Source organism: Melanotaenia boesemani, chromosome 3 (assembly GCF_017639745.1).
Source record: "Melanotaenia boesemani isolate fMelBoe1 chromosome 3, fMelBoe1.pri, whole genome shotgun sequence".
NCBI lineage: Eukaryota > Metazoa > Chordata > Actinopteri > Atheriniformes > Melanotaeniidae > Melanotaenia > Melanotaenia boesemani.
This window is the reverse complement of record NC_055684.1, coordinates 30,132,066-30,273,809: the sequence shown is the minus strand read 5'-3', so window position 1 is coordinate 30,273,809 and position 141,744 is coordinate 30,132,066. Positions and strand designations below refer to the sequence as shown.

Below are 141,744 nucleotides of genomic sequence, written 5' to 3'. Positions count from 1 at the left end.
AAAGTCTGTGTAACGTGTGGTGGAGCCAAATTGTTAACAAAACAGGTGTTCATTTAAAAAACATATACAAGTACAAAACCGGGAAAACAAACTTCCTTAGCTATAAGACAGTTAATTACACAGAATAACAGATAAAATCTCTATTGTGTCTTTCTGTCTAAGCAGTTTAGCATCAGCATCTATGGTGGGTACCATAATAAAATGTACTAGAACTCTAATGCAATTTTTTTGTTTACTTTTTTGTATGTTCTGCATCAGTGCTTTTCTATTATATTGCTATTATAGCATTAGCAAGTTAATCTTGCTTTTGCTAGTGCTGTTGTAGCTGCTTTAGCATAACTTCTCTTTGCTTTTTTCTTGTTATTTTTTTTTTTACTCAAATTCTGTTGTAATTTTTTATCAAATGTGACTGTTAGGCAGTGTCATCTGTTTTTGGATGAATCCACACAAGCCTGTGTTGTCTGTGTTAGCTAAATCCCTCAGTGTGGGGCGAGAGCAACGTGCTACAAGCTACTATAAATCCCTTTATTTATCAGTTTAGATGCAATTTAATACAAAAAAGGACAATAGCAAAAGTACATGGCTTCATAGATGTTAGTCTTTTGGCTTAAAACATGAAAATTCATGGTCTTTCCATCAATGACACAACTGATATCAGATCACTGATATCAGAAGCTAGACTCTGTTCAAAGACCATTTCTTTTCACTAGTTTCTTTCATGCATGACCTTTGCCCTGTCACACTATGTAAAGACATTGCTGTTTGCCTTTGCTGTTGTTTGGATGTTAGAAAAGCGAGCTCACAGACTATTGTCATGTAAATACAAGCTGTTAGTGGTCAGTTTGTCAGTCACAAAATGAAAATTCCAGACAGTTTGTGTTTGTTTACGTGTGTTATTCTTCTGTCATCTTTAAACAATGAATGATTAAAATCACAAAAGGACTCCACATTTGTCATCCTGCAAGTAGTTTATGATTTGTTTCTGGTTGTACATTACATATTTCAGTGGGATAAAACTGTTTTGTCCTCATCCTCTTCCTACATTATGCAGCAGAGATTGAAGTGATGAAGTCAATTATGAATGGATTTTGGTTGCTATGTGGTATTTTAACCACATCTTTAGAAAGAGCTTTGCAGCTGCCTCCTGTGTGTGTTTAACACTGCAGGTTAAACACACACATATACACAGCAGCCCTCCAGCTCTCCTCAGTCCAGGGGGCAGTAAAGTGGTTATCTCTCTCTTTCAGATCCTAATCTGACAGCAGCTCCAGCCTGTTGCCAGGTTAACCCTGGGGCGTCAATCTCTATTTAAATCCTTTTTGCCTCTCCACCCATCAACACCAGTCCTGTACACCCAGCACCATCCTCTGCTGCCATCCTCCACTACACCCCCCCCCCCCACCCCCCACCCCCCAGCCCTGAGGGTCCCCACTCTGCTCCCTTCCCCCTCCTCCAGTCCCCATTTTAAATGTGATGGTGGCATCAGGCTGAATTCACACAGGGCAGCAGGTGACACATGGATGCTTTAGAATCAGCTGGTATTCAGACAGCAGTGGACTGTGTGTTTTTATACGGACTTTTTTCTTTAAGTTCTGTACTGCAGGCTGGACCCAGTGTTTTCTGGCAGGGGTTCAGTCATAATGAGCAACCTGGCCTTGTAGAGCTGGGGGATGTGGGCTAAGAGGGTTTGTTTTAGAGAAAGGCGGCAGACAGGGGGTCTAGTAGCTGTAGGAGGATGTGGGCTGAGTCTGCGCAGCATGCTCTGTACAGACAGATGAGGGGAAATGATGGAGAGATGAAAAGATAGATAGTTTGATGTCTTAGAGAATGTTCCTTTTCTTCTCCTCCTCCTTCTTTTTGTCCACCACTGGTTTGTGAATGAAGGTCCATTGTATATGTTGGAATGGGCGTCTTGCATGTTGACCTTCACCCAGAGGTCACAGGGCTTGTATAGTGGATGAAAGAGAGTCCATAATTGTAGCACAAACATAAAGACAAGCCCACTGAGAGGCCCTGCCACTGTGCCAGCTTAACCTCAGAGAGGCTGCCTGCCTGGGCTGAATGACCTGCTGCTGAGCAGGATGCAATTCCTGAGCTCTCAAAAAATATTGATTGTGTTTAAACTCTCAAAAACAAATCAAAATGGGTCCTCTGGAGTTCTGCCCCTACCAGGCGGAATCATATGAGCATGGATGCAGATTTCATTCTCAAATCTTTTCCTTGAGCAAGCAGCAACATTCTCAAAAGGAGTCATGAAGGATGTTAGATGGTACATTATGTTCAGTGCTTTCAATCTTTCACATCAAACAGCCTCATCAAACGTGGTGAAACTTTTCCCCTGAGATATATTCAGTTAGTTGATAAACTCTTGTCACTCACTGGTTAGGTTTAGCCATTAGCATTACTTAATGTTGTTACTTTGAAAGAACAAGAAAGTGTCTTCTGATTGATTTTTGCATTTCATTTTTTTAAATCATTTTGTTGCATTTATATTCATTAACTTGCAAATTCAAACAATCTTTCATAATACAGAAAATTTTCACACAGAGTGCTAAAGAATCATTCCCATCCTGGTCTCAGTATACAGTAGTGTGTTTGTTCAATGTATCATGGGACTTTTACTAGTTGGAAATTTATATGATAACTTGTCTGTTGCTAACCAGTTAAAGCCTAGGTTTAGGCACTTACAGCATTGTTTTCCAAAATAAGCAACAAGTAAGTAGATGTGTTTAAGCTAGAGGATGGAATACAATGATAGACTGATGGAGAAAACCCCCTTTCCAGTATGTCTATCTCTCTCTCTCTTTCTCTGCTCTATATGGAGATGGACATATAGAGTAATAAAACACAGTAAAGTTGTTTGATAGAGAAGACAATGCTTGATGGATCATTTCCAAAAAATCAGGTTAAATGGTAACCTGTCAGGGGCATGATTCAACATTGGAAAAAAAGCACTACAGAGAAGATGAGTCTCTATGATGGATCCACATAAAACACTGCACATTATTTTAATATTCTGAAAACCATTGTTAATTGGCATAGGTTACTGCTAGATCCACAGTTATAAACTGAAATGTGCAAATAAGAATTCTACAAAATAACTTCTAAACATGAGACTACAGAAATGCATTGACAGTCAGCACTTACAAAATAATTTCAGCGTATGTTATTATCCTTTTTAAATTGGCAAGTGAAATCTAAGGCTGTAATTTTTCATACAGTATTGTGAAGCTGTCTACCTTTAGTCTTGCAAGAAAGACATTATTATTCTAAGGTTTTGCAAAATATTAGCATTGGTCAGCGACCAATGTGTATGTGACATTAACTGGACTTTTATAAACATGTGAGCATGTTAGGTTGACCAAAATCACATGAAGCCAAAGCTCTCAATGCTGGACAAGCACCCAGTTAATGAGTTTGAAGGTCAAATAACCCTGGAGAAAGTTTAAAGCGGAAGAATGTGTTGAGCATTTTTTCCCACTATCGTCATAGTGTTGAAACAGCATGCACAGCATTATATTATTGGATGCAGTTTTGTCAAAAACTCAGTGCATGTTTACTGGAACAAGGGTGATGGTCCAATTAAATGGCCAGGACAAGTAAATCAACCCAACTGTATATGTAACTTCTGTCAGTGTGACAACAAAACTAGCAAAATAGGCACAGTGAGATTTATTATGCACATATCTGGAGATAACGCTGCCCAGTAGCACCCTGAGACTGAGAAACTGTGCTTCACAACTTTTTATTTTGTAACATTGCAGCTGAGTTTTGCATTACAGACCACGTCACACTCTAGCAAGCGGATATCAACACACTGGCCGTTTTGAACACGCACTGTGGCTGATTCAGCAAAGAAATGCAAGAAGGCATTATTGAAGGAAGAAAAGAAAAGAAAGAGAGAAAAAGGACAGAGCAGGAGATAAGACAAGAGTCAAGATAGCCTGTCTTTAACCAGCTGGAGAGGGACTACAGTGCAGGTAGGATGCAAGATGGATGCCAAATTAACAGTGCCCTTTCTGTGTAAAGTTTGTATGTTCTCCCCGTGTGTGCGAGGGTTCCCTCTGGGTACTCCGGCTTCCTCCCAAAGTCCAAAGACATGCGTGTTGGGCTAATTAGGCATTCTAAATTATTCCTAGGAGTGAGTGTGAACGCAAATGGTAGTTTGTCTCTTTGTGTTGGCCCTGCAATATACTTCTCCACAACCCTCAATTGAGTATATGGTATAGAAAAGAATGAAAGGGGCACGTCACTGACAAAATCTGCAAAAATTCTGTAGCACATCTTTAAAACTGAGACTATTTGGGTCGGCTTGAGCCATCCTTGACATTTTCCAACCAGCTGCCAGGATCCTCGAAGACCAGACATTTAGTTAACGTGTGTGTGTGTGTGTGTTGGAACCTGTTTTGTGTGCCTGCACTTCCGTTGGGCCTGTCCTGGTCAGTGTGTCAGTCAGTATGTTGTGTGAGAGGGCATGCTCAGTGCATCTGAAACCTCTGGGCTGACGGCCGCCGGGCATGGCTCAGCCACCGGTGCTCCACCTGGCTGATTGATGTGGGCCTGTTTGAAGTCCTCTCAGGGAGAATAAGCTCCATTCATAGATGCTGCACTCTCCACAGTCCCAGCCCCACCTCTCCCTGCTATCTCTCCACTCTGTTAACAGCTGAAATGCTACACTGCTCAGAGCTCACAGTGGTATGAAAGTGAGGTGGAAAGACATCAGTATGACAGACTTCTGGATATTTACCATGTGCAGAACTTTAGTTTCCTGCACTTCTAATTTGAGTACACTGTGTGTCCAATGTGTGTCAAAATACAACTGTCCTTGACTGTTTCCACTGGATCTGTGAATTCCTTATTACACAATATTATATGTTGTTGTTTAAAACATGCAAGCAAAACCAGCTACAACATTTCTGTTGTCAATTAAAAAAAAGAATATGTAATTTATCTGAATAGTATAATATCACAAAAATGGTACAAGGACACTTAAAGAGCATCTTCTCAGCCAAAGCCACTGTCTTAGTAGACAGTTTAAAATGATGTAATCCAGATCTGCACCAAACTTGACCGACTCCAACATGTTTAATGATAGTTGGCAGTTTTTACATAGTCTTGCTAAACTGAATTAATGTTCTTTACTCGTTTTAGGTTTTAAGGCATAGTGAACACATCGTTGTAGTTTAGGTCAGCTATTTTAACCCCAAATCCAGTCTTCCAATTTTGGCTTCACAGTTGCTTATTGTGAGTGATGCCCCAGTTGTGTAACAGCAGATATCCTCTACAGTGCTGACTCATCACAAATATTATGGAATTAGAGATTTATGTTTTAAATAGTTCTTTATATGTAGCACACATTTTAATAAGGTTAGACAAGAGGTTTTAGATAAAGTTGCAAAAACATGGCTAAGTGTAAAATTACACTGTGAAATACTTTTTAGTATGGATAACTTCACTGACACCTTTCATATTGATATGCCATGTACTGCTACTGTTGCTTTGCAAGATCCTTCATGTCTAATAATCATGCTTTAGGGCAGTGGTTCTCAGACTTTTTCTACCGTGCCCCCTTTTGGAGGATTAAACACCCCCTTACCCTTATATACACAGAGTGAGGGGACCAGGTGTTTGTGTGTGTGTGTGTGTGTGTGTATATATATATATATATATATATATTTTTTTTTTCTTTACTCTTCAGACATGAGCTGTGTATTTTCATCTAACTCTCTCCACTTTGCCAGAAACATCGCTATTGTTAGTGCACCTTTCTGAAGGTTTGTGATTAGTTTCCAAACAACTTATTGAAAATAGATATTCACATATTTGCACCTGCCCCTATAATGTTTTTCTAGTCCTCTTATATTGTGCATGGACTGTTGCAGTTTCTATCAGCGAGATCTGCTGTTGACAGTCAGAGCCAAGGTCAGTTCCTGGCCCTCTCACCACGCTTTGTCTGTGGGATCCTAGGAATGTGGGCTCCGACAGGTGGCAAGGTCCTCCTCAGAGACAGACACCCAGATAATATAGCCCCAACATCCCTTCCCCCACATTTCTATTCTTTTTCTTGCTCTTATCTGTTTTTCCTAGACTTGACCTAGTCCTCTCTTTCATGTTTTTCCTTAGTCTATGTCTGAAGAATGACTGTCAGGAAACTGATCTCCTGTTTTATTACTGCACATAGAAAGGGCACAAGAAATACTAGAGAGAAAGGGTCAATTTAAAGTGAACTACAGTTGAGATGATTACTTCTTTTGAATGCTCTTTGAATTTCTCCATCCAGTTATGGGTAGGATTTGAGGACCATTTTTAACAGACAGATATTCACATTCTGCTGCAGATGGAGTGTCTGGACATTTCAAGAAAAAATATACCCTTCGTTCCAAGCACAGGTTCATCTAATCTACCTAAGTACAAAGTCAGACAGGTATTTCTCCAGGTTAAACTGGAGAAATAACCTGCCTGAAGTAGAGCTGGATAAAACTGAAAAAACCCTCTGCTGTCAGCTTCCCTCATCCCCCATCCTCCCACCACCCTCTTCCCTTCATTCAGATTGTTATCGTCAGTTAGATTATTGCTTCCTGGAGAGACCTGGAGCCGCATCAGCTCTCGGTTTAATGTTCCTTGCGCTTAAAAAAGAAACAACAAAAAGCCAAATTATTGCTGTCAACACACAATAAATCCTAGCAAAAACTGCAGTGTATTTATTGGAGTAAGCTGAGTAATGTGTTAATAAAATAATATTGAAGAAAACCTTAATGATGACTCTATTTCATGATGTGCCCCATTCGAACCTTGGTAGTGGTTCAGCTAAATGTGATGCATTATTTAGGTGAAGTCTATTTAAGTAAGTGTTTTTAATCTCACACTGGTAAATCCTGTAATGCTTTATATTTTATATGAGAGGGGAAAAAAAATCCAATCCCCTTCCTTAATGTTGACAATGAGACCTCAGTGCACTGTAACTGAAAACACGCAAGCCGAAGATGGCACTGCAAACTGTCCCAAAACAACCAAACAAAAAATATACATCAAACAGCCTCATCAAAAGCGGTGAAACATTTCCCCTGAGATATATTCAGTTAGTTGATTTAACTCTTGTCACTCACTGGTTGGGTTTAGCCATTAGCATTACTTAATGTTGTTACTTTGAAAGAACAAGAAAGTGTCTTCTGATTGATTTTTGCATTTCATTTTTATTAATCATTTTGTTGCATTTATATTCATTAACTTGCAAATTCAAACAATATTTCATAATACAGAAAATTTTCACACAGAGTGCTAAAGAATCATTTCCCATCCTGGTCTAATTAAGTGTTTTTTTTTTTTTTTTTGTCCCAAAAACCACTTTTGTTGCTGTCTGTATTACTGCAAGCGTGTTTCTGTATTTGCATGTGTTGGGACTATCAGCAGGACAGATTTCTGTGCGATTGTTTTATAGTATATGATGTCAAATAGATAGAGATGTTTTCTGAATTGTCCATGTTTTTTTTTTTTCATACCTCTGCCAAGGCTGAGATAATCATGTATTTGGTGGCGTTGGTCTGCCTTCTGTTTGCCTGTCTGCAACATAACTCAAAAAGTATTTCACAGATTTTAATGAAGTTTCCAGTAAATCTCACAAATGGCGTAAAGAACAAGTGATTAGATAATGGGGGGTGATCCAAATCACTGCCTGGATCCAGGAAATTTTTTTAATGATTCTTTACTATGAGGAGAAAGTGATCATTTTGCCATTACAGCTTCTTATTTCACATATAAAGCCCACAATCATTGGCAAAAAAATTAAAATGACTAAGCAGAGGTCCGAGTTGTATTTTACTTCTAGTTTAATTCATTTATTGGCTTTAGTAAAACAGGTGCTCTTTACTGTCCCTGGGATGACAGGACACCTCGACATGAACTGAATGAGTAAAAAAAACAAAAAAAACAAAAAACAAAAAGGAATGGGCTGCATGGTGGTGTGGTGGTTAGCACCACAGCAAGAAGGTTGCTGGTTCAAATCTCGGCTAGGGAGAGGTCTTTCTGTGTGGAGTTTGCATGTTCTCCCCGTGTATGCGTGGGTTCTCTCCGGGTACTCTGGCTTCCTCCCACCGTCCAAAGATATGCATGTTAGGTTGATTGATAACTCTAATTTCTCCATAGGAGTGTGTGCGAGTGTGAATAGTTGTTTGTCCCCTATGTGTTGGCCCTGCGATGGACTGGTGACCTGTCCAGCGTGTACCCTGCCTCTCACCTGCTAATGCTGAGATAGGCTCCAGCTCACCCATGACTAAGCGGTTCAGAAAATGAATGAATGAGTATAAAAACAAAACTAGAATGTAAACAGGAATTAAAAATGGACCCCAATACTTGGAGAAAGAAAAAAGAAACTTATTTGGAATACAAGATGTTACAACATTTTAACAAAAACAAATAGACATAATCGTGAAACCTGGCCAGATAAACAGACAGTTAAGTTTTGTGTTTTATTCAATGTTATGTTTGAATATGCAAATTATGTATTATCTAACCACTATGATTTCCACAAATGTTGTAAAATAAACAATTACATGGATATCTTCCCTCTGCTCGTAAAGAGACATTTTATTTGCAGAAAAACTTGAAATCTCAAACCTAAAAACACAATTCTTTGCCTTTAGTGTTTAAACTTCTATATTTTCATATCTTGATTTTTTTCTCCAGTTTCCTATATGGCAAAAAACCAAAACAAACAAACCAAAACAAATCAAATTAAATATCCATACACCTTTTTGGATCAAGGTTGCCTGAATTATCTCCTGTTTCACAGCTCTGTTAATATGAGCCAACAGAGGCAACCTGAAATGTTGTATTAAAGTGTCCCTTGAACATATTTGCATTATGATTTTAATGTTCCTGCATACTATTCAAATGTGTAGGAACAGCCTCACTGTAGTACAACACAGAAACCATGAACCTCCCAGTCTCCATCACCCGGGGGATCCTATCTGGGGAACCAAAGCCACCAAGGACCCTCTGACATCCACTTCAACACACACTGTCCTGTAAGACTTCTGTGTCCTCTGATTAGATTTGACTCCTCAAATTGGATCTCCATGTGAAACAAACACCATTTTATACACATGAACACACACACAAACACGCGTAATCTGGACACTGAAACCCTACTTAGTTGATTGTTTGTACAGTGACTCTTATTCTCACTAAAAGCTGCTAATAGGAGCAAATTACTGCCAACAACTTAGAAAATATCAAGTGCCTAACTGCTCCGCCGTAATGTAGTTAAGTGTTGACCAATCCAATTATAGGCCTGCAAGAGGCTCAGTGGAGCCGAAATGGGATGGAGAGAGGGATGTGTCGGCCTCGGGGGGACAGGGGAGTGGAAGCTACCTGACTGCTGGGCTGCTAACTGTCACTGTTAGACTGTAATTGGATTTGGAACGGACCATGGGGTAGAGTTCCCTCTGCCATCCAGGCTTGAGCAGTGGATGTGATCTGATCAGGCTGTGTTAGTAAACATAAAACAGCTCTGTGTCTCTTATTCCCAGTCTGTCAAAAAATTTGTCCTCCTTTGTCTCATTTTAACCTGTTAAGAAAACTTAGATATCCCTCAGTTCAAAGCACTGCAGGATTTCCATTTTAGAACAAGAAAGTGTTTTGAAGTAAATGCTTCTGATAATTTGAGATTTGATTGAGCGCTTTTAAGGTTAATGTTACATGTAACAGCTCTTTGAGCGTGAACTGTTTGAACCATAGAGACCTACATGTTTGTTTTTGCTCTGCTTTGTGACAGACATTAGGCTTACATTGACCTGGAGGTCAGCAAGAACACAGCTCTCAGCTCATTGGGTCAACTTTGTTTGACGTCTGGAAATATTAGAGCAGTGACTCCAACCGGGCTCATTAATCAAAGCTAATGCAAGTTTGATGCAGCCGTATTTCTTCCTCTATCTCCACTTCGTTTAACCTCCATTACCTCGGCTTTGTTTCCTCATTCCACGTCCTTGTCTTCCCTCCTTAACCTCATCCCCACCCTCCTCTTCTGTCTCCCCATGGTGCTCTGTTCGACTGGCTCCATTACTCAGACCCCCCTGCCCCTCCCTGGCCCCACTCCCCCTAGGCATCCCAAACCTCATTTGCACAGATATGTTTAGCCAGCACAGGAAGCAACCCATGCCCTTAACAAAATTACCGTCCAGCCAGCGAATGAGCCGCGGGGCTAGTCTGTAGGGACCAATCACAGAAGACCTCGGCTCTACCACTTCCTTCTTTGAACGGAATGAAAGCTACAAAAAGCAGACTTTTTTGAGTTCACCTTTAGCAGAGCAAATTTGGATCCAACCAGAAGCTCGCCTCGCACAACGTGAACTAATGCAGCCCATTATGGCTTTTATATGAGCTTCATAGCCCTGAATGATGTTAATGATAAGGACAGTAATGATGGTGATGTAAATGCACTGAGTGCTGCGTTAACAGACCCAGGGTGCACGGCCGTGCTCTGATCACTATCTCTGCGGCGCCTCTGTAATTTGGCTCTGAAGTTCGGCTCTATTAATGGGACTTTGCTTTTTCTTTTTCCTCTCACATCCTTTAACTCTCCCTTTCCCTGCATTCCTCTTTGAGTCTTGTGAAACTCTTGTTCTTCCAGACACAGTAAAGGAGATCACACTGTTTACATTAGGGTTAATGCACTCATGACAAATTTGTCAGGAACATTTTCTGTGTTTGTAGGCACTCCGTTCTACTGCCAGAAATACATTTACTTACTTACTTACATTTACCAACAAGCCTTTTCAAGCTTTAGTTTAAACACTCCCTTATGGTTTTTATGGCATGTCTGTGGCTCTATGGGAGATTGCCTAAAGATGAGTGCCTCCGTTTGATTTCTGTTTAGTATTCCAATGTTGTCCGTAGTCTTGGAGGGACCGTGAGGCTACTTAAATAACTCTGCCCCCCCAAATCTGTTTCAGTATGCATCAGGGACTTTGGAGGGTAGCCATGTGAGATATCTCTCCTCCGTCATTCCAATCACCTCTCCCTCCATGCCCTCTGCTCAGGTAATTAACTTCTACCTCCCATCTCGATCCCCTCCATGCCAAGCCTCTTCTTTCTCCTTATCTGGGCTCCTTTCAGACTGTTAAAACTATCAGCCCCCCCACCCCCACATCTAATTCCTCCAGCTGAAAGTGGGGGATAGGTAGAAACTAATCCAGACCAGCCCACCATCACCACCACCTGTGCTTCCCAACTCCTCACATCACTTCCGTCTCCCACCGAGTGAATCACTTATAAAAACTGTTTTGTCCCCCCCTTTTTTTTAAAAAAAAAAAAACTGGGTCTTTTCAAAGATTCATCTCCCTTGCTTTCAGTTTGAATAGAGATTTAGGATTAATTTGGCTTGTTATCCTGATCAGTTAAAGAGAAACCTGATCCCTGTTCACTATATCCTGATTAGCAGTGGCGCACACACACACACACGTTCACACAGGTGAGCAAAGACAGGCTAAATCTATGACTTTTGGAAGTGGCAGGGATTAAAGGGAATTGTAATTGCTTTTCTCCCCCTCTCTCAGTTCATTTGTATTGACAACTTGTTCCTCCTCTGTCATACAGCAGAGAGCAGAAAGGTCGCAGCTCTGTGAATAGAGTTGGGATGACGCCTGACAAAGACAGCGCATGAATGAGGGGACAAGAAAGAGCAGAAAACGCTATCATCTGTCTTTCTAATACACTAATACCAAGTTATGATCAGACTCATAACTGTCTGAAAAAGGTAACACACTCGTAGTTGGTAGATGTAAATTAAGAACTTAAAGGTATGATCTAATCACCGTTGTAATTACCATACTGTAATAATGGGAAGAGAGCTCTGATTGAATGTCAAAAGAATTAAGTGGAGAGACGCATGTATGCCACTCTCAGGCCTTCTTTCTTGCTTCTTTTTTTCTTGTCTGGCACTATTTATATCTGGCTCTAAGAGCCAGTGACTCGTAGTGTGTGGTACTTCTCGCTGAGTTAGAGGTCAAGTGTTAAGTGCTCTGTGTGTGTGGTGAGGATTTATTCCAGATCGTGTGCGGTTAACTGAGACGAGGTGAAGTGCACTGTTAAAAACGAGCTGAACTCGAAAGCACCAATAATCAAACTCAAGTAGAATATACAGGTAATTAAACAACCTTGTAAACACATGGCTCTCAAATCAGATGAACAGACTCTTAGATTTAGATTAGCACTCTTCCAAAAGTTAATAAAACAGCTGTAAGGGGAGTAGATCTATTGTTTTTGTCTATTTAATCTCAGTTTGGGTTCCCAACCCATTTTAAGAGGAAGCAGTTTAAATAGAGAGGAGATGAAATGATGCTTTTAAGGTAGAAAGTGAATGTGTTGTGAAAAACCTGAGAAGATATCTGACTGTTTGTTGCTGTACTATGATTCTGTTATTGCAACAAAATTCTTCATATCTCAGTAGAACTGATGTTTACTGATGTTTTCATCATTGCACTGATGTTTACTGATGCCCTAGTTATGCACTTTATGGTCTTTTTTCATTCCACTCATTTACTTATACGGTTAATTCATATCTTCTATATATCCATATTCACCTGTGTAATAACACCTTACCACACAAACTGGGTGAGGTTGTGAATATAAATACAGTTTTTTTCTTTTTCTGTTATTATTATTATTTACTATTTTTTGTACATACTGTTTTTGTGTCTTTATTTTTTTTATTTTGTCTATTGTTTATTGTTGCTTTGACTTTGTCTTTGAGCTGCTATAACAGTGAAATTTTCCCACTGTGGGATCAATAAAGAATCTTATCTTATCTTATCTTATCATATCTTATCTTATCTTGTCTTATCTTATCTTATCTAAAAAAATATGGGATCTCTGAATTGAGTTTAATGGTGTTGGAGTTAATGTTCCAGAATTTGAATATCAAGCTCAAAGCACTATTGCCTTATTCAGGACAAGACAACAGGAGGGGATGAAATTATACTGTATACATACAGGCTGTATTGGACCATGTATGCTATTCACAACTATCTAACATTCCTCTTCCAGCTGGTGCAAAGAAAGAGAAACAAAACAAACTTCAAAGTTTGGCAGTGAAACTACACAAACTCGTAGATATTTAACTCCGAACTCAGTTTCATTACTTTCACTGAGGACTCACCTGAAGAGCATGTGTGAATGAGAGTGGGAGAAAATGTGAATGATTAGGTGTGTTTTTAATTTAGTTGGATCGTAAATGAATGTGTATGTGAAGACTTGTGCTTTTAATTAGCTTGTTTTAAGTTTATATATAAATTGATAATTAGGGTGATTAACTGCCTTTGTCATGACTGCAGATGTGCTGTAGGTTCCATACAAAGAGGCTGAGAGTCAGCTGCAAACTGTCTTTCAGATGAGTAAATGATCATTTTCTTTTTCTCCAGAGTTCTTGCAGTCATTTTCAGAGTCTATGAAATTGGCATTTCTGTCAAAGAAAAGTTTAGATGTGCTCACTTTTTCAGCACTTGTGCAGCACTTCCACAATTAGCATCTGCACCTGGGTGCTATATTCCTATCAAAGCTGTTGGTGGATGTCAGCTAGCAAAGATATGGCTTGAATTATATATCATTATACTTGAAATGACGAGGTTCAAGTTCAGTAGCAGGTTGAGACAATTATTTTTATTGATATAGCCTTTTAACTTGTTTACTTTTTTCATTTTTGGCTTGGCTTGGTTTAATTTGATATATTGGATAATTGTGCCAAAAAACACATATTTTCAAGATTTACCCAACACATTGAAAACTAATGCTAAAGAGTCCCATTTGTCTTGATTTTTAATGGCAGTTTGTCCTGACAAAGTGTCTCCACCTTGGGGTGTGAGGCCAGGGTTGATAAATTATGTATGCAAAACATCATCCATCTTCCACCCCTCTGTTTTCAGGTAATCGCTTTTTTTTGATGAGGAACATGCATGAGACTAGAGTTGGTTACTGGTCCATCATAGGGCTAACACAAAGTGACTCACAATCATATACACTCAAACTGTTCCATATACAACCAAGATATCTTAAAGTCCAACCAAGAGGTACAACCTAAACCTTCTTAAGGCGACAATGTCAATCATATGCAAGTATAATGAAACCTGTATTGAATTTATTTTGATTCATGGTTTTTGAACAAATTGAATTTCAATAAATTTGCCCTTTACTAACATATTAGACAGAGGGGCTCCTAGCCATAGCAATTGAGAGAGATGCTTATTTATGAGGCAAAAGCTGTATTTGTATGCAAGTAATTTAATTATCTGCCATTGCATTTTTATCTCTAGAGCCATACATATAGTAACTACATTTAAATATAATTGGACATTTCTCATTAATTAACTTGTTAAAGATCCTATTTCCATGGAACATTCAGGAAATGCTCATGGTTTTTGGCCAGTATGCATTTAAATGATGTTTGACAAGGGTACAACCCCAACACAGAACTAATAGAAACCAAACCTGTATGAATCTTATGTTACCTCAGCTGCTGGAATAAAATGTATTAAAAAAATATTACCTTAACTACAACCTGTCCAGGCTGCTGGGATAGGCTCCTGCTTTGGCCTCAGCTTAAAAAAACATTAAAATAAATAAATAAATAAATAAAATAAATTTTCTGTGAATGTCCCTATTTTATTTAGTTGTATGTTGCCAGGACAAAGCCATGGAAATCCCTTCACCTTTTACACTGACTTGCACCATATTTTGTCTTTTTTACTATCAGAGCAGAGGCTGGCCTGCCGCTCAGGCACCTTGATCCATTTGCTGCAGCAGAGAAAGCTGGAGAGTTAAGAGGCTGTGGAGCTGAAGCAGGGTCTTGGTGGAGGGAGGAGGATGGATGGAGGAAAAGAATGACTGAGATAAAAGTAAAAAACTGAGATGGAGAGATGAAAATGAGAGGGTGCAACAGGAGAAAGGAAAGCAGGAGATTGCTCACAGTGCTTATCTCAAAGGGGAGGTTACAGGATCGGGAGGAGAGAGAAGAAGGGAGGCAGGGTGGTTTAGGGTTTGAGGAGGAGTGGTGAGGCTAGCTGTAGTCATGATTGCAGCTCCATATAAGACCTGACTTTCTGCTTTCTCCATCACCTCTTCTCCTTTCTCCCTATTATTACTTCATTCCTCCGAACGGAGAGAATCCAGGGTCAGTTTCTAATGAGGGGAAGCCCAGAAATGTTTAGTGTCATCTAATGCTTTGCACTGTTTATAATGATTATTACTCACTTTTATGGCTTTTATGGCCTTTTCCCTTAATACATGTTGGATTTATTGATTTGATATTTATTTATTCTTTCTTGTTCTCATCTGTGCCGATATCAAGTTGACCTTTTCTCATTTTATCTGCCTTGGATGATTACTTGTCATATTAATTTTGGCAAATATATTTGAACATCATAAAAAAGTGCTTTTAATTTAGATTTCTTTTTATCAGTATGTTAACAAATATAAAAACATAAAAACAAAACTGCCGATGACTAGATTCAGTTTATTTGGTTTCAGTGTCTTTGTGTTGCAGCTATTGGTCTGAACACCTGTGTTTAATGCATAATGCAGGCTGAAACTGATTCTTGAATTTAAAATTATTTAACGGATCCGTAGTTAGAAGCAAAGATATGTTTCAGTCATGAGAACACATTTTTAACTAAGGGTAAGAGGAGAAGCTGAACATAAAGCTAAAAACTTGCTGTCTGGCAGCTTTTAAAAACTTCGGAAAATTACTACACCTAAGCTACGATCAATAAAATAATGTAGTGATTTTATATTTTTGGAAAGCTTTGTGTAGAGTTGCAATGTTTATCATGCATCCTTTCTATGTCTCTAAAAACTAATCCACACTCTTGTGTAGTAGTGTAAATATGTAGTGGTATTTAATTTGACTGAGGGACTCCTTATTAAAAGAACAAAAAAGAGGACTCATGACCTTTTTGGGAAAACATAATAGTTAGTTCAGAAAGCATCATTGTTTGATAAGATAGCAGAGATAATGTGTTCTTTTGGATGAGATATTTGTTTTAAACAAAATAGCATAAAACTGTCAAAATGATTCATATCTCTGGTGTCTAGTGATGTAAATTAGTATAGTTTCTTTGGGTTTAGGATGCTTAGAGATACTCTTACAGCATAACTAGTGCATAACTAAAAACTTTAAAAAATTTAATTAAACCAACAGCATCCCCTATATTTACATCCCTATTATCAGAAGGAATGTAAAAAGATTCAAATATTATTTATTATAAACAAAATGCTTTGAATGTTCTAATTATGATACTTTTCATCTATCCTACATTATCACTTTCAGTCTTGTTTAAGTGACACATAGTTGATTTATTACTAATTTTATTAAAGGTTCAAGAAACAAAAAAGACTCTTGAAGTGTTTATTCTTAACCCTGTAAAATTCAGGAAGTGCTGAGCTCACACTTTGATTTTATAGCTGCTCCATCTTTGTCCAATAGGCTGATAATGGGTTGAATCACCTCTAATGTCTGCTCCCCATTTCTCTCAACCTGCACTCAGTCTCACCATCAGCCCGGTCTAAGATTACCCGCCATACTCCAGCAGCTTTGTTGACATGACAAAGAGCACAGCGAGCACTCAGATGTCAAACTATGGAGTTGAATAAAACAACCACCACCCTTATATGAAAACACAAAGGCAGGCAGTCATGAAATGTACCCACTGTATTTTGTTCATTGTTCTAGGTGTGCTGTTTCCTTTTTTTCTTCATTGTTGGTATAATGTACACCGCTCTTTTCTCCTCATAACAGTTTGAATATAATTTTTTCTCCATGCTGCGTCCTCTCAGACTTATTTTTTCTCTCTTTTTTCATTTTCTTTTAACTGTCAATGAAAGTTATATATAAATTGATAAGTGGAAGAACTGGATACCTTGTAAATAAACTTTATGTCTTTTGTGTATCTTGTCACTGCTCATTAGTAAGTTTTACTATACAATAGGATTTACTGTATATCAGGAAACATGTTAAAACTACTTTGGGGACTGTGTGAGGTCTCAGAGTAATTTACATGTAGCCACATCGCTCATTTACTGTGTGACAGATGCCACAAACTGCCATTACTAGCAGCTCCCAAGGGAGTATGCAGATAAAAATATGGGATTCAGCAGGAAGGAGAAGTAATGGGATGCACAAGGTTGGTAGCAGATATTATTTCTGTTTCAGTCGAGCTTAAATCCTGCTGGCACAAATGTGCAAGAGGACATCATGACGGATGTTAAAATGTCCTCTTTGTTGGTTTGTGTAAAGAAACAAAAAGGTTTTTGGTTACTCACATGTGGACATAATGTGTTTTGAATGCTCTCCTCTGTGGTGCCCCTCTGGGTCTTTTTCATTGTGTCTAACTAGATTAGGATGGACAGATAGAGATGGAACCAGCCGGATAATAATGGCATTAGTACCTGCAGACCGAGCACCAGCGATCTACCATCAATTTAAATCCATTTGGATATGATTGACGAGTGATAACAACTTTTAAACGAAGAGCACTTTGCCCTCCATGTGATAACTGTACATTTAAGGATGGAGCGTTCACAATCTAGCAGAGTACACTTTACATTTATTAGCATTGGTTATTTTTAATGGTTTGAGTGAATCAATCAGATTGAATCTCATCATTAACCAGCTTTCCATTGAACGTCTTGGGCACAACCAGCACAATAAGAAGTGACTAAGACTGGGATGTGTTTGCCGGAGCTTTACATTTTTGTTCCGAGAATGATCAGAGACGGTAGCTTTCCTATAAATCATCCAGAAATCTCCATGTAAAAAGCAGAAATACCTCAGACAAGAAAAGATGGCCGAATGTAGCGGTAATAGTGAATTTGTGAGCTGCAATCTCTTACAATCTCCATTAAGTGGCAGTGAGCAGAGCGCCAGTCTGATAACCTTGCTGTCTGGGAGCCTGCACTATCTGTAAAAAGGAGACATCATTGGATTAAGCATACCCTCCTACAACCCAAAACATCTGATCTATAACTGATACATGTCGTTATTAATTACTAAGTGAAATTACAGACGGTCAGATGGTAAAACAGTGATTAGACTTAAGCACAGGCCCATCCTGAGAGCCTTACAGTTACATCACTTTTTTTTCAAAGATTAATAATGAAAATGGCAGTGAGCTGGATGTGAATGCACTGTAACCCAGTTCTAGTTGTATGATCACAGTTATAAATGATCACAGATGATCCTAAAGTATTCATTAGCAAAAATGCTGAGCAGAGTATTTATATATATATATATATATATATATATATATATTCCATTAAATGTTGCCTGCATGGTCTGATCTGCTCATATACACATGACAGCCATTCAGACATTTTCCTCCTATCTGTGTGCTAGGTTTCGGGGGGCGTAGGAAGGGGCTGTCACCTTGGCAACATTGGCAACATTGGATAATAGTAAACGAAGATCTATATCATGTAATTAATGTTAAGAAAGGGCGATGAACCCAAACCACCGTCTTTTCCTAACCTTGACTGACTAACAAGTACTTTCTTTATATAACATATTCAAATAGTGATTAAAGGTGAATTTGTTAAACAATAATACAAAACAAATAATAAAAATAATAATATTACTTCAATAAAAACACTTTTTTTCAAACTTTGATATGAAACTACACTATAGTTTAGTTCATCATATTGGTAATTTTCTTTAGATACACACAGTGTTGTTGCATTAGGGCACTGATAAGATGGCTGCATCAACATTTGACAGTATGACATGTTCATTTCTGAACAAGCAAGAAGATTAGGAGAGTTACATAAAAAAGAAATAATCTTTTTCTATTTACCCATTTGGTTAGGCTTAGGCATCACCAGTTTGTGAGGGTTAGGGTGCAAATTCCTGCTTAGTTTAGTCACTAAAACTGGTTTGGTAAAGGTAAAGGCTGGCCAGGTTTTTGAAACTGTGCTTATGTTAATCCATAATATTGAACAGGGACGTAGAAGTAAAGGATGCTTTGTGAGTTTAAAAGATGTTCCAGGAGATCCTGACAAAATGTCAAAATATGATGAAGCAAGAACATGCTGATCTATTAATAACATTGTTAGTTTATAATTGTTCAACTTTAATACAAATAGAATTTATTTATGTATTTATTTTTTAGAACTTAATTAAAATGTTATGATTTGGCCAAAACCTTAATCCATGCTCCGTGGACCAATAAAATGTGTTAAAAACTATGCGACAGTATGTTAAATATTTGTAGAGATAGTTTACCTGCACCATAATAAAGTCAACATTGCTTCACTGGAAACATACTAGAATAGTGATACTAATAGAATAGTGATCAGTTTTAGTTTTATGAGCTTTTATAAAAACATTTATTTAACCTATTTTGGCATGAGTCTAAATTTTGCCTTTAATATGTGACTTTTTATAAATCTATGCAGGGCTCAGGAAGAGTAGCAGCAGAAAAGCAGACTGTGATGTGGCAGATTTGTTCTTTATTTCCTGTAATTCAAGCCTTAGAAATGTGATTGATATGAGTGTAAGTGAGATAATGGGCTATCACCCCAGTGTTTTTTTTAAAAAAAAGAAACATGATGGCATGAATGAAGATATTTGAATGCAGGGAGGGAGAAAGTGAACATTAACACAGTGGCAGTGGCGCTGTTCATTTGTCAGCAGATGGATTACAGCCATTGAGAGGAAAAGCTTTTAATTTGGCTCTGGCGTGGTAATTAGGTTTCAATTCGCTGTGCTTGCTAAGAGGAATGGGGAGCATAATGAAGTTAGTCATCTTACTGTGTGTGTATTTTGAGAGGAAGAGGGGTGGGCGGCGGTGGAGGTTAAGTATGAAACTTCTATATTTTTCAATGGCCCTCTCTGCCTCTCAGACTGTAATTCATTGTGTAATGCTGTTTATTGCGGGTATTACCGTGCTTTAATGCATTAAGTGGTCCCAACACATTACTGTAATGGGGATAGAACATGAAAACACACTGAAACTTGATCCACCTCCTCTCCTCTGCTCACTCATCTTCATCTTATTAGTGTGTCTCTTTACCCTAAATATTTTCTTTCTGTCTAATTCTCTATCACTTCCTCATCGTCTTCTTCCTGTGATCTCCTTTCCCTTATGTCTGAACTGAGCCCTGTATAACATGCAGAAAGGGCAGAACATGGGAATTTAGGGTACTGTGAAGAGGGGAATAGGAGAAGAGTCGTAGAAACAAAATGTTCGATGGAAACAGGAGAGCACAAACATGGGAGACGAGGAAGTTTACATTTGATATCCACATATTATATGCTATGGCATAAGTGGAAAATTAAAATAATTTATTGAACATAACCTAGAGGGAGATATAAAGGTGACACATGTCATGATAACGATAAGATGACCTGATCTGTTATTACTTGTGTGTTCTCGGTTTGCATATTTGTGTTCACGTATGCTCTTTAAAACTTAATGTACTGTATCATAAGTGCTTTTTGTGTCTCTGAGCACATTTATACTTAATGTACAAGTGTGTTCGTGCTTGTGGGCACAGTAGCCACATGACGACCCCTGCCTGACCCCTGAGAAGCGTGTAGGCGCCGGGTTCAGTCTGACTCTTGTCACATGATCCGCTGCTGCCCTCCCTCTCCATTCACAATGGAGTATTAATCTGAACAACACACACACAAATACACATTTGTCAAAAACTTTCATGCCTTGCAAAAAAGGAAAAAAAACACAACTTCATACACAAATAAATGCTGTCTTTGTCTCGTTATGCTTTTTTCTCTGAGTAACAACCAAAGAATAATCAAGATTTACAGCTGCTTTCTTTATTTGTCTTCAAGTGTGTTTTTTCATTAAATTATGTTCCCACAGCTTTATCTTTTTATTATTACTCATGCCACAGCAGAGACACTGATACCCATAGCCTGTTAAGTCTTTTAAAACATGGTCACAGGTCTTGCAGGCCTCCTCTTTTGTCTGCTGACCCTCACACTCTTACAGGGCTTACAGGGTGAGACACAGATGAGGTCGTTTTAGGTGGAGCTGGGTGGATGAAAAGTGTCCTCTGTCATTCATTTCACTCATTTTCTTTTCCAGTTGGGTTTAAACCCTTGTGAAGAATTACATTTCAAAAATCATCTTGGTTCTGTCTGATTATGTTAAGGAGCTGACTTACTTCCTCTTACCTCTCCAGGCTCTCCCACACTTGAGGTCTCCAGTGTCCCAGCATCCTTGATGTGTGGGCTGAATCCAGCCTGGCTTCCTCTTATAGAAATTTGCGGAACCTCATTCCTCGCATACATACACACACACACAAACACAAAAGCATTGCAGCTATACGTATCTGTGTGTGTGATAAACTCTTAGTGAGTGTCTTACACAACAGAGAAACACACAAGAAAGAACACTTAGAGAAAAAAAGAGGAATGAAAGGTTGGTGATGTCAAAATACACACATGCACAACGTGCTTAAGGTTCTCACAGATATCCAGACAGAGAGGCCGTACTATGTATTATGCTTTGACAGTGTTGCACGATGTAAATATTTCTAAATAGTGCAATTAAATTATGAACCCTCGCGGGCCCTGCAGTCCTCTGGTACCGGCCTTTTAATTGCTCCTAAAGTCAGGACTAAAACCTACGACAAGGCCTCGCTCCATTAATACAGTCCTCATCGGTGGAACATCCAGCCTCAGGGCTGCAGAGACCGTACATGTTTTTAAAACGAGGCTCTAGACCTACCTTTTTAGCTTAGCTTTTAAATGAATTTTTATTTACTTATTTATTTGTGCTTTAGTATTTTATATTGTTTATTTATTTTTATTCTTTTTGCTCATATCTGTTCTTATTTTTGTTAGGTTTATTTGATCTTTGTTTTAACATGTTTAACCCTAGCGTTTTTTCTCATTGGGATCCTCCAAACTGGGGGCTTTGCCTGCTCAGTCTGTGTGGCTGTTCCCATGGGGATCATCCTTGTCTGGGTAGCTGGAGGTCTTGCAATGCAGCCCTATGGTTGCAGTGTGGGCTCTGACCTACCCTGATTTGGGCAGTTCCTGTGGTGGTGCTATCTGTGTGTGTGTGTGTGTTTGTGATTGGGTGTGAAAGAGATTAAGGTAAGGTGTGTGGAGGCGTGTTTTTACCTTTATTATATTTTAATATGTATAAAGGTTGTTTTTTATAAATAGTTTTTATTATGTCAAGCACTTTGTGTTGCTTTGGATAAAAAGCCCTTTATAAATAAAGCTTGATTTGATTTGAAGAAAATCTTACTGTTGTCACTTAGAATGGCTTTAATTATAATGTATACAGTTATATATACATTAAAGAAATAAAACTTAGTGAGTAACTAATATATCTAAAAGTCTTAAATAAAAACTAAAAATAACGACATTATGCATTCGTTAAGAAAAAAATAAAAAAAAATATGAAGGGAACAGCATGTAGGATATCAGTCACTAAAATGTTAGATTTCAACCAGTTGAATTGCCCTGCAGCACTCCATTTCTAGTATGTAAAACAAAATAAACTCACTGCTTAAAAACCTGAAGCAAGAACAAAACCATCTCCACGGCGAGTTTCTATTTTAGGCTGCTGTAGAATCATGGCAGTGCAAAAGATGATCAATGGCTTTAATAGATATAAATTCATGCTATCATGTGATTCTACATTTATTATGATAATATTTTCAATAGTGTTGAATTTCTGCCAACAGATCTCACTAAATCCAACACCTTGTACCTTTATGACAGGAAGCAGCTGATCTGAAGATAAAATACTTTTATTTTTATCTTTGTGCTGAACTAGACAGAGGATCATGTGGAATTGCTGCTGTGATGTACAGGCCACTGCAGAAAAAGAGTTTTTGCTGGGTAGAACAAATAATGTGATAGTTTCACCCAGAGCCTGGAGTCCAGCCTTCTTTCAGTTTCATCACTCCACGTTGTGTTCGGATAAGTTAGTCTCCCCCAATGGCTTGATTTAGGCACCAAAGCCACCTTGTGTTTCTGTACTTCTTGAAAAATGTCTTGTACTACATTTAAATATTCGTAAAACTTCTCAAGAGAAGGGAGGAGATGAACAGTGAGAATAATCTGTGGACTATTACACCACAGGCCAAACTGTGGGTCTCATCTCATCAACATTTTCTCAACTCATTTTATGTTTCAACTTTCTTGTCACTAGTTACTGTTCAGGCTTGAATATAAAAATACATTTCTACATTAAAAGCAACAACAACAACAAAACAGCACATAGTTAAGGGTTGGTGCAGAACACACAACATAAAAAGTTGCTATCCACAGTTTTTGAGCCTTTATGTAAATGGTACCCAAACATGGCTTACATGTCTTGGAGTGTGGCTGCGTTGGGTCCGATGACCATTGAGGAAAGTCCATAGCAGTCAACAGTCCTTGGTTTCTTTTGAACTGCAAAGTCTTGGGGCTTGTCTGCAGTAATAAATCTCCCCACCACCATGTTGACTTTTCACACACAGCTATATCAAACCCTCTTGTCATCTTCTTACATACAACAATGCTGCAAAACTAGACGTCATCAACTAAAAATAGATTATGAAAAGTGATTTAAAAACTGCCACCTGTCCTGTTGCATCTCTGGAAAGCTTTGATTTTGCTGACTAAAATATATTTCTGAACAAACAAGGCCATATGAATTCCAAATGTTTTGATAATATGGTTAGTGTTTTGGAAAAAAAAAAAAAAAAATAACCATACAGTTTTCCCAAACTTTCTTTCAGTCTTGTTTTTTCACTGTGCTATCTGACCTCTATAGCTTTCATGTGGTGATAGCATGTTTCCCACCATCTCAATGCTAATAAGTTGACAATGTTGTGTTGGAAACTCGAGATACAGCCATATTTTAAACAGTTGAAGAAAGGTTGCAAATTTATGTCTCAGAGAAAACCTCTAATAAGTAGATCAAATCACTGCAACAAAACAACTTTAAAGAATTCTGACCTTTTGAAGTTAATGTGGTCAATGACACAAATCAGCTTCAATTTGATTGCTTAACTGGAAATAGTACGAATGTATATATAATCACATGACTGCTTCTTGTGGGCCATCTCCCTTTGGTAACTGCATACAGAGATACAGTAATGTTCGTTTAAAGGACATCTAAGGCCCTTACAGTCATGCAGATGTAAGAGGAGTGCGGCACAGGACAAGGTGTAATTTATAGGTGCAGAAGAGAGCAAAAGGTGAGTATGAAGTTTCAGAACATGGACTAATAACCTCACAGCGTCACACAATCCACAGCAATTGTGCAGGAGCTCCTTAGCTGTGTTGTCGCAGCAATCTGAGCAGCATTGTTCCCATATGTGCCCAGGACAGTGGTTGATGAAGGAAGTATTTTCTTAAAATACAATAATAAGCACAATAAGAGGTGTAAAGTGAGCAGTTTGATCATGTTTATTCCACAAAAGATTCAGTTTAAAGAGTCATCTGGATTCTGTTACTCTCTGTGCAGTTGTTTGTGTGAAATTCAGAGTGAATGTGTGTGTTCACAGTGCAGGTCTGTGGTTGCATACACAAGCCCTGGTTCTGAGATCATACAAAAGAATGGAGGCATTTCTGTCACCTGTTTTGTTCATGAATGCAGTTAAACGAGTGATTTCATCAACATCATTGCATGCAAGTTGAACTTTTGCTTTGGCTTTGGCGCAGACTGCAGCACTCGCACTGCAAACAGTGATGTCACCACAGTACAATTATTGTACCAGTGATTCAAGAATTTTCCACTCCAGTTTTTTTTACTAAGCAGAAGCTTTTGGTGCAGCACCACAACAATGGAGAAATAGCTGTAGAAGCAGTAGACAAAGTACATTATGCAGAAACAAATGTGGCAACAGTTATAACTTCTATGTTGCACTTTAAGTGTTCTTATTTTATTCATTTATTTTTAGTAATAATTACAGGAGTTGCACCCTCTTGGGTCTTGATGGTATCTGTTTCTACAGGCATATGTAGAGAGAGATCACACAGTTTCTTCCATGCTGCTCTTCCCTTTCTGGGTGAAATGTTTGAAAAAACTATTAAACAACAACAGGCCAAAACAACACCAAAGCACCTGGCACACCATCTACCAGTTTTAGCATATGCTGCAGTTTGCAAAGGAAAGCGTGAGCCAAACTTCTGTCCTAACATGTATGTCACAATGCTATTACCCTTGATTTTCATCTACTGTGGTGCTCCTACACCTGATTTCATCACACCTGCTCCTCTCATTTTTCACTTTCTTTTATGTATATGTTATGTTGTTGCTGCTGGACGTTATGAAGCTGCATTTTTTTACTTACTGCTAAAGCTATCTTAAGTGCGTGTTATGTTAATTTAAAGACTGAAATGTTTGTTGGCCAGAATCCTTTGAGCAATGTGCAAAGATTAGTGCCTTAAGCTATGCTTTACAAACCAAAAAACCACCACTGGTGGTTTAGTGCTGGGATGCAGGGACGAATGTCAAAAGGTTTTTGTTGCACTGGACTTGACATATTGAAGAAGAGATGGGGAAAGTGCCTTATATTTCTGTTTGACTGGCTGATGTCATCCAAGTGTAGCTAACTCTGCTCCCATATCCAACTGCTTTCAAAAATAGTGCCTTTTCATCATTTAGCTACAAAGAGAAATATTTTCTTAAATGTATGGATCGCCACAAGAAAATGAGAATGTTTTTTATTAAACTCCTTCAAATGATCTGAAAAAATAGATATGTAACGTACATACAGGGTATACAGGAAGCCATGAATAAACAGTCAGGTACGTCATATGCTCGCTCCACTGCATTTAAATCTGGCAATGAGACTGAGTATAAAGCTGTGAATGGACTGAGGAAGGCCATCAGAGCAGCCAAGAGGCAGTACAGAGAGAAGCTGGATGGCTTCTACTCCACTGCTGAGCCCGGGCACATGTGGCAGGGTCTGCAGCACATCACTGACTATAGGAGCAGCTCGAGTACCAACAGCGCCACAGATAGTCTGCCCTCAACACATTTTACACCCGCTTTGAGCTCTCCACCCCCCACACAGAGAGGAGGATCTCAGATACCTGGACAAGAACACCTCCCTCCCCTTCACCAGTTGTCTCATCAGCCCAGGTAAACAAAGAAGGATCAACCCCCGCTAAGCGGCAGGGCCAGACAACTTCCTGGATGAGCCCCGAGAGCATGTACCAACAAGCTGACAGTCACCTCCATATTCAACCTCTCCTTCAACCAGAGAACTGTTCCATCCTGCTTTAAGACCACTACCATCATGGAGAGGGTGACCAGCTTTAAATATCTGGGGGTCCACATCAGCGAGGACCTCACCTGGACACTCAACACCACACAGCTGGTGAAAAGAGCTCAGCAGCGGCTGTACTTCCTGAAGAGGCTGAGGAAGTTCAGCATGTCACCAAATATCCTCAGAAACTTCTACAGCTGGGATGTTGAGTCCATGTTGACCACCCTGTGGTACGGCAGCTCTACTGTCACAGACCTCAAACACCTGCAGAGAGTGGTGAAGACTGCATCCAAGATCACCAGGACTCCACTGCCCTCTCTGCAGAGCATCTACCCGTCCACAGGAGAGCTGCCTCCATCATCAAAGACTCCACCCACCCCCAACATGGACTGTTCACTCTCCTCCCCTCAGGCAGGAGATACAGAAGTTTGAAATGCAGGACAACCAGACTCAGAAACTCTTTCTTACCCTCGGCCATCAGACTCCTTAACATCTGACAGGAGTCTGTAACAATGGCCTGTACCCTGCACACTGACTTTATATTGTCAACACCACAGTAACTGCAATACTGTTTACTGTTTTTATGCATCTTATTATTTATAATAAATACTGCACATACATCTTACAGTCTACCTCATGACAGTTTTTTGCACAGTTTAATCATTCATTGCTGAATGTGGCACAACAGTTTATATAGCAGCAGATTGCTTTTTTTTTATCTATTCTTTATCTTTATCTTCTATCTAGTTTTTTATAAGTTTTTTTTATTTTTATTTTGTAATCTTTTATTGCATTCAGTGTGTATGGCAAAGTAAGAATTTCATTGTTCAGGGAAACTTGTTTCCTTTCTCTGCAAATGACGATAAACCCTTTGAATCTCTTGAATCTTATCTTTTAATTGTGCACAATTCTTAGTCTTTTATTTAAAAAAATGCAAAAGTGCATTTCTGTGGGTGTGATCACACAGGCCTGCATATGAGTGAGTGGCTGGTTAATGAGATTAAACTGTTTAGGAAACACATATTGTGTACAAGCTCATTGATTTGTTGCAGCTGCAAATGCCTGCAGTGATTTCTGTAAACACAAAATGGCTCCTTTGCAGGTGACAAAACAGTCACATTATATGAGGGCTGAAAAAAATACAAAAGAACAGGGTACTGTGGCCACAGCAACAATAGTGTTGAAATTAAAGATGTGAAGAGACTGGTGGAGACTGTGTGCAGACGGTTACAGGGGGTTGTGGGGATGAAGTTGTGGGAGGGTACATGCTGCACTGAAGTAGCAGCAGAAGCTACAGATGAGGCGGATCCTCAGCTCTCACATGCATGTCTCCAGTTTCTCTTGGCCCAATTTCCATCTCTCACCCCACTTCACTTTGTGAAAGTTGTGTTTGCTTGTGACTCTTCATTACACACAACCTTTGTGCTCTTGTGCAATGGGAAATCACTTTTGTGTGTTTTTATAATGAATTTAAAATAAATTTCATAATTCTCAAGAAGAAGAGAGAAGAAACAGCCCATTTATATAACTGGTGCTCAGCGTGTTAATAGGTTTATAAGACACATAATTCAGTCAAATAGACTGTTATTTCTTTGCAGAGATGCAAATAGAGCATTAATGACAAAAGATAACTTAGAGTTAACATACACAAAGCAATTATTTACTAAATTTAATGGTCTTCTCACCATGTTGGAACAAAAACATTGCAATTACAAATGTACATTCCATGGAACTTCTGGAAATTAAAAGCAATTTTTTATTTCTTAAAATGCCCTTAAGTAGTTAGTTTCTAGCTCAAAGTAGACAGCAATCAGAGCACTCTCAGGCTGAGAAGAGCAGATTCTTTATTTCTAACTGCAGCTGTAACTGCATGACGTTGTATAGATGGTTTGGTCAACTTAGTAAAGTGTAGTGTGAAAAGAAGTTAAACCAAATGAATGTGCAACATTTCTCTTAATTCCCCTCCCAGTCAAAACCAGTCACTCAAACTATCCTGGTGTGAATGCACTTTAAGTATCTGAGTAGCAGGTTTGCTAAGGAAGCAGCTTCAGTCCTTCCTTTGGTATCTCCTCCAACACACTGAACCATACTTTATAAAAGGAAAGGAGATAATTCTATCCAATAAAATACCTGTGACTGCAGCACTGAAGGTGAAGGTGTCAGTTTATTTGTTTGTTATTTTCAGATGGCCTAACTAGAATGTATGTTATCAGGACAGGTAGATAAGTGTGAATGGCCTTTGGGTGTAGTATATATTCATTTTGCAGCTTTTCCTTTTCTTTTTAAAATTGCTTATGTTGATAAAGATGCTATAAGAATCATCTGCAGAAGTACAGAGATCCATCAAATTAATTATTTATTGAGTTGAGGTTTTTAAAGTTTCCTGAGTTAATGGATTACTGTATTTTACTAATTATACATAAAGCACATAACAACGTATTGCCATCAAGTATCCAGAAAAGATTAAAAAAAAAAGAGAGAGTACATATTGAGTAATTTAAAAGGAACATAGATCTTAAATAAAGTTCAGCTGATGGAATGATGCATCTCTATAAAAGGAATTAGTTTATGGAATAATCTGGACAAAGGTGTAAAAGAAGCTAAATCAATTAATTTCTTCAAAAACAGGGTTAAAGTTCATTTATTGAATAAGTATTCAATCCAGTCCAGGATTGGATTGGAAATTATGTGTTAATGATTAATAGAGGTGAGAGGCTATACCAGCCTTATTTTATGTTATGCTTGTTTGTTTGTTTGGGTTTTTTTTTGTTTGTTTTTTTCTTTGTTTGTTTGTTTTTTCTTGTATATATATTTAAAATCACCCAACCTCCCAACCTCTTCCCAGGGTGGCTGTTCATCTCAAGCTCGGATCCTGTAGTTTCACAGCAGTTTAGGCACATAATAGCTCAATATGAGTGTGGTCAGCTTGTCATGGCAGCACACCTGTATTTACCTAAATTTGTATATATTTCTTTGATTATATTAATTTAATTTCATAATGCTTTTCAGTTAGGTCAGAAAAAGTGCTTTTGTAATTTTTTTTTAACTGTACTGCTGTGCTATGTGAAATTGTGAGAAAAAAAGAGAGAAAAGATTAACATTTTGTACTGTTTAATCACCCGTCTGTTTTCTACCCACCTGCTTCTCAGTCAAAGATAAATCAATAGGCCAACTGTACCGGATTCAGATTATATGCTGTATCATAACAACATGTCTGCCTGCCCTCCTGTAGTGTTTGTCACTCACCTAGTCACTAGCATTCAACCTCTAACAGTCCTGGAAGTATTTTACAAAGATAGAAAAGCAATAAAAAGGAGAGGAAATGAAAAGCAGCTTGATGATGGGAGGTGATAAGAGACTCACTCATCAAAAAGGCAATCAACTCAAGTTAACAAAAAATGAGGAGAAAAGTGAGATGAAACAGAGATGTGAGAAACAAGATGTGTCACATCAGGACACCTTTGCAATCAAAGTTGTAAGTTTTGTGTGTGTGTGCGTGTGTGTGGGTGTAGTCCTGTGAATGTGTGAAAGCAAGTTCAGGTTCTAATCAGCTCTGACTGCAGAAATTTAACATTGCCTTGTACGTAATCTGTTTACTGTTCACTGCCAACTGCCATATGGTGAGGGCAGTCACTATTTAGTGAACTTTGCTGGGTAATTTTTAAACATATATCATCTATTTTCTATACCGCTTATTTTAATTGAGGGCCAGGGGGAACTGGAGCATATCCCAGCAATTTACAGGCAAGAGGCAGGATATGCCCTGAACAGGTCACCCGTCCACTGCAGAGCCAGTACAGAGAGACAGACAACCACTCACATTCACTCCTAGGGAGAATTTAGAGTAACCAATTAACCTAACACTCATGTTTTTGGATGGTGGGAGGAAGCCAGAGTACCCACAGAGAACATGCAAACTCCACACAGAAAGGCCACAGGCTGAACCCCCTTCCTAGCTGAGGTCTGAACCAGTGACCTTCTTGCTGTGAGGCTGCAGTGCTAACCACCACATCTCAATGCAGCCCTCATATCTGGCCAGCTGTACTCTCCTAATATTGATAATTCACTGTGCATCATTCACTTCAAACGTCGACATTGTCCGCATCTCATCCAGAGTGCTTGGTTTTTACATATTTTTGTTCAAAATTTCTATAGGTTCTATTAGTGGTGAAAGGAAGATCTGTAAAAGTCAGTTAGATCTGACTTTTACAGAAGAATAAATAACTCATCTGTTAGAAATGCAACACTAATTTCAAAAGAAGTTGGGAACTTCTGTGGGAACTTCTTCTGTGTGAACTGTAAATACAAACAGAATGCAATGATTTCCAAATCTCATCAACTCATATTTTATTCCCAATAGAACATAAACCTCAGATGTTGACACTGAGAAATTTCATGGATAATATTAACTCTGGATTATTCCTTAAATATTATATTGTTATAAACATGTGCATTTTATATGTGTTTTATGTAAGCACACTTTTGCAATCATAACCCCCCTTTATAGTCTCAGCTGTCAATGCTAACCAGGCCCTGCATGTGCCCAGTATTGAAGGCAGGTTCTCAGACAGAGTTCTTGGGAATCTAAAAAGACTATCTTCTTGTACTGATCACTATACTGATAGCTGATGGCACAATTTAGAATACAGAAAAGGTCATATTGACCTGAAACTTTATTGCACTGCGTTCACTACTAAATCCCTTAATTTTTATTTTACAATGCAAGGTTATTGGAAATAATGATTTGTTGAATGAAAAATAAAATCAGGTTAAAAAATAAAAATCTTGCAGAGCAAAAGAGAGTATTTGTGGAGAACTTTGATTTGCTCTGCCTGAGTTCAGCGTGAGATTGAAGAATTAAGTTTAACAGAAAGGAGAAAAGATTGAGTTCATGAGGACAAAGCTTTGATTTCTATGCATGATATAAAAAAAAGCAGCAAAAATTATTTGAGAGCTTTTTGAGATCTCTTTTGAAACCTAAAACAAGACTAATTGGAGCCTTTCAGCATATTTTGCTTTTGAGAAAAAGATGAGAAAGTGAAGAAACAAGCCACTGACTAATGGCTTCAAGTGCATTTACTGATTTTCCTTTCCTCTGTGTAGCCACACTTTATGGATACACAAGAATGTCCATTGAAGTTTCTTTTGGCACCCAAGATGTCTGAAGGTGGCGCGGCACAGCTTCAGTTGGCATTCTTTCCACATCTAAACCGATTAACAGAGATCTATGGTGAGAAACTGAAAGACAACAAAATTGGTAATGTTGCATAGTTACAGGTAATGCGCACATTACCAAACACAGTGCATTAGTGGTTTGTCATGCCAAGCAGCTAATGCTCAATCTTGCTTAAGTCAACCTGATAACTCAAAACAACCTTAGCTTTCTTTACTTCTTTCTGTTTGTCTTTATTACTCTCCTTTCTGCTTCTTTTCTCATCTGGCATCATGGCTTCCCCTTCATATCATATTTTCTTGATATACCATGTTTCTCATTTCATCTTGTTCTCTCATTCTGCATTTGTTTCTCCTCAGTGATTGGTTCCCTGCCAAAGGGGCCTCTGCTCTGAGCTGTTTTATGCTGTGCGGGTCAGTACAAGGTCAGCAGAGAGTCGACATAAACAGCAAAGACACTTGGCCTCCAGCAAAACCTCCTCAAAGTGGTAATGTCTCGTCTTCCAAGAATGCTTGCTTATGGCCATGGCAGGACAAAGTTTTTTGTTGGAGATGAAAAAAAAATTCTTGACATCATAAAGTTGTGAGCAAGAAGGAACACTCCACAGACTGGTGATGTGACAGTAGAAGTTTAACAGTCAGACCATTTGATGAGAGGGAAATTATGGTGCTCACAGACTTTCATATAAGTCTACATCTTCTAAAATACTGAATCAATCAGTGCCATGCCTGCCAGTCTTACAGAAGGTCTTTAAACTGTCATGAAATATCCTAGGTTTGCTACCTGTTACTAGACCATATCTGCAAAAGATAATTAAAATACGCTGTACAGTACCAGTAAAAGGACACTCTTTCCTATTGGATTTATTGGGAAAGAGCAGGGGTGGCCAACGTCAGATTGATTCCGATCTTTAACTTACACAGCAATCTCTAATATACTTCTCTACAATGGTCACATCTTCCCTCACATCACATTTATAATTGTTGTTCATTTTTCTGTTTCTGTTTGGACTTTTGAGCTTAGATTGTACCATGTAGTCCTTTTTAGTGCCTGTGGGAAGGGATTGCTAAATTAAGAGCAAGGAGTGCACAGCATGATTTAAAAACCAAGAGTGAATTTACTAACAATATACATTTTATCAGATTTGTCCTATAGAAACAGAATCTTAATTAAATAATTCCAGTGCAGCTGATTCCAAATATTTCCACATGAATGGAGATCAGATCTTGTTTATTTTAGTCTCTGGGAATATAGATAAATAGTTTTGACTTTTGGCATGTCGTACAAACTTGTTTGCTCAAGCCTCCTCATATCAAAGTCACACACATATAGGCCAGGGTGGGTGCAATGTACCATCCTTCCATCTGCCCTCGCTTCCCAGCCTAGATACCCCACCTCTCAGATTTCCTGAGGGCTGAGCCCTGGGCTTTTTGTCAACTTTGTTATAAGATAGTGGGGCCCAGACGCCCAGTCCCAGGGGTACTAGCACACAGTACATTAGCCCATGCCTACAGTGTTGCACTGTCAGTCAGATGTAATTCTCCCTCCTTCTCTTCTGGACCCTCCCTCCTCCTTTCATTGGTGCGATAGGCAGAAGAAAAGAGGTGATTGTTCAGGGACAAGAGGGATGAATTTGTCTCCCTCAGACAGGAGAAGAAAAGCAGTTTGAAAGGGACTTGTCACTGGCTGTGGATCGGGTGGTTGGAGGGTGTCCCACTTTTCAGAGAGAATGCACCGTGTGTCAGCATGTTCTACCTTTTCTGCCGAACTCAGTCTACAGTAACATTGTGTGTCTGTACAGGGAGTGTTAGAGTGTGCACAACAGTGTGTGTTTCCAGTTGTGCATTTTGTTCCAGTTTAGTTAGATGGTAATTCCACTGCATGATTTTGTCATAACTTTGCATTGAAGTTGTTGTCCCTGTTTTTTCTATTTCAAGAAAATTTTATGTCCTCATACATTTTAGACTCTGTACTATGATGCTTTGTTGTACTCAAATGAAGCTGTTTTCTATACAGTATTTAATATCAGTGTGGTAAACTTGATGGACGCTAGAACACAGTGGCAAATTTCCATTCCTACATCAGTTCAGGCAGTGTATGTGTGTCAGTGGGCCTCAGCGGATCTGAAAGTTTTGTCAGTGACCTTCTTGTGTACCCTGGGACTGTAAATTTCAATAATACTTCTTCTCTCTTTCTCTTCTCTCTTACTGTCTTTTGAGCATTTTGTTCTTCGTGAGATCCCACCAGAGACAAAACCTTTGAATATCAAACCTAGATCTCAACAAAGCTCATCCAAGCACACAAAAGAGAACCACTGATGTAGAAGATATCCTACATCCTTACCATGTTGTTGAAGATGCAATGGCCATGCACCTAGAAAAAAGATGGACCTAGCATCCCATTCTGAAAAATGGGGTCAATGCTGAAGTGCCTGAAATCGATATTCATCATCACTGATTTATTTGTAAAAGACAGTGCATGTTAATGAACTTTACATCGGACATGGAATGTAAACACTCCAGATTTTAGCAGATTTTAGCTTAAGCCTAATTTACATTTGTTGTTCCAAAAATTGGAAAAACAGGAACAGACATAATAACACAATAGGTTGAGAAAAAATAAAGAATTCAGGGTCAAAACAAAATGTATGAATAGTACGTACAGGTTTCCAGTTGCATAGCAAGCAAACGGGTGCTGATACACTCCAGGTGCACCTGTACACAAATTTCTCCTGTTGGTATTCACTCTTGTTTTGGGATTATAACCCGTTGGTACCAGATGTTCCTTGGGCGGGACATGTATTTTACTTAGACTCCATTCCAGGGTCCAGTAAAAGTAGTCCAGTAAAATACTTGGTCAACAAATGAATGAAGTTTAAAAGTATGTATTGTTTTTCTTCGTTACTGTGCTGGAGTGCAATCATCCAATCTACCAAGCAACTAAAAACAAGGGTGAATACCAGCAGGAGAATATTTAAGAGGGTTTTGGCACATTTATGGGGGCAGAACCCAAATGTTTAGATATGTTGCTCATTCCAGGGATCCCCAACTTTAGTCCTCAAGACCCGCTGTCCTGCAGACTATCACTGTTTTCCTGCTTCAGCACACCCAGCTGAGATTAATGGCTCAATAGCAGACTTCTTCACAGCTTGTCAGAGATTCATTTATTTGAAACATCAGGGAAACCTGCAACACTAAACTTGAGAAGAGGAGCAGAGTTTTGAAAGACAGAACGATATATTTGAGAGTAAGAAGGGGTTTTTTTGAGTGTGAGAGCAGAGTTTTGAAAGAGAGCAAAATGATATTTGAGCATGGAAACAAGCAATCTTGCGCTGAAATAAAATAATTACGCTTTTACATAAAGATAGGGAAATACCCCAAGTCATAAATGCAGAATATGTTTAGTGAGTGATTAAAGGAGACATTTTTCAAAAATAAACTTTTCTGTACTTGAGAGCAGATACTTTGGAGTCTCAGTAAAACAAAACTTAAGCACTTTATTTGAGATCCTCATACCTGGAAAATGTGTTCTTTAGGGAGTAGTTCAGATTTGCTGACATGATAATTCTGAGAGTATTGTTGTTCAGCCTCCTTATCTTTTCTCCACCAAAACTCTTGTTCAAACTAGTAATAGAAAAGTTAAAACTTTTTTTGATTTCTTTTTGCTTTGTCATAAAAATAAATAAATAAAAAAAAATTATTCAGTTGTTATATTGTTTGCTTAACTTAGGAAAGAAAGGCTCTGTCAGAACTTTGTTTAATATTTTATAACCAGAATAGGAAGTTTGATTAGTTATTCACCTTTGAAGTTGACAGTTCTGATCTGCAGTTTTTAACAAAATGCACCTTTCCAAACCATTAATAACACCAGCTTTAGTTCAGCGTAACCAATTAAAGCATCAATTCTTAACATTAGTCCCTAAACTCTTTAACCAAACATGGAGAAATGAACCAACAGCAAAGTCTGAGGTTTGTGGAACCAATATTTAGAATACAGGATTTTTGAGAAGAGTATTAAGCTACCTGCTAGTCGCTACAGCTTCCTATTTTTAACGGAGCGGCGTCTTAAAGATGCTCTATGAAAATATCCGACCATAAAACTCTGACGTCCTAACTTGTTTGATGGCGCAGTGACACATATTATGTACATGTCTGGAACCATGAGAATCTGCACTTTACAACTTTTGCTTGCAGAACACCGCATGACGTTGCGATATTAACATACCAACTGTTTTAAACATGCAGAAGTTGCTTCAGGAAAGAAACAGAAGAGGAAGAAAGAAAGAGAAGAAAAGAAAGACAGATCAGATAAGACAAGACAAGAGCCAACATGGGGCTGACTTTCACCATCTGGAGCGAGCTCATAGTACAGGTAGGATGCAAGATGGATGCCAAATTAGCCATCTTTAGGAGCCACTAAGAAAAATGGCAAAGTTCAGTAGTACCTCTTTAACAACCTGAGCCAGTTCATCTCATACCTGATGAGATTGTGCTTAAAAGAAGGATCAGTGCCAACCGTCTGTGTTGCAAACAAGGAAAATTAATGTTTTTGAGAATAAATCTACTAGTTAAGTATTTTGTCAGTTTTTAATGTACAGTGCTTTGTGTTGCTTTGTGCATGAAAAGTGCTCTATAAATAAAATTTGATTCATTGACTGATTATAAACAATTTTGATTTAAACAATCCTAACTTCACTGTCTGAGGATCCAGGCATAATGAGGATGAACTGTTTTCTCCTTCTTCTGGCAGACAGCCCCTCACCTCATCATTATTAGCTCTATTCAGTGGATAAAACTTTGCTCCTTTTCCCTTTTATCTCCTTTATCTCCTCATCTAAAGTCACCTCTGTCCTTGTTTTATATTCCTGTAATTAAATTTGGCAGAGAAACAAATGGCTAAAGGAGTTGCTGCCATGCAAAGGTGGGCTTTATAAATTTCTATAGTAAGTTGATTTAATATGCACACCCAGTCCTAAAACCCTTACTCCACAAGATCTCCAAAGAGGTCCAGCTTGCAAAGTGCCTCTTGCCACCTGGTTGCTTTATCTTCACAGGAAAAGTCTAAAATCAGAGGTAGGATGTTAAAAGGCTCTGTGAGTCAGCCGTGGGAGAGCCTGGAAGAATGACACAGTGCTTGCAGGGTGAGGAGGGGAGAGGACAGTCTTAGGGGAGGTTGAAAGCTACACTTGAACTGACCCTTAACTACGTTCCTTGAACCAAGAGACGCCTCTCAGCTTTCTGAGGAACTCTTTTACTTAAAAAAAATTTAAATATGGAGCCACACCTACAAGCTCATTTAGGCATGGAGTTTAACTGCACTGCTTTAACGCTCTGCATGAGGTCTGGCAAACATACCTTTCCAGTCTGGGCAGTTTATTTCAGCAGCAAAATTCCCATCTCCTTCTTTGCCATGTGCTTTATTTTCAAGTCCCATCACCATCCTGGCATCCACCACCCCCAAAACAGAAATGATCTCAAGAATAAAATATATATCATATTGAGCAAACATGCACAGGGAGCGATGGGATTGGAGCCTAGACAACAAACTAAATTCTGCAGTAAAGATTAGAAGCATTTTCAATGCAAGGTGTCTGATTTAAGTCATGCTGAAACACTATAATATGGGGTCACTATTACATGTTTAGATTGTTATTGTCCTTGCAGTCAAACTTTTTGCTGTTTTCAAGACCTTATTATAAATTAGATTTTTTAACATTTTCATACGTTTGCTCCAGAGCAGAAGAGTTGCAGCTGAATATTAATATTAAAAAGGTGAAAAACTGTTGTATCTGCCAAAATGTAAAACAAAACAGCACCACTGCAACATCACCAATATATTCAATTCAACAGTCATGTTGCAGCTGCTGCTTGAAGTTGCAGAGTAAGGCCAGTTTGAAGTTGCTTTGTGGATGTATTTTGTAACTAACTGAAACTCAATAAGTGCCTGGAAAGGTTGAAGCTTTTCATTCAGACATGTTTAGCTGTGGTGTTGATAATATGTGAAAAAAGTCTTATATCACTGTTGTATCACCCCTCACATAACTAACTAGTGATGGAAAAAACTATTTCATAAGAGTATTATCCAATGAGCAGATGTGACTGGTTAAGTAAGTGGGGAAACATATGGTTCATCCTGCTCAATTTCTGTCAACAGCACTAATCTCTGCTGCCCAGTAAAGAAAGCTGTTAATTAGAAAGTGGTGGTTCACGTCAACAAAGGTTAGAAGAGCAACTCGAACACAATGATACTGTACCAATGAGGAATAATGCAAAGGCTGTCTTGTGTAATAAAGAGAGACATGTTACACAATCAAAGAGGTCAGTTAGTGGGTGTGTTACTGAAACACAACCAGCATGCCCTGGACATGCTACCAACAAAATAGGAGCAAATAACCAATTTCTAAGTTAACACCACAAACCTATCAGCAATGTAGCAGCTGACGTACAGGAAACTTATCTCAAGCTGTGTTTCTGTCCACCCGAGGACCCCTGACGACCTGAGGGCCCGAATTAGCTCCTATTAGCTGTTTTTAGCTTCCACCATTCTCTGCTACATGCTAACGATTCCTAGTTTTTAGCACTGAGCTGGTAGCGCACAGTGGCCTTATCAGAGGTTTTCATGGACAACAACAGATCGTTTATAACAAAAATGACAGGAATGTTATGAAAGCAGTGAGTGTGAACCAACAAAGCAAACTGCAGCCTGTTCGAACAAAACAAGAGCTGAGGCCAGCGTCACTGTCAGATGATACCGTACTGCTTGAAAGTTTGTGAACCTTTCAAATTTTCTAGATTTATGCATAAATGTGATCTGAAATGTCTTAAAATAGATTACTAGATTAAAAGAATGGGACAAAAATTATGCTTGTTATTTATTATTTGAGAAAACTATGATCTGAGCTGGACTAGCGACCTATACAAGATATACCCTGCCTCTTGTGTGGTAGCAGCTGAGATAGGCTCCAACAACCCCCTTACCACCTGGAACTGGAATACAGAATTTGGGGATGGTTGGAAAAATATTATCATCATTACATATCTCAGTGGCAATCAGTGTGAACGGATGTTTGGAATATTGGTAACCACCGCAAAAATAACTGTAACTAAATGTTTCTGGTAACTGTCGGCCAGTTCTACATGTTAGCTTGGCGAAATCAGACTAGCTTCAACTCTAAATATGGATTTCCTTGCAAGGGTTGCTCATTTCAGACGTTGACGTTTGTTTTGTACTGAAGTCAGAATAAAATATCCCAACATGTCTTTTAGAATTTACCATTTTCTTTATTTTTTACAGCATTTTGTTTATTTTATCTCACATTTTCTACCTGCAGTCACAGTCCCATGGGGTTTGTTCTTCACAGCTATATCACGTTGTTTTTGGAGGGATCTACTTTGGTTGCACAGTCTGGGTGGGTGATGATGCTTTCACATAGTTTGCCTGACTATAAACTTTTTTAGACTGATGAGAATCAAAATCCTTGTTTCTGATTCCTACGAAATCTCATTGGTTTGTGCCCTGATGCACTTTGATTAATTGATAGACTTTGATAAATTGCTGTTCTTTACCATACCATGCCATACCATACCATACTATACCATACCATACCATACCATACCATAATATACCAGGCCATACCATACCATACTATACCATACCATACCATACCATACCATACCATACATTCCGTACCATACCATACATACCGTACCGTACCATACCGTACCATACCATACATACCATACATACCATACCATACTATACATACCGTACCATACCATACCATACCATACCATACCATACATACCATACCATACCATACCATACCATACCATACATTCCGTACCATACCATACATACCGAACCGTACCATACCATACATACCATACCATACATACCATACCATACTATACATACCGTACCATACCATACCATACCATACCATACCATACATACCGTACCATACCATACATACCGTACCGTACCATACCATACATACCATACCATACATACCGTACCATACTATACATACCATACCATACCATACATACCATACCATACCATACCATACCATCTTTATTTATACAGTACTTTAAAAACAACAGCATGGCTGACCAAAATGCTGGTCAGCCACAATCATTCTTAAAAATTATGCATCCACTTTTACTTTATTACAAAAATGTAACGGTTCACAAACTAACAAACACTGCTGTTTTTATTTATTTATTTATTTTTGCTGATGTCTTACTAAAAACAACCCTTTTGTTTTAGAAGTCATGAGTCTAATCAGAAAGGAAAGACATTTTCTCGGTCATCACTGCTGGATCAATGCATTTTTATTTGTTGAATAAACAGTATGTAATGGCCCCAAGACTTTCTGGCCCAGACTTTTGATTCTCGTGTAAGAGCCAGATGTGTTCAGCGCTGTATCAGGACACAGACATGCTAGATGAATGACATATTATTTGTAGTAGAAGACATATTACACATTTATTTCAGCTATGTATCAACTGTTAATGTTGAGAATTTTAAAAAGCTGCACATGGGACTAAATAATTAATGCTGCTGTTACCTGTATTGAGTAAATTAATGGGACCTCCATGATGGCTCCTTGCTTTCTACTCATAATTTTCAAATTTATCATTGTATCAGTTGAACGATGTGATTCAGCATCCATTTTAATCTAAGACCTTGTATATGCAACACATATTGAATAGAAGAAACAGATTGTATAATGAACTTGATCTCTTTATTTCTTTAGAGTATAAATGTTGACCAGCTCAGACAAAGCACTTCAGCTAAAAATATACTCATAACTGGGATAACAGTATCCATATTACAATTCAGGTAATATTATAAAAGAAAAAGATAAAACAATAGTGAAAATAAATTATCTGAATAACAATATTAATTATAATAACAATAATTATAATAAACAGTGTCAAATTAGAATTAATAAACTTTTTTCATCTGTCTTTTCTTTTGGGGAAAATTGCTTCAAAATTGTCCATGAAAAAAAAACCAAAAGAACAAAAAAACAGCATATTTAAGTAATGAAGGGCATTTTTCTGTTGGGGGTGCTCCTGCCAGTCTTACACATTTACAATATTCACAGTAACCATAAACCAGTTCAGCACAAGTTGACCCACACAGCAGTCAGTGGGGACAAAACTCTGAGGTGCAAAGATATTTTTATGTTTATATGTGTGCGCCTGATCCACACTGAGCCAAATGTTTCTCCATCAAAATTGGTACCCACAGATAAGGAGTAAAAGATCCTCTCTTTTCACTATGCACCACTGGCATAAATCAGTCAAGAGACAACCAGGATGAAGACATGCATGCTGCATGTCTGTAACACTGTACACATAGTCCTCTGTTCAGACCCTCATCCCCCTTCACATAATCATCTCAGGTTCTTGAAATATGCCACCCCCTCTCATCGCCCTCTCAGCCCATAGCCGTCACCATGTTAGAGTGGTGTGGGTGGCCAAATGATGGGTGAATTGGTGTGGGCGTGGGGAGCATGTGTCCAGCATGGCTGAAAGGCGGTAAGTGGCCCATGGACATGTGACTGGCCAGAGAAGCGGCGCTGAAGGGAGAGCTCTTGTCATGTAGGCTTCTGGAAAACTCTTCGTAGCTATCGCTGCACCGCTTGCTCTTTTTGGATTTGTTGGACATTTTCCGGTTGCGTGTCTGTATTCCCTCTTTTTTCATGGTCAGAGGCCGGTTCACCTGTGTAGGAAAGGAAGGATGAAGAGATAAGTGATGTTGTTTAGCCCTTTCATGCATATTGTTCACTACAGTGGAAACCGATTTAACAGCTGTTTTCTAGTATATGCATGGGTGAGGATGGTATATTTGTAAATTGGCCACTTCAGTGAACATCACTGAATCATCTGATACCTTGCCACACTGTAGAATAAACAGATATAAACATATATTTTACTATTTAAGTTGACAGAAAAAGGAAATTATAAATTATATGAATATAATACTATTATTTTATAAACATTTTGTCGAGTAGATTAAAACAAACTATGCCTTCATTTGGACTACTCAGCATATCTTGTAATTTTAATGAACGGAATATCAATCCATCCTTCCTTTGCCTATCCATTCACAAAATTTGGTTTGTAAGATGAACCTTGAATCACAGCTTGATAGCAGAAAAAAACTCAACAATTTCCATCTATGGAATAATACACAGTGGCCTAAGAGAAGTGGAAGCATCTATGCTCAATATATCACAGTCTACGTGTTTCTCATATAATAATAGCATGCTTCCAGGGTTACAATTTATTTCTTTTGCATGGTTGTGCAAACTACAATCTCAAATGAGGCCCACAAAAGGAAAGAGTGTAGTTGAGTGACTAACCATACACCCCCTAAAACCAGCTGCTATGAGCAGAGATTTAAAGACATGGCTGAAAAGTGGGCTGTTGTACTGTCTCTCTGGTATTTTAATCAAAGCATGGCACAGGCAAATCACTAAGACCTTTAGAAAACTGTCAACTGGTACAAACATAAGCATATGTATCCTTTAAACAATAATCTTGCTCTGTTCCAGGCCTTAGTTACATAGTGTTACTTGATAATTTAATTAATTACTGTTGCTTTTACAAATATCCACTTCTACTGCTACAGTCTGTTCTGAAGCTTCCTAATACCATTCATACAGAGGTTAGCCTTGTGGCAGACCCACTCAACAACAGTCCCACCATTGTGACCCTCAAGGGGATTAGCCTACCATGGAAACAATGAAGTACAAAGAAAAAAACACCAAGCAGTGCACTGGTGTCTGTGAGTAGAAAACCTTCATTCTCCCTCTCTGTCCCTCTCTTATCCTCTCCTTTCATGCCTGTAATACTCAATCAGTTTACTTCTCATCTGCTTGGTCCTTTGCTGGGCCCTCAATGGCGTTCAGTGGTTTGAGACTTACATTATGCAGTTTATAGTAGAGGCCGCAGGCGTTGCACACCGGGTCTCCATTTGCATTGCGCCGCCAGAGTGTGGTGGTGGTCGTCTGACAGTTAGCGCAACAGGTGCCTGCTCGTCTGGCAGCAGACTGCGGAACAATAAAGATTAAGCTTTGATTAGAACTTTGCAGCACAAACAGACAAGCTAAAGGACAGTTTAGAAAGAATTCAAAACAAACTTAATTTCCCTAATTTTCTGTGCTATTAATTTAAACAGTTGTGGGAAGTTATTGCAGATAACTCACACTGAATGCAATGAGCATTACTTAAGATCAATTTATATTTAACACTCTATAAAATAAATAAATAAATAAATAAGACTCATTTAAAAATACACTCATATTAAACTCCTGGCGCTCGGAAATCACGAATCTGTGTCCATAAAATGACCAAAATACATTTAAAAAGAATTAAAGAAATTTGGAGTCAATAAATCTTCGCGCTTGCTGTGAATAAAAAATAATGAATTACCTGATTGCAACCGTTGCTGATTGTGTTCAACAAGAAATAAGATCAATAACTAATCGATGAAGCTCAGGATAATCGAAATGCTTTATCAGTAGCTAATACTACATTATGAACAAGACAGAAAATTCTGTTCTTTGAATAATTATTATTACAATTTTCGGTTCACCTTAGAGAAACACAAATGATCCCATTATCAGTCACCGTGTTTAACAGATTTGTGACGTTTTCAGCAAAGAAATTTAAAGCAAAACTTCACTCTTATTATATATAGTTTTATATATAGTCGTCTAGTCAGCGTTCAGTTTTTGCCTGAACACAGTAAAAGTGGAATGAGCAGCGCAGGGTGCGCTGTGGGATAAATCAGAGTCTATGGCCGTCCCACTGTCCTTTTTTTAAACTCGCTTCTGCCCTGTGTCTGTGGTGGACGGAAAGCTTGACCACTAGAAAGTGAGTTGTAGGCCTATAGTTAGGAGGCCGCAGGAGGAAGCAAGCGCGCTGGTCTTGCTGCTTTATCTGGAGCGGTCAGACTTCCGGATAGGAAACAACTGGAAGGCTGCTGCCGCTGAGCGCAAGACGCTGTGGAGCGCTGCAAGCCCCAGTCGAGCTTTTCGGAAGCCAGGCCTGATATATGACCATATATGCGCTCATTGACAGTGTTGATGGCGCGTAAAAATGTTGGTATGATTTGTATGAAGCAGACAGTTGTTTTCCTGCTAGTATTTCGGTGTTTATATCTAAAAGATTTAGTCCTGGGAGCAACAATAGTCCACATGCACAAACATTCATCAGTGCAGGTTCATTTAAGGGTAAAATAAGGTTCGTTATACGTGAATTACAGTTACGCCTTCAGTCTTATAAACTAACTTTTCTCTATAATTTCCTGCAGTCGATGTACATTTTGTCCTTTGTTGGCGCATGAGATTAAAAAACTGCTGGTTTCTCAGGTTTAAAGTCAAATATTTCTCTTGTAAAAAAGCTCCGTCATTAGAATAAACGCTGCTGAAATATTTCCACAATCCGTGGTTTAATTGTGATGTCCAACCGTGTGTTGGCCACGAATACTGCCTTCGTTTCACATGCCTTTTTCCAGGCTTTGCCAGAAAATATTTTAATTTAGCCTCAAGTTAAAATAAAAACATTCTTAAGCTTGCTTTCCAGTATTTAATTAAAATTTAATTTTATCTTCATTTGGCTAAACAGTGGCTGAATGCATATAAGTGGGATGGAGGTGATATTAAGCTGAATGTTGCCTTTTTCCCAAGCAGCAATGCTGATATTTCATAGGAAATATTTTAAATATTTAATATCTTGCTTTGATGGTCTTTTGTTCTTACTGCCCTTAAAAACATGCACCCCCAAAATAGCCTTTCATAACCCAAAAACAACTCTGTTTGCAGTGCTTTGTGTCAGTGCTCCTTTTACACACAATAACACAATGGCTTTTGGCAGTTTGTCTAACTTAAAGAAGAGGGTGAATTTTCTCAGACCGCTGGAATAGTTGATCCTACAGCTTGTTTGGTGAAAGAGCTTTCACTAGGCCATACAGTGGCAATCTGTTACCCATGTGTCAAAACCAAAACAAGTCCATTTTTGTCTACAGTTTTTGAAAAGATCAGCTCAAAATGTGACACCATTTGTGGCCAATGAGGCGTCAGTGAGGAACTGTGTTGTTTCAAAATATGTTACACTGGCCCTGCTATCAATGACAACATCAGAAGTAGCTATAATAATGATAAGGGCAACAACGTACATGGCCCCACTCTACTAACAGTCTGAACTGAAGGAGCAAGAGGTGAGCGGTAAACACAATTCCTGGAAACTGATTGGGAAAATATAACTTTCCTGGAATTGTACCCTCCCCGCCCTCACCCTTCACCTTACACTCTTTTATTTACTACCCTTCAAAACACACAAGCTGTTCACTACCATTGCAGGGGACTCACCAGCCTGCGTTTAGGTTTTATGAGGGGTCTGTTCTGGCCGTTCATCTTGTGATACAGGCCGCAGGCATTGCACAGGTAGTGTCCGGTGCTGTCACGTCTCCATAGGGGTGTAGATGTGGCTCCACAGTTTACACACTCACGGCCCTCTGAGAGAGAATATTGAACACGTTGATATGCATTTAATAACAAGTTAATACTGTATTAATAAATCAAGTATTAAAGCTGTGTGCAGTTACACCAACAGCACATTCAAATAAAGATTAAAATTTGCAGCCCCAGACTCTGAAGCTACAAGATGTATGCAGCAGGCCGAAAAGTAAATGAACCCTTTTAAAGTTTACATTTGCAGAGGCACAAAATTACCAAATGAAGAAGAGTTTGCTGCACAAGTAACCTCATCTGCTTTAACCCTAATTTTCTCAGACATCATTTCAACACATTCTTCTTTTTCTAAATACAGTATAACAGAACTATTTATAATTTACCTCATACAATTAATCTATTCAATACCATGGTAAACAACAATCAGAAATTATTTAGGTCACTATTGTCCTAAAACATTTTAGTTTTTAACTAGCTGGAATCAACATCAGAAACCATGTTATTTAACGCATTTTACAGCCTTTTTCATTAGAAACATTGAAAATAAGTGTGTACTTCTCCACTGAACATGATCACGTGTAAAGCTTTTCTGGTGTGTAATCAAATAGCAATCAGGACTATGTCTTGGTGTCTTATGTAACAGAGAAGCCAGTCCTCGCCTTGATACTGAGGTTTTGGCTCTGTGAGCTTGGGGATCTTCCTTTCACACCTCATAGCCGGATCCAGTTCACTGTGCTGCAGCCTTTACAGTGAACTGCAAAAGGAGATTATGCAGAGACTCTGTTGAGTGTTGGACATTTATACAGGGACATCTCCAGCCTCTAATAGTATTAATTGGGGAGAAATTTCTTTCTTTCTTTCTTTCTTTCTTTCTTTCTTTCTTTCTTTCTTTCTTTCTTTATTTATTTATTTATGATGCACTTTTGAAGGTTTGCCAATGCTCAGACCAAAGCAACATAATTGATGTGTTTTTATGTAATTTACCAAATCACTAATAAAAGATTAATCATATCATTCCTGATTAAAAAATATTGAATTGGACCCCTTTTTTTCTGAAAGTTGCAGTCTAAATTAGAGATACCTGGCAGACTGCATTTGTAAATCCAATACAGTTAAGATCTTGACAGATATTTCTTTTAAACGATTTGGTCTTTTTATTATTATTAAACTTACGTGATAATAATAACAATTTGTTTACCTGAATGCAGATTGTTCTTTTATTCAGTCTTCATCATTAGTGAAAAAATAAACTAATCATCTCAGGGAAAAAAAAGAAAAAGAAAGGTGAAAACACGTGGCAAACGATGCAAACCTGCCCTACAAGTTAACAAATGCTTCTTTCTGCTACAGATGCGCAGGTATTGGACTGAGCAGAAGTTATTTTGTTGTTGCTGGAGAGTTACTCTGTATATTTAGTTTTGTTAAATTGACACGGGCTCTCTGTAGATCAAAACCATCAGACCTATGATAAGATCGTTAAATAAACCACAGGCTGTCTCTACGTCCAAATACTGGCTTCAGATTTAATTTCCTTTGCTTTATTTTGGGATTAATCTCGTGTGTTTGCAGCGAACTCACCGGTGCAGGACCGTGTCTTGCTTTTGTTCTTGGAGGTGAAGCTGGGCGATGATCCCAGCAGGCTGCCTGGGTGGAACAGACTGCTGCCGTACTCGTGGGCCGCCGGGAGAGAGTAGGGAGCGTACGTCGCGATGTGATGGTGCGTGGAGGGGGTTTGGGCGCTCATTGAGGCCAGGCTGCTTCGCAGCGGACTGCAGCCTTCCATCTTCATGCCCTCCGGTAACGACACATGGTATTTGATAGATTCCTTCTCGTCCATAATGGTGGCGGAGGACGATGGAGACGCGGCCCCGGGATCCGGTGATATGTCTTTGGGCGGTGTGGGAGGAAAGGCGTACAGGTGGGAGCCGGAGTGGGATGGCGGCGTTAACGAGGATGCGGAGACCGTGTTTGAGTTGCTGCTGCTGCACGGGTAAACGGCAGAGAGAGCGCCAGGAGATGCAGAACCGGGATGATGCAGGCTGGGCTTGGTGAAGGGACTGACGGCCCAGGCGTTGTGGTGGTGAGCCGACAGGGCTGCTTTCCCTCCGTCCAGCCATGAAATCCCTGGACTGTGGAGGACATGAGGCCGGCAGACCTGAGTCCCCGTCAGACGAGCTGTGAAATAACAGCATATATTTTATTGTAGAGACCACGACAGATGCCGAATTTAACTGCTGGATTAAAATTTTAAACAATTTGTTATATTTCCCCACAATAATTAGTTAAATAAAACGATAAATAACCATTCCATCGCTCAAAACGTAAAGTCTAGATCTGAACTAATCTCCCACTGATTAACTGACAAAAGCTGTCATTAGAGATAAATGTAGGTTAGCAATAAAATGGGACGCATTCAATCCTCCAAATCTAGAAGTCAGCCTAAACTACAGAAACTTGAGAATTCTATATGCAAACCACAAATGATTAATGTTGTTGTTATTATTATTATTATTATTTCAGTTGCACTGAGTTTGTTGTGTTATAAAGAAGACGTGCCTATTTATCTTACCGTGCGCTTGGCTGTAGGACATTCTGGCCCTGGCAGAATTGTGGTAGTAAGGGTTTCCTTGCGAGTCCAGGTGATTAAAGAAAACGTCCACCTCGTCCGGAGGCAGGAGCTGCGCCGTGGGCTCCATGTAGTTGTGCCCCAGGCCGGGATGATGAGACTCGGGGTGTTGTCCGTTCAGCACGGGGTGGTGATGCATCCAGCGGGGCTGATCAGACACCCCATCCATCTCCGTGGCTCTCGGTAGCGAGATGTTAATTTAATCAGAGAATATCCAGGGAGATCGCAAAGGTTCTGGAAACGATCAGTCCTTTAAAAGATCTCCAGTGTGTCCATTTGCGGCACAGGAATAGGCAAGTGTTTGGTTTCTTGTTCCTCTTGAGTTAAATTCCTCTCCTGGACATGGAGTCGAGTTTGACACTGGAAACCTGCAACAAGCAAACATCAGATGTTAATATTTTAAAGGAAGAGGTGTTGTGAAGTGGTAGCCTGTTTTTAAGCAAGTAAGCACATAACGCGTTCAATCGTCTTCTTAGTGCACGATGCAACTAAAGATATTTATAATAATAACAATATTAATAAATCCTCCCACAGCATATTACTCTTCATCCTGATCAGCTGACTGTGTCCGTCGACATGACAAGGAGAAAGACATGCCGTATTTACCGGTGCTGTTTAATCCACGGCGCCTCTCCTCTTTGGAAAAGTGCTCTGCGTCTTCGTTTGATGTTGCAGGTCCTCTGCAGTTTTCGGTTGGCGTTTGTAAGAGTAAACTCTGTCCACTGGGACTCAAAGCAACACGTATAACTGAGACTAAGAGCGGGGCAAGGCTTGTTAAGCAGTCCTGGGCGGAGTCTTAAATAAAGCTTTGACTCAGCCAATTACATTCTACTTGTGCGAAACCTCCGAACCAGAAGCCCTGATCAGAAAATCACTGAGATATTTCTATTAAATTCACAGGCTATTATACTTTTGCTGTAGGCCTTCGTGCCATAATGGTATTGTATTAAATGTATGATCCTAAATTCATTGAAACAAAATATGCCCATTTGAAATAAACAAGCACTAAAATGTCATGTAGTAATTCCAAAAGACTCAATGAATTTCTTCAAAAACTGAACTTTCGCCCAAACTGGGTCAAAGTTTCTGTAGCGACAGTGGCAGAAGATGATTTAGAACAATGTCCAAGTTCTTCTTGCTAAAGTAAATTTTCAGTTATGTTATTATTCCACAGACTATTTGAAACATCCGATTGCATGAGTTCTGAAGAAGTTGAGTGAGTTGCGCTGAGTTAATCAGGGCAACTCAGTCATGTTGCAGAGCTTTTGATCAGTGGTATAAATAATAATGGGCCTATAATGCAACAGTGCAGGAACACACCACGAGAAAAACCAAGTGTGTTAAATGCACTGATTAATCTGTCCGACCACTTTAAAGAATAGCCTGTTGTTGAAGAGATACGTAAGTGATGTGTCAAATGTTTGTTATTTCAGTTTGCTCTGAAGAGCTGAGATGGCGTGATGCTGCTTTGTTATGTTTTCATCTTTTAGGGAACCCTTTTCAATGGCGAAAATGTTCATACAACACGTCCCCCTCTTTCTCTGTCCTCTTTGCGCGTGATTGACAGAAAATAATTGCAGAGGGAGCGCGTGCAGCCCCGACTGACCGACGCTGCCGCCTGCTTGACGCCGTTTCCTGACGTCAGTGCATCTCAGGAAAAAAAAAAAAACAGACTTAGTAGGACGTGAATTTTTTCCAGCGACCAAGGGACAGACTGGGGAAGGAGAGACAGCAGGGGGTTGCCCAGTGTCTGATGTAGTCCCAGAGGATGAACTCCAGGATAAGGACACCGATATTTACACTGTGGACGCATTAATAATACAAGTTCATCGTCCTGATCCTGTTGTGATTTTCGAAGAACGGGCCAAGAAGCACTGAATGGCACACCCTTGAAAAAGAAAATATTAGATTAGATTAGATTAGATTAGATTAGATTAGATTAGATTAGATTGGCCACATTAGATTAGATTAGACATTAGATTTTTACGCCTATCTATCTATCTATCTATCTATCTATCTATCTATCTATCTATCTATCTATCTATCTATCTATCTATCTATCTATCTATCTATCTATCTATCTATTTATTAAATAACAGTTATAAAAGTATATGACTAGGACTGTCTTATAGTCTTTTTTAATCATATCCACGATGTAAACCATTTACAGAGATTAAAAAACAGTCTTTTCAAGCAGCATTAAGAGAAAATCCACAATATAGACTGAAGAAAACAGAACATACCAGAGGGGGCAAGTAAGCAGTATTAGAGCTCATCAGCATGATAATGTGGAAATACACATGCTTCGAGTGTGAGCCCTTTTGATCTGGCCTGGCGATAAAACCTTATCGGCGGAGAACATCCACTTCCATTTTAGGCTTTGACATTAATTCAATCCACCCTTTTATTTACGCCTCGTTTTACTCGCGCGAGCGCAGGAGAAAGAGAAGGCTAGCATCCCAATTCAGCTCTGAGAATTCATTGTGGGACTGCTATTGTAATGCAAGTGGTATTAATAATATGGATCAACAGACATGAAGCATCACGAGCAGCAAAGACAAAAAGTAGAATCTTTTTACAAACATACCGTTTCAAGCACAATTAATGTCAGATATTATTATTATTATTATTATTATTAGTTTACATTTTAATTTCTTGTTTTTCTTGACCTTTAACATATTTTTTCCTGCTCTAGTGTTTAATTTGTGTGCGCGCGTGCGAGAGAAGTAGAGAATCAAGTGAAAGAGAAATCCAATGTTGGTGGGATCCGAGGATCCCTGTGATTATACCCCGTCCCTGGGTAATATTTCATCTGGTGCTGGCTAATCTTTGTTCTTTGTGAAGATAATAAATAGCCTAATCGTTATCAGCGAACTGCTGGAGGTGTCTGGGAGAATGGGGCTGATCGGCCCCGGAAATAGGCTCCAAAGTGCCGCGGAATAAATGGCATTTCTTATCTCTCTCTCCCAGATTATCGTCGCCTTTTCAAACTCGCACAACAAATACATCTAATGCAGGGAATGCATCACTTACTGGACCAGATCTGCACGTGCATGATTGATAGATAGACAGATAGAAGGGGCGGGTGGGATGGGGGCATGGTGTTGGCTATTATTTACAAGTTTAATTTTCTGCATGTGCAAAGTCTTTATTCGGCGTATAGATGCAGCTCTCCCTTTCCCCAATTATATTTTAGGTTATCTGCGGGAGCCATCTGAGGTTCCGCTTCTTTGTTGCAGTAGCTATCTTATTTCTTTCATCTTGGATTTGACTGGATAAGTTAAACAGACATAGCCGCCTCAATCTAAGGAAAATATATTTGAATAATATTCTCATGTGTTAATAGTTTTGCAAATGCGAACAATGACATTAGGCCACGTGTGTATGGGATAAGGATTTTTTGCTTGAAACTCTGAGACAGACTTGTGAAACCCTGTTATTTATTCAGTAACATATTTCTTTTTTTCAACTACTTTGTTCGGTTTCGAATAAAGGTGTATTTCTAAAAAAAAGACTGACAAAAAGTAGTAATAGTCGCCTGCAGGCCAGCCTCCACAGTTAAATTAGAGCAACTCTGTGGGTCCACGTGCAACAAAAACTCTGAAATATCCGCCTATGGTTTTATTTTTATTTTCCATTATTTTCCATTAAAGGCATTTCGTAACAAGAGAAACAGAGTAAAAAATAAATAAATGAGTAAAATAAAATTAAAATTAAATTAAGGTTGAAAACGGTTCTGTCAAGTTTGACACGAGATAAAATATTATTAATAATATTATAAATAAAAAAAAGAATAAACAAATCAAAGTCTTGTTAGACACATAGAATTGTTTGGAACTGATTTATCATAATTTTTAAGTATAAAAAAGAAGAAAGTATTTTTCTAATATATAAAAAACTGGATGCTTAATAACTTGGTAGCTGCTGCTGCCCTGGGTGCTGCTGATGGTCTCCAGGGTAACCGAGATAACGGCCCAGTCATTTTCCATATCTTACAGTCTATTATATTCAAGGATTAGTTCTCCTTCCTGAAAAGGTCAAACATAAAGTCAAGCCAGCCAGAAGTGCTCCTCCTCCTCCTCCTCCTCCTCTTCTCCATTCCATCTACACTGACCGAGTATTTCCCATTTTATTTCCCATTCAGCTCAACTACAGTTAAACCAGTGATAACCTTTGCAGATACACGTTACGGATGCAAAACTTTCACAGGTGACAACAAAATTACCTTCATCATCATTACAGTCTGCATGTCCTATAATTGTTTGTTTTTGTGTGTGTGTGTTTTTGTTTGTTTGTTTGTTTTTTAGATTTGCATCTGTATAATTTATATAAAATCATGATTCCTTTATCTGAGATTTACATGAGATGCTCAGTCTGATCGAACCTTGTTTTGATTCATGAAAAGTTTGTGATGTTGATGAACTCTGAATATTTAGTTTATCACAATTACTTTTCAAAGCATTACTAATATTTTAAAACCACGCGTGGGCTAGTATGATCAAATTAAAGTCTGTAAATAATACTGATTTGATGGACTCTGGTGGGTTACTTAATGAATTACTTAATTACCCATTCAAAACTTTAATAATGGCTCAGTTATTTTTAAAAAAAATCAATGTTTCTAACATTTTAAATTTGATTTATAGTTTGAATAGATTTCAAAGATTGTATTTATTTATCATAATAATATTTGTTTATATGATAAGAATTTTACAAAGTATAATTAAATATTTACTTGAATGATTAAAATTTTATTAAATGTCAATTTAATGCGTTTAGAAGGAGATCAGATGCAGCTCAACAAACACTGACAAAGTGGATAAATGAATTCAGATGACTTCAGAAACATGGTGTCATCCTCAGTAAGAGATGCAGTCAGCAGCTTTGTGACTTAAAATGAGGAAACTTTTGGTATGCCCACCAATAATGAGGACTCCTGCTGATTAGACGCTTTGCTGCAGGATGGAATAATCAGCCATGCAGTGACACCTAGGGGAGAGGAGTTGGTCTTTTTTTTCCTAACATGGTAATATGAAAGATGCAGCTGCCTCCTCACTTCATTTGCTCTGGTGTGTGTTCCATCTAAAAAAATGTGAGTTATCTAAGATTATTCACTCACAGATAAAACGGGAAAATACTGCACTTGCATTTGATCATGTTGAAGCATAGCCTTTATTATCTCAACTCATCTGAGGGCCCATGAAAGAGACTGGCATATTTTACAGCACTTTCCACCACCAACATCCAAGCACCAAATGAGGCAATAAGCTTTGAAAGAATGCCTGCAAGAACTAGCATGTAGCTTGGAGCGGTGAAGCTGTCAGCTTCATCTTTTCTTGTTCACCCGTCTTTGAACAAGCAGGTTGACTTGGACCCTAAATCTGTTAAATTGTTCCATCTCCACTAGTTTATGTCACTGGTTGTTTGGTTTATGTCACTGAAGGTCTAATAGACAGTTTTCAGAATCTGTAATGTCCCTACTTGATCTCCCTCCTGGTTGGGTGTAGTCTCGAGAATGATCTTTTCTGAGTCATTACAGGTCAGAGGTTCACCACTCCACTTCCTGCCCAGAGAGCAGCAGGAAGTGAGAGTTTACAACACCTTGTCACTAACCACCTGTCAATCAATCTCTGTTTCACCAGAGCTGTCCAGGGAGTTGTAGAATTCAAAACAATCTTTTTCTTCCCCCCTTTAGCCTGTGAGTGTTCATCAAAATTCACATCACCATGCCTTTAGTTGATCGCTGTGACTATCCATAAAATATAATGTGTGTGTATGTACGTGCTTTGCATGTTCAGATGTGTGTGAAAACAGCTGCTGTTATTGGGATTGCAATTTATTTAATGAGAAAGCCAAACTAGAGAAGTATTTTTTTAGTTTAAATACATTTCGAAGGTTTTTATTTATCTGATGGTTTTATCATTTCATTGCAGTTTTGTAAACACATACAGATGGTATCTGAATATTTTTAAAAGTTTAGCTGCATCGTTTCCACATATTATATACCTTGAGATTGTGGATCTAGTTTAATCTTTATGTTTGAACAAGCTTATCTGCACTATGAAAGCTTGTAAAGAGCTGCTTCAATATCAGTAGGATTAAGGGGCGGTTTATTTAATTTAAGTATATTTGCTAATTTAGGATCTTTAGCTAAGCTGGTTCAGATCTAACAACTGGTTATAAACTGTAAATTACCAAGTTTTTTTTTTTATTTTGTTTTAGATAAGACGAGACCAATCTTCAAGAACCAAGAATGAAAGTAGTTGTCTTTAATTTAAGAACATAAGATACTTAATTAGACATTGTGTGTACTTAGTTTAGCTGGTGCACTCTTTTGTTGAAAGGGATTAAAACATGTTTGGTTTAATTTAGTAGATTTTTTTTGACCTAGCAATGGCAAAGTTACTGTGTGGTTGTACGTTGCATTATACTGCTGTTTGAAAAGTCTGCTCTCGTAAACATCATTTTACTTATATATAAGAAAATAACTATTTAATATGCCATCTCAAGCTCAGGCTGAGGGGAGCATTAAGTATCATGTGCAAGACATATCAAAAGTTTGACCTGATGGTGACTCCTGATAACAGTTACCAAAATGATTAGGAAACATCACTGAAGAATCTCAAGTGCCTGCAACAACTTTCAGGTACATGTTTAGACGTTTTACTGGATGAAAACTTGCTTATTAATATTATAAGTTGCTAAGATATAAAACAAACTTCCAAATTGATAGACTGATTGATTTAATTACTAAGAAGTAAAACCCTGCCCCAAAAAATACTGATGGAATCACTTGTCAATAATTGAAATTTAAAACAAATAATTTATTAATTAAACAATGAATTATTAATGGGGCTGGCATGTTTACCAGATCAAAATGAGCGTTTTTCTGCTCATGAGCAAAATAATATATGTCTGGTAATCAATTTAATAAATTCATCTCTAATTCTGTGTCTAATCCTTGGAGAGTTTGAGCTATAAATCAGCTGATTTCCCTCTTCCTTCTATTTGCTGCATTGCCTAAGCTCGTTCTGCAGAGAAAATTCGTCCTAGCTTCAAACACACGATAAAATAACCACGATATGAACCATCTCATGCTTTTTGCCATTTCAATAAATACCTGGAGTTCAAACAGGAGACACTACAGTTACAGTTAGTCTCTTTGCCACAACTCTCTGCAGGTGCAAGAAGGAACGCAAACAAAGCTGACCATTGGGTTGCTTTACCAAATCCTTCATAATGTAATCCACTTCTTCCTCAACAAACACACACACACACACACAATCTCTGGTTTCATAATTTGTCAAACAATGTGTGCATTTTTGTTGGATTATTAATTGCAACACTTTTATGGGATTGTGATGAGCTGCTTCTGACCTTCAGGAGCTTCCTCATATGTTTTCCTGTCAGTGGGTATTATCAGATTAGATAATCCTTTGATTTGAGAAACAGCGTCTGCCTGATCAGCATCTTTGCCTCCTTTTTCTTGCTATTTGCTCCGTCTAACCCCTTTTAACATTTTGGTGGATTATAATGGAGTAGAGGCCCCAGATCGTCTTAGAAGACAATAAACTGCTTTGAAGCAACATCTTAGTGATGCAGAGAAGCACTAGGTCTCACTCCCGTCAGCCAAGAATAGCCTGCAGCTGCAGGTGGCACAGTGGGCAAAAATGTTAGAATATTATTTGACTGTGGGGGATGAGGGAGATTTGCATCATAAATGCATAATATCCAACTCAGGTTTATTTATGTAGCACATTTAGTTTATTCCAAACTGCTTCCCAACGTGAATTTAAACAGGCAAAGATAAATAGAAAAGGTGACAACAAATAGAATTGAGCAAAATTTTTCATACCAAAAGACTTGAATGTTGAAATCTTTGGGAAATATTTTGAGCCACTTTGAAATAACAAAAAAGGTGTTGTCCACTAAGGTGGAGTCCCAAACATCCTGAAGCTGACTGTGAGCTAGCTGCTGGAGATTTGAATGATCTGCAGGTACATTACAGACGTATCAAAGTCAAGTTAAAGTTTTTTTCATAGCTTTAAAGGTATAATACTGAAATATAAGATAGACACACACAACCTTTACATACTAACTAAAAAATATTATCACATGAAATACAGAAAAATGGAAGAAATGTATATCAATAAAGAAATTAAACATCTGCAAGTACTTACATGTCACTTTGTAAGCCTAAAATCTTTGCACAGGAAACGTCATTAGAAAAGGCTTGAAAGGCTAATAAAAGCGAGTAGAGTAGGGACACTGTTAAAGCATGTATGAGAGGCTGCTGTCAGACCATTTTCTAATTTACACACAAAGGGTGATTTTAAAATTACTTCTACAACAGATCCAAAGCGTTCCATGAACATTAAACAGATGTAACTGTAAAGGCCCTGAGGGGTTAGTAACATGGCTCATCTTGTTGCAGTGCAATGTTTTTACCATTGTATTTACGCCACTGTTACTTGCTAACTTCCTTAATATTTTTACAGACTAGGTCAATATAGGCGGTCATAATGTGATAACTTATCGGTGTATATGGTTTTTATCCAAATTTAGATCGCCAGGTTCTGATAAAGCTGCAAGCTTTATGCTGACATAAACCAGAATCTCCTAGTGTTCTTAATGAAGCATTTGTCAAGTGCAATGATAGAAATAGTCTTTTTTGGTACAAAAACTAAGGTTCTCTTTCTCCCAGCAAGTACTTTTACATGCATGTTATCATGTAATGTGTTATAAATAAACAGGATGAGTTCTTATATCACAAGTCAGAGGTAAACTAACAATATTGTGATTTAATTTAAAGTATGAAGTGATGTAAATTGCATAATTAAGTATTTTACATGATGTGCAGTCACTGAGAAATCATTTAGTAAATTTAGAAAAAAAAAAGTGAGCGGTGGCTACAAACCTTTGGGTTGTCAAAACGCTGTCACTGTGGTCATATTCAGCGTTAATAACAAGAATATTATCATTTATTAAAATGTAATTCAGTGATATAAACACAGAATGATCTCTGATTCCCCCTCCTCCTTCCCCTGCCTGCATAACTTCCATTTATGAGTGCAGATTTAGACAAGAGATGGAGCGAGGCCTGCCACATGACACCCGCCGTGTCCTCCCTCCCTCTCTCCTCACCCCTCCTCAGCCCAACTCCTCACCACATCAGGATACACTTGTTCTGCTGAATTCCGGTTTCAAACGGAATGCTGGCTTGCTCTGGTTTTCTGCAGGACCAGTATTAAAAGCAGGCACAAGCTGTCTCTCAGTGGTCCTGTGGTCAGAGAAGGGGAGCCCCTAACGGCCTGTTCACTCACACACCTTTCAAACCTCACCATCTCCTGCTTCCTCTCCACCCCCTGGCCTTCCTCCCCTCCTTGCCCTTGACAACCACCACATACACTCTTATCACCATGAAAGCAGATTAAATAATGAAATGTTCCTTCAACTGCAGGCCACCAAGTTCATCGCCTCTTCCCGTCTGTTTTTTTTTTTTTGCAGTCACACCCTTCAAACGCTTTTCTACAGTGGCTATGCCACAGCTGAGCCTCAGGCTTACTTTCTTTATTATCTTCATTAGTATCTGAATGGTATCAATACAGTTTTGAAATTAGTCAAAATGCTTCCACTGCTGATGCTTTTTTTGCCCTCTGACCTTTGGCCTCAAATACAGTGCCACCAGTGATGAAAAGAGGCATTGCAGTTTAAATTTCTAAATATTAACTGTAAGTCAAAGCTATCTTGTTGCTTTGGTTTATACTATATACTAATACAGGTTTAATTATATTCTACTGACAGAAATCACACTCTAATCAGTCATATAACTCTTTAAACATGACATTACTTTCCTTTTTACTCTGCAGCCTTCATATTAACAGACTATGAATGTAACACATAATTGTACTATTGTTTCTTTTTAAGAACTCTATGGATTGTTTTTATTGTTATTATTATTATTATTATTATTATTTGTTCATTTCTGTTCATTGAGGTTTTGCATTTTTATTCAAGATTGGGTTGGAGTTTCCCCTCTCAAAATCATGTTCTTGATTTAAATTAAGCAACATTGCCACCTGCTGTTAAATCTATGAACTATGAAATAAGCTACATACATTGGTTTTTCTTTAGTAATCAAAAAGAAGCTGCTGATTTTTGGACAGAACCTTTCCAAGGCTGGACTACATCTGTCCTTGTATGAACTGCCTTTATTAAATATATGCTAATAATTATTTGCAAGGTTTATGCCTGCATACTATGCAAAGGTCAGCATCCAACCATCAAGGTGAGTTTAGCTTCTGTGTACACTTTGGTGCCTCGTTGTGGCTCTAAGTAACAAATGACATAAATCAAATTGGAATTTCCTTCAGAAGGGTGCTTTCCCTTTTCAAAGGGATGGGCTGGCTAACTGTTGCCCAGTTTGACTTTCCAGCCCTGGGGCGGCAGATTCTATCTGAACCCCATTACACCCGGCAGCCCCACCACTATCACCCTACTCCAGACACTGTGCCAGGATACTGTGGTGACACAACTCTGACAACAAGACTGATGGATGCAGAGGAGAGAAGAGAAGAAAAGAACTAGATGACTGATTGATACCTGAAATGACTGAAGCTTAGAGTACACAGAGCCAAAGGAAGGCAAGGATTCAAAGGTGTTGAAACAAGCAAGTGACAGACAAAAAAATAGGCCAGTAAGGATTTATAAATAGGGGCAGGAGGCTGATGAGGCTGATTTCTTCTCAGTAACGACATGGAATAAAAGTCTTTATCAGATATTGAGCTGCCTTTAAATAGTTGACCATTATTCAGTACATTTCAAAAGAATCTGTCAAAGACAAGTGCTTTATTAACTCCATTAGCCATTTGGTCTGAATTTTTGCACTGTTATTTTTAGATTTGACCAAACCTTTTTTAGTCTCTTCGGTTTGATCAGAGGCCACCAGGGGGCCCCGTTTGAACATTGTCTTCTTCAGCGATACAACACTGCCCTCAAACAAAGACACACAGACAAAATCAAATGAGAAAGCTGATATGTATAATGGCTTTCATGGATGACTGATCTTGATTGCTTTTGGTGAACTGTTTGCTGTGTGAAAGTGTGCATTTATGCAAGCAAGAGGAGAGAAAAGATCTTGTGGTTGTTTAACAATAATGAAGTCACCATGATGTGTACATGATTAACAATTCAGTCTTACAAAGCCAAAACAACGCACCTCTTGCTCTGCTGAGCGAACCATCAAGTATCATCTGTGTGTGTGTGTGCATCCATGGGTGTGTGTTTAATGCAGTCATGTGTGCACAAGTGCCAGTAAAGCATCTGTGTGTGTGTACTTAAGAGCTTCCCGGTATTGTCTCAGACCTTTCATGAGTTTATATTAAGCCCCCTGCATGTTGGAGAGACTGGCAGCTTATCGTGAACACTGCAAAAATAGGTGCAACATTTTACCAACAGTCAAACACAAACTCAGACCAATCACACTGTTCACACCGCAGCTCTAAACACCCAGAAAAGGCTTTGTGAAGCACATTTGTGAAGGAAGCTGCCGGCCTGACGCCAAGTATAGAGAGCAGGTGAGGTAAAGTGTGTGTGTCTGTGCGTGTGTTTGTATCTCACTTAAAAGTGGTGGGTGTATGGACAGTTTTGGAATATGACAGAAGTCCAAAGCTCTTGATAGTTAGCATGTGAATGTGAGGAACTGGACGTGGGAAAGTATTAGCAGAATGAAGTGAGAAAAATGTTCTCTCCAAAACTAGGCAACTCTCCTTTTAGAGTCAAACTGTGAACTTTGGGTTTGGCTCAACACTAAAACAGATGGCAGTAGAATATAGCTGTCTGAGGGTTAGCAGAAAAGTTTTTTCTCTTTCTTCCCCATCTTCTTTTATTTTTGAATCTCCATTAGTACTTTGTCACACAAATGACTTTATGATGGAGCTGTGTATCCAGCACCTGTTAGAGCTCTTTGCAGAAACATGATGACCTCTTGACTTCCATTAAATAATCTGACCTAAATTTTGCATGGGCTCTTAAAGGAAGTGTCTTTGGAGCTTACAAAGGTAAAGACAAATGTTCATTAGCAGGGTTAATCCATGCCTGCATGTGCAACATGTTGAAGATGTAACCCAACTCTTCAGGAACAGTGCATTTATTACAGCCCAATCACTTCTTTAAAGAATTGTTTTATTATTAAATTTTATTTTACATAACCAGTTTAAACTTTTGCAACCTGAAAGGAAGTGGAAGTGCATCGGACATTGCTTGCTGTGGCTCTGGAGGCAGAGCCATCTGCATATCAAAGTATTTTTGGGCAATACACTGAACCCTGTTAGCCTATGATGCATTCGTCGGTGTGTGAGTGTAAGTATGATAGGGAAGAAGAGCATAGTGTAGGCTATACATAAAACTGCATAGATATAAAATATATGTGAATGGGAGATTTTTACTTTGGTGGCAACTCAGAGTAATTTAGTATTTGCTTTGAAGAAAAGATGTGTACATGAAAAGTACTAATAATAAAGACATATGCCTCATATCTCAGGTGCAACTTAAAGTCATACAGAATGTTATCTTTAATGTACAATAAAAATTCTGAAAATGTATTGCAACTTTTACTTGCAGTATTTCCAGTGTGTTTTTGTTTTGCTAGCTGGGGTCCCATCTTTTTTATGCCGATTTGGAAGCTGGGAATAAAAAAAGTGAATGAAAATCAACTCCTACTAATGCACAAAGAATTGTATACTTTGGTGGTTTTTTGCCTGTTTCTAAAAAGACTTTGAAGACTTTTAAACAACTTTGCAAATTACAGTATACTTGACAAAGCTTCAGGCTTTGGCTTCTTCCCTCTCCCTTTGAGGAAGGGACATTTCCTTGTATTGTTTTTTTTGTTTGTTTGTTTGTTTTGTTATTACTTATTTAATTAGTTTTTGTTGTTGTTGCCTTGTGTTCAAATAAACTGTCAAATCAAATAAAAATCAAGACATGACATAACTCTCCAACTGTTTCCACTCCGAGCCTGTAAACACATAACAAACCAGTGTCTTCTCAAACAGGACCTATTATCCTAAAAATTCCTTGAGATGAAAGTAACACCTGAAGAAGAGTGCTGTTGATTTTCATCTAGTTGATGTTAAATGTAGTCATTGTTTTGTTTCTCCTTAAGGCCATTTAACACATTATTACCTCTGCTGAATTACAACTACTAGCAGCATAATCTGTACTACCACCCTCTGGTGAAACTACGCAGCCTCGTTTATTCGCCTCAAACAGTCAAAGGAAACATCTCTTATTTGCATTTTGTTTATTGTAGTTTATGAGAAGATTGTTTCAGATTAATGGCCATTTTTAATCTATTAGCTGCCATCTGTATGTAACTGATAAGTGAAACAAAAAAGCTGACCTAAATAAAAGTTTTTTAGATAGAAACTTAAACGTCTAACCCAACCCAAAACATGGTTTTCACTTGGTGTATTACAGAAATCTACATAGCAGTAAATATAGCACTGTGAACCGTCCTTGTTATCCTCAAGTTGCTCCAAGAAAGTTCTTGGGTCTTGTCTTCATCTCCACCCTCTTGAAGGAGTAGCGTTCTCCAGTCCGACCATCTGTCAGGATGTACCATGTACCCCAGTAGACACCATTGGTCACCCCACTGTAGCGTCCACGATAATAGCGTCCATTCAGGTTAGCTGCCAGGCAAGCATCAAACCACCAGCCTGCACCATAATACTGACCACAGTTCCCAGAAGTGTAACGGTCATGGTCTCGGTCTGCAGTGCTAAAGGACCTGCCATCATGGTTGTAACGCTTACTGTAGCTCAGTGCATTGCCTGCATCACCAGAGTACTCCCGGGCTGTCAGGCGATACCTGAAAAAGACATTTGACACATTTGTTTGACTAATAAATAAAATAATATACAAAGCTGAATACATTACCTTTTGATATTCAACTGTATCAACCTGACAAATAATACTTCTATTTAAGTAGTACTATTGGTGAAATATAAAAAGATGAAAGCTGAGATGATAAACAGGTTGGTGTTGGTCAGCCACAAGATTACACAAGCCTCTGAACTCCACCACAAGGATGAAAATTATTCTTGCAACAGATAGCCATCCCTGATTTAGTGTTCTTAATGATGAACAAGCAAAATCTTTATGTTATGTTGAATGGAAACTGAAATCTCTTTTTTACTGTCTGCTTATTTTTTTCAGTTTTTTTTTCTTTAATTTGTCATTTTACAGCTTGACTGATCTGCTGACAAAGGTGGAGCCTCCACGATTCAGGTTAGCCTTTCTCTTCACATCCCACAGAAACTTGATCTGATTGAGATTTGAGAGATTTGAGAAATTGAGATCGAGTCAACATCTTGGACTCCTAAGTCTTTTTCTGCAAACTAGTTCGGAATATTTTTGCACGGTGGCAGGGTAGACTGTCCAACATTCACTGCACTACACCATCCTGCAATTTCAGAATATCTTTGCCATGAAGGGAGCATGGTCTCTCCCATTATCAATGAGTTGGTAAATAGCATACAAATACCAAGATTCTAGGTTGAACACTGCCCAGAGGATCGCACCACCTCCGTCCTCCCATTTTGCATCCTGTTGCCATGTCTTTCACTGGTAACCGGGACACACGAAAACCCAGTTGCATTATGTAAAAGAACTGACCATCTTTCTCTATTGCTCCAGTTCTTTTTTAATACTTTCATACCTATTGTAGGTGCTTTTGACAGATGACGCTTTAGGTGTTCAGACAACTTTGTGTCAAATCAAAAATTGAGGTTTTCAGCCATTTCCATCACAATAGCTCTTCTGTAGAATCTGGGACCAGTCACTGCATACTGGGAACATCCACACTGTTCTGGAGTTGTTCCAGTCATGTCATCGCAGTTTCATCCTGTTCTAAGTAGCCCAGATTTCCTATTGTAAATTTCCATTTCCAACACACAAACTCATTGCCGCTGAATATGTTGCAACCCTTTGACAGGTCATGAGAATAATCAGCTATAGTCCATTCACCTTTCAATAGCTTTAATGTTGTGTCTGATCTTTTTTTTAATATTACAGTTTCCTAACTCAGTCCTTTCCAACTCAGTGAAAACCAAAATTGCAAAACAGACAATCTAAAGCAGCTTCTTCCATATACACAACATTAAATTGACAGATTTTTTCTTTTCTTTTCTTTGTCAAGGAAAACCTCATATGCAAGTCTTTTTCTATCACTTTGTTGGTAACCGTGTGTTTTGCATTTCTTCACCTCTGTGACTCTGAGGCCACTTTGAAGTTGTTGTAGGTTGCCTGGCGTTTTTGTTGGTGCCAGTCCTCCAGCTCAACACGGAGTTGGTGTTGGCCAGTTGAAGTGAGGGCATGCAACGCTGCATTACCAAGCCAGTGCTCTCCCTGCAGACTGCCAAAGCCATCCTTGTATTCCTGCCATGTCCTGTTGAAGTCCACTGAGCCATCCTGCCGATTCTGAAACACTGTCCACCCTCCTCCCTCCGTCTCCATGTCACATTTAGCCTGAGCCAAAACAAAGACTCTGATGTGATAATGTCTAGATTTTACTAATCCACAGTGTTCAGTTTTCTAAATGAAGAAGACTAGGGTGGGGGTCTGTCTGTGTGTGTTTTATGAGTGTGGTGAATCTGAAATACCTCCAGCATCGGCCCATGGAGATCAGGCTGGATGGTGTAGATTCCATTCTCTTTGATCCCAAGCCTGTAAATCTCTGCACAATCCTCAGGATGTAACCTCTCCATGGGGGCAACTGAGAGCCACACACAGCACAGTTTTATTCAGCGTATTAATTAGGAACAACTAAGATGATTAACCATGATGTCATCACCTGTGGGTGGATATTGTGTGATGCTCTTGAGGAAAAGCAGCAAGTCTTTTTCGCCCTCTCTGCCCACTGCAGCACTCTCTGTCAACTCAAAGAAAGATTCACTTACCACAAAGATACATATACGCTCCTTTTCAGAAAAGGTTTGTACAATATAATTTTAAAGATTCTTCACAAAGCTGTACAGTCTGTGTATTTGTGTGTGCAAGTACACACAGCTTTTGCCATGCTTCTTACGGTGCAGTTGAATTCCTATGCGCTCACCTGTGACCAACACTTTGCAGGCCTCATTGAAGTTACTATGCAAATTGGAGTGACTGCACTGGCCTTTGTGCATGTGTTTGTTGTGACCATGTTTGTCTGTGTATTGAGGAGGTGGGGGTTGTACTACTTACCCAGTCGTTTGGCCATCACTCCAAGGGTCTGGCTATGACAGTGGAGGTCACACTCTGTCAGCACAGCTGCCATTAAAGCCAGGATGGCCCCTAGAGAGTTGTTTTCCTGGCTCCCATGACTCCAAGAGCTGCCTGATTCCTGGAGAGAACGCATGCAGCGCTGCAGCCGAACCAGGCGCTCTTTGATCCCTCCAGTCTACAAGACAGTGCCCACAGGTCTATAAAATATCTTGTTATTATAGCTAAATTTAGGAATTTCTAAACTTAGATTCTATTTTAAATGTCTCAATTATTAAAGAGACAAAAATGAAGGAAATTAGTGGAGTACTGAGTGAGGACTTGTCAAGTGGCCATCATGAAGCGCTGCATCTTAAGCCCAGGAGGAATACGTGAAAACGTATGATTTGCCACTACCAGCTAAGATTTGTTATGGTTTAAGTTTTTAACAGCATTTAAGAGAGATATATACTGAAAATTTCTTTAAATTTCCCACTCTGGGGGATTAAATCAAAGTCCATTTTTCATGCAATCCGTTGGTTTCCTAAGCTAGGCTGTTATTTTTTTTATGAATTAACCTGTATGAATACTGAAGACTGTAAAGCGCCATGAGATGACTTTGTTTTGAATTGGGGCTGTACAAATAAAGCTGAATCAAATCAAACTGAACTGAAATGAACTGAACTTTGTGTGATCAACAAGGCAAAGCTGGAGATTGGTAAGTTGCACTACAAATGGAAGAAAACCAGCACTACTTGACCAATATCTGTTAACAGTTTCAGGGTTCTTGAGAGGGGAACATAGGATTCAGATAGTAGAATATACTTTTAAGTCAGAATTAATTAAATACTGTAAAATCTTTTGTATTTCTCATGCACATAATTATGTTTAAAATGTGCTCCAATGAAGAAATTCTAAATATTTTGCACATAATCCATCAGCCTGAGAGATGACATCTCAAAGGTTAATCCAAACAAAAAACCCATCACTCACTTTTGTGTCATTCTGTCTCTCACACTTAGATCACTCATTGTGATCATATCCCTCACACACCTGCTGCTGCATGAGCTCACCACAACCATATGATGAGGAAATTTTTAAAGTAGACCTAATTTTATCTCTTCTTTGATTGCTGACAGTCATTGCTCCATGGCTGTTAGCTGGTGCCAAGTTTAGCGTCCCATGAGAGAGGACCTTCTGACCTGCACACTGCTCACTCTCACTGGCACATATCAGAGAACTGCCAGAGGTTCAAGTCTGCTTTAGCTCGTCTATCAATGTTGTGGACCATTACAACTGGTTAAATCCTGCATTATCTGGCTTCTCTCAAATCAGCTACATGCTCCTGAGTCTGTACAGCTTATGAGCTCGGGATGCACTGCAACCATTGCAACTTACCTTGTACTGAACCTGTAGGAAATCATGTATGTGCTCCACCTTCCGAGGAACATCTGAGATGGCTGGGAGTGAAATCCCCCGACTACATGAGCTTGTTCCAGTTTGACCCTCGCAGGCTGTGGTACTCACTCCTGCTCCTGTCCCTGGAGGAATAGGTGCAGCCACTAAACTGTCCCTGCAGGGTGGATGTAAGCAGGCTGGAGATGCGTCTGAAAACAGCAGCACTCCCACATACACTGACAACAGAGGAAGCATGCTGAGAGAGCTGAAATGAATCATGGGAAAATACTTTGTTTCAACCTCCTGAATGTTGATCCAACCTCAATGCTGTAATTTCTTTTTGTTGATGATTCCCTGCAAACTTACTCTTAACTTTTCGTTATGTCCAAGAATGGCCTCTTCAGGTGAAAAGTGTCTGCTGGTTTCTCCTCTTTTGTTCAAATCTTTCTATCTTTGACCTTGTCCATATTATCCTCTGTTTCCCTTTTTCTTTCTTCTTATTGTCTCAGTTCATCTTGCTTCTTGTCCTCCTCTTTGTCCTGCTTGCTCTGTGTTAGTGAGGTCGCTTTGGCTCAGATTCCTAGATAAATGCGGCACTCTTTGCAGTCTGACATGGGCTAATGCACCCACCCCCCCAACACACATTAAATACACACACACTCACATACACACCATCTCTCCATCTCCTTAACTCATCTCATTCTCTCTCCTACGCTCCCAAATAGCCATACACAGAGATGCATGTTTGCACACACACACACACACGAAACAGACCCACAATGTCTTGAATAGGTAGTTTAACTTTGTATCCATTTTCCCAAAATGAATAGACTTTTCTTTGTTAATTATGTGTCTCACTGTGAGCAGAAATAAAGCACCGCTCACCGTCAAGGCCATCAAGGGGAAATTTTTAGCAGATATTTCAACTATTTTTCTCTTTCCCTGCTATAAACTATTTTCTCGCTCACATTGCTTTTGTGTTACAGTTCTTGTGTTTACAAACTGAGTTCCAAAGAAGCCATAAAAACTGCACATTCAATAGGAACAAGAAGGCAGGAATTCCTCCATAAACACCAGAGTCATCCCAGTCATCAGGATTCTGCAGAGGCACGGTCCCAGTAACAAGGAGAACAAACAGACATAGTCACACTCACATGAACAACGAGCATGACTAACTCCAGCTGAGATCTCCTTTAGGCGCACTGTGAAGAAACATATTATGAAACTGCAGCTTTATGATCTTATTTTGTGCTTTGTGAATTCAAGAGTGTATGATTTGTATGATTTTAGTGCATTATTCAATTCACATAAACTTAGCACAAAAAAGGAAGTTTGATCAATTATGAATCCTCTTAATAATGCCAGTTGGTGTTGTATTATACATAGTTAGAAAGCCTGATTAGCCACCTTCACAACAAGGTACAACTTCCACAGAAGAACAATCCTTAATAATTATGGATCATTGTAAAGATGACTAATCAGGCTTTTCACCAAATGGTAAGCAGAGAAATACAAATTGCATTACTTTTTGTGTTAAGTTTATCTTTGAATTTAGCTTAATTACAAGGGACTTACACTTTTTTTCCCACTTGCTAACATGCATTGGTCAAAAAAAAAAAAAAAAAGAAAGACAAAAGAAAAAGAAAGAGGTGTTAAATTACATAAAATTAACCAAACAGAAGCCCCGTTGAACCAAATTGTGAAACTAATTTTATTTATTTACATTAAATGAAACCTACATTGAGGAAAACATTTTATCCTATAATGTACACTAACTGGAAATGGTAGCAAATCCTGTTTTTCTAATTCTGTCATACCGTCTACTAAACTTTTAGAAACACATTCACGACAAAATCAGGACATTTCAGAAATAATTTCTGTCTTTTGTTTTAAATTTGTCTGTTTAATGTTAAATGTTAAAAATGTGCCTTGATGAAAGAATTACAGAATATTAAAAACTATTAAACAGGTGATAAATGCAGTGGCACTCGTTCATTGCCATAAAATGATGGGAAGAATAGAGGGGGGAAAAACTTATTGTGGAAAACCAAATTAAACTGACTTTTAAAAAAAAAATACTATGCATTAACAGAATTTTTTATGTCAAGCCTTTTCCAAAAATGACTCAAAATTTTCATTTATAGCTCATCTATAGTGTCCCACAATATTATTTTCAATACATTTATATATGCCTATCACGCAGTGGAGTCTGAGAGCTAATCAGGATATCTAAAAACTATTTTTTATCTTTTAATATGCCTATGTATATATTTATTCATTCATTTATTTAATTACTACACACTCATTGTTTAAGTTGGGTTGTTTCCTTAAGCAAGACTCTTAACGGTATTGCCTAACCACTGTAAGTTTTGGAGAAAAGCGTCGGCTAAATGACTGTAATGTAACGTAAAGTAACATATTTGAGATTTATCTGTGAGAAGAAAGAGTGTGAGAAATTCAAAAACTAGGTTTAATTTCCAGGTATAATAAAGTATAGTCATTTGTACAATATTCCATCACTAAGGTAAAAATCTGGTTTAAGTGGTTAATTTGTTTAATAAAATAAACAGTCAACAATCTCAGTTTTTCAAAATGTATTTGTGTCACAAAATAAACAAGGATAGTTTCTGAGGATGTCTGAGAAAAAGATGTTGACATTTACTGTGTTAGCAAAGACTACAAAATCCTTACTGGGGTTTGAACTCCACCCGTCCACAGTCAGAAGCATTTTATACAAACAGATGTGATTCAAAGCTTTTGCTACCCTCTTAAGGAGTGGTCAGCAAATACTACTTTTAAAAGCCATGTGTATAATAGCCTGTGAGGTAGAAGTCTCAGCAATCTTCAAAGCTAAATGCAAATAAATGTTTCTGTTATACTCATGTTCGTGAGTCCACCTTCAGTAGAACAATGTATAGCAGGATAATAAGAAAAAAACCATCGCTCTGCAGAAAGAACATCTGCATCTGTTAAAGATCACATGTAAAAACAAAGGGCTGGTGGATGTTTTTTTAAATTATTATTTTATAGGTGGATGGCTCAAAATGAAAAAAAAAGTTTTTAAATGACAATTATTATGATCTGTTAAAGTAAAACAACATAAAATCAATGAAATAGTGATGGTAATATTGTTCATTTTTCTGTAAGCTGGATTCCAGGATGAAGAGGGTTATTTACCAAGACAACAATCCCCACAAACAAGTTCTTATATAAAAGAAAGGATAAAAAGTTGAATAGAAAGTCACAATCTTGACATTGTTACAAGAGTCCGCCCATTTCTCTCTCTTGCCAGCACGGAGGTGCTGATGCATGCTTTTATTTTTAGTAGATTAGATTATTGTAATGCCCTGCTCTCTGGCCTTTCCAAAAAGTCCCTTTCGAACCTACGGCTACTTCAGAACTCGGTATACTTTGTGTGTATATATGCATGTTCCTGCGTAAAACTGTAACTTTTTTTTTTTTTTCCTGTTATGTAGTTTCTTTTTGTCTTAATATGCATAAATTGATTTTTCATGTAAAGCACTTTGTGTTGCCCCAGTATGAAAAGTGCTTTATAAATAAAGTTTGATTGATTGATTGAAGATAAATGCTGAAAAAAGACTTGAAGCTAACAGTTCATGTAAGGAAACCAATCAACTTCAGAGAGTTAAAGTTGTTCTTTACGAGGAAAGTTCCTCAAAATTTATGTGCAGAACTGATCAATAACAGATCAGTTACAATTATTGTTACAACATAGGTTATGATAGTGGAAGCAAAGGCTCAAATAGCTTAACTACTCATATAGATATGTAACAGTGTATTATTGACATTGAGAAATACATTACAGAGGATAATATTTTTGTTTCCTGTGTCTGAGTTTGTTAATATAGTCTATTTTCAGAGCTTGACTGAAGGTTTGATCAGGTGATCCATTTAAAATGGGTTAACACTGGCCTCTAGTGGTGGATGGTCAAGCTCCTGCTTTGAGAATAAATCAATACAATTAATCTCACTTACTACTGATCCATTACAGTTTTAACACTTAAGACTGAGCTTAATGTCAGATGGAAAAAGCACAAGTGGTGCAGGGTGCTAAGATAGTATGCACACACATAGTTTAAAAGCCTTGTTAATTTCTAAAACAAGTAGAGGTAGTCTTTAAGATGTGCAAGGATTCTTGATTTAAAAGCCCGAGAATTCCCCTACATTGATGCACATAACAGTGGATTTATCAACTCTTAACTTTAGCCCAATGAAACTAAACCCGAATGCCTGTTTTATTTAATTTCATTGTTCACAATTGTTTTATTTGTGTTGTTTCTTTGAGTGATTTTATTAGTTATTGTTTTACACAGACACAATGAAACTGTGTTGTCATTAATCCCCAATAAAAATGATAATTTAATTTAGATTTAACTAAACAATAATTTGAGGTATAGTATATCAACACATTTATTTTGCATTGGCACAGCCCCATCACATTGTCCCTGTGATGGACTGGTGACCTGTCCAGGGTGTACCCTGCCTCTCACCTGCTAAAATGCTGAATCCAGCTTCGCGACCCGTAATGGACAAAGCGGTACAGATAATGGATGAATGGATATTCTGCATTTGACAAAAACTGTACCCAGACTTGCACGTTGCCCTGGCAAAGGCAAACGGTGATTCCTGTAATGTAGAACACAAAAACTGGTTTATGAAAATTATTATGACAAAAGCGGACTGCGTCTGACGTAAGACGCAGGGCTTGTTTTGGAGGAGGAAGTGAAAGGGGAAGACAGAAGCTGGGGGTAGTAGGTAGTTAGCTGGCTGACAGGCAGGCAAGCTCCCAAGCAAAGTGCCAAATTTACACACCAGTTGCAGATCAGTTCCCTTGTCAATTTACGACACATTTTTTGGGACACTTCAAAGGACAACACGTTTTTGTAAAAATCCGAAACGTGGCACTGCCAAATTACCGCCAGTTAACGAGTAAAGCTCCGGCGAGCTAGCTAACGTAACGCCTAGTTTAGCCGCTGACGCTAGCTGTTCTGAACAATAACAGCTAGTTAGCTCGCAGCCGGCTCCGGTACGGTCAAGAAGTCACCTGTCCTGAGTGGTTCAACTTGTAAGTATTTTTTGTGATTTCTTTTGTAACGCCAGCAGTAACAGTTTGGTTCCGTGTTTCATGCCTGCTTTATCAGCAGTGCGTTCGGTGTTTGGTTAACCTGATGCTGAAACAGCTAATGGTGGTGCAGTGTTTTTCGAGAAGCTGGTTGGCAATAACAAGGCCGGCCTGTGGCTCCTCTGGGTTGACTCCAATAAGGAAGGAGAGCCGGGTAGTCGAGCTCAGCATGTTAAAATGATGCCTCCTCCTCTTTACATTGACAGAGAAGCTTTGAGTTATCAGTAATTTTCGTCAACTTTTAATACTTGAAGACGTGGAGGAATTGCCACAACAATTTGCACATTTCTGGAGTGTTATTTGGACCTAACGACAGGGTGAACATAGGTAACATGACTTTACTTTTGATTCACCTCCCATGTCAACAGGTTGTGTACTGCCTAGCTCTGTTTTTGTGTTACCAGACAACTGGAATTCTTGAGTGTTGTTCTGTGTTACATAGTTTTAGTTTCGTTTATAACTCAGTGTTTTTTAAAGAATACGTTTTGACTTGTATACCTGAATCATATTTTATTAAGGTATTTTGATAGTTGATTGTATTTTTTAGGTTACACTGCTTAAAGTTGGACATTAGTCAGTTACAATAGATATCCCGTACTCAAATTATACTGTTACTTTCTTTAGTTAATAAATAAGAAAAAAAGAGCCCACAGCAATTTTACTTTTTTGGCTTGTGTCTATTATAGGAAATTATTGTTTTATCTAGCTGGTTTTAGATAAGTGAACAGAAAATTAACTATGCAAAATGATCACCTACAGATCTAATAACGACTGTGAGTGATTTGAAGTGATTATGTAGTAATTATTGCAGGTTCTGTCTCCTTGTTGCTTGTTACTTGTGCCTACAAATTTGTTAGGAAAAAACTAAACCTAAAATATAACGCTATAAAAACATAAAAATCCTGTATTTCTTTCTTTGTTAAATATAACCGTTTTTTTTTTTTTGTTTGTTTGTTTGTTTTTTTTTTTTTGTTTTTTTTTTTTTTTTGTTTTTTTGCCAGTGTATAAAGACTTTTCTTACTCTGTGATTTTATTTTTTTTAGTGGTTGATTACAGTTATTTGCAGCTACTCTAATGTATTTAGCTCATCTCAGGTTACTCTGTACAAGAGGAGATGCTACACTGTTAGTTTGGATTAGGTTTAATTTGAATATGGTGTTTAGGCACAAAATAAGCATTTCGTTGTGTGTATTTTCCTATCAAGTATAGTCCTAAAATTCTATATTTAAGCACTGAGAGCAGTAATGTGTGTAAAACTAAGCTTGCACAAAAGTCTGTAAAGGCTGATGTGACTTATGTGAAACCATGTGTGTTACTTTAGAACCAATTGCAACATATGAGATCTAGAGAAGTCTCTGTGCTATGTAAACTAGTTATGACTAGAGGATGACCTAACTTTATGTTAAAAAAAACAAAAAAACACTTGAGCTCAGCTTCCAAGTCTATATTTAGTTTAGAGTTTGTTTGTGTCTTGTGTGTGTTCATAATCCATATCAAAGGTGAGTTTTAGCTAATCTTGCCCAGGATGTTTGGGCATAGGGGAATCTGTTGGAACTTCTTGGGTTTCTTTTTTTAACACACATTTCTCAAAGAGAATTCTTCAACAGTTATATAATACTTGCTGGTGCACTTTTGTCTATTTGAGAAATCATTTGCACAGTTCTTTGAGATATTGTGAACAGCAGTAGAACAGATTGAACTTGCTGTGGCATTTCTTTAATTGAACAGGCAACCCTGCCTCTTTATGAATGAATAATGGCAAATTAATTCAGATACAAATTATTTCATAATAAACAAACCTTTAATGTTACATTAATTCTTGCTTTCACAATATACCACAAACCTGCCTACTTATTTTTACTTCATTTATTTTTGATAGCAGTATTTATATTTGCCACTTTGTGTTATGTCTGGATTATGTCTGGATTTAAGTTGTCAGCTTTGGTAAAAAAAAAAAATCCAACTAAAGCCTCAATAACTGGCATTTAAAATCAATATTAAGTGTTCTTTAGTGTGTCATGGGTTAAATACCTGATCTCAGCTTCTTTTGTAATCATGTGACTATGTGGTCTGAGCTCACCTAGACTTAGGTAAGCCACAGTTGTTTATGCTTCTGTCAGCTATTCTTTGCTTCACAGTACAGTTGTTACTGGAGTGCCAGGCTTGTTCCATTCAGTTACTGTGTGCAAGTGTACTTTTCAGCTTTTGCTGGCAGTTTAAGTGTTTTTGAGGGTTGTTGAACATTAGTTGGTACATTAGTGGTACATATGATGTTAACTAAATTTTGTTACAATCCTGACAAGCTGGTGTTACTTTCCACCCAAGAAGAAACCATGTTCAATAGCTGATTGGCTGAAAAGACCAAAACAACAATAAATACGGGTGTTCCTTTTCTTTTCTGGAGACAGCTTTTAGCCAGTAATGGACTTTATGCAGAACTTGCAACTGTTTTTCCATTATTTTTTTTATTCAGCTTATGTAAAACCTTCAGCTTTTCTTAGGCCTGGTACACACATAACAATTTTTGTCCCGATTTAGCCTCTTCCCGACCTCGGACGGCAAGCGCCAGATCATCGTTAGATTTCCCTGTCCAATTATCATGTGGTCTGTGGTGTGTTATGAGCCGCTTTGTTCCGATAATCCGCTCCGAAACGGGTTGTAGCCGACAATTCGGAATATTGAACATGTTCAATATTTCAGAGCCGATTTCTGAGGAACACCGACGACTCGTGCATTGTGACTGTGTGGATGGTAACGTGGCACGGAATGTAGCCAATCAGAGAGCGAGCTGGCTGGGGTACAAGGAAGTAAATAAAGTCCGCGTTCATGCCGTCTCCAGTCTGTTATTTTTTTTTTCATTTCTGTATTTGTCTGTTAACAATAATTCCAAGACCACCATCATTCCCTCGTCCTGTATGTCCTCCTCCATGCTGTGTGTTGTGTTTTCCGATTGTTACTATGTTTCTTCTTCTTTGTTTTTTGACGGTTGTTGCTATGGTTCTTCTTCTACATTTTTAGTCCTCCTTTGTCCAGCTCGGAGGACTAGATTGTAGATGAGTTGTGGGACAGCATCATTATGTGTGTGTTGTTCTGTGATGACATTTTCGGAGCACACCACGCACAGTACGATTAAAACTTGATTTTTTTTATCTTCATGTGTGAGGTCTCGACCAGATAAAAAAAAATCTCAAGATTAAAAAAATCGTTATGTGTGTAACAGGCCTTAGTTGATACCAGCTTGTTGCTTGTGATGTATGTTGGCCCCACTGAATGAAGTATTTATTGGTGAATATTACAATTATAAATGCATTTAATGTTTCTCCACAGACTATGCTCAGAAGACACCCTCATGCATACACAAATCTTACTATTGTTCAAATATTTTTACGTTAATTTCAGTATTACTTTTAAATAGACTATTTTGCTGCCATTCTCACAGAATGTTTACATACACACCATAGATTTTTTTTCCCCAAGGTCCAATACAGTGACTGTTTGCATGTTACAAATAAGAAAGTGTAATGGGTAGAACAGCCTTTTATGAAATGCTTTATTTAGTCTCTCGCATATTTGTTCACAAAATGATTTACAGATAATTCTTAAATTTCACAGGCCTTTAAAGTTTTCTGTGAGTTTTATTCAAGTTGAAGTTTCAAATGAAAAATGCTTTAGCAAAGTTAATCACTGCATTAACTCATTAGGTGTCTAAACACACAATTTTAGTTTGCCAAAAATCAGAGTTTGACAGAACCGTAGTAAATATTTACTTAGAGGCCTGAATACTGGCATACTGAGTGACCTAATGAGGAGATTCCTCTTTTTTTTCTAAAAATAGGAAAATATATACAGAATTTGTGCATAGATAGTGGAAGAATCTATCTTTTGTACACTATATGACATAATTATTGTGTTTTGCAATTTTAAAAGATCATACTTCAAGAGATAAACATCAAACATGCCACTGAGTGGCAATGTAGATTTGGGTTATAAGAAGTTTACCTAATGCTGAACTATGTAATTGCTGTAAGAAATGTGACAATCTCTGACGGGTATAAACAACTGAATTGACCTGTGCATCTTTTTTGTTGGATAAACCAGAAGAAAAATGTTTAAACTTAAATTTAAGATTTTATATAATATATGTACTTTATATTAAATGAACTGTATATATTTTAATTGTGCTACTATTGTGTGTTCATGAAGACAGATCGTAAGACTTTGCAAAAATGTTTATACATAGTGTCTGTAAGCTCTTGTTGTAAAGGCAGTAATCTTAGATAGGTAAGATAGGAAAACCCTAACTATCATCTAGATCGGGGTGTCCAAAGTCGGTCCTCGAGGGCCACAGTCCTGCAGGTTTTCAATGTTTTCCTGATCCAGTACACCTGACTCAAATGAAATGGATCCAGCAAACTATGACGTTCAGCACAATGACTCATTAATTTGAGTCAGGTGTGTGGGAGCAGGGAAAAATTGAAGACCTGCAGGATTGTGGTCCTTGAGGACTAGAGCTGGACACTCTTGATCTAGATGGCAGCATTAGTAGGTTGGTGACCGTTGTGTTAGCAAGGAGTTGTTGACCCTATAAAAAAAAGACTTCCTGTTGTGTCTGTGCCAGAGAGAGAGCGAGAGAGAGAGAGAAAGAGAAAGAATGATGTGCTCCTCGTGATTTTCCCAACAGCTTAGAAAGCACATGACTGGAATGAGTAGCATTCAAATTTTATTGGTCTCAAGCTTGACACACGACTCTGTGGACTGCCTCCCAGTAGATCAGTGTGCATCTAATCAGATGTCTAAATGTTAGATGTATAAGTGTTATTGTCCCCAAACGGCAGAAAACTTGTCGATTTTTAGTTACTTGCAATGACGAGGTTCGAAAGACTTTAAACTATTGTGCATTTATTTTTTTTTTCAGCTGTGGAAAAATGACATCCAGGAAGAAAGTTCTTTTGAAAGTCATCATCCTGGGTGATTCTGGGTGAGTCACAAAATGGATGAGTTTTCTTCCACATGTCAAAGCTAGCAGTGTGTGTGAGGACAAGTTCTATTCTAAAAATAGTTTGAGTTGAAAAAACCTATGTGCCTTTTGGCTGCATGTATGATTCGTTGCTTCCTTGTTTACAGTTGCTCCATAAGCTGTCTCCAGGCAGATTAAAGTCTGTGCTTGTCACTGCTATTACATTCTTACTCCTGCCCTCTGTGGGCTACGAAGGCTTTTGTCAACTGGCACTTTATTCTATCAAAATTATTACATTTTTTTCTCATTTTATAAATGGTACAATGTGTAAATATTATGCACCAAGTGCACCATTCCAAAAGTTTAATCTCATTCAGACATAAACACTAATTTCTGACAATTAATCCATTCATTGCAGCCATTACCCCTATTTCCACTTTGTGAACAAGCTGTTTAACTTAGTTAATTCGGCTAATTTTTTATTTATTTAAACATTTCAGAAGATCACTTTAAATTTGTGCGACACTTCGATAGAAACAGTAGTTAGCATCCAGGTTGAGTGACGCTGTTTTTCATCTGAGTCAAGACTCACAGTGGTCAGTTGCTACATTTGAAAACTGGTTTGGAGAATCTGGTTTTAATCACTCTTTCAATATTTTTGTTGCATTTATACTTGGTTATCCATGCAGAACGTGTAGTAACTTTTAACTTTGCTCTTGTTGTATCCATATATCAGTCAACTCAAAGTGAATGCAGGTAATTTAATCAGTGCATGTTTCATGCTGGATTTCAGTTTTGTTCATTCCTGATATCTTTCTGTTTTCTGTCTTCTCAGCGTTGGAAAAACCTCCCTAATGAACCAGTATGTGAACAAAAAGTTTAGTAACCAGTACAAAGCTACAATAGGAGCAGACTTCCTGACCAAGGAGGTCATGGTGGACGACCGGCTTGTTACAATGCAGGTACGATTACCACTAGAAGATTTTGATCTTGTCAGAATTTAAAACGTTCGTTTTAAGTAGTTGTGAATTACATTTTTCTTAATCCATTTTGAGACATCCTTGTTCTGTTTTGTCTTTTAGCCTGGTACACTGACCCTTTTTTTTTTCCCATCCCCTCTTCTTTCATTATCAAGATCTGGGACACAGCTGGCCAGGAGAGGTTCCAGTCTTTGGGTGTTGCATTCTACCGCGGGGCAGACTGCTGTGTGCTGGTGTTTGATGTGACTGCGCCCAACACCTTCAAGACACTTGACAGCTGGAGGGATGAGTTTCTAATCCAGGCCAGCCCTCGAGATCCTGAGAACTTCCCCTTTGTGGTGCTAGGCAACAAGATTGACTTGGAGAATAGACAGGTTGTTATCAGGTTCAGATTCCTAAAACACAGAGGCCAGGTCTAAAGTTCATAAAAGAATACTCTAGCACAATAGATGTGCTGTTTATACTCTTACATGTGCACAGACCTTTTCTTAATGATTGTTGAGCTGTAGTAGAGTCATATTGCAATATTAAAGGCTAACTGTGAATGCTGCAGGAATGAATGAGTCCTTGAATACTAAAACCCTCATAATTAGCAGATGTGCTTTAGTAAAAATATTCATAATATTAAACTGTTTTGTAAGAATTGGCAGACCACTTGGTGAAATGCCAAGAATGTCATTACCTTAACAGAGTCATTGTTTGCAGCCAGTTAAGTGTGTAGCTCACATTCCTCATGTTGGTGAGTTAATTGCTCACCATTGGCAAATTACCTCAAACTACCAGATCATTACACACTTGCACACTTTTTATTGCCACTGTTAAATGTAAACTTTAGTAACATTTTATTATATGAAATGAGAGTAAGTTTAACATTTATGGCCTCAATAAAAATGTTGTGTCTTTTGGGGGCATCATCAAGTCTTATTTTCTGCTTTTCATTCACAGGTGACCACCAAGAGGGCTCAGGCTTGGTGTCAGAGTAAGAACAACATCCCCTACTTTGAGACCAGTGCCAAAGAAGCCATAAATGTAGAACAGGCATTCCAGACTATTGCACGTAACGCCCTCAAACAGGTGAGTTACGGTTGCTTTTAATAGGTAAAAGAAAAAATAATAATTTAGTGTATGTGAGCTTTCATTTTAGATGTTCTAGTTTGTCTGAAAAGCAAATATAAATAACCTCCGAGAAGTTTTGGTTTCCTCAGCACTGATTGTTTTCTCTCGATGCTTCACAGGAGACAGAGGTGGAGCTGTATAATGAATTCCCAGAGCCCATAAAGCTGGATAGGAACGACAGAGCTAAACCTTCTGCAGAAAGCTGCAGCTGCTGAGGAACAACTTGGACCATCTTCTCTTTTGGCTTTCTGAAACACCCGGTCATTACCCTGTTACATCACCTCCACCTTGCTCCCAGGGAAATGACTTCCCTTCTGGTCTTCCTCCTTCACAACACTGTTCATTCCATCAACACGCCCCCCCCTTTCACACAGTACGCCGCACATGGATGTATTCCCCTCACTTAGTACACAAATTAATACACTAGCGTACTCTTATATAATTTAATGACAAATCCAGTGCCCAAAGATCACAAAGAAGAATGACACCCCTTCTCGCAGATCCTGACTTGGTAGCAAGTGAACTCCTGTCCTGCCCAATATTTGACAGGTGTTCCTCCTTACTCAGTGAGAGGGCAAGATGGAGCCATGTTCAGAGAGTGCAATGGGAACTCTGGATGGACAGGCTGATGCTCTTTAATGTGAGACAATGTTGGCTAATGTCAGCATCCCAAGTGTCGTATTTTCTGTTTGCTTTCTTTTGCCGATCAGTCAAAAAAATAAAAAAATAAAAATAAAAAATCTCATAGAATTAAATTTAGTTTGTTTTTGTTTTTTTTCTTGGTAAATTGGCTGCTATTCTAAAAGCCAGTCTGAAACACATATTTGTTTTTTTTTTTTGTTTTTGTTTTTTTTGCACTTTCCATGTTTTTGCCTTTAAATGTTGAAGAGGGGGTGACTGATTTTAGGCAACATCTTCCACCACATGCCTTTTGGTGAGCTTCAAATTTATGCTTTCTTGCTCTATTTCTTCTTCAAATATCTTCTGAGAATCATTTGAATATTCTGCTGATTGTATTGCCTTTTGCCTCCAGGATTAGGGTTTATAACTGCCTCACACTGCAGAGCATATGTTACTGTACGAATTAAGTCACAGTGTAAAATGTCAATTCCTTGATGTATTGATTTAGCCTTTTTCTGTAACATTACTTGTACTGATACTATTTCTGCTGTATGTGTTGCATCCCTTCATCAGCCATATTTAAAAGCTTAAGAATTACTATATGCTTCACCAACACTGCTTACACGTCTTCTTTCATGTCTTCATTATTGCTGTTCTATCTGCTTGTAGCTCAGGTTGGCTAAGTACTTAATATTTTTAATGGATTGTGTATTACGGTGTATAGATGGTAAAGGATTGAACTGAAATCTATGTTCTCTCTTTACATGTAAAGAAAATATCCAACTATTTGCCCTGATATTACTCCTCCTCCTTATAGAAAACATTACTTCAATGCCTATGATGTTGTCAAAGAAAATTTGAACGTCAAATAATAAAATTCTTGAATATATCGATAGTTTAGCTTTTTTCATCTCAACCTTTATGTATTTTATGTGTTGTATACAAGCTAAATATTTGTGTAATTCTCTGTATTGATTTGCTAGCATTATCCTCAGGTTTGTTTGTTTTTTTTTGTCTTAGGTTGGTTGATCATTCCCACTCCTGTGAGTGAATGTGTGAGTGTCACAAGGTACACATCTGTCAACTAGCTCAACCTGTTTTAACTTGTCAGCAAGAAACTGGTTCTGAAACTCACTTCCCGGTTAACCCATTCTAAATGTAAAATATAATCTCAATCATTTATGCTTTAATTCTACATTCACACCTATACTTTTCCTAAATCTGTTAAGAGCCTGCACAAAATCAATCACTCAATGCTATTTCAAGCAGGATCAGGAGCAACCACAGTGTAAGGCATGTGCCCATATTACCTCAGATTCGAGCCATTTTGTGGTTAGATTTTATTTTGTTTAGCTACAAGTGGGGAAGGAAGGAGATGACGGAGATTTTAAAAAAGGAGAGAAAATGGGTTTTTAACAGGAAATAATTGCATTGCACATCTGAATGCAAGATATGCTATTTAACAAACCAGTATGGAGCCAAAATCTGATCTTAGCTTTGATTTTCACAAATTCACTTAAGATAGTGAATTTTCATTCTTTTTAATACTTTCAGTGACTAATTTCATGGAGTCATGTAGAGGCTTTTAGAAGGTAGTAAATTTATATATTTTGTATATTAAAACTTATTAAATTAACCTTTGGTTAATATATAGAGAACAGAAATCTAAAATATGATTATGCTAATTAGTTAGAAATGGTCCAAGACATGATTTTTTTAGGCGGTTCCTACAATTTAGGTGGACAAAAGACATAGTGATGTTAAAATTAAAGGTCTGCTTAAAACAAAACTTCAAATATATGGGCTCTAAACAAACTGACTTGTGATATCTACATAGGCAAGCTAAATGCACAAATCCTGAAATCTGGTGTAGTCTATTTTCCCCCACACTGCACTTGGTTTTATAATAAAATGTAAAAATATGTCTGAAAACAATACTCGTGTCATAAAACAGTAGAGTCCAAGAAGTCCCCTCAGCACAATTCATAAAGTTCTTATGTTTGAATCACTTTATAGCAGATAAGAGACCATACCCTTTGTAGTTAGACAAGAAAAATAAAATAAAAAGAAATTAAGTGCACAATTTAACAGAACTATGTACATAAAGTTGACATCTGCTTTCTCATCTTAGTTGTACAATTCACACATCAGCTCCTGCTATTCATTTCCGGTTTGTTTGCGGAAACCGCAAGAGTAGCTACTTCCGACTTTAGCCGCCTCCTGATACTGAGAAATGGTAAGGAAAATCAGACATATGTGTAAATTAAACATTACAGTTAAATATGTACGCGTATCAGAATTTGCCCATAGTTGGTTGTAACTGTTTATGAAGTAAAAATTCTGTCATACGTGGGTTTATTTCTGTTTTTCCCCCCACTGGTCATCATTGAGGTAGGGTACCTTAGGAAGCTGTTAGCTAACAAGCTAACGTTAGCTGAGAGGTTTCCTTGCTAAAAGCGAGGCTTTCTGATTTATTTAGGGTATTTTTCATTCAGATGGGGAGGCTTTAAAGGATATGTTATTATTAGATGGGTGTTGGCCGTCACTTGGCGTTAATATTTTAAAACCCATCACTGTAGCTGCATCAGGTGAAGTCTGCTGCTTGTACTTGTACCAGCTGATCTGATAATAGTGATGATGTGAGGCTGGTTTACTCTCCGTAACGGAGCGTTACTCTCAGCGTAAAAAAGAACCCGTTTATATATATATATATATGTATATGTATATATATATATATATATATATATATATATATATATATATATATATACATATACATATACATATATTGAGATATGTGTATTGAGATTTACTTCTCAAACATGTTTGCTGTCCCTCACTTCAGGCATATGTTGCAGCAGGGAGGAATTGATCTACTGTTGTGAGTTTATGTTTCTGATGGTCAGTTTTGTTTAGTTGTTTTAGTAGTTTGATTTACCCAAATCATACTGGTACTTTGAGGCTGCCATAAGGTTTTTCAAAAGTAACTGCCACAATGAAAACATGTTTGATGAAACTTCTTAAGATTTATTTAGGAGCTATATTCACAGTGTGTACTGTGCTTTTCATTACTCAGCTTGTCAGTGCTCTCTGTTGGACAAGGAGTGTAATGGCTTTTTTTTGTTTTATTTTTTTAACTACCCGAAATATAAGCAGTATAAGTTGATATTTCTGCAGTCGTTATTGTGATAATGGTTTTCATTTCATCAACATATGGACATGTGACAAATCAGACTAAACTTTGTGGTAATTTTCTTTTGCCTTTGCAGTGAGATGATATGGTAGTTCTGTTGTCACTGACACTGTTGGTGTTCACTTACCCAGTTGAGGAAGGAGCATATATATATATATATATATATATATATATATATATATATATATATATATATATATATATATATATATATATATATATAAAGGTTTTTCCTGATGGGAGTTGTTTTTCTTTCTGATGTGACAATCAATAGGAGTGACTGAATGGTTAGTGGTGTGAACAATCAAATGCTATGGCTTTTGTAGCCACCTGTTTTCAAACTAACTGAAAACCATTATGAGATCAGAAAGTTAGACAAAGCTCTGCACAAACATCAGTCAAACATCTGAAAAACAGAGTAACATCTAGTCCAATTCTTCTTTTCCACCATCAGACAGCTACTTTGCGTCCATATCTCAATGCTGTGCGTGCCACGCTGCAGGCTGCACTCTGCCTGGAGAATTTCTCCTCACAAGTGGTGGAAAGGCACAACAAGCCAGAGGTGGAAGTCAGGTGAGTCAAGCATTATAGCTATCAGCCACTTGAAAGTGTTTAACCTTATGCCTGTCAGCTGATAGGTTGACAGAACATTAATTGAGTGTGTTTCTGTGCACATCCAGGAGCAGTAAAGAGTTGCTCCTCCAACCTGTAATCATCAGTCGTAATGAGAAGGAAAAGGTTCTGATTGAGGGCTCCATCAACTCCGTCAGAGTCAGCATCGCTGTCAAGCAGGTCAGTCAAGGTTCTGTCAGGATGCAAGTGTTGTAGACTTCAGCCCTTTTTACACAGTTTGTTTAAAAGTGGGACTTCATTTAATGCCAGCATCATGGATGGAAGTGCAGTTACACAATGAGGTGTTGAATTTGATCTGTTACTGGCAAGCCTCTGAGCCAGCAGTGGAGGTACTCAAAGAGCTGAAATGGTCTGTGTTAGGAAGGGAGAGTTGGGATTGCGGAATGTAACGTTGCTGTTTTCACTCAGCAGATTCTTTAGCGCTGGTTTGCTGTATGTCATGTGGCATTAAGCAGCCTGTTTGGTCTGTGTGATTTACCAAAGACAGACACTGACTTTACTTGGTTGTATTGTGCTACAATAAGAAGCATCAATTGTGTGAAAAGGGCTCCTGACTCAGCACCGTGTTTACATTTACAACTGATGTAAAACCACAACAGTTTCAGATTTTCTTTTTAATTCATTTATGGCTATAGGCAGACGAAATTGAGAAGATCCTTTGCCATAAGTTCATGCGTTTCATGATGATGAGAGCGGAGAACTTCTTCATCCTGAGGAGGAAACCAGTAGAGGTAAGCAGGGGTTGAAAATCGGTCAGTCACCCTTAAATGGTTCCCACTTTTATTTAACACTGATATGTGAGGGTAAAATAGCCTGAAATTATGTACTGTAGCTTGATGTACTAAAAAGGGCAAAAGGGGGGAGTGGTGGTCTAGTGGTTACAGTGGTGGTCTTGGGTCTGGAGAACCCGACGTTCAAGTCCCCCGTGTGCCAACAGAGGTGCACCACTGTGGGCCCTTGAGGAAGGTCCTTAACCCCCATCTGCTCCCTGGGTGCCAAAACATGGCAGCCCACTGCTCTAGTACATCTAGAGATTAGTAAAATGCAGAATTTCCTGATCAAGATTAATAATATATATTATTATAAACTTTACAAACCAGTTTAGTTTTAATTTAATGTGTTTTGTTAAGGAACAAGTAAAAAGGTGGTTTTGTAAAAAAATATGGTTTGTGGTTAGAGCTTTTACATTCCTGTTAAAATGTCTTTACACCATTTAGACAGCCTTTAAATTTTTATTTTATTTTTTACACTGAAGCAGTTTTAGAAAACAACTTCCTTTTGTTGTTAGTTATTGCTTTTTCTTATGTTTGTCTACATTTGGGGAGGGGAATTTTCCTGTGTTTACAGTTATGTTTAATAATACACAGCAGTCTATAAAATGTGTAAAAATATTGCTTCGATTGATCTTAATCAGTCAATGAAGCGGAGACCAGTAAGTAGCACTAGTGTTGGTGTAATTTTTTTCTCAAACAAACTGCAGCCTTTTTAATTTGACCAATAAACCACAGTTTTCCTCAGGTATTTATTAGCAAATTTGTTTATATTTATGTATTAATTTATTTATCCATTCCTTAATCTAGAAAATGTTTTGCAAATTAAAATAGCTTTCAGTTACTGCTTTGCTATGAAATGTTTACATTTCTCAGTTTAGGTGGACACATGTTAGAGGAGATTATTTAAGTGCCTCTTGTCTGAATTGTGCCATACAAATCCGCCTTGCCCTAACGTTCATGTTTTTATTCCACAGGGCTACGACATCAGTTTTCTCATCACCAACTTCCACACAGAGCAGATGTACAAGCATAAACTGGTGGATTTTGTCATTCATTTTATGGAAGAAATTGACAAGGAGATCAGTGAAATGAAGCTCTCTGTCAATGCCAGAGCTCGTATAGTCGCTGAGGAATTCCTCAAAAATGTGAGTTGCATGATATTTTTTGATGAGAAAAGTTACTAACATTAGTTTTTATTTTCTTTCCTTTTCTTTTCCGTGTTGGTGCTTTATGCAAACATAATGTTTTAGTGTAGTTTAGTTACTGTTATCATGTCATTTATGTAAAATCTGTCTCATATTTCTCTGCTTGTGTTTGCAGTTCTGATAAAAAGAAAACCCAGGAATCTTGCAATCTTGGCCGTCACTGTGGAGCATTCACATCACAGGGCAGATCATATGCCCATACGCGAACATGCCAAGAGAAGAAACATAAGATGTGCAGTAAGACTGTGCAGGCCAGTGGGGTGCTACCCTTCACCCTGAAAATGTCCCTGTGCTCAAAATATTGACGTTTGTACATAATATTTACATCACATTAATATCTGCCTTTGAAAATTTAGAGGGGCAGGTCCTTGAGATATTTATCAATATTAATGAGCACAGGTATTTATTTTCAGATTTAAATGTTTTTAAATATATATAGATATATATTATGCATATTAATTTTAATTTTGCTATGTTTTATTACAGAAATATTGAACTCTGAAGGCAATCAGTTTGTTTCTTGCTTTAATTCACAAGTTCACAAATGAAACAAATACTCCCTTGGCAATGACAAAAATAAAAAATGTTGTATACTTTGTATTTTAGTTTTTTTTTTTAATTGGTTAATAAATTACAGATAAAATTTTGATTTCCCACACTTATTGAGAATTGACTTAGACTTCCACAACTGAAGACAGACAAGGCATTGAATTTTATAGTACTACACAATGTAGAGGTCAGTCTTCTCAGAACATGTAATGGTTCATTCTACACATAAATTACCAAGAGACGCATGTATGATTTGCTCAGTACCCTTCTTCATACCACCAACTACAAACTGAAAAGAGGTATTTGTTCTCATTGCTGAGAAAACGATTTAAAAACCGTTAAAAATAATAAAAGCTCTAAATGAAAAACTGTAGATTAATCATAGCTTTTCTTTTTAGCAGTTAAAAACACATACGGCTTCACAAAAGTAAGATTTGGTTTTACCGTGATCACATTCTGGATGATAGCACATGAAATACGTTTTACAGAATAACTTCACATTCATTCACAAAACGATTTTAGTCATCTGAAGTATATTTGTTGGATTAGTTTGTTTAATCTTCACCGCTGGAATGTTTATGACTCGTCTTATTCTGTTAGAGTTCAGTTCGCTGCCCTTTTTTTTTTTTTTTCGTGGTTGATTTATCAAAAGAAAACAGTTTAAAGAACAGCCTTTGTTAGCAGTTACAGTTGCTCCCCATCCCAGAGTCATATTTGTTTTTCATACATCATCTTTAAAATAAAAGAAAAAATTCAGTGGAAGCTTATTGCATTATTTACAGTGTGAAGTGGATATCACGTGTAACTATGGAAGTAGACACTGAACATCATGATTATCATTGCACCGTTAACAGGGGAAACACTGGCATTTGTTTTTAGATTTTCCCCTCTGAAAATAGAACTACAGTACAAGTCAGATGAGATTTAAAAATGATATTTGAAAGTTCGGAGTGTAGGTCCATGACGATGCTGAACAGCACAGCTCGCATGATGTTTAGAGGTCCTGGGTGGAGCAGGAAGTACAGAAGTTAGAGGTGAGCCGGGACCGTTTGCAGCGCATCTTCTGTGCTGCGCTGTACGTTCACATTCTGAAAAATCCACGAGAGAAATACGTCATTGTATTACACTATAACATACATGATCCTTAAATTATCCCTTGATAACCATATTTTAAACAATAAATATTAAACATGAAAGACATATTTCTAGAAATCAAAATAAAGTTGAAATGGTTAAAGTAAAATGTAAGAGGTTTCAGTGTGAAAATGCTGTATAGAAGTAAACATTTTGCTATAGATAGCACACTGTTTACAATCTTACTGGGACAAATCAATACCCAACTCAACCCCAAAAGATAGCGTTTCCATAGAGACGGCTTCTTTAAGTCACTGAGTACAATTTGACTTCAAGACAATAAATGTTTGGACTAGAAACCATAATGAGTGGAAGTAAATTTTTATTTTTGTTTACAAAGCGTCAACCTCTTCAATGTCAACTTGAAAGTTACATTTGATTATGAGTGCGAGCCTGCGTTTTATCCACCTCGAAGTAACATCATTACTGATGTGCATATCAACCCTTTACATTCAAAATATAAATAAGTGTTAAAATACAAAAGCCTAGCTTAAACAATTACTGGACACAACTGTACCAGTAATTACTGTTCTTACAAGAGTACAGCAATTTTAAGTTTAGATTTCAGAGTATCAGTAAAAACGGGTTTAAAAAGCAGCTACATAAAACATAACATATATACATGGTTTTCACTTCTTTGCTAAAAACATAAATATGTTTTAAAAATATTAATATTTTTTTCTTTATTCATTCATCTTCCTGTTCAGCCAAACACATACACCCTCCTGTTTATGTCAGTTAAGGGAACATTGCCTTGGCTAACATACAAGATTTACTCTGTTAATATAACACACAAAACCAAACAGAATTTCAGCCTCAGCTTTGGTCATATCTCTAAATTTTATGGTTTGTTTTAAATGCGATAGCTATTTGTCATAAACAAGCCTCCATTACGTGACTGATGTTTGTCACAGTTATGAACATGCAGAGCTCAGTTAACTTATCCTGAAAGTTAACACCATGGATGGAAAACAGGAAATATCCCAAGAGACGTTTAGGTTTTTTACTGAAAATACAGAGGAGTGTCATTGGTAAGTGATGTCACAATCGATTTGGTGGCTACAGAATGGTGATTGAAAATGTGTATTTTCTCTCTGATAATAAGAACAGGATGAACCAGCGTTGACAGCTCGTAACAGAGATGCAGACTGAATGTTAGAAGGACGTGATGCGCCTCTCAAGAGGACATGAAGAAAAGTCGGTCTCTTTTCAGACAGGATTATTTGAAAGGGATTCCCCTGATTGAGATGTGGGTCACAGATGACAGCTTGACAACACAGTGAGGTCAAAGGGTTTGTTGTGAAACTTCTCTGTGTGCTGTCGATGTCATACCTACCTCTGGTCTGTCTCTGTGTGTGTTCACAGCATCTATGCCTAGATACACAGACTCCACTTTACATCCTGGGGAAGCGCAAACAAAAGAAAGACCATTAATAGATTAAAAGATGACTTCAGGAAGTTATCCAGCATAGTATTCATCTATAGTTTGCAAGTTTACATTGAAATGCAGATGATACTATTTTTAAATAAGTTTTCCTCTTTGCTTTTGATATTGTGACAAATGGCTTAATACAAGAGCAATAATGGGGACAATCAACGTATTTATATGGTCAGAAAAAGTAAAACTCACCATAAGCTACAGGGGTCAGCTTCAACACAGTGTGCAAAGGGCACTTGAGATAAGGCAACTCATCTGCGATAACAGATAAAAATCAGTTTCAGTCATTTTCCACCAAATATTGGGGATACATACTTTTCAATACCTGCATGATTTGCTAGAAGACACCATAACACTATTCTTACCTCCTCAACATCTGATCAGGAAAGCCTGAGACTATTAACTGAATCTAAAAAGGCCAGTAGTAATTCTTACGTGCAGTCTTGTCCAGAAAATATGCAAGAAGACAGCGCATGACGGCCTGGTGACAAATGACCAGGACGTTCTCTTGTCTCTCCAGCTCCATGATCACAGGCTCCAGTCGTTGCACCAGGTCTTCATATGACTGACAGAGAATCAGAGAACCGTGAAACACTCAAAATCTTTCACAACACAATTAGGAAAGTCGTTCTAATCTTAAAAAAACAAAAAAAAATCTTTTTGTTTTTTTTACCTCTCCTTTTGGATAGCGGTAGCGGTATTTATCTTGGTCTCTCATTGCAAACTCCAGTGGGAAATGCTCTTGGATCTCCTCATACATCATTTCTTCACACACACCCTTAATAAAGAGAGGAGATGTTGGTGTGTTTAGATTTAACACCAATAATTTAAGATGACTTTGCATGAAAGTGAAATTGACATACAGCGTCGATTTCATTGAGAGATTTCCACTGTTCGTACGGCACTCCCAGGCACTCCGCCGTCTGGATTGTTCGCTTCATCTGGCTGGTCCAGACTTTCAGATCTTTGATGTCTTGCTCCTCAATGAAATTCCTCAGACTTTTGGCAAACTTAGGTGGTGAGACAGCACATTAGAATTATGCTTTCAATAAGAATTGTGACAACTCTTCATCTTTTGAGAATTAACTCCCATTATGCAGACACACACCTCTTTTCCTCTGGACGACAAGCCGGAGTCTCCTCCAATGCGGCCTTTGATGTTCAGGTCGCTCTCACCATGGCGACACAGGTAGATGGAGCGTGGGGTGATGTGGATGTTCATCAGGTAGTAGACAATTCTGCTTTGGATGTGGTCAACAACACGGTTCACCAGGTAACGACGGCCCACATCCATGATCTTGATATAAGACAAATCCCTGCAAATAGATTTTTGGTCAAACACCTGAAAACTGAGCTCATCTCATAACCGGGTCACGTTCATGTGTCCTCACCTGTCAAGAACCTCATCCAGAGGCTGGTAGGACGACTCGTAACACTTGATTCTGTTCATGAAGTCTTCAACGGCCTCGTCTGAGTTGCAGTCTATGTAGTCTGGGTTTCCCAGTTTCACTTGCTTCAAAGAGAGGAAACATAGAGGATGTGGGCAGAGGAAAAGGAGGAGGTGGAAGTTATCTGACACTGCTTTCAGCATTTTTAATGCTGAGTACGTTTGAATAAAAACAAAAGTAGAGCTCCCATCTTTGTAAGGCTTTTGTGACAGTATAAACAGAGCCATGTATGCTTTAGATGTAATTACAGCAAAATTAATAAAATGAGACAAAACCTACCACAATATTTTGAGCGATAACGTCTGGATCCTCACACACAGACTCCACAAAAAATACCTTATTCAACAAGAAAACATTGTAAACACAAAGTTCAGCAAAGATAAGTTGACAAATGGATAAAATCCTGCATTTGTCATACTCTGAATCCATTCTGCTCAGCAAACTTCATGATGGTGTCTCTTCTTTCTCTTGTTGTATTTGTGGCATCAAACACCTGAAACATCAGCAAACATGCTTATTAGTCAACCCTTAAACATATTTCTTAAAGGATTTACTTGTATTCAGGCTTCAGGGACAGAAATGAAGGACTCACCGCAACATGTCCTCCTTCAGCACTCAAGTACTGCCAAACATCATTGAGAGCAGACGAAGCACACTGACTGTAAAAGGACAGAGTTGTTTTTTTAAAACACTTAAACTTTGTGCTGGAAGTTCTTAAAGGATTTCATACAGTGAAGGGAAAAGTTGTGCAATTTCCTACATGCTGTGAACTTTGCAGGCTTTTGCTCAAGCAGTTAATTTTACACATGATCTACTTTCTTCTTCAGATGATGACAGCTGCAAATTGTAATTTCATCATTTCTTATGGTTGCCTGCATGCATGATACAAACTGACTTACTGTCTGATTTTTAAGCCTTCTTCATTGTCTGGACGGAAAAACTCAAAGGACTTGTAGATCTTCAGACACTCTCTACGATAGTCGCCAACATTGAACTCTGTTGAAGAAGACAAAAAAGTCCAATTTCAAACCTTGAATATAAATAGTTTCCACTTTAAATAATATCTGGAGGTTCATGACAGGATGGCATTCAGACCTTTGGTTGGCACACCGATCCAGTTTAAGTAGCGAGTGAGCTTCTTTGAGATGTACGTTTTCCCTCGGGCAGGAAGTCCAACAGTCACAATGAGGGTTGGACAGTTTGTCATACATACTGAGGAAAAAGGAAAAAGAAACAGACTTAATGGATTTAAGTCACTTCTTGAACAAGTGTTGTCAGCTTAGATCCATTAGTCTGGAATTAGTCGGAAAAGGTGTGAACACTCAATAACGACTTTATAATGAAATTCTGCTGCAGAAAATCCCCTGGAGGGTGGAAATGGGGAAAAATAACAAAAACAATACCACTTTAAAAATTATGGAGACTCAAGAGAATCATTAGAGTAACAAGTGTTAAAGCAGAGGATGAGATCCATGTTTTGTCAAACTTCTTAAGTAGCAAACCAGAGGCACATGCTTCTTAATTAAGGACAGCAGCATGTTGTAGGACAAGAGTCAGGACTGAGTACTGTGTGTTTCCTTGTTTACAATCTACATGTTGGAGTACTCTAGCTGTATCTCTGACGGTTGTGAGTATTTAAAAATAATTTATCTCAAAAAATCATATAATGTCTATCGGGTTTTACTATTACTTAAGAACAGCACTGGATAGAAATAACATTTCAGTTTCTGCAGCACCAATAATTTATAATCATTCCATTAATGAGTGTGACACCATTTTTTGGTGACTTCATTGTGTCAATTTCCTGGCACGACTAATTAGAAATGGTACTTCATGGTTCAGTGGGTCCAGACTGATGCATTAGAGGCTCTTGCAGGGTGTACTTGGCACAAAATTATATGAGGGCTTGAAACGTTTTGTGCCACACACAGGACAAGACTAGTAGCAGCTTGTTAAAAAAGAAGAAACGTTTGGGGGGGGGGGGGGGGGAGAAAAAAAAAAAAAAAGAAGACAGAGCTTGCCTGAGCAGAAATGGACTCGGAGCAACAATGTGAGTAGCTGACTCACAGAGACCAACCTAAGACAGGTTAGCGCTGGTCCTTGGTAAACTAATTTTTTTTTTTTTTTTGTCCACGTGAGAAATGATTTCCCCTCGCGAGATTCCTGATATCCCACCATGGAAGTATTATTGGTGTAAACGTGCACCAGACAATCTGAGTATGATGCAACACTGCTAAATGCAAAACGGGAAAAATTTCACCCAACCGTGTGTATACATAAGAAGAATAACATAAAAAAAATCTGACAAGCGAACGAATGCGTTAATTGTAATGGGAAAAACTAAAAATACATAGTAGCAAATGTCCGACATCTCCCGGTCGCATCCTTTCGCACACTTGTCGGTCTGCATCTTACCCCGTCTGTGAGCTATGTGGCCGTTTTTGTGGGGCATCCAGATCTTCCTGAGGGGGTTCTGGGTCAGCTCCCGCGGATGAGTCTCTAAAACTAACTCCTCGTTGTCTAACATCTTGGATCCTGGATCATGAATGCTAACCTCCAAACAACTGAGGCAGTGGGTTTAAGCCCTTGCAATCTGATTCAAGGGGCTGCAGGGGGGAGGGATGCCTCCTATCAGCTGAGGAACGGCAGTCTCAAGTTACCGTAAGAACTGAGACTAAGCGCAAAAAAAAGTGCGACGGGGCAGACAAACATGCTTGGTAACCACTTAGCTCGAGTTATTCTGTATGTCTCCATCATTTGGTATTTTCAGATATTTATCATTTTAATATTGTGCTGTTCAGTTAGTTATAGCCTCATTTGCCACAAAACGTTTTATTATATTTGGACTTTCTTTTTACATTATTTGAGCCACAAATACACTTAGTATAAAGGCACTTCTCGTTTAAAAAGTAAACAAAATAATCGCTGGTTTGTTCTGTAAATACGCTAATTACAGATATTTAAATCCTTCGATTAACAAAAAACATTCAAGCACAAAGAAACCAGCTTTTAGGATGTTACCGTAATAACGTCTAGAACGAGGACGTAAAAATCGTCAAGAAGCAGATGTCCGAAGAAAAGACATTCAGTTGTTCACATGCAGCACACATGGACAGCGAATGCGTCGGGGAACGAGCCAATCAGAGGAGAGACCAAAGGCCCAGCAGCCAATCACAGAACAAGAGGGAAGAATGAAGGGCGTGATGCCTGTATGAAGCTCATAAACACATCCTCATGAAAACTGAATTTCTTAAGCTTTACACGACCCTGTCACGAGCCCCAACGAGAAAAAGTTCGTTATGCTCTGCAGTCAGGACATTCTGTTATTCACGGTGTAAACATGTTTTCTATCACGGATTTTAATCAACAAACTATAGGAAGGGTTGAAGTTTATGTTTACTGTTGTACATGTGATAGAAGTGGTCGAAAAAACAAGATTAAGACGTCTTATTTTAAGAAATAATGGCAAATTTCCACAATTTTCTGACACATCCTTAAGTTTATGAATTAAGAAGTTAATATGGAATTAAATAGGTAATAATAATAATAATATTAATAATAGTAAGAAGAAGAAGATGATGAAGATGAAAATTTAGCTGCAAACCTCCTTTCCAGTCATTTTTAATAACAGGACAGTCCCAAAAAAAGATGGCAATGACGTGCATTTGTTTTTCCCCAGTTTCTCCGACAGACTGGGGAACTATCTTTTCTTATCTGATTTGTCCAACCAAATTCTTTCCAGCTAAGCAAACTACTGCATTTCCATTGCTATGCCAATATTGCCATCCATTCTTCTTCTGTAATTTCCATTTCTCCCTCCTTTTCCCATTTAGTTTTAATATGTAGAGTTGAGTGTTTTTTTTATTATTATTTATGAGTCCTTTATATATACACCAGAAATAATTCCTCTATTTTAATCTGAACTATAACCTCTCTTAAATAGGTCTAACAATTGTTTATTTGATTCGGCTGCAGTTTTTATTTTTTCAGACAAAATGTCACATCTGTAAGTAACAATAAAAATCTTGTGTTTCCAATAGATATTTTCCTTGATCATTTCAAAATAAAATAAAATAAAATAAAATAAAATAAAATAAAGCACCTTCCTTCATTATCTTGCAAATAGCTGTCATTCCTTTACATGTCCTGTCTTTAAATCTACAGTCTAATTTGTTTGGAATAAATTGTGTATCATATGCACACAATTGAAGAATTGCTATATCTGCTTTTAATCTGTAATCTTTTGCCGCTGTTTCCCAGATTTTAAAAGTTAATTTGATCCATGGGTTTTCAATGGTCCAACCGGCAACTATCTGCTGTTATTGCTTGTATGGGAATGGAGGTTAAATCCTCTTTGATAGCGTTCTGCTGAGCTTTGTATGAAGGATTACACCAGCATATCATGTATAACAATGTAAACAACCCATCTAATTATTTAAAAATACGATTGATAACATGTGTTTTTGCTGGACAAGTGATGTGATTTAAAAAGCTGATGAATTATCTGATGAATATGTATTTCAGCAAAGTAGTGGCTGAGTTTTTACTTATCCTTACAGCCAAATTGTCCACTTCAAACTGACAATCGTGTAGTTGTCATCAATCATGACTGATATATTGCAATATAATGTATGTTTGTCTTACATTTTGTCAGCTAAAATATTAAATTAGGTGCATTTGAGAATACACAGACTGCAAGATATCTCTATCTAGACAAAAGAGAAGAGAAATCTATCTCACAGTGCGCACACAAGTAATTGTGGAAGAAGTCATTGCTGAATGTACTGCATACACATGATGTAAACATGTTGACTTCTGGAAGCCTGCTCAGCTTTGTTCTCGTGCAGCACACGTGGTCAGCTGAGAAATAAGACTATTGATGAAGGCTGATGTAGTTTCACATTTGTGACACCAGGTGGCACTATTCAGTCGTAGTTTTAAACTTAAAGATCTCTTTCAGCTCCCTGCAATAAGACAAATATATATCTTGAGAAATAGCGACTTTGTAAGCAGCTGTTGTGAATTCAGCATTGTGTCAACAGGGATTGAGGCCAAAGGTCATGGCTGTCAGGGGCCAAACAGAATGTCAGCAGATAATCACAATAATCCCCTAAAGGTACAGAAACGTATGTTCTCTTCACAGGCTAAAGATAAAAGTGCACTTTAGCACCCCTACAGGTAAAGGACCATTTACTCATATATGTAAAAGTTACTCTTAGACAATTGATTTAAAGTTTTTAATAGAGTGAACATTACATTCAACATGTACTGCAGCTTTAAAAATAATTACATAAAGCCAGAAATAACCATCCATAACATTTCTTTATGAAGAAAGGAAAACCAGTAACATAATCTATAAAATATCTCCACTGTTAAAGTCACAATGACATTAAAGCTACAGTGTTTTTTTGTTTTGTTTTCTGTTTTAATCTCATCTGCTCTCTAACTGTTTGGATTCCTCCTCATTAAAACACAAAATACTCAAATACTCATAACATACATAGCTCTGCAGCTTAGGTGTGTCATATTAAGCCGAGTGTCAAATAACATTTATTCACCGCCTGTCATATTCCTGCTGGTTAACTTCAGTCTGTAACACTTCGTCTATTCTTCGTCTGAGGAGTTTCATGACTTCAGAAAGTGTTAGAATAAAAACAGACATATTCATGTAATTGCCCACTTATTTCTTCTAAATGTGCAGTTTGGAGTGCTAATATTTGGAGTCTAATGCATATGCTGTTTAAGGTATTTTTCTTGTCTGGATCTTCTTGTACCAAAGTTTCAAGTAAGAAGAGACGGCTTTGTTGTTTCTGTTTTGTTAATCTTGTTGTCCTACTTATACAGAGACAATAAACAAACAAAGCTGAGTTTAATTGAATTGTTACTCAGACAAGAGCACATCTAGTTTGTTTGTTTTTATCTCTGAACACCAGGAACTCACAAGTTTGATTTCTACTGACCTTCTGAATAGTGACAGATTGATTTATTGAGTGGCCCTACAACATGCTGCTTTGAGTTAATCAGCATCAGAGGCTGGTTATATCAGAAGGCCAGCAAACAGAGAGATAAATGTTAGCATGGCTGCAGAGCAGGAGACGTTTTCATTGTGACTGCTGCTGTTGAATGACGATCTCTTCTTTATGCGTGTTAACAGGTTTCAGTTTCTAAAAAACAAGGACATGCTGCTATCTGTGGTTTGCTTCTTAAGGTTCTGAAACTGATGAGGATTTGAACTTCAAGATGCACCAATCCTGAGTCACCTACTTAACATTATGCAATATTATCTAAATTATGTGAGAGAGGTATGCTGTTGGATGGTTAATTGTGTAAATTTGCCAGTATAATTTCTTTTTCCATTGGCAAACTCTTTTATTAACATAAAACAGGCTCAATGAAATGTGAATACTTTAAGCTTACTGCATTTAAACATAATACACAATGACTCCATTTAGCTCCAACATGTATGTAACTTTACTTTGTTTTTCCATCAGATTGTGTAGAGGATCAGAGTAAAATAGACTTGGCTGCAAATCAGGACCAACCCAAAAACTATATTTAGCATATGCATTTTCTGCAGTACCTGCTGAATATGTACAGGTTCCCATGGCAATATGACACAAAAGTTTGTGCTTCTGTACATGGCTTCGTTTGGTAACATAACTAACATACGACTCAACTGGTTATTTCTCTAGATGAGACAATCAACCTGACCATGAACAGTTTGCTGGTGAAAACAAACCCCACATCATACAAGCAGTAGACCCAAACGAATGCCTTTATGTCAAGGAGCTGCTAACAAGAAACATTGAGAACATCACAAAAACCACCAACAGGCGTTTGTTATTGTTACTGCAACAATATCATGGTTTTTTTTGGTATCTATACAACAACAACCATAAGTTTTAAACAATATTTTAGTAAAAGTTTACTCACCAGTCACAAAATGATCTGAATAAACTGTCAAATATTTCGAAGGACACCAAGGCGTACCATTAGCATTGACACACTTGATAGCCGCTAGCCAGTTATCACATCTTTCTGGGGTTTTGAGTCTTTTCGGTAGTTTGAAGAACGACCTCTTGTCGCTGGAACAACTATGGTTATGGCAGCCAACCGAAACACAACTTTTCAGCATATTTAATGGAAACTGTACAAAAATCAAGAAAAATCTATGAGGATCAATGCTAACAATCCAATGGTGTTACGCTTTAGCAACCTTATGTTGAAATGCCCAAATATGACAAATTTCGATGTTTGCGCCTGTAAAGAGTCCTTCATTACTTTTTTAGTTATGTTGCTAACAGACAGACAGACAAACCAACGCCACCAAAAACATAATCTCCACCTTGGTGGAGGTAACAAAGCCCAGGAGGCCAGGAAAGACTGTATCCTTTACCAAGGTCAATGCCCTATATTGTATTTTTAGACACTGATCTAAGTACTTGCCCAATTTTATATTTATCCCTGGTGCACCTCTCCACCAAGTACCAATGAATTTGGCATTTTTGTGTATTCATGCTGACAAACAACAATGAAACTATTCCTCCACCTCTGCTCTCAACTTGAAACAACAGAGGATACAAGTGCATGGACATGGGGGCCTCCATCTTTTTTGCCATCAACTGTAGTCTGAGTCTGAGTGAGAAAATCATAAAAAAATATTCTTACAATTTCAACAATTCAAAATTTGATACACAGCAAATTGTCAAAAGACAGTTTTTTTCTCATTACCTACCACAAGCAATTACTTGAATATCAAGTTGCCTCTTAAACTCTAAAAATAAACAATTATTGGACTAATCTTTTGAAACACATATGTATGTCAATACATGTGCAACGTTTACCAAAAATGGGCTCATACAGAGAGGCAGCCTCCTCATCTGAATAAGCAGCAGTAATGTCTCAGCTGCACAGAAATCTTGTGCCATTAGCCAGGTTAAATATTAAAACATTATAAACAACCCTGTTCTCCGGTGCACCCGCATGCAAAACATCACTTCTATCAGTGTGCTGTGCAGAAAAACAGTTACTGCAGAGGCATAACACAGCCTCTGCCTGAAGCCGTTAATGTGATTCTGGGAGAGCTGGTGAACTTTCCCCCAGATAAAGCAGACACACACACACACACACACACATAGGGAGGGAGGAGCTATAAGAAACCCAGTGAACAAGGACTAGAGGAAGCGATTTACTGTTATTTAGAGTAGAAATCTGGCACATATATGAATGCAAAAAATAAAGATGATGGAGTGTAAATGGAGGAAATTTTGAAGCATTTACGGCAGCCTTTCAAGCATGAGGACGATGATGATGATGATGATGATGTGAATGTAATGATGTCATTTGTGTTGGCTCTTCTGCTCTCACCAAAGCGTGTTCACTGCAGCTATAACACATGTAAATAATGCTAATATGAATGTTGTAGCAGCATCACATTTGTATTTCAGTTAACAGTAAAAGCAGCTGAATACAGCTTCCATTGCTGGACAGCTCAGATACAATACAATGTTTATATGTTCAACAAATGTCTTAAAATAAACAAACCAAAACAAAGACATACACAGACATATAAATGCACTGTAGTATGTTTGCTACAGCCCCTCTTGTCATGCTTTGCAGGCAGACAGAGCAGAGCACTCCTCCCTCATCTCCTTGTATATGTGACACAATAGTACGGGCTGCACACATTTAAACCGCTGTGACCACACTTGAGTCTGCTTGTCTGTACATGGTGACAAACACGACAGCACAGCAATATATGGCTAAACAGGCCTCCAGGATACATGACTCACAATTTTACATAACAGGCTACTCTAATAACTAAGGCATTGGATTATATGGGGCATAGCGTTAGCTCAAGTTCAGATGCCCTCTGCATATGATGCTTTTTGTTATATGCATTGATCTTCAAACAGGAATATAAAAGTGGGCTGGGTTTTAAAAAAATGCAGAAATTCAGATTTAGATGCTGAGAGCCCTACTCATGTGCCAGTGACATAATGGAGCACCTGCTGGACCTGGATTTTGGAACCCAAATTAATACTAAAATCTGCTGTCCATCTGCCCCATCCACCGTTACACATGTTGTGGAAAAGATGAAGCAGACTTTCCAGCAGGTGCTCAGGGTACGGGTGTCGATTACAGCTGATTAGCATTATGCTGAAGCCGCCAAATAAAAACTCAGATGATTCAAGACATTTGAAAACAATTTCCTGAAAGAAAAGCACTATGTTGTCTTTAGGAAAACAAACATGTAGAGACATGCAGGGGCTTACAGATAAAAGGTCCTGTTATTGAGCCTTGATGTCCACAGGTCACATTTTGGTCATATATTATTGATCAACATTTACATTTACTTTACAGTTTAAGGAATTTGATTAATTAAAACTACAAACATATCTCATTATTAAAATACGGAGTTACAACGTAATCAGATGAATCTATAATCTGATGTGTTTGGAAGGTTTTGACAGCATTATGATAAACAACGTGATGTTTGGCTTCCTTTAGGAGAGAGTTTACAGCGTGTGGTTTTCCATCTCATAACAGTATGTTGTTTGCATGCTACTGTAGCTGCAGACAGGCTAAGCAGAAGACAGGACACTGACTCCAAACCATTATTTAGAAATAAGCAACCTTTACCATTTAAATGAAGAAAGAACCTAATTAAACAAATTTCACGACCTTAGCCTGTCCTGTTTCTCCTGTCAGTTTTCAAGCAAGCCTACGTGACTCTGACTTGTTTACTTCGTCCGCCTGCTAGCCCAGCTGCTCTGCAGCTCTCTGCACACAATGTCGACTCACAACACAAGAGCATCAAAACCTTCAAAAAGCAAGAAAAGTGGGCAAAGAGCTACACTTCTCACCCTACCTGCCTTTTCCCGCGGGTTTCTCGGGCGGCAGGAGCCCCTCATGGTCCCGGTTTAAAGCCTCTTCTTCCCAGCGTGGTGAGGAGTGTAAGCACGTACTGTACAGGAGCGCAGGCGGCAATGAATGAAGTGGGTGAGAGCTCGGAGCGGCGCGCGCTCACTACCGCGTTCTCAAGGGCGCGTGCACACATCAGCATCCATCTTTTATTTTCTCCTAATTCAAGAAAAAACATTACTTAAAAAATATTATTCGGTATGAATATAGCAATTTTGTTTGTTTATTTAGTTATTACTGTTATTTTCTTATGTTTGTGTGTGAATGTGAATGTTTTTTATCAACATTCACCAACAGGCCTGCTGTGTTTTGGACTCATGGTCCCTGGACTAAGACAGGAAAAAGGGTTTCATTCTTGTTTCACAGAGGATTAAAGCACACAGACTGAAACTGGTACAAAACAATCATCAAGCATGCATATATAAGTTCAGTTTTTTCAATAACTGTGTTCTGTATGACCTCTCGTCGAGATCATTTTCAGTGTTTATGGTTATGTTTTAACTTTATGTCATGGTTTGATCACCTCACCTTCCAACATGTAAAAATAAATAAATAGAGAAATGATTGCGGATTTTAAGATGGAGAAGAAATAAGATGAAAATTTCCAACAGAGATGGAAGTGGGTGTTTACCTGGACAACTGACTGAACTGGAAATGCAACACTGAGGTTGTTTAGCAGAAATGACAGTTGTTTTGTTTTTAAGGTAGCTTTCCAGCAACAGGCAGACACATGTTTCATTGCAGCTATCTGTTGCGGCAGCATAATCAGAGATAGTAATTTAAAGAAACCAAACAAGCTGATAAAGAAAGCAGTCTGTGTTGTGATTGCTCTGAGTCCTTGGAGCTAATTGTTGAATGAAGAACGTTGAATAAGTTGAATAACATAATGTACAACACACCCTCTACACAACATAGTGATTAAACAAAAGTGTCTTAAGTCAGAGGCTTCTTTGGCTTTGCTGCAAGCAAGGACCAGTACATGGGATTAATATTTTCCTTTCAATATTTCTCTAAATAGCCCACTGTGTATAACCCAGTCAGGTCTCTGAGATCATGAGATGCAGGTCTTATGGTTATTCCAAGAATAAAAATCAAACTCTGCTGTGGGTGCTTGTAGTGTCTATGGTTCATGTCTCTAGAATTATCTGCCTGCTGACCTAAGGTTCATTACTGTGAATTAGCATTACATTAGCTGTCTCTCTCTCTCTCTCTCTCTCTCTCTCTCTCTCTCTCTATATATATATATATATATATATATATATATATATATATATATATATATATATATATATATATTACTAGCGTACATTTAATAATTGGAAACTTGTAAAGTATTTTCCTGTCCAATTTCTGCATTTGGGCTTTCATCACTACTATAAGTCATGTAAAATGGAGCAGCAGCATCACAGAGAGGGAGAAGCTGGACAAAGTCATCAGGAAGTCCAGCTCTGTCCTGGGCTGTTCTCTGGACTCAGGGTGGGAGGTAGGTGACAAAAAGGTCCTGGCAAAACAAACATCCATCCTGGACCATGAGTCACACCCCCTGCATGATGCCCTGTCTGCTCTGGAGAACAGCTTCAGTAACAGACTGATCCATTCTCGCTGAAGGAGCGATACCCCAGGTCTTTCCTGCCTGCTGCTGTCAGACTTTACAATGAACACATGTAAACTCTCTTTACATATTTATATACATGTTTATGTACATATTTATATACTGTACATACCCTGTCAGACCATATACAGTATTGTTCATATTATTTTATATTATGTGTGTGTGGGGGTGTGTGTTATTGTTTGATATGACCTGTTTGCCTCTGCTTACTACAAGTGTAATGTTGCAACAAAAACATTTCCCCACTGAGGGACTGAGGTTTTCTATGCTTATTGCTGTCAATGTTTATGTATGAATGAGTTAAATGTTCCTATTTTTCTCATAATTTGTATTTTATCTTCAACACATTTAGTTTCCATGTAGATAAAGTTGCTATAACTATATTCTTGATTTATTTATTTAATGGGCTCACCACCTGCAGGAGGGGCCATAGGGGTCGGGTGCAGTGTGAGCTGGGTGGCAGGCAAAGGCGGGGACCCTAGCGGTCTGATCCTCGGTTGCAGAAGCTAGCAGTAGGGATGTGAAACGTCACCTCCCTGGTGGGGAAGGAGCCTGAGCTGGTGTGTGAGGTTAAGCAGTTCTGGCTAGATATAGTTGGACTCACCTCAATGCACAGCTTGGGCTCTGGAGCCACTGTCCTCGAGAGGGGTTGGACTCTCTTCCATTCTTCCCAGTGAAAGGCATCAAGCAGGTGTGGGCATACCCACTGCCCCCCAATTTGGTGCTTGTACATTGGGTTTACCCCGGTGGATGAGAGGTTAGCCTCCCTCCGCGTTCAAGTGGTGGGATGGGTCCTGACTGTTGTTTTTGTTATGCATTGAACAACAGTTCAGAGTACCCACCCTTTTTGGAGTCCTTGGAGGGGGTGTTGGAGAGCACTCCTTCCGGGGACTCCCTTGTTCTGCTGGGGGACTTCAGTGCCCACGTGGGCAATCAGTGAGGCCTAGAGTGGCATGATGGGAGGAACGGCCCCCCTGATCTGAACCCAAGTGCTGTTTTGTTGTTGGACTTCTGTGCTTGTCATGGATTGTCCATAACAAACACCATGTTCAGGCATAAGAGTGTCCACATGTGTACTTGGCACCAGGAGACTGTAGACCGCAGATCGATGATCGACTTTGTAGTCATATCATTAGACTTGTGACTGCATGTCTTGGACACTTGGACTGGCATCCTCCCCCACCAACAAGCGTGTTGTGAGGGTCTGCTGGCCTGTCAGAAAAAGTTTTAACTCCCATCTCCGGCAGAGCTTCAACCATGTCCCGAGTGAGGTTGGGCTGTGTTCCGTGCCCCTATTGTTGAAGTGGCCAACCGGAACTGTGGCCATAAGGTTATCAGTGCCTCTTGTGGCGGTAATTCTCAAATTTGTTGGTGGACATCAACAGTGAGGGATGCCATCAAGCTGAAGAAGGAGTCCTATTGGGCCTTTTTGGCCTGTGGGACTCCAGAGGCAGCTGGTGGTTATCGGCAGGCTAAGCGGATTGCAGCTTTGGCGGTCTCTAAGGCAAAAACTCAGGCATGGGATGAGTTCAGAGAGGCCATGGAAAATGACTTCCGGACAGCTTCCACCAAGCAGTGCTCCATCAACACTGCGTACAGTGGGGATGGGGGCTGCTGACCTCGACTCAGGACGTTGTGGGTTAGTGGGGGGAATACTTTGAAGACCTTTTCAATCCCATTGACACATCTTCCAACGAGGAAGCAAAGTATGAGTTCCCTGACGTGGGCACTCCTAATACTGAGGCTGAGGTCGCTGAGGTGGTTAAAAAGCTCCTCGGTGACAGGGCCCCGGTGGTGAATGAGATCCACCCTGGAGTTCCTTAAACTTCTGGATGTTGCCTCTTCAGCATCGTGTGGTCATCAGGGACAGTTCCCCAGGACTGGCAGACTGGGGTGGTGATCACCCTCTTGAAAAAGGGGGACTGGATAGTGTGCTCCAACTGCAGGGGGATCACACTCCTCAGCCTCCCTGGTAAGGTCTATTCAGGGGTCCTGGAGAGAAGAGTCCATAAGGTAGTCGAATCTCGGATTGAGGGGGAGAAGTGTGGTTTTTGTCCTGGTCGTGGAACAGTGGACCAGCTCTACACCCTCTTCAGGGCCTTGGAAGGGGCATGGGAGTTTGTTCAACCAGTCTACATGTGCTTTGTGGACTTGGAGGTGTTCTACCATGTCCCTCGGGGGCTCCTGTGGGGGGTGCTCTGGGGGTATGGAGTGCAGGACCCCCTTGTAGGAGCTGTCTGGTCCCTGTATGACCAGTGCCAGAGCTTGATCGGCATTGCCAGCAGTAAATCAGATTAGTTTCCAGTGAGGGTTGGACTCTGCCAAATCTGCCCTTTGTCACCGATTCTATTAATAACTTTTATGGACAGAATTTCTAGGTACAGCCGAGGTGTTAAGGGTGGCCTCAGGATTGAGTCTCTGCTCTTTGCAGATGATGTGGTTCTGTTGGCGTGATGGGGCATCACAGCCAAATATGAAGTGAATAGGATGAAAATCAGCGCCTCCAAATCCGAGACCATGGTCCTCAGCTGAAATGGGTGGAGTGATTTCTCTGGGTCGGAAATGAGATCCTGCCCCAAGTGAAGGAGTTCAAGTATCTCCCTTAGAGATAGGATAAGAAGCTCGGTGATCCGGGAGGGGGTCAGAGTAGAGTTGCTGCTCCTCTGCATCGAGAGGAGCCAGATGTGGTGGCTCAGGCAACTTGTTGGGATGCCTCCTGGACGCCTCCCTGGTGAGGTGTTCTGGGCACGTCCCACCTGGAGGAGGAGACCCAGGACACACTGGATGGACTACATCTCTCGGCTGGCCTGGGAATGCCTTGGGATCCCTCCAGAGGAACTGGTGAATGTGGCTGGGGAGAAGGAAGTCTGGATTTCCCTGCTTAGGCAGCTGCATCTGCAACCCAACCCCCGATATGCAGCAGAAAAAGGATGGAAGGATTATTTATTTTTACTTTAATTCCAATTATGTTAATTTATTTAATTTATTTTTTTTAACTAACAAATGCAACAGTTTCCCTTCATGGTGAATACAGTATTTTATCTTTTTTAAAATATAGTTTTGTGCGTTTTTTTAATTCACCTTTGTGTTCATTAACAAGCCCAGTGTTTGTAATTTTACCATGTATATATAATTTTGGTTATACTTTATTGATGTCTACTGTGCCACATTAGGGATTTTTTTCACTCATTGTTATAATTTGTGTTCAGTTTTGTAGTTATTTATAGCCTTTCTCTGCCTCTCTGATGTAATTTGGTGTTTGATCTGGATAACTTTGTCCCATTTTGGTTTTTAGTTCTCTTCTATATTACCTTTCTCAACCTTCGTAGCCATTTTATGCCTATTTAAAAATAGTTTTCTATCGTTTTATCATTACTCATATGGCAGTCACTTTGTGTACATTCCTTTATTGCTCTTCTCTGCATCTTGTTTTTGGGTGTCTTTGTAGATATACAGTATATGCCATAATTCTGAAATTTTACCTGGTAAAAGAATTGTAGCTCTTCATAACTTTTTTTTTCCCATAGTTTTGCCAAAAAGACTCAGTCATGTTGCATAACTGATCTAGTTTGGAAAAATTAATCCTTTTTTTACATGCAACTGGATAAAGAATGAGGTTTTGTTAGTTGCATTCTGCAAAATCAGAAAGTCTGGAAACAGTTTTTATTTGTGTTGCACTTAATAAAGACTTGGAGGTGACAGGTTACAAATGTAATGCACAAAGATGAGAGAGATCAGCCCTGCTGAGAGCTTTTCCCACAGGGTCCTCATAACATGACCTTGTGCCTTGTTATGAGAATCATAGACATGTTGCTAATTTTTCATGGTTTTCCAGCATCTCCAGGATTTTTAAAGGTGCAGCTTGAGATGGAGGGGACTCTTTCCAAAGTTCTCTTCTGCAAAGCGAGAGCGATGGATGTCCCTGTAGCTCTTGGCAATGTCTGAGAAATTGCTCCTGTCAAATATGCCAGAAAAAAACATCTCAAAAGAGTCATCCAACAGATGTCAGTCATTTTTTAAAAAGGCACAACCTTAATGAGAAAAAATACCACTTGTCCTCAGCTCTCTCTGCACAGCCTTCAGTCCTCCAAACTTGTTGATGATGCAGTCAACAGCCTCTGCAACGTTTTTCTCCTTTAGGTCTTCCTTGCTGAGTTTTGCTTGGATCAATAACCTCCTCATAGTAGGGTCGAGCTCTTTAAACTTCAAACACATACACCATGTTATTTTTAGGGACTAGTTATGGTCTGGCCATGGTATTGCATAAATTTTATTCTGTTCAGATTTAAATTTAGGTCACATGTATTTCATTGCATAATCTGACTCACAGAACTTGTAGATGGAGAAGATAGGATTGACGGTGCATTCACAGTGGAATCTTTCTCTTCATTCATTTTTTCTATGGATTCATTTCTGTTGAGAACATAAACAGACTTTAAACAATACCTTTAACTTTTTCCTTTAAATCTGTAAAGTAGGACTATTTCTCTAACCCTGAAGGAGGTTTGTCACTTGACGAACTGCTCACTGTTTCCACTGTTGTCATGTCAACCATGTTGGTCATCTTGTCTGCAAAAGGAATGGGTAAATGAGAAATAACAGAGGCTTTACCCATTGGCTTATTGTCAGTTGAACAGAGTAAACATATTTTATCTGTGGTGACATGATTCCTCTTTTTGTTATTAATCTACCACAAACAGTCTTGACTGCATGATGAAATTCTTCTGCTTCATCCTCATTTGCAAAGTTGAGGCCAACCTGGCAGACCTAAGAGAACAAATCAAATTCACCTCAAACCAGCCCATATCTAATGGGGATAAAACACAAACAGATACTAAAACAAGGTGACTTACTTCTGCAGGGAAAGTGTGAAAGTAAGGCCGACTTGCAGTGTACTTAAATGGAATATATATTTCCTGCTCCCATAATAACTTGGCTCGCTGTGTTTAAGGGAAAGAGACAAGGACCGGAAGAAAGGAAAGAAAGTTATTTATATGTGGAGTGGACAAGCATAGAGACACCAATCAAGATAAGACACACTTTTGTTAGTGAAGGAAACGGCAAATTAGAGGAAACACCATGAAAATGTTTAATACGTGCTGCGTTGCTCATACGCACAAAATGTTGAGAACAAAAGGGCCTGCACGTGCATTACGTGGGAAGCGCAGTGCACGTTTCAGTGTGTTTGCTGATTTTAGTGGGTGGAGTAAGCAGCTCTGTAGTTCCTCTTACCTTGACACAGTAGAGACGGAGAAAGTAGGAGCCAATGGATTCGTCTTCAATGAGACACACCACTCCACAGTCTAAACAATGCCAGCTTGGACTCTCACCCTGGGCAACTTTGGTCTGCAGTATTTGTGCTACGGTACTTTTGATTAGCTAGAATAGATCAGTAGTAATAATTACTACAGATAAATATACATAAAACACACAGTTATGTGTATATTGATCAAGAAAGAAAAAAAGAAAGAAAGAAAGATGGAAAGAAGGAAAAAGAAAGAAAGAAAGAAAGAAAGAGAGAAAGAGAGAAAGAAAGAAAGAAAGAAAGAAAGAAAGAAAGAAAGAAAGAAAGAAAGAAAGAAGGAAAGAAGGAAAGAAGGAAAGACAGAAAGAACGAAAGAACGAAAGAAAGAAAGAAAGAAAGAAAGAAAGAAAGAAAGAAAGAAGGGGTGCTATATTGTCTTGTGAGGAAATGGATTGTTTTGTGGCTTTTACTAGTTTCTTTTTGCTTTTTGTTTCAAACTGAACCTACATTTAACCATACATTTCCTTTTTTTAAATTGTGCCATAACAGATTTTTTATTTTTTATCTATTCATTCATTTCCCACAAAACCATGTCTAGCAGCTGACAGCCCCCTCTGAGGCCTTCTGGTTCAGTATCAGAGCACCACATGGCAGACAGGCATTTCCTCAGGGAACCAATGGCCTCATTTTAGAGGCTAAAGATGAAGAAGAATGATCCACTTTTTTTTTTCTTGTGTGCACTTCATCACTCAAAACTATTTGTTGGACTTCTCAGTAGTTGGCATTTTCCCCATTGTTTAGCACATATAGGTCGATCTTGGTGACCTTTCTTTATCAGTAATTCCTTGTGATATTTGTCCTTTGCTGTATTGTTGAAAAATAATAACTAACCATCCCAATTTGTGTTGAAATGTAGACCTACAACAAACTAATCCTTTTGTCCACTGAAGCTCCATCTTTAGTTGTCTCAAAAGTTTGAAGCTGCTTCAAAAGCTTGTGATTTATAATCATTTCTTGAAGGGTAAACATTAATATTTATTGCAGGAAAATGTCAGAGTAAATTTAAGCCTGTACAAAATTTTAGTGTGGCATTTTTTACAAGAATGTTCTTCCCCCTGAAATGTGTAGATTAATTATTTGTTTATATATACTGTACATAGTGTTGTGTAAACACCCACCTCTTTTCTGTTTTTCTTTTGAGATTTTTTATTCATAACCGGTTTCTATTAAAAACCTTTAAAGTACTGTTAAAATAAATGTACATTGTACAAGACACACAAGTGGTAACATGGTTGTACCAGGCTAAAAAACATCTGCTACTCATTTAACTATGAAACTATTAGAGTTCTGACAGAAAGCCCATTCATCCACCAGACCTCCTCTGATAGCTGCTACTGATAACATGAGCAGCAACTGCAAGCATGAGAGTGAAAGGGAAGCTTAAAAAAAGTTAAATGTTTCTACATGCAGAAAATGAATGGTAAATCAGATAATGTGTATAACAAAGAACTGAACTGACCGTACAGCGAGGCTCCAGCACAGTGATGAGGACTCCTTTCTCACGGATTGTCAGGAGATCACTTATTACCTGACAGCCAGGGATCAGACTGGATGCCATCATTTGGGTTCAACTAAATTCAGCTGTCCACACCTTGTCCCTGCATCCTTTCTTACTCTGTCCCACAAATCTTTTTAAATCCTTGTGACAGGTTTCAGTGGTTATGTATCCAGTACGGCGCCAAATCATGCAAATTCATGCACATCATGAAAGCTGAGTACAGTAACCAAATGAGCTGGGATGTACATCACATTAAGTGATACAGGAACCAGAAGGGAAGAAGACATACTGAGTTTAATGTTCCACCACTGCTGTTATTTAAGATTATTTTCAAGATTCATTTATTTTATAGAAATCTATAACAGCGTTTTCAACAAAGAGTTTTTGTAAAGAACACTGCAATTATAAATCACTGGAATACAATCATGTGTTTAGAGCTCCCTCCACTGGTACCAACCACAGCAGCAATGCTGTCTGATGTGAATATCCTTTCTCTGGTCAGCACTGTCTAGAACTGGTGCTGACCAGGGAACTGTGGTGCATTTAAGTGTTCACATTTATGCACAATTGTGGAAGGATTTATTTGTCTATCTATAGCGAATGTAAATGAGAGAGGTTTTATCTTGTGGTCTTTAATGAGCCCCGAATAACTATGTGCCACATTAATGGCAGCTACTATATTTGTGGCACCAACAACATGGTAAACAGAATATGTCATAGCAAAATCCATTAAAATAGTTAAAATCTTTATCTGCCATGACTCCTTTAAACCATATAGTGGTTCTAAAATAATGAGAAAGTCTGACAATGTACCACTCATACACACTGGGACTTATCACTTCAATTCTTTATGTTTTGTATCTTCAGCTCCTTTCTTAAAGGTGCAGTGTTCAACAAAATTAAAGGTCAATGACAGAAAAAATGTAACATATTATTAAAGACGGTTTCTATTAATATCTAATCACCTTTTTTACTACAGTGTCTCTGAATGTGAAGTGAGGACCCTTGGAGTAGATGAAAACATGTTTATGTCTGGAAGAATTTTGGCCACTGAAGGCCACTGTCCATTCACAACTAAGCTTGGCATTTAGTCATTTCTATGCACATCTTTACCGCTAGATTTTGGTAAGTCTTACATACTGTAGCTGTAAGTATTTGCACTCTTCTGGAATATGTACATTTTTATATTGTTGACCGACTGGGACCCTCATTTTCTTTTCATTTTCTTCTCACTGTTTCTCCTACAGTTTTTATCATGAAGATAAAACCAGTGAGCAGCATTAACGACTTCCTGGTAGTGCTTCAGAAAGGAAGACATTAAAAATGAGAGGAAATGTGTAGCATAAAGCAGCAAGTTAACACACTGACCTTTCAGAGTGTAAATGTGTCTCCATTGTGCCGACTGGTACTTATCTCTAAATGATCGTCTCTGATAAATTTGTGTGAAATGAGCTTTGGTGTACAAAGTGACTCAACAAATCTGTAAAACAACCAAAATTCATTTAAATTGGTGAGGGTAGTAACAGTTTAAAAATAAATGTTTTTTTTTTTTTTTACTATTAAGTGAAGTGACACAAAGAACAGGTACATAAAATACAACATGTGAAATGTGGAAAGGAAAAATATTGCTCACTCTGACTATGATGCTACATTTGTCCAGTAATCATTTCCCTATGTTGATTAGAAAATGTGACTTCTCAGTGAGTATTACGCCCACTCCCCCCTCTCCATCCCCCCTGTCAGCTTCCTCTGCTCGGTCCGCTCCTTCAGGCCTCTTGCGCCTCTTGTTCAGCAGAGGGTTGTTAGATATGTCCAAGTCTTTGATCTTCACCTGGTCATAATCCACGCGTATGGTTGCCAGGGCACTGGTCATTTCCTCCTGTTGGAACATTTTGTTCTGTAAATCGGATGTGGTGTTTTACTGCCACCTTGTGGCCATACTCTGAAAACAGCTTTACAGTCAGTAGAGTCCCACCTTCACATCGTCCCACAGCTCCTTGTCCTCTGTCAAAACTCGGGAAGTGTGCAGCGGTGTCTGGGGAACCACCATTGACTGCTGTCATATAAAAGCATAGACATTCATGACTACAATGAGCAGTAACATATAGGTTTACAGGTACAAGGCATGGAAAGTACTCTTACACTAATCCAAGGATGGCTCATGAACTGTCCAATGGTCATTCTCTCACCAGGGTCTGTCTTCAGCAGCTGAATGATGAGCTGTTTAGCTGCAGGGGGCAAACCAAACACTAAAAAGGGATGTTTTACTATTTCATTAAATTATTTTATCTTTGATGGCATTAACACATTTTTAAAAAGTTGGAACAGGACAACCACAAAGGTGGAAAACTAAAAAGAAACAGATGAAGGAGTGTGATGTAACTAATTAGGTTACAGGCAGGACTATCCTCCTTGTTATTACAGTTCAAAAGTTCAAATGCCTGCATCACTGATGGGATGGGGCGGGGGGCTTTAGTGCCTATGGAACTGGCACCTTGCATATCTGGAAAGGCAGCATCAGGGCTAGATAATAGGTTTTTAACATTTCAGCAATACAATACTAAACCGCATACTGCAACTATTACAGCAGCATGGCTGCATAGTAGAGTCTAGGTGCTGGGCTGGCCTGTCAGCAGTCCTCATCTTTCACCCGCTGAAAACATTTTGGGTATCATCAAATGCAAAAACACTACAAAAAGACCCAAGAATGTTCAGCAGTTAGAATCCTATATCAGACAGGAATATGATATCATTAATCTCCCAAAAGTCCAGAAACTGGTACTCTGTTGGCAGCTGTTTATGGTGCTACAGTCATAAAGATGGCCCTGTCTTAACTTTTTTTTCTTTGTCTTGTTATGAAGCTCTAAAAGTTCGAACATGCAGTAGTTTAATGGAGACTTTGTGCATTTCCAATTTTAATCAAAATACTATGATGGACGTCAATGTGGGTCATCACTGTTTGGGTCAATAAAATATTAATTCAGGACGTATTTTCATGTTTTACCTTACTAAAATGCATGTTTTCCTTACAGTACCTATTTTTTTCTGTTCTGTTCAAAGTCTGACCTTCCTCAGAAACATCAGCCCACTCAGGGTTAGGAAACTCATACTGGCCTCGCCTGATCCTCTGTTTCATGCCTGGAGAGATGGCCTGGCCTGTGTTTGAGTAGAATGGAGGGAACCCACACAGTCTGAGAAGAGAAGAGAAGAGAAGAGAAGAGAAGAGAAGAGAAGAGAAGAGAAGAGAAGAGAAGAGAAGAGAAGAGAAGAGAAGAGAAGAGAAGAGAAGAGGTGTCCTTTAATAACTGATTAGTAGGTATGAATATGTCATTAAGTTACAGATTACAGGTTACACACAAACATTGTACTCACAAAATGTACATGATTACCCCCAGAGACCACATGTCACATGACTTGTCATATTTCTCTGGGCCTAGCACTTCTGGTGCTGGATGACAAACAAACCCAGAAAAATTAATGTGCAGAATGAAACACACACCAAGCAAAAATGACATTATAGTGAATATTGTTAACTTGGTCAAATAACCATGACTACTACAGCCCATTTATTATGCAAAGAACTGAAAACATTACATGAAATGCTCACCAACATAATATGGGGTGTAACAGGGGGTCTGGAGGGAGTTGTGGAGTGTTGTCTCCTTCGCAAATCCAAAGTCTGTCAGTTTTAGAGTAGCATTGGTCTCCTTGGTGGTGTAGAGCAGATTTTCAGGCTATAGAACAAGAAAGAGGAAAATAAAAATAAGCCAAAATTGTCTTTTAAATTTTCTCTGAGAATTTATTTGGGCAGCAGCAGTACCTTCACGTCCCTGTGAGCAATGTCCATGTGGTGGAGGTACTCTATGGCCGAGCCAATATCGTGCATGATCTCTGACACCTCTGATGGACATGTATGAGATAGACATGAAGGCAAACATCACAACAGATTCTTGATGTACAGTACAGTAAATTCTGACCCACCTCTCTCAGTGAAGGCCTGGTCCCCTCTGGCCTGGATGCGGCTGAACAGTTCCCCTCCCTCCATGCTGAGACAAGGTATACAAACAGATCAGAACTGGGGCAGTGAGGGTACTCTTGGAAAACGACTACAGGGCAGTCATGCTTTTATAACAAAGCAAGCTATTGTGCCTCTCTATTTACTGTTCAGAGGACTCTGGTTGTCTTGCAGACAGATGACCTGAACAAGTACAGATTTTTAAGGGAAAAGGGTTTACATCCTCTTACTGTTCTGATTTCAGACTATTAAATAATAAAAAAAATAAAAATACATGACTTGTAAATGAGCTAATGGAATATATCAGATTATCTAATTTTTTTTATCTGGGTTTGAGGTTAATCCCGTAAAGCACTGAAAGTCCCCAAAAGCTCATTTGTTGTTAGAATTGGTGTGCATAAGATAATAATAGTAATAATTTAAAAATTTCTAATTAATAATAATGTATTCCTGATTGACTTAAGTCTGACCGGACTTTTGAACTTTTAGCTGAACATAACCTAGAACATCCCCCACCTGTTGTGGAAAGTTATGATGAGCATTTTCCAGAGTTTCCAAATAGAAATGAATCCGTTGTTATGCAATGAGACAGTTATCAGCAGAGGTAGTTAGTCACATGAACTACTTCACAAAATCTGACTTTCCCGATTTCAGTGAAAACAGGTAAAAAAAAAAAAAAAAGGAAAATTGAATAAGTTTTAATCGGTCAGGAATTTTCTATTAATAAAATGTTATTCTTTTTAACATTTCCCACATGTCTAAATCCCTCTTATGACAAAAAAAGCTCTTAGCGTATAAACTCTTATCTAAAAAAATATCGTTGTACAGAGAACAACAATCAGGATGCAGGTGTGTTTGTGGATGCCAGAGTTCCCAGATCCAGAATGGGAGGCAAAACTTTCAGTTTTCAGGATCCTTTCTGGAGCAACTAGCTTCCAGTTTTGATTTAAGGCCTCACACAGCTTTTAAGCTTTTGTAGCCATTTTTTCTACATGAAATGTTTTAATAGTTCATTTTTTTTCTTTTCATAAAAAAACAAAAACAAACTTTGAACCTTTTTGTTCTTACTTTGATTCTTTGCTTTCACTGTTAAAAATGAGCCATTTGAAAGTTGCTTTTATTAGTTTTGTTAATCTTTAAACCATTTATATCACGTTTTGTTGTCTTTTTAAGTTTTACTTCTGCTTTCTACAGAACTTTAAGTTAAACTTCTGCTTACAAAGTGCTAAAGCAACACATTTCAATTGAGTGTTGTTACACTATTTAAAAATAATATTTTTTTTCCATTTATTTCCCAAGTCATACACAGAAATAAACTATTTTCAGCAGACTTAAAAAGCAGAATTATCCATTATTTATCCTGCCCTATATTTCAATGCTTCCGTATCTGGCTATTATTGTTATGAAAACACAACTGGTGCCATTTTTAAAAGTTTCACTAATGTCACACTTCCTGTATAAGCTGTTAGAATAGAAATAATCATTTTCAGTTTTGATTTCATTATCCCTGACTCATGGTTACAAGACTCTATTTACACTCCAGATTACAGCTTTGATTGGGTGAAAAATCTAACTGTCAACTCTGAAAAATCTTTCTGTGGACTGTTGCTAAGGAGGAGACGTGCTGCATCTCAGCATTACTCCAGTTGTCTCCTATCTGTACGTTCCAAGACTGTTCAGTCTAGCCTTCCAGTTTTAAAGCTAAATTAATTAAGATTAATTTAAGCAAAACGTAGGAAGAAAAAATGTATGGGGTTAAAATAACAGCAAATAAGGAAAGACAAAATAATTAGCACTTGTAGTGCTGGTGCTTACCATTCCATCACAATGAGCAGACATTTCTTCCCTTGGTATATGTTTTCATACAGGCTGAGTATTCGTACAATGTGGGGGCCTCCAGATACTCGCCAGTGCAGCTCAACCTCTCGTCGGGCTTTAGGAGTGTCATAGAGAATCTGTTATACCAAAAAATATTTCAGTGGAATTCTCAAATAGTACATTTGTCCACCTATATTCAAAAGGCACATAAACTTAATTGGTAATTTATAACAATCTACAGCAATAATATTAGAGAAAATCATTAAAACCCAATAACAGTGAATTTGGTAACATGATCTATCCTTAAAGGCACAGTGATGCAGCGGAGGGTTTCCTGTCTTCCTCAACTTGTGGATCTCCATACAACTTTTCATTTACTTTTCTTTTTCTTTTCTTTTTTTTTTGGCTGGGAGAAGAAGGTATTTCAATAAGTGTCAGAAATATGTGACTTTTCTCTGTAAGCTTTTAAGCACAGATCACACAAAAAGGCATAGGAAGACAGAGGAAGAGGTTAACATTTCATCATACCTGTTTATGGCTTACCACCAAATACCTTTGAAAGAAAACATGTGGAGTCACTCATGTGGCTGCTCTTCCTGTTTAATGTTTTAGGACTTTGCTGCAACCCTACAGCCGGCTGTTTGTTGACTTACAGAGCTGCGTACCCTGAACCACAAGCCATGAACTGAAATCTGAATACTTACTGAGTAAATGAGAGAAAAATGTTGATTTTTTAATTTTTTGTTACATGTCAGAGGCACAGATGCTTATGTAATATTATAACACTACAACAATCAAAACAGAGAGAAAACTGTGTCAGAGCTACCCAGACAGCACATCACTGTCTGGGTAGCTAAGTGCCAGATTTTACTTTTAGGCCACTGAGCCATTTATTAATAGCTAAATTTATATCTAGGATATGATTGTAAACTAACCGGTGCAGTAAACTTCAAACTGACTGTTGAGGAGAAATAGATTTTATAAGGCGTGAATAAACATGTGACCAACATAGACAGAAAAGAAATGAATAATTAATGCCTACTCTCTTTCTCCCCTGGGACAGAAGCCCTACACATCAGCAGTATTATTAAAGTAACAGAGAAACTTACACACCTTCAGAGCACATTTCTCCCCTGTTTTCTTGCAGTAACACTCCATCACTTTTCCATTTATTCCCAAGCCAAGAATCTGAGATGTTATCTTATAGTCATCTGTCACTGCATTTCTTCTAAACTCCAGTTTAGAGTAAGGAGGTGGCTGGAGGTCAGTGAGGCCGGGCTCTGCGCTGCTCCCCAGGCTGGTGAAGTCGCGACCGAGCGCTGTCCCTAACTGCGCAGTGGCCGCATTTACCGACCGCTCCTCTTGATTTTCTTGCATTTTTCCCTCTAAAAGCGGACAGTGGTGCAGACAAAATGTCATCAGTCTCTCCCACTGAAATTAACCGATGTCATTCTGACTCATCAAGGGGACTTTCGTACTTCCCGACAGATCTCGACTATTCTTAACAAACAGGGGAAAATGAGGTATTTTATTTGCAAAAAAACCACCCTGATACACAAAAAAGGCGGAGATTTGATCGGCACCGTTATATTGGCGGAGACAACTACAACTTCTCACCGAATGTAAGAAAGGAAAAACATAAAACAAGAAAACCAAAGTGCTAGAAAAACAATAAAACTTTGCACCCCTGTCTGGTCCTCATCACGGTTATCTGCTTCTCTTTGGGGAGCACCAACCTCTCCAACCTCCTTTACGTCAGCGCGGAAAGGCTCAAGTTCATTCACCATTCAGTTTTCTTAAAGGAACAAGCACGCGTAAAAGACGCACTTCAGGGTACCAGTGGAGGAAGTGAAAGTCGAGCTTAGCCAGAAATCTGATCCCCTGAGATTAGTTGCAAATAGGGAGTAACACTGTGATGTTTTCAGGAGTGGGAATTTTTAATCCTTTAAACTGTTTGGACTGGGAGACGTTTCATTTTACAGCATTGTTGGCCAAGTATTCAGGTTTTGTTAATTTTAAACCACTACTCTGCGATTGTGTCAGTTATTTGCCTACAATTCCCTGGAATCTAATAAGCACCAATAGGAAAATGGGTGCAGCTGAGGACAGAATTCAACACATTACTTTAATGCTGCTATCAGCCGCAATCAAATAGGCTTTGGCTTCTTGTGAGTGGGCAATTTAGTGTTTATCTGCTGTTACTTCTGCTGTGACTCTGTAGGGTTACACATTGTTAAGCTACATTTATCCAATATAATGTATTTGATGTTTTAGTTCCTGTTATGGAAGAATAACAACATTAAATAACCAATTAAATTTTTACCATTTGTACAGGGTTGCAGGTTTATTTAGAGTAACAAAAATACATATGAAATGGTGCTACAGGCAAATGTTCTACTTTAAAGAGAACTTTAAAATAGTTACTGCTAAATACACTGCTTAAGCCCTTCTTCATTTCTTTCCCCTGTCTACAGGCTTCATTAAATCTTTCCTGGATAAATTAGCAGCTGAGCTTGTTCTGCAGGTAGGAATCTGTTCCATGTGCTGGTACATCAAGCAGACCAGGCAGCAGAACAGCTGCAAGATGGAGTTAGCAGACAGTAACCAAGTTTTTTATTCTTTTTATTTTAGAAATTTATATATCACCTTTAAAACAGTCCAGTGTAATATTGTGGCTTATCTTTAATTCTGTAACTCAACAGCAGACAGTTTATTCAACACTTTAACCACTGATTTATTTATCACTCTGGAAAAACATTTTATCACTAGATAGGTTTTCAAATGATCAAGTTGTCTGTGATTTATTGTTGATCTAATTCAGTGTGTGGCTGTATAGTAATAGCTGGTTGGTTGACTCATGCTAAAGTGTGTGTTAGCCCTGCAGGGCCCGATCCAGTACACGCTCATCCTGCACAGGAAACGGCATGGTGACACGCAGTTGCCTGTTCTCCTCCATGGTGTGCTGGATGGTCTCATAGGCGTTCGAGTTTCCAGACCAGCATCGACGAGATACCTGCAACACACACAACAACATAGATAACAGTCAACATTGCGTAATTAATTGGACTGGAATCCTTCAAAATGCTTCTTTTTCTGCACTCTCACCCCGTTGGAGACATCCCAGTTGAGCATCAGACTGGCACGTTTTGCTGCCTCCTCTGAGCCATCTAACAGCAAACCAAATCCTCCATTTATAACCTCCCCCCTGCAGATGAAATATAGCCATTAAGCGATGCGAGTCACAAAAGCCAGTAACACAGCAGACTATTTACGGAACATAACAAGTCTCACCAGCCAACACCGCCACCATTGTGTAGAGCAACCCATGTGGCACCTCTAAATGCATCCCCAACAAAATTCTGGACTGCCATATCTGCAACAAGGAGAGATGTTGTGTCCTAAGTTGCCTTTTCTTACTACTTATTATATATCTTTGGCCATGTGCACAAGGGCAAGAAAAGAAAATTGGGGTATTTAGAGCTGAGATGAAGTTATTTTTATCTCTATCAGTAGAAAATTGGGAGGATAGTTTCAGATGGCACTTATCAGTTCCTTATAGAAACTGTAGTTAAAAATATATTTGTATAGGCTTTCAATTTTTCCGTATTTATCTTGTTGCTGTAAGAAAGTAGGATCTGTGAGCTGTCTGTTTCTGTTATTCTAAATCTGCATATTATACAGAAACGGAAATATCCTAGCTATACACAGCTGTAGCAACGAAAGCACATACCAGCACAAAAAGCAGAGCCATCATAGACATTGGAGGTCTCTCTGAAGGGGCTGTCTGTTCCACTGACATCATGATGGTCTCTGCTAATTACCACCGGTGCCTGAACACATGTAACAATAAAAGGCGCTGTTGAGATCCCACTGAAAAGATGCAGACAGCAGTGAACATGCAACACTTATAGCTGGCAGTTCATTCTCATACCGAAACTCTTCCTTCTGCGATGGCTGTGTTGATAGCTAAAGCAATCCGGACTCTTCCTTTCTGGTCAGAGTAGAGGATTCTAGCTTGGGATCCCACAACCTAAACAAGGATGAAAAGATAAAACTCAGCAACTGTGGATATATTTTTACTTGCGTGATTTGCTCTGAGAGAGAGAGAGAGAGAGTGAGAGAGAGAGAGACAGAGAGAGAGAGCGAGAGAGTAGAAAGCTGACCATTTTGTGTTTTCCAGCCTCTCTGATCCAGCGGATGTTGTCCTTGTACTGCTGTTTTATACGAGCTGATGCACTGGCACTAATTTCCTCCAGAACAGTGGCAGCAATGCTGTCAGTTACGGCCAGATCTTCAGGATCACCAGATGTGCACACCCAGCGAAATGGCCCAAAGCCCAATGAGAAAATGTCCCTGCAGGAGACAAAAAGCAAGACGATTACTGACTTGTCCCACCAAAGTTTTTCTAGGTTTGTGATGTTGATGAGACGCGTCAAAGTGTCTCTTGACTAAATGAATGACAAAATTTCTCACCCCATGATGTGCTGAACATACGAAGGATAACGGAACTCTGTTTCTCCTCCACCAACTTTTTTAACATCTGCACCTATATTTAAGAAACAAACCAAAAAAATGTTTATTTATCATTATTGTAATGCAAAGTGAAGAATGCTAGTTTGTGTGTTTTTTTGTTTAACTACTCACCAGCTCTTTGGGCCTCCAGAAGGAAAGCATTGCCATAGTCCCAGAAGAACATACCTGCATCGGACAACTTGTTGATAGCCTTTATGTGTCTTCGAAGACTGTGATGTCACACAAAAAGTTGTTATTTCAGTTTAATAACCCACAATTTTACAGATAAAAAAACATTGTTCAGCTCTGAGGTTAATCTAACCTATCTTGGACAATGCTTCGGAATCGACTGGGATCCTTTGACATGAGCTGGTTGGCCTGTCGGAAGCTGAGTGGGACTGGGTAGTAGCCACCATTAAAGGGGTTGTGCAGTGAGGTCTGATCTGAACCCAGATCCACCAGGAGCTCTCCTGTTCTCTCAAACTCCAGCAGGAGCCTCTCCCTGATCAGAGAGGTACAAGTACCATTAATACTTGAAGAGAATCTAATAAAAAAAAAAGAACATGGTTGTGTTTGGGTAAAGCTTTCACAGCTCACTCACCACAGGTCTACGATGTTGCCATGGTAACCAAGACTGAGGGCAGTTTTGGAGCTTTTGGCTTCTCTGTAAGTCAGGATAACAATTTAGAGGAGAGAGGTTTTTGAAACTGTCTCTTTTTTTAAATGTAGGATTTGTGAAAATAGGACAATGTTTGGATTTTGAACATAAAGACAACTAACTGCTGAGTATAGCATTAATAGTACATAGGAGCCTTTTTATTTATTATTTTTTATTTTGCTATGCTTCAGATTTATCCAAAAGCAGATTTATTTCAAACTTCCCTTACTGAGCTGCAGTTTTCCTTAAAAACAAGGCCCAAAGAGGTTTTTGCAAAAATTTGTTATTCTAAAAAAGGGCTAAAATAGTCAAATTTACATCTGTAATCAGTCGCTTCATTGATTGCTTTGAATTACCTTTCTTCATGACGTTCTCTAGTTTTCCTTGTCAGGAATACCCAAGCTCAATCAGATTGTCCACATTCATTTTTGGGTCTCTCCAGGGACACTCCACTGGGCTCAGGTCCAGACTTTGGCTGAACCTGGACAGTTTCTTTGAAGCTATTTCTATATTTTCTTTGGGAGTATGCTTCAGCTATTGTCTTGCTGAAAAGGGGACCTTCCTCCCAGCCTGAGATCCTGAGTGCTCTGAGAAAGGTTTTTTGTTAGGACTGCTCTGTGTTTTTCTTTCTCTTTATGCTGGCTTATCCATCTTGCCACCATCGGGTATGACTGTAGAGAGGGTATAAATTAACTGATGCTCAGTGGCTCTTTCCTCCACACACATACACACCGGACACACTAGTTGAAATTGTGGTCACATATGATGTACGCAGACTAGTATATCATGAGTGATAGCTTTATGTCTGTCCTCCTGTGAGGTTTTCTATTTCAGAATGATGGAGGATGCTGTGCATGTTGGCTTTTCTAACACTACGTACGTTTTTTTAACATTCTTAGCCAGACCACTGGTCTATGAACAATTTTCTCAACCTCACTGATTGGTTTTCATGCTCATGTACACCTTGACCTGTTAGATTAAATATCTTTTTAATTACATCCTATTACACCAGTTAGGCACAGGGGGAGGGATGTAAAGCTATCTCAAGGATCAGTGATAGAAACAGGATGCACCAGAATTCAGTTGACAGCATTTTAACAGAGTCTGACTAATTATTGTATTTCACAACTGAGAAGTCATATCAGCACCATCAAGATCATCAACTATGAAGTCAATAAACTTTAACAGTTTGATAAAGATTTGGATGCTACCTGATGCGTTTAATGCATTGCTCCAAGCTGCTGGTGACCTCCATCAACCAACCCTGCTCGTGTCTCTTTCTCAGCGGCACCTCATCCACCTACACACAAATCAAATTCACATTATCACACAAACACAGTGAACTTCCTTCATTTCCGCTTACTCAGCAGTGCCTATCACTGGGAAATGAATGAAAACCAGCTGACCTCAGCAATCACGCCAACACAGCCAGTAATGACAGCAGCTTTGGCCTGAGCACCGCTCATGCCACCGAGGCCAGAGGTCACGAAGACATGCCCCCTCAAGTCATCAGTGCCCAGGTATCTCCGACCTGCATTCAGCACAGTCAACTACCCAGACAGATACAGGGAAACATACTGTTATAAAACACAGAGCAGGTACTCAGCCCTACATTATTGTGGTATTTTCTTCATTTGGAAAATATGGTGTGCATTTTTACAAACCATGGTGCCATGAACTATCCCCTGAGGCCCAATGTAGCAGTAGCTGCCAGCAGTCATTTGACCATACCTGTATATAAACAGCAAAAGTACACAGATTATACCACACACCTGCATAACACAAGAAATATGAATTCACTTTTTGATGATGTTGTTAGAAAAATTGAGAGCATCTTAAAAAAAAAAATAAAAAACTCACATTGTCACACCAAGAGCAAACATCTTCTCATATTGATCTCTGGAGGAATAATTTGGAATAACCTGATTTAAGGGAGAGAAACTGTGAGTTATGTTATGCATTTTTGTGTTATTTTATTAAGCCAGATATGTGCCGTACAGTTACCATGCCATTGGTGATGATAGCGCGAGGTGATGAAGGCAGACTCGGGAACAAACCCATGGGGTGTCCGCTGTACATGACCAGAGTTTGCTCCTCTGTCATCTCACTCAGGTAATGCATCACAAGGCTGAACTGCACTCACATAATCACAAGCACAAGTCATCAAAATGCAAAATGATATTACTGTAGTAATATCAGACATTATCAGAGATAACAGAAACTCTGGGCTTACCTGGGCCCAGTTACTGAACACCTGTCCATTCCCTCCATAGGTGACAAGCTCCTGGGGAAACTGTGGGATGAAGAAAAATTTAGCTGCCATAGAGACATCAGATAAAACAGAAGCTATGTTCTTATAAATACAAGCGGTGTTCACCTGAGCAACTGCTGGGTCCAAGTTGTTCATGATCATTAGCATCATAGATGCTGCTTGACGTGTGCGGCAGGGATACTGATCTATGGGATAAGCTCTGAGGAGGAGAGTAAATTTACATAACTGCAGTGGTGAAACAAAAGCACAACCATCTTAACAGTAATCCTATTACTACGTGTGCACATGCGCACTCACTACTACATGTCCTGCACAGGGTTGGACACTAGGTTTTCTGCTGTTGTGTTTTAGAACAGTTTTGCTCATTTCTTTTCTGAAGCATAGAGCATGAATTCTTTAAATGCTGAGCAATTTGGGAAATAAAGGAAGTAAAGAAAACATACTACATTTAGAGGATTACGGCAATGTGATTTAATAATAATAATAAAAAAAAACATCAACCAAAATAAATTTTTTTTTACCACTCAGAAATCTGAACCAGGGCTCCTCACCTCATCCGTAATGTTGGACAGAAGCGGTACATGTATATGTGCCCGTACTGCCGCAGCTCTTGAGCAAATTCAGGTGCAAGCGTTGCATGATGAGAGGGGGGGAAATAACGCAGGGCATTTCTCAGAGCCAGCTAAAGGGTAGAAGCATTTAAAGTAGGTTACAAAAAAAGGCAGTGCTTAAGTGACGTCATAGACGTGAGTAGATGTTTTACTCCTTTTCTCACCCGTCTTACACAACAGGCAGAGCTCTCCCTGTGCCCCATTTAATTATTAACTGAAGCTTTTGCTTCAGAGTTTGGGCAATCACTTTTGGACCTTTGACAAGAAGCAATTTTTTGGATGGACAAACAGGTCTGATGCAATTAGACCGACTTCACGTGGATAATGTAAAACATAAACCTAAATATCCTAAATATGACATCTTTCTATCAACGTAACTCTTTACAAATGGTCTCAAAAGCAGCTTGAGATTTCTCCACAATATACAGACATTGATTCTTTTCCTCATTTAAAGCTGGTCTTACTGGAGCACAGCTGTCTCAGATGTGTTCCACACCACTGGATATGCATTAAAGCTTAAAGGTGTGAAAATGTTGGAATTCAGTCATTTCTAATGTTAACCTCGACTTAGGAAGTGTGAATGTCTGTGATGAGAGCTTAAATGAAATGCTACAGTGAAACAATAACAGTGGACATTGATCACAAACTACAGAGTTAGAAAGGTGATTAAAAACTACTGTGTTAGTAATATTTACTCACTCGTTCCTCTTCAGCTGTCAGGTTGGGCGTCCGAATAGGTGCGTGTGGCACACTTGGATCTCGTTCCCGGTTAGGTGGCAAAGGGTCTAGGGGTAGACCACTGCATATCTCCTTTAAATTAGACATTTTGTTGAGAATTTTCTGTCCCACACACACGCAGAAAGCAGGAGACAAAGATCAGGCTGGACACTGAAGGCAACTTTAACCCTTACTGTAAAAATGGCCCAGGAGGAAAAAAAAAGTGTAATTTTGAACATTAAGGGCTGATTTCACTTCGCCTTTCAGTCCCATTGGCTTTTTGTTCGTCTTTGCCCTTACAAATCCACCAATGACACACCACAGCTAGACCAGGGTGCTTGGTAATTATTGATCCTGGTACATGCCTGAGTGGACAAACGGTAACACTGACCTCTGATCCCTCATGTTTTGTAATAAAACTAAGCTAAATAAAAGTGTGCCTTAGTCTAACCCTGTGGATGAGTTAGGAAATAATATATTACAGAATGTGGAATCTTTCTTTATTTCCTCTTTCATTTCTACTGGTTCTTACCATGTACAGACCAATAACACCACCTGCTGATTAAATTTTGTTTAAATTAGGATCTTTGTGAGAAAGGGACACACACACAGCAGAGCATCATCATCTATGATACTGCCCGTGACGAAAACATGTTTAATCCAAGAAAAGGAAACCATGCAGACAGTATCATCTTACCAAAGTTAAAAAAGATCATTATTATTTGCATGTTCATCATCATCTGAAAGCTAAACATATGAAGGCTGACTTATATGATGTTTCATTGTCCAAAGATTCATGTTATACTTCCGAGGTCCAATTCTGCTTTCATTCCACATGCTGCTTCTCAGAAAATGTAAATGTCTTTCACTTTTATTTTTTTTGGTAGACAGGCTGAATCCTGATAACAGTACTTTTACAAAATCACTAAGAAGTTGTTTGGCTGATGTCCTCAATGAAAATAAAAAAATACAATAAATCCTCTTTTGCCATCAGCCAGTTGACCATATATCAGCTCATCTTGATTCTTTGGAGCCCAATGTAAATTTCACATAGAAGCTTTCTTTTTTTTTTCTTTCTTTCTTCGTGGGAAGTTCTGTGCTTATTTTGTGCTGTTTAAAATACACTATGTTCAGTTGTGAGGATTCTTTTGGTGCTACATTTCTAAATTATTTTAAATGTTTAAAATAAATGTGAATGGAAATAATGGAATAAAAGGAAATGTTGAAATAATTTTTTTTCTTCCTTTCTTTCTCTTTATAGTGTTTTCATCTTCTGAGGCAGTCATGTCCTGATCTCAACTTAGGGGAGGGGCTGTGGAGGCAGAGCTGAAGCACAGCAGAGAGGGAGGGACCTGTACTGTATTTATTATTGACGACAGCTTTAAAGTGCACACCTCTAACATCCTTCAGTGTCTTTCTCTGTATATCATCTACAAGAATATGGCAAGAGAAGTTTTTTTAACATGAAAAAATTACAATAAAAAAGGTCAAAATTTCAGTCTGAAACAGCTAAAAAAACTAAATGAACTCTCATGCACATAATTGCTGCAGAGTCACTGTATAGCCATTAACAAGTTTAAACATTTTTTTCCCTATTTGATTAAAACTTTAAATTGAGGAGATACCAGGTATTGAACAATGTCAATATACACTTAATAAAACTGCTCTATAAATGATTTATTCCAATTCAACTAATTTTAATATCTGCTCTCCAAACAGTGACCTCCAGGGCAGAAAAGCTGAAGGTCAACAGACAGCTCGGCTCATGTCAGGACTAAAGGTCAAAACATGTTTGCTCCTGTTGACAGTACAAGGTTGTTTTCAGAAGGTCGACCCTGGTAACATAGAATGAAATATTTCATAGAAAAAAAAGAGTTGTAATGCATTTTGTTAAAAAACTTTAATATTTATTTCAGACAACCTTTCGCTGCACACAAATGCTTCAGTAGGGTTCAGATGAGGTAAATGTTTTTAATTCTGGTTATGAATTAGCATTAGTGCATCCCCAGAGGATAGAGAGAAACAGTGGAAACACTTAGGACCACACACTGAAATATTCTTCAGAACATCTATGCTTCATCGCTCTATTCAGCAAAATGATCATTGACATTGGTAAAATGAAATGAAATAATGAAATTACTTCATTTATCCCAAAGGGAAATTCGAACCTTGAGGGCAGTGACCTTTCTGTGTGGAGTTTGCATGTTCTCCCCATGTATGCGTGGGTTCTCTTCGAGTACTCTGGCTTCCTCCCACCGTCCAAAGACATGCATTTTAGGTTAATTGATTGCTCTAAATTCTCCCTAGGAGTGAGTGCGAGTGCGAATGGTTGTTTGTCCCCTATGTGTTGGACCTGCGATGGACTGGTGACCTGTCCAGGGCGTACCCTGCCTCTCACCTGTTAATGCTGGGATAGGCTCCAGCTAACCTGCGACCCTTAATGGACCAAGCGGTACAGAGAATGAATTCTCAAAAGAGCTTTAAAGCTCTTAAGGAAAAACTCTTTTTAGTGAGAAACTAATGAAAATAATTTTAAAAATATATATACTGGCTTTCTTTTTGTTCCATCAAGAGTTGAATAAATGTGAAATGTGAATGATGAGTCATGTGGCTCACACAATAAGGCACATTATTAGCTCTCTGCTGAGCTCTCTGTGCTGGGCAGTGTTGTATCAGGGTCCTGCTCGGAGGCAGCTGTTGAATTTAAACCTGATGGCTCTGCAGAAGCAAAGTCTTGTGAAGTCTGGCTGGATGATGTCTCTTCTTCTTGAGGGTAGAGCTCCGGGTAGCGCTGCAAACACTCCTGCATAGTTCTGAACTGCTCCAGGCAGTCAGAGCCCTTTACCTCCTCCTTACTGTAGTGGAAGCAGGAGAAAGCATCTTTAAATTCAGTCCCACAGGGACCACTGGCCATCCCCCCTAAGCAGGGGCAATTCCAATTTATCTCCCCACTAGGAAGAATTAGACCTAAAAGGAGAGTGGAAGCATGAACTCATACATGGTGTAACAACAGTTATTTTTAAAAATGCACTACCAGAGCTCTAACATATCTAACATAACATGTGAGTAGTTTTCCTACTGCTCACCTCGCTCCTCGTATGGGTCATTGGGGTCTTCGTCTACAAGTTCAGCACTGCTGGGTGTTTCATGATCTTCTTTGGTGACAAAGATGATTGTGTCTTTACCTGTTGTGTGAAACAGAAAAGAAATATGACTGGAAAAAGGTGTGTGCATGTTCCCACATTTAATTTTACTATGGCATTTTACACCCTGGGATTGTTTAATGAACCAGAAAGATGTAGCATTTAGGGTTGGAAATGTTGGATAAATAATCGGTTAATCAAAGGGGGAAAAAAATTATCTGTTCATTCACTGTAACGTACATGCTAAGCATATCCTCTTTATCACCATGTTTTAAACAAGTTGTTGGGTAAACCAATACAAAATCTGAAACTATCAATATAGATTTTGCAAAAATGTGACAAGAATTTAACACTACTTTAACTATTATGTAAATAAAATGTTGTAATCAAAAGGGTTAACAGATTAAGTCATTATTACTTAAGGCTGATATTACTTAAGGCAAAGAGGTTGAAAAAGGATCAGATCTAAATGGGACAATATTTTGGGACTGCAGACAGCCCCTCTATGACCTAACCCAACATAAGTGACTCTCTTTAACAGACATCTGAAAACGACACCATAATGAATACCTTATGATGAAGCTTCTAGTGTCATGCAGGTTGCTGCAGGTCAAGGTTAAACTCTGATCGTCACACGTGTCAACTCTCCACTTGTAAAATACATCTGCTGATTTGAACTGCCCCAACTCACATAGTACCAAAACGCAGATTCAACCGGTTTAATACAACGCCAAATTAGATTTTTCATTCACACCCAATTAAACTTCAGTGTTAGCATTAAAAAAAAAGTTAGCCGGCGGCTAGCACAGCATGCTTACCTTCTTCTCTGACCGAGCTCATTTCTTCAAGCTAGAACAGATTAAATTCCTCTGTTAGATCTTCTACAATAACTAGAGGTTCATCAAAGATAAACACTCTTTCTGTTAAACAACACTACAAAAGAAAATAATTACTCCATCATCACAGCGATGTTTCACAACTATCCTTGTTACAGCATGATGGCGTCTTCTTCTTCTCTACAATTTCCGGTGGGGTTGACGCCGCGTGTTGCTCTGCTGCCTCCTAGAGTTCAGAAACTCGCACGTTTTTTTAGTCGCTTCACAAAGAATGAGAAAATTGCAGTTTTGTTTCTTTAAATGTTATAATTATTTTCAAAAATCTTTAAAAGAAAAAATCCATATATATTAGATTACTAAAGCCGTACAATCTCCAAATGAGAAGTAGGCAGCATTCTGCATTTTAATTAGACATCCAGCTACATGAGAATGGAAAACATAAAAAATTGAGTAAAAAAGGAGATGTGTAAGACAGACCACCGTCTTTTGTCACAAAAGTATTTTTTTTTAATCGAGAATGTTTTTTTTAATACAAGTTTGTTCGGAAATGCATTTATTTTTTACATATTCAAAGACTTTATCTTACATGTAAGACATTCAACATTATTAAATGCATGGCCTATGTACAGGAAATCAAAATTTCTCTGAAAAAGTGATTACTTGCAGAGCAAATTATTAAAAACAATAAACAAAAGATGTACATGTGTGGGTAACAACATAGAAAGTGAGGTGAAGGTGAATACTGCCAATCCATGGAAATGCCATACATTAAAACAACAAGAGCCCCCTTTTTTTTTCGTTCACTGGGTGAGGATGGAACCCAATGTGAGTTCCAAGTCCTCTTCCTCTGGGACCCTGCCCATGCACAATCGCTAACGCAGGGTCTCAAATAAGGAACATATACAGTACTTGACTCAGCATCTGGCAGTTAAGATTTTAGTCCATATCTTTACCTGGCAGGTTAACAGAAAAATAAAGTTGAAAGTTTAAGGATAGACTAAGAAAGACTAAGCACACAGCAGGCAGTTCATCGCCTTCATTCTTATCAAGTATGCCTGCATACTGAAGCGCTCACTCAGTCTGAAAACACAAAAAAACTCCCACATGAAACCCTTGAGTGAATCTTGGGGAGCTTTAATCTTGATTCTGGTAAAAATCAGATGAAGATATGTGGAAGGAGGAAATGATGTGTCAGACAGCATGTACTTCCACCAGTAAGTAGCATCCCATTTCTGCTGAGATTCCTGAAGTTTCCTCAAAAGTCTTGAAACTGCAGAACTGATGATGCGGGGGGCCTCTCATGAAAATAAATGCAAGGTTGGCGACTGTAATAAAAGCTGGTAGAGGGTGGGAGGATCATGGCTTTTCTAGAAAAACAGGGCACCCGTGGTGCCTACTTCACTCTGTTCTTTGACAAAGATTTCAAAGTACTGGTAGATGATGGTGACAGCCAGCAGGATTCCAGTCCCAGAACCAATGGCTCCAAGGAAGTCCGCCATCACCGATAAAGCACCGATACACAGTCCACCGAAGGCAGCTGCAGTTGGAATGTACCTACAAAAAAACATTGAGAGAAACTGTGAACATGACCAAGCAAATTTCTCAGCAGAAATATTTTATACAATAATAATGGAAACTGAGCTCAGCTAGAAAAAGGGAAAGGAAAGGGTTTCAGTAAAGTGAAATTAACTGTGACAATGTTATTAAGATTACTAACCTTCTGCTGTGACTTAGCTGATTTTTATCAGTTAAACAATGATAAAACCACTAACTCAGTCTATGTTTAGTTTGTGCAGCTAATGGCATGGACGAGTTGTAATCGATGAAGGTTTTACCTGTTCAGTTCATGAACCATTGAGGTTTCTCTGTGTCCCCTCATCACCATCTGCTGCTCTTTCAGCTGCTTTGCCACCTGCATGAGGGTCGAGAACAGAGCTTTAACACAATATCCCTTTAAAAAACAACAAAGTGCTACATACTTTGGAAATGTTATGACTTACATCTTTTGCAGAAGAGCCTGACACTTCAATCCAGGTTTTGGAGAAAAAAGCACATGAGCCAAGCATGAAGAAAATGTAGATGACTGCATGGACTGGGTCATCTAGGACATTGCCAAATGACTCAGGGGGCGAGAGGTAGTAACAGAGACCTCCAACAGGATAGGCACGGGCTGGGCCTCCAGATGTTGCGTCCTACAGATAAGAGGGGATAAAAAATATTGTTTTAAAGAGGAAGAAAAATGTTGAATACTAACAATAATTTACTGAAGCACATCTAATTTTTCCCCCTGTACATCATTCATGCCTCATATTGGCAGCAACCTGCTGTATATTCAATTTATACTGTATTTATACTGTATGTAACCTCTTCATATCATATAAAAAAACAAGACAGATGTCTTTTTTTTGGATTACCGTTTGTCACCACCAACTGTTTTCCATAGTATACCATCCTATCTTACAAAAAGGCTGCTGTAACTTACAAATAAGTACCCAGATTGTGAACAGATTTAAAAGCAACACATTTCTGTCTTTTGTTTAATTTAAACAGTTACACCTGCTTCTACACCTGTACATGGACATCCATGCATGTTTACAGTCACATCTATTATCAGTTCAAATATCACAAATGAACCTGACATGCACTGTTCTGAGTGTGGGAGGTAACATGGGCACCTGGATAAACCACTCCAGCACAGAAGAAACGTGCAAAATCCCTGCTAATAAATTCTCTCAGTCAATGCAGATCTTCTGACTCTGGATACATGCATGGTCATGTAAAACAGGTGGAGTTGACATCAGATTACTAATCACAGTTTTTTCCTTACAGGCTGAAGATTCAATGATGTAAAAGAAAGAAGAATGGCAACTACAGAAAGCATAAATATTAAGCAGATCAGTATCACCAAAGCACAAATTGATCAAACGACCTACAAGCAAGTCTTATTAAATGAATGTGCTGCAGCTGTATACTTGTTAGAAAGCTTAAAACAAGTAATTCAAACCAGTCTGTGGATTTCTTAAAGAACTAACTTTAGAGTAATCAGTCTGTTTTATGCTCTATGAGCGTTTTCTGCTACTGATGCATCTCTCATAAAGATGATGACGACTTAAAAAATCTTTTGTCTCAGTGGAGTCTATTTTTAGCCATTTAGATAAAGAATATCCTCACTTAATCTTATCCTAATATACATTTGTGTTGAATTTGGTTTTAGTTAGTAATCTGGATACTTGATTTCTTGAAAAATTTAATTTCATGAGGTCACCCCAACTTAGATCTTAGACCACCAAATTATGAATTACTTCATTTTCTTGTACAAAGTGAATGCTTTTTGACAAATCTGAAGAAATTCCCTCAAGGTTTTTGTAAGATATTGTTCTTATGAGAATAAAAGAGACTTATGAAAACCTTTAGGATAATTTTTTGCCATAAGTGTAATATCCAAGATGAGTAAATCAATCCGTGTTCAATCAGTCCATCCAACAAAGAACATCTGATCATCTATTTACATGAAAAAGTGAATAAGTGGAAACTTACAGACCACGTTCCGAGCAGATTAACCAGGAAATTGCCACTGAAACGCGTGGAAAGCATCTGGGAGATAACGTACAAGTTAGAGACCAAGGCAGACTGCAGGATGATGGGAATGTTGGAGGTGTAAAACAGCTTGATGGGGTAGGTATTGTACTGGCCACGATAGCGAGCAGACTTGATGGGCAGATCTACCCTGAATCCCTGTGAGAAGATGTCAGATTTCAACATTAGTAAATAAGCATTTAATCATTTTGCAGTAAAGTCACCCAAAAAAACAAAACAAAAAAAAACAACACAGCAACTCACCTGAAAGTATATAACTACAGCAAAGACAAACACAGTGGCGATAAGGTTCATGAGGTTGGGAAGGTTCTGTCTGTAGAAGGCCTCTCTTAAAGCACGCACTTTGTCTGTCCTTGTAGCAAGCAGATGGAAAAGAGCGATGATTGCTCCCTCAAACTCTGTGCCTAGAAACACAAAGTGACAACAGAAACAGCTGTGACTGAGTGCTACCATAACATGAACCTTCATTAAAAAATAAATAAAATCCTTCATGGACCAGTTTGTGGCTTCTTACCTCTTCCAGTGTTCACAGTGGTGGGGCTAAATGCCTTCCAGACAATGGTCTCACAAATGTTGGTGGCAATGAACAGCGAGATTCCTGAACCAAGACCATAGCCCTTTTGGAGCAACTCATCCAGTAGGAGCACAATCAACCCCGCTACAAACAGCTACACAACAACACAACAGATCCAGTTATGTGAAAACATTTCTCACTGCTATGAACTCACATTTATCTTGGCCATTCATCTAGGGAATACATAGAACCTTTGTTTTCACAACAGGAGCTAATGGTGTCTGTATGTTCCTGAAGGCTCTTACTTGTAATTGAGCCTGAGGATATTTTACTTTTTGAGTAAACTTTTAAACGACACTGGTCCAAACTAAAGTTTGACTTCATAGTAAGCAGCTAGTATCCATAACTGTTAGAGTGCTCTTTCTTAATGTACATTGTACCATTTTCATTACTAGTGCATAAACAAAGACTGTTTATAGAGAGTCATCTTGTTCATTAGGAGAAAAAAAAAAGTCAGTTATGACACTTTTAAAGAAGTTCTTTGATTTTTCACCTGAATGATGATGAGCAGACAGATCCCTGCACCCATCTCTGATGGATCACCATACATGCCGGTCATCACGTACACAATGGCCTGGCCAATGGTGATGATCATCCCAAATACTGAAATAGTCATCAAGGATTAGAGACCCAAACTGCACAATCTGACTATTTTAAAAGTACGTATTTAATCTGAGATTACTGACATTTCTGAGCTCCATTAAAGAGGGCTCTGTCCTTTGGGGTGTCTCCAACTTCAATGATCTTTGCTCCAGCAAGCAGCTGCATTATCAGGCCTGAGGTGACAATAGGTGAGATACCCAGCTCCATCAATGTACCTGGAAGGAGATACTCTTGTTAGGTTATATCAGCAGGACAACAGACTTTTATTTAATCTTTTATTCAATATTTCCTTGAAAAATACCTCTGTTTGACGCCAGAATGACTCTCATCCAGTAGAAAGGATCTGCGGAGTCTGAGGACATTATGCCAAAAAGGGGAATCTGGAGAAGCAGAGTTTGTGCAGGTAAGTTCACAGAGACCTAATTGCTTTTTTGAACTAGATAATATTAAAAATAACTCTCTTTCTAGAGGTCCTAATTTTAGCCTTTCATTAACAATTCACTTCCATGGTAAAGGACAATCACTTGGACACTTAATCCTGTGACAGATGGCATCTGCATGATGCTAATTTCACTGTAGGTGGACATGATCTGTTGAGTTGGCAGTTAATTAGATGATTACCAACCAAATTCATCAATGAAAATATCAATTCATGAAGTCAAGTAAAAAAATTGTGACTTTTTATAATAAACATGTGTTGCATCCCTTTCCGTGACATACTATCTGTAAATAAATTCAACAATCTGAAACAGTATGCATATTTATCACTAAATCTATTTATCTGCCATATTCCTCCTTAAAAGAGGCCACACACATATTGCAGAAATGCGTTAACTACTGTTTTTGCTTTCCTGTCTTCCACCTTCAGTGTATGCGGCCTGCACACAGACAGAGTGGAACACATGGCTTTCTAAAGCGGGGCCTGCTCAAAACCTGGTGATGACCTGAATGACAGACCCATGAGGACACTTGCAGATACAAAGACATGGAAAGCATTCATAGTTTTCTGAGAAACAAACCCCTTCATCATAAATTGTAATTTGTGAAGTGTGAGACATTTTAGACTAAATAAATAAATAAATAAATAAATAAAATATTAGATTGAAAATGAACTAAATGAATGACTGCATCACTACAAAAGAACTACAATTATAATGTTTATGAAATATTTAATGCTGAGGTTATAAAGACAAAAAAATTGTTGTGCAACAGGGATTTTTACTATCCTAAGTGATAGTTGTTAAATTTTGGGTAAATAATTATGTTGGTCAGCCACACTGATAACTGACTTTTAATAATAAGAATAAGAATAAGAAGAATAAGAATAAGAAGAAGCAGCTATTAATAAAAATATGACACTTACCTGGCAACAAACCAGGAAAATGAAGAGGGTAATGGCAGTCCATAACACCTTTTCTCTGAACTGGATCTGTTGGTCAAGCACATTGTGAGGAGTTTAACAAGAGGCTGCTTAAGCTGGCATAAGACTTAATACTGAATGCAATCATTCTAGTACAATAAGAATTAAATAAAATATTTGCACCTTTCTTTCAGGTTTTTGGATCTCTGGCAGTACTGCACAGAATGGCTTTATCACCTCCAAGAATTTGACTGTAAAAAAGCAAACATGAGTGTTTTTACAGGAGATAATTGCTGGCCATCAATGGGACGTGGCAGTGAATGGGGGACGGACTCCTGACAAATTTTATTTGACAATACTGAACAAATAAAGCATTTAATGTTATGGTGTTTCAATCATTGTTGCTTCACTTCCTCCCTGTAACATGTTACTACCGTTATTTACACATTTTCTTATCAACAGCAGGCTCAAGGAAACACCGGTTGTGTTATGCATCGTCATCACTAGACTGTCAATGCCTTTGAATGAGTGGCTAACAAGTTAGCTAAAGAGATTTTCAGTTAACTCGGTACACAGAAGTGGCCCTAAAACCAAACTAAAGACAAAAAATCCAGAGTGCAAAAAACCCTCCAAAACAGCCATTTAATTTCACAAATTATTGATAAATAGAAATACTTCAAAACGCAAAAGCAACAGTCAACCAGTTAGCTTTCAACGTTAGCTAGCCGCCTTCTCTCAGAGACAACGCTAACATAATGAGCTAACTAAGTTAAGAAAAACACAATAAACAATAGGTTGAGTTTTTCTTCACATGGTACAGACATCAGTCTCACAAAGCTGATGAGACAAAGTAATACTCACTGCCCATGATATCCCAGTTGTCCACTTATACGGTTCTTAACAGGAGAAATCTGATCGGAATCAATTTGACTGACTGAACCACCGGGAGAAGGAGGAGGCGGAGAGACCGTAGAGACACGTTACCACTACAGACAGTAGAGCAGAGATTTAAAGAGACAGCACCAAATACGATCATGTTTTCACTTTATTTTATTTTATTTTATTTTATTTTATTTTATTTTATTTTATTTTATTTTATTTTATTTTATTTTACTTTATTTTATTTTTGTACTTTATTTGTTTATAGTTTAATAATTTACCACGTTTGGTCTGCATAGGGAATGAACATAGCTTACTAACTCTAAAGGATTGTCTTTCCACATCAGTATCATTATATCATGAATAGTTATAATTCTCAAATGTAAGGCAAAAGGAACATGGCAGCTATTTTGGTGAATTTTTGGTGTAACATGAAATTGCTGATTAATACTGTATTGATTAAGCAGCAACTGTGACAGAAAGCATACTTGATTTCATTAAATAATTAGTTAATAGTCCTGATGGCCTGGAAGCTTTTGCTATTTCATGTAATAATATTTCCTATTTCATTTGACTGCATTTGACCACAGTTAAAAAAAACAAACGAACATGTATGTTTATTTCTACATTGTATTTACAGTAAACAAACCAAAGGCTGAGCAGAGTTGCACAACATGTAAAAAAGTTTGACAAACGAAACCATTCAACTATCATTTTAAAACCATTTAAATGCAAATTAAAACATTAAAAAAAAAGAAATTATACCAATGATATTATTAAAACCAAAAAACTTTGATTATTAAGAACACACACAAAAGATGATAAATTAATTTTGACTGAGATACATTGTAGTTTAAGCCTCTATACTGTACTTGAATTTAATTATCTGTATCACTCTTTGCAATAAATTACCAAAATTATTCTTTTTGCCAATATGAGGCACATTGATGAGGAGAAAATGAATAAGCCCAAATTTATTTAGAAATAATGCTAAAATAATTCTAAACTTTGTCAGCAAGCAAAATGTTTGGCTTTGCAGAGCAAATCTGTGACTGTCAAAAGTTTATACATTTCCTTCCTGCATATACACCAGCAGGCCTCCACCAGGGAGCAGCAATGACCAGAAATAATTTGACTGAAGACAAGCAGATTAACGAAAGCAGGTAATCATTTTGACTGTCAACAAAGGCAAAGTCACACATGCAAAATGGGTTGGCAAATAACAAGTAAAGTTTACAATGTAAATAAATGCTAGGCAATTAGCCTGCAATGGTGATAAATACTTAGGCTGTAAAGATTATGTTGTCCAATAGCAGTGTTTAAGAGGTAAAGGCAAAACAGTAAGCAACAGAAAGTTGCATCAGCAGTAAAATAATCACAACAGACAACAGCACTAATGGCTGCAAAGCTAAAAAGAAGTTAGCTAAGAGTAACTGTAGCAGTAGGTCCAAACAAATGTTTTTTTTTTCTCATGAAATGAAAAAATGAAGGGAAATTCAGATATTCAGAAATATAGCTGTAGTTTGATTTGAGATTCTTATTTCACTCTTATGTAAGGCAGAAATACAACACCTATTTACATGTAGTGCAATGGTCGGTTCGGGTTTATATATTGTGTATGTATGGATCCTTCATTACTAAACAGAGCACCCTTCAGTGTATTTCGAAATAAACATCTGTAGGCATATCAGGATTTATTTCCCTTTTAGTTTAGTTTTGGTAATTTAGTTTAGTTCTTTTTGAAGCTGTGGTATAAATAAACTATCAGTCAAGGTCATGAGGCTAAAGCTTTTCTCACACAGCTGAAAGAGGAGAAAGGCTCACAGAGCAGCAGACACCAACCTTTCAGACAACTTTCAGCTTTTGTCTTCTGAGATCTCTCTGTGCTGGGTCACAAGGGAAAAGACGAATGAGAGGCGAGTCAGACAGAATAGAGCCTTACTGTACCTACGGCTTTGTCCACTTACTTACCAGTCAGTACACGGATAAAGAACATTGGAGGGTGTCCTGAAGTATCTGTTACTGGGACATCAGCACTAGATCCTTTGGGCCTTGTTGGTTGTGGGGCCTTTGTGGAAGAGGCTTGCTTTCTAAAGATGTCATCAGGTCCCATCAGATTGGTAACTGACAAGTTTAGAGGCCAAGTTCAGTTGGTTGTTTAATTTCTGGTCACAGGTGTGCTCATCTCAGTCTGTTTTAATTCAGTCTTTCTGTAAGATTCACAACAATATTAGAATTACTTTTTTTTCCTGTCCAGCATGGTAGCAGCAGAATGATGGTCTGGTTGCTGTGTTGTGGTGAACAAATTTGCTTTGCCAAAGGGAACTTTATGGATATAAGGCTCCTCTTTATAATCAGATTATTTATTGATTGATTAATTGATTTAGAACTATGGAATTTATGTAATCTTGCTGGACTTGACCAGAGGGGACAGAAAAAAAGAAGAATAACGGGGAGAAGTAGAAAGGAAAATAGTTAAAAGGAGACAAAGATACAGTAGATGGAAGGCAACAACCCTTCAATCCAACCGAAAACCAGACAACCAACTACTACACCTGTACAGAAACACAACAGAGAATTTCCGACTCTAAGCTGATAATCATTAGGAATTCCTAGAAAACAAACAAACAAACAAACAAACAAACAATAACAGCATGTATCACAACAACAATCAAAGTAAAGACGCATGCACAAAAGAAAAGAAAAGAAAAAAACAAAACAAAGGTAGCTCTCAGTGTATAAACCCACTGGACTGTGACTGTGTCAGCATGCAGAGGATGAGGAATGGAGGGATCAGAAATGAGTGTGACCACGCCTCTCCGAAGGTTAGAGTCAGACTAGTTGACCTGGGCAATCAGCAGCAATCCCAGAGGACGAACCCAAGCCACCCCGTGACCACGACGACCCTGGTCCCACCCAGAGGGTGGCAGAGGAAGACCCGAGCCAGAGCCCCCCAGTGACCCCCATCTATCCACCGTATAACCCTTTACTCATACACTCATAGCCTCCCCTGTGCCAAACCTTACTTACACACACCCACACCATACTTAACCCACACCTTTAGGGCTAGTCCCCGGTGGAAAACACAAGTGTGAGAGGTCCCTATTGCCCACACTCTACCCGTTAATGACTGTTTGTAAAGTGTGTTGTTTGTAATTAAAATTGAGGGGCAGTAACCACACTGCGCTGGCAGCCAGGCTACAAGAGCAGCCCTGCCCACCATACATGGCACGCCCCCCAGAAGTTGTTTGTTTGTTGTGTTTATTGTGTTTTGATGTCTAAGTGCACGCCTCCTAAGTCGCTACACATGTGTGTAAGAGAGAGCGGGAATGGAGAGGGGTCTGGGGATGTATGTCCAGAGGGAAGCAAACTTCTCTCCAGAAGGTGAGCCTCTGGTGGCAGTAGGCAACCCTGTGAGTGGACAGTGGCCAAAATTATTCCCAACATAAGCATGTTTTCATCTGTGAGTAGATTTAGTGACCTCAGGTGCAGTTATGGCTGCACTACAGGTAATTACTTCAAAATTGTATAAGTGTGTACTGTCTTCTATGTTCTATGTCCTAAGAGAATAAAAACACACCAGTTATTTTAGTAAAATATTAAATTTTTCCTGCCATTGACTTTTGATTTTGTTACACACTGCAACTTTAAGAAAGGACATAAAGATACAAAATATAAAGAATTAAAGTAATGACTCCCAGTCTGCATGGATGGTACATTGTCAGACTTTTGTCATTGTTTTTGAATCACTACATGTTTTAAATGCATTCATGGCAGACAGATATATTAACCATTTTAATACATTTTGCCAAGACATGTTCTGATTATTCTGTTTTTGCAAAATGTTTTGAATCACAATTGAGAAACATGAACTTTAAGATTATTTATATCAGTTGCTTCCCACCTGCTGTTTAAAGCAACTCTTATAGATCCCAAGACTCATTTTAAGGGTAATTTTACTTTTATGCATCTAAGTCAGTGTTTTAAGTTCTGAGGGAGAACTCCTCTTAATGTGTAAAAACAGTAGATTAAAGCTTGTGAGGATGACAGAGAGGTGCTTAATATCCAGTGATGTGATGTCACACGAGTGAGTAACTGGTACAGACAACCTCATGTTTGGTCTGTCAGTGTTGTGTTCACTTTGCCTCTGCTGTCTCTGCTTGATGTTATTAGCTCTATTAAAATTTTGAATCACTGATTAAGCTCCTTCGCCTAATGCCATTTTCTATCTGAAAGTGAGATATTACACAAACTGTTATTTTACAGACTTTAAACTTTCATTTTGTCAGCGTACTGAAGGCATGGCTTCCCTTTCTGAGTGTGAACACAGATATGGTGAAAGAACAGATGGTGTTATGTAAGACTCCTCGACTCTTGTATCATGAAGGAATGTTGAATTCCACAAGCAAGTACTGTTAGTCTTTTGTTTCCTTTCATTTTTCTTCTACATTCATCTCATTCCTTTTTTCTTTTTGTTTCCAAAAGTTCACCTCCTCTTATGAAAGAGAGAATTATTTCTGTCACTTATTTGTTAGGTCAGGTAATTTATCCACTATATAAACCAGGTCACCTCCCACATTCAGTCACTTGCTGTCTCAATGTGGGACATGAAAAGCCCCACATATGTGTCTTATTAAGTCTGTGCATTTGTCCTTCAGTCATTGGACGTGTCCAAGCAGAGGATCAGGTGGGAAGGTGGGAGATCCAGAAGCAGGAAGAATTAATTATCAGGGACTTTCTAAAGGCCACATTCTTATGTTACAAGATAATACTATTTTTTGTCTAATGTTTTGTTCCCTCTGAGTTGTACACGTGGTTCTTGGAAAAGACAAGGGAACCGTGGAAACGCATGTGTATGTACACAGAAACTAAGTGGTTGTAAAAAGTCACAAGATCACCATGAGATGTTGCAGACAGTCACACCCCTGTCCTGTTTATCTGCAGCCACTCTGGAAAAACTGCAGCACTGTACTGGTCAAACAAGCCAGGCTTGCTTGGCCTCTCTCCCTTTGCCATTATACGTTTTCATTGTCTTATAAATCCTCTAATAAATCATTTTAAATTGTGTTTATTGTTAGGTGGTTTTGTGATGACGCAGGCTACGTCGCTCTGTTTGCCCAGCTGTCCTTGCTATGAATCAGCAGGTCATCAGTTTGATCTCTTGGCGACCCTCAGACTGCTGACTAACAATATATCACTGTTTGTCACACAGCGTATCTACAAAAGGTCCAAGGTTAAAGTCAATGGGTTTTAAGTTGTGGATTTAATTGTCCCAGTTATCCACCACAGTAATCCAGTAGGCAGAAGAACATTGTGTCCTCTACCTCAAGCTCCAGTTTACATAAACATTTATGGATCAAAGACCTCTATCTCCTCCCTGCATTGATATCAGGGTTATAATGTGATTAGATCCATGTGGAGGAAGAGGAATGGTCACAGTTTAAGATTTATGATCCTGTAAGTTAAAACGTTTGCAAAATGTAAACAAAACAGAGTAGAATGTCTGATAGAGTATTGAAGCGTAATATTTGATTAATAATAGTACAAAGAGAACATATGGAATTTTATGCCACCAATGCATTTTAAGCAGTTGGAACAGGAGCATGCTTGCTTTGCCTCTTCTTTAAACAACACTTGAACGCTTTTTAACTTCTTGATGTCAGAAATTGTACCGGCAGGTGACATGCTGTTGTAATATGTGCAGAATGCGATTTAACATAGTCTTGCTGATTCAGGCAAGTCCTGTCCTTAAAAGTCCTGTCTGTATGGTACCATATTTTCTCCAAAGGCTGTATTTAATAGTTGTTTCACAGATGTACAAATTCCTCATGCCATGGTCATTGGCAGTGTGTCTCCGAGTCCATGGTTTATACCACAGAATCTTATCTTATCACTGAAAGGCTGATGATCACTATTATTTTTCATGAGTATCCTCATTTGTACTTTTGTAATTGAATACTTTGTAGTTCTTAGCTGACTTAACTATTTCCTATTTTACAGGCAGGTCATTGCATTCTGCTTTTCTTTATAATATGAAGAAAAAACTTTAAAAAAAAAGGGTGGACACTGTGTTAAATATGATTTTACACAGTGTCCACCCTTTTTTTAAAGTTGGGTTGTAGTTGCATGATTTATATACAAATAATAGTGGTTACACAGGAGAGCTAGCCAGCATCTCTATTCTGCAGTATAAACAAAGTGGTGCTTCAGCTAAATGTTCATGAAAACAACACTAATGTGCTGACATGATGAAGTGTAATGTTTACCTTGTAAATTATTGTAACCATGACTGTCTATAGAAGATTAGGCGACAATCCATTCAGCAGTTGTTGAATGTGAGTCAGGTTGCAAGCAAGGCTTAAAGGTTTTGTATCCATTTGACTTTAGTCTGATTAATGCTAAACAGAGAGTGCAGGGGCTTTAAGGTGAACACTGATAAAAATGACATGGGATTTTCTGGTGGTCGTAAAGCTTTGCGAATAATAGCGCCTTTAAATCACAGAGCAACAGAATTGGGAAGGGCTTGCAGTTATTTAGCTTTTGTTGTCCTGCTAATCTCACTGTTACAGCTGCACTCAGTTTGGCCTCAATGTAACTGTCTTATATAACCTTTTATAGGTTCTCTGATATCTTTTTACTCTTAACATAAACCAAGCAAAGCACATGGTTTCTTGTTTTAACAAAATTAATGGTGAACTGTGCAAGAAGAGCAGCTTGTTGTCGATGAAAAGGTTAAAGCGCAAAAGAGGCTATGAAGCAACAAACACTAAATCTTTTAGAGACACACATAGGTTTAATAGCCTTCACAAGAGACAATCAATGGAGGAATTTAGCTTTATCTTAACAGAACTGATTAAATATTTCTATAAAGTCATTCAAAACTAAACAATAGGCTTTAAGGAGGGCCTGCTTTGTCTTTTAAATCAAGAACATCCCCCTGTGCAAGCTAGCATGGCACAAAACAAATGTGAAGTTCACTTTTATAATCTTAATTACAGTAATTAATAGGGGACATTACAGTGAACTTGTGTTATAAAGTGAGGAGGATATTTCATTGAATCTACTCACACCTTTTCCACCCACATATGATGCTCTTTAAAATGCAGCTATGAGAGCTAAATTATGGCAGGGAAAGAGTATGTCACAGTAGGCATGAATATCTATGAACATGAACATTTATGTAATAATTAATGTAACCTTTATGCCTAACCTAGCAAAAAAACCAAAACTGTAAGGAAAGACACAACATGAACTGGCAACAGTTGACTGCCATTAGCTGGACTGTAGTCATTAGGCTTAATCCAGATTATTCGAGTATGAACTAGTGAGCCCTCACTGCTTTCTCTGCCTCTCATGTTCTGTCTGGGTTATTTTAAGATCACATACTGATACTTTTCAGTGTGGTTGCTGCAGGTAGAATGAGCGTGCCTGTGCTATATTTTCTTTCTGGCTTACTGCTTATTGCTTTGAATGTCTGAGAGAGGGTTCTAGTTTTGCAGCACACACAACAAATATTCATTCCATCTCACACAACACGTCCACAAATTCTTTAGCTTCTCCCCGTGATAAAGAGGGTGCTCTGGAATATCAACACTTTGGATGGATGTCTCTATGAATTTGACAACTGTTATTACATCTGATAAATCAGGCCTGCAGGTAATCAGAACTGTCAGCACAACACACATCACTCTTTCTCCTCTTTAATACCTTCAGCAGCCCCTCAGTCCTTGTGTTGGACACTTATAACTTATCTATTGAAAGTTTTCTCCATTTATAAATCAATTAACAGGTAGCAAATTCATATAAAACCGGGCATTTATTTCAAACTGATTCTGTTTCACTTATATGCAGCTGAAACACAGCAATTGACACAACCAGACTTCAGACAGGCCAGCAATCTGCTTGGACAGGAGATGCATTACTTTATTGTTGGCTTGAATGAAAACTCAAACTAGGAGGGGGTCTGCTGAGCCTTTTATGATGAGGCTGATGTATTTCTAGTATCATCCACTGGCCTTTTTAGGAAAAAAGGTCTTTGCAAAACAGCTTGGATCTATTATTACTGCTTTTGTTGCTGGTCTTCCCTTTGAGTTATATAAGACATACACACTCTCTCTCTATATATATATATGGGGGGCAGCGGCCTAAGCAGGGAAACCCAGACTTCTCTGCTTAGGCATGCCCACACCTGTTCGATGCCTCTCACTGGGAGCAACTCCAGAATGGACAAGGGTCCAGCCCCTTTCAAAGGCAGTGGTTCTAGAGCCCAAGCCATGCGTCGAGGTGGGTCCAACTATATCTAGCGCACCAGCTCAGGCTCCTTCCCCGCCAGAGAGGTAACATTCCACGTCCCTAGAGCTAGCTTTTGCTGCCGAGGATCAGACCGCCAGGGTCCCCGCCTCTGGCAGCCGACCAGTTCACACTGCACCTGACCACTATGGCCCCTCTTGCAGGTGGTGAGCCCAAGGGAGGGGAGGCCCATGTCACCCTTTCGGGCTGAGCCCGACTGGGCCCCATGGGCAAAGGCCGGTCATCATCATAGGGGTGATTTGAGCCGCACTTCGTCTGGTCCCTGCCCTAGACACCTGTATGCCATGGGTGACCCTACCAGGGGCATGAAGTCCCCGACAACATAGCCGCTAGAATCGTCAGGATACACAAACTCCTCCACCACGATAAGGTGGCAGCTCAGGGGAGGAGTATACATATACAGATATGTGTGTGTCTGAGTGTGTATGTGTGTGTGTGTGTAAATACATTGATTTAGAGTTAATAATTACCTAACTAAAAGCTTTACAACGAAAACTTTATAGATTACAATAGTTCATGTTTATTGCATCTGACTTCCAGGAAAGACCAACTCTTTATTTCTTTTTTGTTATAAAGGTTATAATGGAACCTTAACATTCTTTTAGAGAAACTGTGCAAGGTATTCTGAAGTTGCTGTAAGGGTTCAGGGTGGCCTTTCATAGCTTGTGTGTGTATTTAAAGTTGAAACAGCTGTTGATGCACTGACACAGCTCATGGTTTCCCTTCAATAACCTGTAGGAGGTGGAGGAAAGCAAAACAAAACAGTCTGGGACACCACTGAGGCGTTACACAACCCCAATCTCATTTGGGCCTGGGAAAAAGAGATATTTCATTCATTTTATGTATCTATAAAGCTTACATGGACAAAGAAACATATTTTAGCAGATTTTTCTGAGCTACTCAGTGACAAAGTTTGGAGACATGACCAAGTGTCACTTTCAGCTGGAGCCAGCAGGTTGAGTAGAACTACAGACTGGCGTACAAACCTGCCTGATATCAAAACAGGTGTAAGAACAACGCGTTCAGATTAGTTATCTTAAATGTCCAATCAACTGCTATTTTATGTGTTCCAGTGGCTGAGTTATCTGATTGATCTTTTGAGCTTGGTTCAAGGATGGTTACGTAACAGGCTGTCGTGTCGTAGTGTTTGAATATGTGAAAA

The 141,744-nt window shown here is 38.5% G+C and overlaps 10 protein-coding genes across 16 annotated transcripts; 2 read left to right on the top strand and 8 right to left on the bottom strand.

Moving 5' to 3' along the window:
* Positions 1 to 40,123: 40,123 nt before the first annotated feature.
* Positions 40,124 to 48,269, bottom strand: gata2b (GATA binding protein 2b). Its single transcript, XM_041981353.1, has 6 exons — positions 48,118 to 48,269; positions 47,455 to 47,879; positions 46,464 to 47,060; positions 44,784 to 44,929; positions 42,336 to 42,461; positions 40,124 to 41,128 (listed from the first exon to the last, which is right to left on the bottom strand). The coding sequence occupies exons 2-6, from the start codon at positions 47,678 to 47,680 to the stop codon at positions 40,844 to 40,846; spliced, it is 1,380 nt and encodes a 459-aa protein (XP_041837287.1). The 5' UTR covers positions 47,681 to 47,879; positions 48,118 to 48,269; the 3' UTR covers positions 40,124 to 40,843.
* Positions 48,270 to 60,865: 12,596 nt separating this feature from the next.
* On the bottom strand, positions 60,866 to 65,739 carry si:ch211-157b11.8 (fibroleukin). 2 transcript variants are annotated; one of them, XM_041980870.1, is made up of 7 exons: positions 65,515 to 65,739; positions 65,149 to 65,413; positions 63,754 to 63,949; positions 63,362 to 63,439; positions 63,171 to 63,283; positions 62,774 to 63,036; positions 60,866 to 61,378 (listed from the first exon to the last, which is right to left on the bottom strand). In XM_041980870.1, exons 2-7 carry the CDS (start codon positions 65,401 to 65,403, stop codon positions 61,036 to 61,038), a joined length of 1,248 nt encoding a protein of 415 aa, XP_041836804.1. In that variant the 5' UTR covers positions 65,404 to 65,413; positions 65,515 to 65,739; the 3' UTR covers positions 60,866 to 61,035. The 2 variants fall into 2 exon arrangements, with proteins under 2 accessions (XP_041836804.1, XP_041836803.1); XM_041980869.1 differs by having other exon boundaries at positions 65,149 to 65,739.
* A 4,153-nt stretch (positions 65,740 to 69,892) lies between these two features.
* LOC121636258 (ras-related protein rab7) lies at positions 69,893 to 78,854 on the top strand. Its single transcript, XM_041979615.1, has 6 exons — positions 69,893 to 70,234; positions 75,207 to 75,269; positions 76,084 to 76,210; positions 76,384 to 76,602; positions 77,174 to 77,302; positions 77,464 to 78,854. The coding sequence occupies exons 2-6, from the start codon at positions 75,217 to 75,219 to the stop codon at positions 77,557 to 77,559; spliced, it is 624 nt and encodes a 207-aa protein (XP_041835549.1). The 5' UTR covers positions 69,893 to 70,234; positions 75,207 to 75,216; the 3' UTR covers positions 77,560 to 78,854.
* A 1,247-nt stretch (positions 78,855 to 80,101) lies between these two features.
* Positions 80,102 to 84,369, top strand: arpc4 (actin related protein 2/3 complex, subunit 4). The gene is made up of 6 exons (XM_041979616.1): positions 80,102 to 80,201; positions 81,613 to 81,731; positions 81,839 to 81,950; positions 82,427 to 82,522; positions 83,539 to 83,709; positions 83,885 to 84,369. The coding sequence occupies exons 1-6, from the start codon at positions 80,199 to 80,201 to the stop codon at positions 83,888 to 83,890; spliced, it is 507 nt and encodes a 168-aa protein (XP_041835550.1). The 5' UTR covers positions 80,102 to 80,198; the 3' UTR covers positions 83,891 to 84,369.
* A 509-nt stretch (positions 84,370 to 84,878) lies between these two features.
* Positions 84,879 to 98,341, bottom strand: pfkfb4b (6-phosphofructo-2-kinase/fructose-2,6-biphosphatase 4b). 4 transcript variants are annotated; one of them, XM_041979612.1, is made up of 14 exons: positions 98,210 to 98,341; positions 89,434 to 89,550; positions 89,238 to 89,334; positions 88,931 to 88,997; positions 88,757 to 88,831; positions 88,618 to 88,674; positions 88,282 to 88,403; positions 87,999 to 88,206; positions 87,754 to 87,900; positions 87,564 to 87,668; positions 87,326 to 87,455; positions 87,083 to 87,145; positions 86,789 to 86,853; positions 84,879 to 85,406 (listed from the first exon to the last, which is right to left on the bottom strand). In XM_041979612.1, the coding sequence occupies exons 1-14, from the start codon at positions 98,250 to 98,252 to the stop codon at positions 85,347 to 85,349; spliced, it is 1,356 nt and encodes a 451-aa protein (XP_041835546.1). In that variant the 5' UTR covers positions 98,253 to 98,341; the 3' UTR covers positions 84,879 to 85,346. The 4 variants fall into 4 exon arrangements, with proteins under 4 accessions (XP_041835546.1, XP_041835548.1, XP_041835547.1 ...); XM_041979614.1 differs by having other exon boundaries at positions 98,214 to 98,336; XM_041979613.1 differs by having other exon boundaries at positions 98,205 to 98,223.
* Positions 98,342 to 103,529: 5,188 nt separating this feature from the next.
* si:dkey-197j19.6 (neural Wiskott-Aldrich syndrome protein) lies at positions 103,530 to 107,369 on the bottom strand. 2 transcript variants are annotated; one of them, XM_041981179.1, is made up of 8 exons: positions 106,639 to 107,369; positions 105,107 to 105,253; positions 104,728 to 104,814; positions 104,566 to 104,641; positions 104,368 to 104,443; positions 104,203 to 104,287; positions 103,924 to 104,077; positions 103,530 to 103,829 (listed from the first exon to the last, which is right to left on the bottom strand). In XM_041981179.1, exons 1-8 carry the CDS (start codon positions 106,738 to 106,740, stop codon positions 103,696 to 103,698), a joined length of 861 nt encoding a protein of 286 aa, XP_041837113.1. In that variant the 5' UTR covers positions 106,741 to 107,369; the 3' UTR covers positions 103,530 to 103,695. The 2 variants fall into 2 exon arrangements, with proteins under 2 accessions (XP_041837113.1, XP_041837114.1); XM_041981180.1 differs by lacking the exon at positions 105,107 to 105,253.
* Positions 107,370 to 107,507: 138 nt separating this feature from the next.
* Positions 107,508 to 114,274, bottom strand: LOC121637182 (MAP kinase-activated protein kinase 2-like). Of its 2 annotated transcripts, none has more exons than XM_041981178.1 (10): positions 113,624 to 114,274; positions 112,508 to 112,647; positions 110,659 to 110,723; positions 110,498 to 110,577; positions 110,285 to 110,411; positions 110,050 to 110,125; positions 109,744 to 109,868; positions 108,820 to 108,905; positions 108,653 to 108,730; positions 107,508 to 108,556 (listed from the first exon to the last, which is right to left on the bottom strand). In XM_041981178.1, the coding sequence occupies exons 1-10, from the start codon at positions 113,927 to 113,929 to the stop codon at positions 108,341 to 108,343; spliced, it is 1,299 nt and encodes a 432-aa protein (XP_041837112.1). In that variant the 5' UTR covers positions 113,930 to 114,274; the 3' UTR covers positions 107,508 to 108,340. The 2 variants fall into 2 exon arrangements, with proteins under 2 accessions (XP_041837112.1, XP_041837110.1); XM_041981176.1 differs by having other exon boundaries at positions 108,653 to 108,733; positions 113,624 to 114,272.
* A 552-nt stretch (positions 114,275 to 114,826) lies between these two features.
* On the bottom strand, positions 114,827 to 121,585 carry uroc1 (urocanate hydratase 1). The gene is made up of 19 exons (XM_041980655.1): positions 121,263 to 121,585; positions 120,504 to 120,634; positions 120,058 to 120,151; positions 119,914 to 119,973; positions 119,685 to 119,813; positions 119,541 to 119,602; positions 119,345 to 119,411; positions 119,087 to 119,230; positions 118,892 to 118,980; positions 117,624 to 117,686; positions 117,345 to 117,524; positions 117,155 to 117,252; positions 116,984 to 117,056; positions 116,674 to 116,863; positions 116,442 to 116,540; positions 116,241 to 116,340; positions 115,802 to 115,883; positions 115,616 to 115,715; positions 114,827 to 115,523 (listed from the first exon to the last, which is right to left on the bottom strand). Exons 1-19 carry the CDS (start codon positions 121,386 to 121,388, stop codon positions 115,383 to 115,385), a joined length of 2,028 nt encoding a protein of 675 aa, XP_041836589.1. The 5' UTR covers positions 121,389 to 121,585; the 3' UTR covers positions 114,827 to 115,382.
* Positions 121,586 to 123,627: 2,042 nt separating this feature from the next.
* Positions 123,628 to 125,423, bottom strand: chchd4b (coiled-coil-helix-coiled-coil-helix domain containing 4b). Its single transcript, XM_041980660.1, has 3 exons — positions 125,242 to 125,423; positions 124,367 to 124,465; positions 123,628 to 124,247 (listed from the first exon to the last, which is right to left on the bottom strand). The coding sequence occupies exons 1-3, from the start codon at positions 125,261 to 125,263 to the stop codon at positions 123,913 to 123,915; spliced, it is 456 nt and encodes a 151-aa protein (XP_041836594.1). The 5' UTR covers positions 125,264 to 125,423; the 3' UTR covers positions 123,628 to 123,912.
* A 318-nt stretch (positions 125,424 to 125,741) lies between these two features.
* Positions 125,742 to 132,364, bottom strand: sec61a1 (SEC61 translocon subunit alpha 1). Its single transcript, XM_041980657.1, has 12 exons — positions 132,255 to 132,364; positions 131,577 to 131,644; positions 131,397 to 131,462; positions 130,335 to 130,413; positions 130,117 to 130,248; positions 129,924 to 130,033; positions 129,371 to 129,524; positions 129,100 to 129,260; positions 128,797 to 128,994; positions 127,260 to 127,451; positions 127,095 to 127,171; positions 125,742 to 126,813 (listed from the first exon to the last, which is right to left on the bottom strand). The coding sequence occupies exons 1-12, from the start codon at positions 132,259 to 132,261 to the stop codon at positions 126,627 to 126,629; spliced, it is 1,431 nt and encodes a 476-aa protein (XP_041836591.1). The 5' UTR covers positions 132,262 to 132,364; the 3' UTR covers positions 125,742 to 126,626.
* Positions 132,365 to 141,744: the final 9,380 nt, after the last annotated feature.

What these genes read in the sequence shown, in the direction of transcription:
- LOC121637182 (XM_041981176.1), bottom strand. Translation starts at nt 113,929, where the DNA reads ATGACATTTTGTCTGCACCACTGTCCGCTTTTAGAGGGAAAAATGCAA. An exon ending in TTGCTCACAGGGACGTGAAG is followed by an intron (nt 110,412 to 110,497) that starts GTACTGCTGCTG and finishes CTTGTTCTATAG; the next exon opens with CCTGAAAATCTGCTCTACAC. An exon ending in TTACACCCCATATTATGTTG is followed by an intron (nt 110,126 to 110,284) that starts GTGAGCATTTCA and finishes TTTGTCATCCAG; the next exon opens with CACCAGAAGTGCTAGGCCCA.
- si:dkey-197j19.6 (XM_041981179.1), bottom strand. Translation starts at nt 106,740, where the DNA reads ATGATGGCATCCAGTCTGATCCCTGGCTGTCAGGTAATAAGTGATCTC. An exon ending in TTCACACTTTCCCTGCAGAA is followed by an intron (nt 104,642 to 104,727) that starts GTAAGTCACCTT and finishes TTGTTCTCTTAG; the next exon opens with GTCTGCCAGGTTGGCCTCAA. An exon ending in AGTGACAAACCTCCTTCAGG is followed by an intron (nt 104,288 to 104,367) that starts GTTAGAGAAATA and finishes TGTTCTCAACAG; the next exon opens with AAATGAATCCATAGAAAAAA.
- pfkfb4b (XM_041979611.1), bottom strand. Translation starts at nt 90,865, where the DNA reads ATGTTAGACAACGAGGAGTTAGTTTTAGAGACTCATCCGCGGGAGCTG. An exon ending in TTATCGCTCAAAATATTGTG is followed by an intron (nt 88,404 to 88,617) that starts GTAGGTTTTGTC and finishes CTCTCTTTGAAG; the next exon opens with CAAGTGAAACTGGGAAACCC. An exon ending in TGTCGTCCAGAGGAAAAGAG is followed by an intron (nt 87,901 to 87,998) that starts GTGTGTGTCTGC and finishes TCACCACCTAAG; the next exon opens with TTTGCCAAAAGTCTGAGGAA.
- chchd4b (XM_041980660.1), bottom strand. Translation starts at nt 125,263, where the DNA reads ATGAGCTCGGTCAGAGAAGAAG. An exon ending in GAGCTCGGTCAGAGAAGAAG is followed by an intron (nt 124,466 to 125,241) that starts GTAAGCATGCTG and finishes TTCACACAACAG; the next exon opens with GTAAAGACACAATCATCTTT. An exon ending in TGACCCATACGAGGAGCGAG is followed by an intron (nt 124,248 to 124,366) that starts GTGAGCAGTAGG and finishes CTCTCCTTTTAG; the next exon opens with GTCTAATTCTTCCTAGTGGG.
- sec61a1 (XM_041980657.1), bottom strand. An exon ending in CTTTAATGGAGCTCAGAAAT is followed by an intron (nt 130,034 to 130,116) that starts GTCAGTAATCTC and finishes TGACTATTTCAG; the next exon opens with TATTTGGGATGATCATCACC. An exon ending in ATGGTTCATGAACTGAACAG is followed by an intron (nt 126,814 to 127,094) that starts GTAAAACCTTCA and finishes GTTTTTTTGTAG; the next exon opens with GTACATTCCAACTGCAGCTG.
- si:ch211-157b11.8 (XM_041980869.1), bottom strand. Translation starts at nt 65,427, where the DNA reads ATGATTCATTTCAGCTCTCTCAGCATGCTTCCTCTGTTGTCAGTGTAT. An exon ending in AGTGATGGCCAAACGACTGG is followed by an intron (nt 63,440 to 63,753) that starts GTAAGTAGTACA and finishes TTGAGTTGACAG; the next exon opens with AGAGTGCTGCAGTGGGCAGA. An exon ending in TCCATGGGCCGATGCTGGAG is followed by an intron (nt 63,037 to 63,170) that starts GTATTTCAGATT and finishes GTTTTGGCTCAG; the next exon opens with GCTAAATGTGACATGGAGAC.
- uroc1 (XM_041980655.1), bottom strand. Translation starts at nt 121,388, where the DNA reads ATGTCTAATTTAAAGGAGATATGCAGTGGTCTACCCCTAGACCCTTTG. An exon ending in TGGACCCAGCAGTTGCTCAG is followed by an intron (nt 119,974 to 120,057) that starts GTGAACACCGCT and finishes TTCATCCCACAG; the next exon opens with TTTCCCCAGGAGCTTGTCAC. An exon ending in GGCAACATCGTAGACCTGTG is followed by an intron (nt 117,525 to 117,623) that starts GTGAGTGAGCTG and finishes CTCTCTGATCAG; the next exon opens with GGAGAGGCTCCTGCTGGAGT.
- LOC121636258 (XM_041979615.1), top strand. Translation starts at nt 75,217, where the DNA reads ATGACATCCAGGAAGAAAGTTCTTTTGAAAGTCATCATCCTGGGTGAT. An exon ending in ATCATCCTGGGTGATTCTGG is followed by an intron (nt 75,270 to 76,083) that starts GTGAGTCACAAA and finishes CTGTCTTCTCAG; the next exon opens with CGTTGGAAAAACCTCCCTAA. An exon ending in ACCGGCTTGTTACAATGCAG is followed by an intron (nt 76,211 to 76,383) that starts GTACGATTACCA and finishes TTCATTATCAAG; the next exon opens with ATCTGGGACACAGCTGGCCA.
- gata2b (XM_041981353.1), bottom strand. Translation starts at nt 47,680, where the DNA reads ATGGATGGGGTGTCTGATCAGCCCCGCTGGATGCATCACCACCCCGTG. An exon ending in GTCCTACAGCCAAGCGCACG is followed by an intron (nt 47,061 to 47,454) that starts GTAAGATAAATA and finishes GTTATTTCACAG; the next exon opens with CTCGTCTGACGGGGACTCAG. An exon ending in CAAGACACGGTCCTGCACCG is followed by an intron (nt 44,930 to 46,463) that starts GTGAGTTCGCTG and finishes ATTCTCTCTCAG; the next exon opens with AGGGCCGTGAGTGTGTAAAC.
- arpc4 (XM_041979616.1), top strand. An exon ending in AAGCCAGAGGTGGAAGTCAG is followed by an intron (nt 81,732 to 81,838) that starts GTGAGTCAAGCA and finishes GTGCACATCCAG; the next exon opens with GAGCAGTAAAGAGTTGCTCC. An exon ending in TCAGCATCGCTGTCAAGCAG is followed by an intron (nt 81,951 to 82,426) that starts GTCAGTCAAGGT and finishes TTATGGCTATAG; the next exon opens with GCAGACGAAATTGAGAAGAT.